The sequence below is a fragment of the Zootoca vivipara genome, chromosome 5, assembly GCF_965207765.1.
Source record: "Zootoca vivipara chromosome 5, rZooViv2.hap1.1, whole genome shotgun sequence".
NCBI lineage: Eukaryota > Metazoa > Chordata > Lepidosauria > Squamata > Lacertidae > Zootoca > Zootoca vivipara.
This window is the reverse complement of record NC_142588.1, coordinates 94259776-94381878: the sequence shown is the minus strand read 5'-3', so window position 1 is coordinate 94381878 and position 122103 is coordinate 94259776. Positions and strand designations below refer to the sequence as shown.

At 50.0% G+C, this 122103-nt stretch overlaps 2 protein-coding genes across 17 annotated transcripts; one reads left to right on the top strand and one right to left on the bottom strand.

Annotated features, from left to right (window-relative positions):
• Positions 1–5260: 5260 nt before the first annotated feature.
• Positions 5261–49113, bottom strand: LOC118093973 (putative cation-transporting ATPase 13A4). 3 transcript variants are annotated; one of them, XM_035133853.3, is made up of 30 exons: positions 48201–49113; positions 41520–41693; positions 39867–40004; positions 37658–37728; positions 37476–37556; positions 36731–36800; positions 34007–34141; positions 33166–33238; positions 29638–29769; positions 28556–28720; positions 26537–26694; positions 25999–26187; positions 24336–24397; positions 22770–22920; positions 21532–21609; positions 20892–21048; positions 19286–19397; positions 18074–18198; positions 17082–17251; positions 16167–16289; positions 15667–15746; positions 14811–14853; positions 13025–13134; positions 12621–12717; positions 12165–12237; positions 11875–12049; positions 11532–11725; positions 10519–10607; positions 9172–9252; positions 5261–7638 (listed from the first exon to the last, which is right to left on the bottom strand). In XM_035133853.3, the coding sequence occupies exons 1-30, from the start codon at positions 48261–48263 to the stop codon at positions 7402–7404; spliced, it is 3606 nt and encodes a 1201-aa protein (XP_034989744.1). In that variant the 5' UTR covers positions 48264–49113; the 3' UTR covers positions 5261–7401. The 3 variants fall into 3 exon arrangements, 2 of the variants coding, with proteins under 2 accessions (XP_034989744.1, XP_088525479.1); XM_088669353.1 differs by lacking the exon at positions 41520–41693; XR_015949944.1 differs by lacking the exon at positions 13025–13134 and having other exon boundaries at positions 6848–7638.
• Positions 49114–50740: 1627 nt separating this feature from the next.
• OPA1 (OPA1 mitochondrial dynamin like GTPase) lies at positions 50741–109615 on the top strand. 14 transcript variants are annotated; one of them, XM_035132928.3, is made up of 31 exons: positions 50741–50823; positions 53034–53352; positions 55513–55609; positions 57583–57690; positions 58391–58444; positions 59541–59608; positions 64471–64581; positions 68308–68361; positions 68992–69096; positions 69473–69559; positions 69926–70039; positions 70176–70256; positions 70456–70530; positions 70699–70770; positions 72157–72256; positions 73043–73173; positions 74379–74451; positions 74577–74649; positions 76089–76204; positions 76954–77018; positions 77505–77581; positions 80221–80386; positions 81552–81704; positions 82536–82644; positions 82921–83000; positions 83796–83936; positions 84929–85045; positions 87016–87109; positions 88070–88180; positions 98413–98493; positions 106976–107102. In XM_035132928.3, the coding sequence occupies exons 1-30, from the start codon at positions 50795–50797 to the stop codon at positions 98478–98480; spliced, it is 3048 nt and encodes a 1015-aa protein (XP_034988819.2). In that variant the 5' UTR covers positions 50741–50794; the 3' UTR covers positions 98481–98493; positions 106976–107102. The 14 variants fall into 14 exon arrangements, with proteins under 14 accessions (XP_034988819.2, XP_034988818.2, XP_034988817.2 ...); XM_035132927.3 differs by lacking the exon at positions 106976–107102 and adding an exon at positions 100637–101617; XM_035132926.3 differs by lacking the exon at positions 106976–107102 and adding an exon at positions 99633–101617.
• The last annotated feature ends 12488 nt before the right edge of the window (positions 109616–122103 follow it).

The window sequence follows — 122103 nt, the reverse complement described above, 5'->3', positions numbered from 1 at the left end:
GGGGTTGGACTAGAGGACCTTTGGGATTCCCTTCCAGCTCTCCAGTTCTATGAGTCTATGTGGGCCATAGCCTTTTAAATTGTGCATTTCTCCCCTCACCCCAGAAAAAAACATTTTATTTACACAAACATACACTACTAAACAATAATTACATCTCTCTTAAAGTCCAACTTCGGTCTGCCATGTTCCTCACATGAGCTGCTGTATATATTTTTGTTTCTAGGCAGGTTAGGTGAGTATTCCTGTCCAAAAGGAAGTTCAAACGAGTCAAGGTGCTTGGGAAATTGTGCGACTGGCTCTGTCATTGCGGCTGAGAGCCACTCCTGTCTGTCCCACGTAGGGATTTGCTAGCTGGGAATCTTGCAGGGCGGGGGGGGGGGCAAAGCATGGGAATCCCCGCTCACATGCATCCCAGTGACCAGGAACAGGGGATTTCCCTGTGCCTACTGAATGCAGTTTTGCTGAAGAAGACCTTCCATGAGGTGTGGCCTGGTTGTTCATGGAACAATTGTATAACTGACACCCAACTCTATCTCTCTTTCAAATCAGAACCAGTGAAGGCACTGAATGTCCTGTGTGAGTGTCTGGAGGCAGTTGGAGGATGGATGGCGGCTAACAGATTGAGGTGGAATCCTGACTAGACAGAAGTACTGTTTTTGGGGGACAGGGGGCGGGCGGGTGTGGGGGACGCCCTGGTCCTGAATGGGATAACTGTGCCCTTGAAGGACCAGGTGCACAGCCTGGGAGTCATTTTGGACTCACAGCTGTCCATGGAGGCACAGGTTAATTCTGTGTCCAGGGCGGCTGTCTACCAGCTCCATCTGGTACGCAGGCTGAGACCCTACCTGCCCGCAGACTGTCTCACCGGAGTGGTGCATGCTCTGGTTATCTCCCGCTTGGACTACTGCAATGCGCTCTACGTGGGGCTACTTTTGAAGGTGACCCGGAAACTGCAATTAATCCAGAATGCGGGAGCTAGACTGGTGACTGGGAGTGGCCGCCGAGACCACATAACACCGGTCCATAACATTGGCTCCCAGTACGTTTCCGAGCACAATTCAAAGTGTTGGTGCTGACCTTTAAAGCCCTAAACGGCCTCGGTCCTATATACCTGAAGAAGCGTCTCCACCCCCATCATTCAGCCCGGACACTGAGGTCCAGCACCGAGGGCCTCCTGGCAGTTCCCTCGCTATGAGAAGCAAAGCTACAGGGAACCAGGTAGAGGGCCTTCTCGGTAGTGGCACCCACCCTGTGGAACGCCCTTCCACCGGAGGTCAGGGAGATGAACAACTACCTGACATTTAGAAAACACCTAAAGGCAGCCCTGTTTAGGGAAGTTTTTAATCTGTGATATTTTAATGTATTTTTTTATTTGTTGGAAGCCGCCCAGAGTGGCGGGGGAAACCCAGCCAGATGGGTGGGGTATAAATAAATAAATAATAATAATAATAATCTGAGGAAACTGACTCTGGGGGTGGAGGGACTCCCCTGTGAGGAATCATAGAATTGTTGGAAGGGACCCCAAGGTCATCTAGTCCAACCCCCTGCTCTGCAAGGAACATACCGTATTTACACTAATAGAATGTGCCATCGAATGCGAATGCGCACCTCTATTTTCTAAACCTTGAAACCAAGAAAGTATCTGCTGACAAATGTAAATGCGCCACCAAATCTAATCTGCACCCTAATTTTTGCGACATAATTTGGCCAAAAAAGGTGTGTATTACATTCAAGAATATACGGTAGCTAAAGAATCCCTGGCAGGTGCCCCCCCCAACCTCTGCTTAAAATCTCAAAGGAAGGAGAGCCCACCACCTCCCGAGCAAGTCCATTCCATTGTCAAACAGCTCTTACTAACAAAAAGTCTTTCCTGATGTTCATTTGAAATCTCCTTTCTTGTAACTTTAAGTCATTGGTTCGAGTCCAGGAAAGGGGGTGGCTTTTGGGAAGAGTTTGCATGGCAGTCCTTCTTCCTCCTGCTGTGAACTTGCGACTTGTGCTGCAGCATCCTGTGATGGAAGGAAGCAGGTTCTTATAAATTCAGATCCTTTGGGCCCTACAAGCTCCTGTGTGGCAAGATGGGACCCAGAGTAGAAGCTGACCCAGCCCCTGTCCCTGCCTCCTCTTTCCTGATCCGGCCCTTTCATCATCCCATGAGGCCACCCCTGCCCTTCCACCGAAAGCCCAGGTGACTCCCATTTGTTGTTGTTGTTGTTTAGTCGTTTAGTCGTGTCCGACTCTTCGTGACCCCATGGACCAGAGTACGCCAGGCACTCCTGTCTTGTACTGCCTCCCGCAGTTTGGTCAAACTCATGTTCGTAGCCTCGAGAACACTGTCCAACCATCTTGTCCTCTGACGTCCCCTTCTCCTAGTGCCCTCAATCTTTCCCAACATCAGGGTCTTTTCCAAGGATTCTTCTCTTCTCATGAGGTGGCCAAAGTATTGGAGCCTCAGCTTCACAATCTGTCCTTCCAGGGAGCACTCAGGGCTGATTTCCTTAAGAATGGATAGGTTTGATCTTCTTGCAGTCCATGGGACTCTCAAGAGTCTCCTCCAGCACCACAATTCAAAAGCATCAATTCTTCGGCGATCAGCCTTCTTTATGGTCCAGCTCTCACTTGTCCACTTCTTCGCCTTGTCGTGGCGAAGGGGCTTGAATAACTCAGAGAAGCTATGAGCTATGCCATGCAGGGCCACCCAAGATGGACAGGTCATAGTGGAGAGTTTTGACTAAACGTGATCCACCTGGAGAAGGAACTGGCAAGCTACTCCAGTATCCCTGCCAAGAAAACTCCATGGACAAAGACAACAGGTGACTCCCATGCTCGCATGCAATGTAGGTGAGGCTTGGTGCCTGCTTTGCACAGGTGTGTGAATCAGGGATTGGCAACCCTGCTTGCCCTCTGGTTAGCCATGCGCCCCTTTCCTGCCAGTCAGCAGAGGGGGGGGTTGGAGTCCAGGAATATGGGAGGGACCAGGAGCTCTCCATCCCTGGGAGGAATGTTCCACTTGCTACCCTATAATAGGATTAGGGGTTTGAGAGGATGACCTCCTGCCCTGAGGCTCTTGAGCGTAGGAGGGACTATGCCAGACTGGTCCAACCAGTAGGGCTGGTGGAGATTACCAGCCTGGCAAGAGCCCTTTGCTGTGGAGTTTGCTTTCTCTCCCTGGGCGCTCCTGGAAGGAGAGGGACTTTGGGGGAGAGAAGGGGACTGAGATGCTTCTGCTCAGCCTCTGTCTGTGTGAAATGCAAAACACGCAGGTCCTGCTGAGATGGGTGCAGGGAGATGGGGGCTGCAGAGCGGGAGTTGCCTTTCTGCAAGCATCCGGTGGGGCTGGGGGCTCCTGATGGGGCTGGGGGCTCCTCCTGATGAGGAGCAGAGAATATGAGGCTTCTGTTGGAGTTCGGCCAAGCAAAGGTGAAGAGGCAGCTTAAGAAAGTAAGGAGACCCATGCTGGATCAGGTCCACAGCTACAGGGGGGCTAGCCAAAAATTTTGACCCAGATGAAGCCTCCAGAGGGGAGCCATTGAGGCTCCCCTGCATGTTTGTGTGTGTGTGTGCGTGCAAATGCATGCAGGGAGTGCCAAACTGGGTCTTTGGCCCAGGTGAAATAAAGCCTAGTTTTGCCCCTATCTAATAATAAGAATAAGAATAATTTATTGTTTATTATTTATTATTTATACTTTATACCCCACCCATCTGGCTGGGTTTCCTTAGCCACTTTGGGTGGCTCCCAACAGAATATTCAAAATAGAATCAAACATTAAAAGCTTGTCTTCTAAAAGTCAGATAGTTGCTTATTTCCTTGACATCTGATGGGAGGGCGTTCCACAGGGCAGGCGCCACTACCGAGAAGGCCCTCTGCCTGGTTCCCTGCAACCTTACTTCTTGCAGGGAGGGAACCGCCAGAAGGCCTTTGGAGCTGGACCTCAGTGTCCGGGCAGAACGATGGGAGTGGAGACGCTTCTTCAGGTCTACTGGGCCAAGGCCGTTTAGGGGTTTAAAGGTCAGCACCAACACTTTGAATTGTGATCAAAAATGTTCTGGGAGCCAATGTAGATCTTTCAAGACCGGTGTTATGTGGTCTCGGCGGCCGCTCCCAGTCACCAGTCTAGCTGCCGCATTCGGGATTAGTTGTAGTTTCCAGGTCACCTTCAAAGGTAGCCCCACGGAGAGCGCATTGCAGTAGTCCAAGCCAGAGATAAGTAGAGCATGCACTACTCTGGCGAGACAGTCCGCGGGCAGGTAGGGTCTCCGCCTACGTATCAGATGGAGCTGGACACAGAATGGACCTGCGCCTCCATGGACAGCGGTGAGTCCAAAATGGCTCCCAGGCTGTGCTCCTGGTCCTTCAGGGGCACAGTTGCCCCATTCAAGACTAGGGAGTCCCCCACACGTGCCCACCCCCTGTACCCCAATAGGACCATGCAAGCAAGATTTGAGCCAAAGAGCAACACTCTCCCCTCTTATGGTTTCCAGCAACTGGGTTTCAGAAGCATCACTGCCTGCAAATGCGGAGACAGAGCAGAGTCCTCTCCTCCTCCATGACCTTCTCCAATCCTCTTGGGAATGCTCCTGACTCTCTCTGTGAGAATAAACCACGTGTCCCAAGGCACCAGTAACCCTCCCATGACCTCATGCCAAAGGAAACGGAACCTGCCTTCCTGACGCTCCCCTGGATTCTCGTCACACGCAGAGAATTGGTAAATACGGCGCAAACAGCACCCCTGCAACCTTCCGAGTGTTTTTTGGGGACCAAATGCTGGTTTTTATGTTGCCACACCTTGTGTGCTCCTCAGGGAAATATATGTGTTATTATTTTGCACGTGGCTATCAAGGCGCCTGCGGATTAATAGAAAAAGAACCTTTCTCTCGCCACACATTTATTCTAAACAGTTCTCTGGCAGTGATCCATGTTTCCCATCTCTTCAAGGGAAGAACAGGGTGCCCCACGGCACGCCCAGTTGGTTTCCTCTATGCAAATTCTCTCTCTTCCTCCACGCTTGACTACTAATAAGGGTGTGAAATGCACAAGCCGATTAACTGGCCTAATTAATAGGGTTGTGTTTTCCAGCTGCACTTTCCCATAGCTTTGGATCTCAACCTCAAAGCTGGCAGAGAGGAGGTGCTCCTTCTTCCTCTCCTTCCTGGGCAACTGAGCAGAAGGGAGCCGCCTGCGCATTTCTCCTCTAGGTTCCCTCCCCCCCCTGCCCACCCCCTCTGCCCCGTACCTCTGCTGCAGCCCCCTTGTGCTACTAAAAGCATGGAGTCTTCTTCTTCTTCTTCTTCTTCTTCTTCTTCTTCTTCTTCTTCTTCTTCTTCTTCTTCTTCTTCTTCTTCTTCTTCTTCTTCTCCTTCTCCTTCTCCTTCTCCTTCTCCTTCTCCTTCTCCTTCTCCTTCTCCTTCTCCTTCTTCTTTGGCGATCCCTCGTAGCCAAGTAAGATTGTCTTCCATAAACATCATTTCAACAGTGAGTCCGTAAGTGAGTGTGGAGGCCAGAACTGAGCCGAGAGTGAGAAGGCTGGCTGTGAGGCTGCAGGTGGGGAGGGCAGCATCTCCTCCTTGGGGGGCTGGCAGAGGGGGTGGGGCACAGCAAGCATGCAACCTGCTTGTGACCCCAATTCTGTGCAAAAGACTGCTGGGTGTGCATCCGGGGTCCACATCATATGACGTCCAGAGTGGGACTGGCATGTATTTCTGAGCCAAACATCAGGGCCACCTGCGTGCCGCTCGGGAAGAATTGGGACCTCTCTTGCCCACAGACAGGAGCAGGCTGCATTCCTCATTTGAGCTCTCGTCTCTCAATGTTCTTCCCTAAAAGGAATGAAGCCTTAGACTTCTGCGGCTGCAGCAGGACAAAGAGAAAGCCTCGTAAGCGCAAGGTGGGTGCTGGGGAGGAAGTCCTACAGAAGACCATGAGGCTGGCAGAGGATCAATTGCATGGCCAAAGCCTTGGTTAGTGTTGGGAGGTCTCTGGGGTCCTCTGCATAGGGTTCGAATTGTGCCAGGCCCTCCCAGGCAGCCTCTGCCCAAGGACGTGGAGGAACAGCGCCCTCTTCAGGCCTAGGCTATATAGCAGCATGGAGCGAGGAAAATTCCACCTGTTTGGCCTCCAGCAGCCCTCCTGGTTGCTCTCGAGGAGACACAGCAGAGACAGAGCAGCTGGGTGTTCCTGGCTCAGGAAGGCGGTTCTTGGAAATGTTATGCAGCTGGAAAAAAATTAAGGAACCGGAGGAGGGAAGTCACAGGATTCAGAGAATCCCATTTCATGGATTTGATATTGTTTTTATTTACAGTTTTCTTTGTTTGTAGTTGTTAAGTTTGTTGTTGCCTTTTCTTTCTGTTATTTTTGTTGGAATATATGTATAACTAATAAAAGGAAGGTGGTTCTTGCTCAGGCCGAGCGGCTTCCCTGCATTGCTGCAAGCGACTTTCCTGCCTCTCATGGGCTCTGCACCCCCTTCGCCTCGTGAGACCAGAAGGAGAGCTTTGCAGCAGCTGGGCCAAGCCCAAGCGAGGATCCCATCCGGTCCAGGATGCTGCCAACAAGCAACTCTCCTTTCAAATCCCAGCAACAGGGATTCAGTGGTAGGCTGCACCTGGCCAGGGAGGTTCTGCTGTCTCAGTCTATCTCTGTACACAGAGCTCCACTGGATCAGGTCCGTGACTCATGTGGTCCAGCCGCCTCTTCTCCCAACCAGGTGCCCCAAAGGGACATCGCAAGCAGATCTCCCCACCTGCGAGTCCCAGGAAGTGGCTTCATTCAGAGACTCGTCCATGAGTCCCCCCTGGCTCTCCTCTCCCCTCTCCCCCCCCCTGCTGCCACAAACTAGGGGCTGGTTCCAAGGGTGCTTCCAGACAGACGTCATATTGAGAGCGAGCTGCAAAGGAAGAACTTCAGTCTGTGCCATTAAACCGCTTCTGGTGTGCTTATGCAACAAACTCGCTTTTTTATTTTTTAGAAAAATCAAGGTTTGTTAGGGGCGGCAGGAGATTGCTCTGGAACAGGGCAGGGTAACAGATCCCCACAGGCATAGCCCGATTCTCTGCCTGCTTTACCGCCTCCGCCACGGGCAGAGAAGCAGCGCTGGCATCAGCGCCCATTTTGGGCAAGATCGCGAGAGAACCTGCACGCTTCACAAGATCTTGTGCCATTTCAGGCCCGATTCCGGCATTGCTTCTGTGCTGGTGGCGGAGGTGGCAGGCCGGCTGGCCACGCACTTCTGCCACCCGACCGGCTCTAGCCTCCCAAGCTTTGTCCAAACAGCAGCAGCCAAGGCCTGCGCCTCTCCGTCGGCCGAGGAATCCTGCCCTCGGGGGCTGTCCCTTGCCGATGCTAATGGCACCCGCTTTTGACCAGGGAGGTGGCCCTTGAAGCACCGCCATGGCAACCTCGTTTCAGACACTCGGGCCGCAGACGGGCTCTTCATGGCTCACAAACGCCGGGTTGCCGTAGGCCGCCCCAAAGCCAGCCACACGAACCACGTCGGAGCTTGCGGAGTCCGTTCGGTTGAGGGGCGGCCAAGAGGGGTCCCTCTCCAGGGTCCTCCGCAGCTTCTTGTAATGGCTCCTGGACTGGTACCCAGACGCTCTCTTCAGAAGCGCCCACAGGGCTCTGTTCTCGATGACAGCCTCCTGCAAGAGAGAAGGGGGGGGGATCAGGCCCTTGTGTGGGGATAAGGCGGAGCAGGCAGAACTGAAGCCTCAGGAGGCTCCATATCCATATAATAATAATAATAATAATAATAATAATAATAATAATAATAATAATAATTTGTGTTTGGGAATGGAGTGATTGCTTTTGTTATTGAGTCATGTGTTTAGTGTTTTTATCTTGCATTTCTTTGTTGTAACCTGCCCTGTGTCCTTCGGACGAATGGCTGTTGGCATAAAGCTGATCTAAATAGAGATAGATAGATGATGGATGGATAGATAGATAGATAGATAGATAGATAGATAGATAGACGATAGATAAAATTTATCCATAGCCTGCTTTCTCCCCAGCCCAGGAATCAAGGCAGCTTCTACAGATAAAACAGAAAGTGCTCAAAAATTGAGATGATCATGAAAATGTAACTGAACATGACCAGAATTAAAATACAGTGGTACCTTGGAACTCGGATGACTTGGCTCCCAAACAAATTGACTCCCGAGCGCCGCAAACCCGGAAGTAAGTGTTCCCGTTTGCGAACGTTTTTCGGAAGCCGAATGTCCGCCGTGGTTTCCGCGGCTTCCGATTGAGCGCAGGAAGCTCCTGCAGCCAATTGGAAGCCATGCCTTGGTTTCTGAACAGTTTTGAGAGTTGAACGGACTCCCGGAACAGATTAAGTTCAAGAACTCAGGTACCACTGTATGGATTTCAAAGAGATCCGTTCAAAACACAGGCAGCCACGATAACTGCAGTTGGGAAGAAACCTCCTTGCCGTTCTTGGGGTGCAGCAGGGACAAGCCCCGTATTGTGGGATGTGAAACACATAGCAGTCAAGTACAGCACTCCTAGAGTGGACATGCAAGGGGATGCTTTGTTCAGCCAGTAGAAAAGCTTCCTGTTTCCTCCTGGACTGAGACAGACTTCCTCTACATGTGACCAGAGATGGGCGTGACCTTACCTGTTCAGGTAACACAAAAGGGCAAGGCACAAAGCCCGCCCCCCCTCTCTGACTCCATTTGTAGAAGCAGCAGCATCTCTTTAGCTAGAGATGCTCTGTTGGCTTCCAGCCAACAGAACACAAAGGAACTATCTCCTTATGGGATAGATTCCACGTGTATATACTTTTGTAACCTAAGTCTGCCTTCAGGGATCCATCTGTGAACTGACTGAATGTGAGTAAAGTTCTTTTATACTTTTTACACAAGTCTGTGTCGTATCTACTCTTTTTAAGGGGGAGTAAAGGGGTTTACCAGGAATCTTATATTGAGAGGCTAAAACTAGCCTGCAACAAGCTAACCGCTGCACATTTTAAAAGGGGAATGTTAGAATGTTATAGAACCTGCTAGCGCAAGTTAGGAAGGATATTATTCAACAATATATCCTCTCCTGCCTCCCTGTGCATTCCCACACGTATCCCGAGAGGAGGGGGAGGAAAGGCCTGGGCTCTCACACCCCCAGCAGCCCTTCGAGGCAGCCTTGAGCAGTTCAGGCGGGGGAAGCCGATGGATCCAACTCACCTCGACAACCAGGGAGACGGCAAAGGTGAGCAGCAGCAGGCCCAGCAGGGAGAACCTCCAAAGGAAGGGAGTGCAAACAAGCTTGGGGGGGAGAGATGGAGGCAGAAGCAGGTCAGAGACATGGGAGGATAGAGGAGGAGAAGGCACATCCAGGGTGGGGGGGAATACCCAGCCCAAAGACCCCCTTTCCATGCCCACTTTGCAGTCTCCCCCCCCCACCTGCCTCTGGGATGCTCCTGGGCGGAGTTGAGTCCGTTGCCGTTATCATTTATTTCAATTTAATTTCATGTTATACACTTATATCCTGCCTTTTACCCCAAGGGTTCAGGGGGGTGGGCATGGTTCCCCCTCTCTAACCCCCCCCCCACAACAGCCCTGCGAGGTAGGGTCAGGCTGAGAGGCAGGGACTGGCCCAAGGTCACCACCCAGTGAGAGCTTGATGTGCGAGCAGGGAGGGGGGATTCAAAGGGGGGAGAGTACCTAGCCCAGCACTCTAACTGCTAAGCCACACCAGCTCTCGTTAGCATTAGTATTATAAATATACGATTCTTTGTTTTCATGCTTGTTATTAACTAATATCTATGAATTGTCTTCTCCACATGTCTCAAGGCAGTTTACAAATGCATTGTAAAAACAGTTGAAAACGGGTGTTTTGGTGCAAAACACAACGGAACACAATTTCGCTTGCTTTTAAAACTAAGGCAGAGACCTCTGCAAGGAGCAGAGGGGAAACTTCTGTTATGAGGCCACCTAGTGGCTTGCTTTGCACACTGCAGGTTGTTGAGCTAGCTTGGGGGCCACTACCTGCCCTGAATCTGGCCCTCAATCCACTCAGAGGTGGAGCTAATGATTCATTGTGCTGTTTTTAAACCCCAATTAAACATACTGTATGTCTGGGATGACAGCAAGGGAAGGAGATGCACAGGGGATCAGATCCTGCGGGGGTGCTACTTATTTTTTTTAAAAAAATATTTATTTCTTTCATAAGTTTTATACACTACTGGACTGTAAAAGGGGGGGGGCTCACAGTGGTTTATTAAAAAAAGAAAACAATTTCCCGAAAAATCCACAATACTTTAAAACGTGTGAAAAGTTAAAATGCTAAACCAGGTTAAAATTCTAAATAACTCCCTAAGCATCTGGGCAGGAGGGTTATTTTATGGGGGGGGTGTTAGGCGGGCCCCCTCCCACATAGGAACCTTATAAGCTGCCTTAAAGAGGGGTCTGCCCACAGGGCTTTGGGCAGGGGTCTCACGCCAGGCCTCCCAAGAGACCCCCAGAGGGGCAGCGAGAGGGTGGGGGACGAGGGATGAGCACTTGGGGCGAGGGGGGGGCATTTCTACTCACATCCATTGTGGCATAGAGACCGTCGATGTGGGCAAAGAGGAAGAAGAGGCAGACACCCAGCTGCACCGCCAGGACCAGGACAAAGACATCTGGAAGGAAAAGGCGGTTTGTGGTGAAGTGGGGGAGGAATGCCCGTGGGGGAGAGAGGGGACACAGGGCCATGGAGGTGGAGAGTCAGGGGGGTCCCCAAACCCGTGCAATGCAGGAATCATGGTGAGTTGATAGAGTGCCTTCAGAGCTGGCAAGGGAGCAGGCTTGTTTTCTGCTGCTTGTTTTCTGGGTGGGATCTGAACTGAGGGATTTGAAGACAAGGAAGGAGAATCTAAATAAAGATGAGGAAGAACTTCCCAAAAGGAAGAGCCATTGCACAGTGGAAGGGTCTCCCTCAGGAGGTGGTGGACTCTCCTTCCTTGGAGGTTTTTAAGCAGGGGTTGGGTGGCCCTCGGCCATGGGTGCTTCAGCTTCCATGGGGGGTGGACTGGATGACCCCTGGGGTCCCTTTCAACACTGCGATTTTATGGTTCTGTTATTCACTGGGTGGCTCTCTGTCATGGATGCTTCCGTTGCAATTCCCAGGGGGCTGGAAGAGAGGGCACTGCAGAGTCTGCAATTCCATGATTCATGGTTTAGAGTTCTAACTGAACACGTCAAAATAAAAACGGGCTAAGAGTTGGACAGTGTTCTCGAAGCTACGAACATGAGTTTGACCAAACTGTGGGAGGCAGTGCAAGACAGGAGTGCCTGGCGTGCTATGGTCCATGGGGTCACGAAGAGTCGGACACGACTAAACAACTAAACAACAACAAAGAGTTGTCCAAAGGCCAACCCAAAGGGAGAGGACTTGCGATGCTTCTGGAAGGTGGGGAGGGTCTGGATGCAGGCCATCTCCAACTCTCGGGAGGGAGGGGAGGCAGGCAGGAAGCCTCTAATGGGGATTCTGGGATCCTTGGGGTCTCCGAGGGGCCACCTCTCTCTCCACCCGCAGCCCCACCAGCTGGTCTCGTTGCTCTTACAATTTCTGTACACTGGTTGCCTAAAGGGCTTCCCCTTGGAGAAGACCAGAGCCACCAGGAGGCAGTTGAAGGTGGAGAGAAGCCACACGGTGGTGTTTTCGTAGCTCTTGTACCCGTTGTCCACATCGGCCTCCGTCCGGTTGTTGGGCGAGGCAGGAAACTCGGCGTCACTTTTGTTCCTGGGGGAGCAAGCCCTGAAAAGGACCCCGAGGATGGAGTCAGGGAGGCCGCAGCCTCTGGCCGGGAAGCCAGCTTTCCCTTCCCCCCTTCCCCCCTGAACCAGGCCAGGGGTCCCCCAGGAGGGTCCCCAGCCCAACTCCAGGCAGGAGCAAGGCCTCCCTACCTGAGGAGGTCTCTGGTGGAGTACCAGGGCTGCTTCTGCACCAGGACGAAGCCGCAGACCTGCATGGCCAGGCTGAGGAGGAGGTTCAGTGCCAGAGAGAGCAGCAGAGGTGGGGAGGTGAGGCGGGCGGGGGGCCTCTGGGGAACCAGCTTGGGGTGGGCATGATTCAGGCTCACTGCAAAGAGAGAGGCGGGTGGTGGGAACATCCCTGGGGCAGCCAGAACCCCTCCCCACCCCCCGGAGCCCAGAGGGGCCGGCATCCTAACCTGCGACCGCTAGGAAGAGCTTACTTGTCATGCCCACGAGAGTGCTGATGGCCAGGTCTTGGAACAAAAACTGGTAATTCCCAAAGGAGTTCAGTTGCTGAAAGAGAAGAAGAGCAGGTTGGGAGCCAGGGTGAGGTTCCAGGGCCCAGGCACCCCCAACACCGGACCCGTCGCGGCTTCACACAACCGCACACCCAACGGAGCCACGTGGCCCCTTCTATGCTGGCTGGGAAGGGGGCCTGGAGAGGAGCCAGCTTGATTCCTGCTGCTCCAGAGGGCAGCGCCCAAAGCAATGGATTCGAGTTGCGAGGAAGGACATTTCGACTCAACATCAGGAGGGCAAGAGCTGGGGCATGGACTCCCTCGGAAGGTGGTAGAATCCCTTGGAGGGCAGCAGCTCCCTTGCCCTCAGGATGAGACATGGAAGACACACCCGGCCATCGGAGAGATTCCCCCTCATGCCCACCCCATGCCCCGTACCCAGTAGAGGAGCAGGACTCCGAGGTACTGGATGGTGCTGTAGAGAGCCATGTATTTGAACATGCAGAAGGAGGTGACGAGGGCAGAACGGCCTTGCCTGCGGGGAGAAGAGGGAGAGGGAGAAGGGTTGGCAAGGAGGGCCTTGAGATGCCTGCGTTGCAGCGGGGCTGGACTAGAGGACCCTTGGGATCCCCTCCAACTTTACAGTTCTATGCCTTAGAGAACTGGGAACCAGGGAAAGGAGGAAAGTGGGGCCTCTTGGGAGGTTTCAAGCCCCCTGCACAGCCTCCTGCCAGCCTGCGCCAGCTCAGCACCCCCACTCTGCGTCCCCACCCCACCCGACTTGACTCTGCTCACCAGGGCAAGAGATGGCCCCACCTTCCCCACGGGACTCTGGGGCTCACCTGATCAGCTCTGGGACGCACTCGATGTTGGGGGTCTTGGAGGTGAAGGGGGAAGCCACAGAGGCCTCCTGCTCAGAGAGGGAGACGCCGACATGGGCCACTTTCAGGGCCTGAAAGGCAACAGCAGCCCAGTCTCAGGACGTGGGGCAAAGAACCGCAGAACCGGCAGGCCAGGAACCCCTTGAAGCAGCTGGCCATACTCTGGGGCTGCCGTGGGGGAAGGAACTGTGCGGCAGGGCTGGGAGTTTATTTGAGTTAGCTCAGTTGGTAAAGCATGAGACTTAATATCAGGGGGGGCTGTTGGTTCAAGACCCGCATGGGCTAAAAAAGATTCCTGCATTGCAGGGGGTGGGGCTGGATGACCCTTGGGGTCCCTTCCGACTCAGCATTTCTATGATGTACACACCACTTGGTGGTAAAAGTAAAAATAAAAACAGCAACAAACCACAAAGCAAAAAAAGACAAAGCAAGTAAAATTATCAATAAGATAAATTGACAGCAACGCTCCTAAGACTTTTGAAAAACTGACAGGGAAGATCCGAAACCAGGAAGATCAAGTATTTTCTAAAGACTGGAGTAAACTTGTAATTTATTTAAAAGACCACTGTAAACGGTTGTGATTTTTTTAAAATGGTAATTATGGTTATATAATAGATAAGAGGTAAAGGTAAAGGGACCCCTGACCATTAGGTCCAGTCATGACTGACTCTGGGGTTGCAACGCTCATCTCACGTTATTGGCCGAGGGAGCCGGCGTATAGCTTCCAGGTCATGTGGCCAGCATGACAAAGCCGCTTCTGGCAAACCAGAGCAGCACATGGAAACGCCGTTTACCTTCCCGCTGTAGCGGTTCCTATTTATCTACTTGCATTTTGACGTGCTTTCAAACTGCTAGGTTGGCAGGAGCTGGGACCGAGCAACGGGAGCTCACCCCGTCACAGGGATTCGAACCGCCGACCTTCTGCTCGGCAAGCCCTAGGCTCTGTGGTTTAACCCACAGCGCCACCCACGTCCTCATATATAATAGATAGATAAGGGTAAAAGATGCAGTAAATTTAATCTTGAAGATGGAACCCATGGAGGGAGGGAAGGAGATCTAAGGGTTTGAAAGAACTCTGTGTTTTAATGTTTGAAATTGTTTTGTTTTATATGTAGAAAATTTTTCAATAACTATATATATATATATATATATATATATATATGAATGATTTTTGAAAAGTGAAAATAGCAGCAGACTAATAACAAATTAAAGCTTGCATTGATTTTCCCAGCACCTGAACAGGCTTGTCTAAGCAAGAGTGCTTTAAGTGGGCACCAAAAAGGGAATTGCAAAAGCGCCTGATGTGCTGATGTGTGTATCTGAAGAAGTGCGCATGCACACGAAAGCTCATACCTATGACAAACTTAGTTGGTCTCTAAGGTGCTACTGGAAGGATTTTTTAAATTTTGTTTTAAAAGCGCCTGATGGATATCCATCGGCAGGGAGTTCCAAAGTGCAGGCTGCCCTAAAAGAGGAGGGCAGAGCAGCAGGTCCATGGGCACCCCTGGGCAAAACAAGCCTTTGCAGCCCAGGCAGGAGACAGGAACTGGGAGCTCCGGCTTCAGGTTTTGCTGAAGAGCAGCCCGTGGACTCAGAGGCGGCACCGCTCTCAGCCTTGCTCAGGAGCAATTGCAGGTGACATTTGCCAGTGGATCTGGTCCGTCCTGAACCTGGCCTGGAAGAGGCTGCCCCTCCCCGGAGACAATGGACCCCTTTGGAAGGTTTTGAAATAGAGTTCAGTACTGACCCCGCAGTCGTTGGCACCATCTCCACACATGCCCACGAAGTAGCTGGGAAAGGAAAGGGGGGAAAGTCACGCAAAAACACACAAACACACGGCAATGGGGTTTTCGGCAGATTGACATTTGCTCTGATTCAGCGGTAAAACGTGGGTTTACAGGGAGGACAAAAAGCAAACCAAACACGGAGCTCTAAAGCCTGTGGCTGGAAAGCGCAGTGCAAAAGGAAGTCTGGGGAAGCCCCAAATCCCGCAAGGGTCAGGCAAGTCGTTGGCAAATTGCAGCCCGACATCTGCCTTCTGAGCAGAGAGCAGGAAACCCTAGCAGAATTTTGGCACAGAAGCCCTTTCACAGTCCTTTGCTGCTAATGTTTCCAGGCACAAAAATCAGGAAAGCCACCCAGGTGATGCAGATATGGATTTAATTCTACCAATGTTTAATTGTCTTTTAATTATTTTTTCCCCCCCAATGTTTTTAGCTGCTCTTATTTTTATCTGTAAGCTGCCTGGAGTAAATGTATAATATATAATGATCTAGAGCAGGCTCACGGCATTCCCTCTGCTGCAGCCAGGTGGCAATAATAGCTCAAGACATGTGTTAAGATTTCCAGAGATGTGGCTTAAATTCTGGAGGTTTTGAAGGAGACCTTAAGGTGGTTCTCCAACTCCCCGTTTTATTCTCACAACAACCCTGTGAGGTAGGCTGGACCGAGAGTGAGCGACCAGGCCACCCACCTCCCACCCGGTGGGCTTCATGGCTGAATGGGGATTTGGACCCTGCCGTTCTCAGTGCTCTAACCACTGCGCCACGCTGCCTCCCCACCCCCACCCCTACTGTGTGTCTCCTGAACTGGGGCTCACTCACTCCATCTTCTGGAGCTCCTGCACCAGGCTGGCCTTCTGAGGCGGAGACATCCGAGCGAACACCGTCCCGTCCAGGAGAAGCTGCGGGGAGAAAGAGGGCGTGGAGCACAGGTCCACTCTCAGGGGCAGGCTGGGGAAGGAGTCGGGTGCAGCGGCTTATGCCAGCGCCCAGGCGGAGGGGCAGAAGGGCAGAGGCAGCCTGGGGGGCTCAGGCAGGAAGCAAGCCGGGCCTGGCTGGATCCAAGCAGCCTCCTTGGAAGCACAGCATGGAGCGCAGGGTGCTGCCTTGTTCCATGTCAAACCATTGGGCCATATTGCCCGCTCAACTGGCAGCAGCAGCAGCTCTCCCAGCCCTACCTGGAGTTGCTGCCAGAGAGGGCAGAACCAGGGGCCTTCTGAATGCCAAACAGATGCTCTATCGCCCTCCCCCAGACGAAGGGCTCTGTCTGAATGTGCTGCACTCCCCCCTCCAAGAGAGGCACCCCAGGGGTCCCAACTCACCTTTGGGAGCAAGTTCCTGAAGTGCTGACTGAGGACTTCGTAGGTTCTCCCATCCAGGCAGAAGTGGTACCTGCCCCTTCCGGGATCAGGCCCTCGTCCTCCTCCCACTTCCAGGTATCTCTCCTGCAAAAGAGGAGGAAGGGAAATGGCACCTCCTTCTCCTGGCCTCAGACCAGGATCCCACCCGGCAGAGGCAGGTCACCCAGAATACATGGAATTAGCATATATGACCGGGGGGGGGGGATAGAGATTGGTTGACCCCAAAGTTTTAAAAGGAGTGGGAGATGTATAAACAATATCTAGAAGAACAGTCTCCCCATATAAAAACTTTAGAATGCTTCGAATAGCTCTCAAATTGAAATAAGGTGAAAAGAATACAAACAAGATTTAGCATAGATCAAATCTATTGGAAAATCAGAGGCAAGGAATCGAGGAAACAAAGGAAGTTGGAAGTTGATGGTGGAAATATTTTTGTGCATTTGTGAAGCAGTGTTACATATTTTTGTTTGTTTGCTTGTAAAATATGTATTGTATATTTCCCCCCTTTTGTATAATTTTGTCCTGGCTTTCTTTTCTTTTTTTCCTTCTTTGCTCTTCCCCCCCTAAATTTTCTTTGTGTGTATGTGTTGATTTTAAACCAATAAAGATTAATTAAAACAAAAACAACAAAACGGAGGTCCCCTGGGACGGATGCAAAGGCCAGCCCCGGGGGCTCTGTGCTGCATCAGAAGGTGCTGAGGGCAGGCAGGGAACCCCTGAAGGCTCCCCTTGGGACATGCCCTCTTTCGCCTGGCATGCTTTGCCAAAACATCTGCTCTGCCAGCCCCACCCAAGATCCAGAAGCAGGGAGAAGGAACCCCCTCCAGGGCCCCCCCCCAAGGCCAAAGGGAGCTCCCCCCCCCCGGGGACCCTCACCTCGGACTCGCTGTGGCCCTGGTCTTCTTTGCTCTCCTCCAGGAGCTTCCAGCTGATGGAGGGCGAGGGAAGCCCAGCCTGGCCGCTTGCCTCCACAAGGATCACTTGGCTTCCGGGAGGAATCATGCCAGCATTTCGGGCGACGGTGATGGCCGTCTGGATGTTGTCACCTGGAAAGTCAAGAGAGGGGCGCCGCGTCACCCCCTGCGCTGTGGGATCTTCAGGTCCAGAGGGTGTGCTCTGCACAAATTCTCCGGCTCTGCCAAGAGGAGCGGGCTGCGCTCCTTCAGACTAAACTTTCTGGCAGCAGGAAGAATTTTCAAATGTTTATTACGTTTTATATGTGTTGGAAGCCACCCAGAGTGGCTGGGGCGACCCAGTCAGATGGGCGAGGTACAAATGATAAAAATTATTATTATTATTATTATTATTATTGCCGTTTGACAATGGAATGAGCTCCCTCGGAAGGTGGCAGGCTCTCCTTCATGGAGGCTTTCAGGCAGAGTTTGGATGGCCATCTGTCAGGGATTTTTTAGCCACAATCCCTGCATTGCAGGGGGCTGGACTAGATGACCCTCGGGTCCCTTCCAACTGTACCATTCTATGGTGGTGGGCAGCCCGACAGAGAGAGGACAACAAGAAGAAAGAGGGATGCAGGGACGAAGGTAAGAGGGGTAGCATGGGAGCTGGCAGGATTGGAGAGAGGCAGGCTGCGTATTCTTCTGAGAGCCGTCCCAAGCTGAAGTGTCCCAGGTTTATCCAAGGCTCTGCAAAGCTATGTGAATAAATGAAACGAGGGATGCAAAGCACTTGGCACGCTGTTTGGTGCCAGGGGAAAGGACAGATATTCCCAGCCGCCTCTGGAGAGCTCTGACAGCCCCAGGGCCTTTGAAACTGGGGCAGCGAGCTCAGCACCGAAGGGACCCCTCTGTTTCTTTCTCTGGCTCCCAGCACCCAGGTAGGGACCTCTCGGCCCCAGCCAGCTCTCCCACCTGTGACCATGACGCTCCGGATGCGAGCAGCGCTGAGCTCCTCCAGAACGGGCCTCGTCTCGCTTTTCAGCCGGTTCTCCAGGATCAGGAGTCCCAGGAAGGTCAGGCCAGACTCCACCTGCTCCCTTGGAAGGAAGAAGCAGGCGGGTCAGGGCTACTGAGTTCCGGCTGGCCGCATCCTGAAGCGGCCAACCTGGCAGGGAGCAGAATGAGGCTCCGAATCAGGCCTTTGCCCATGAACTAGGAGAGGAGGAGAATGCGAGAGGCCTCTGGCCAGTGCTGGACCTGCGAGGCCATGGGTCTGATCCTGCGGCAGAGCTCTTCTTGGGAGACCTCCTGGATCAGGGTAACAGAGAGGGGAAGGGACCTCCTTGAGCTGGCGGAGGACTCTCCTTCCATAGAAAGCTTTTAGTCAGAGGTTGGAGGGCTGTCTGCCAGGGTTTCTAGAGCTGAGATTCTTGCATTGCAGGCGTTTGAGCTAGATGACCCTCAGGGTCCCTCCCAACCCTGCAGTTTTATGACTCCATGAGTTTTCAAGGCTCAGTAATCCAAATGTCTCCAAATGTGGAAATGGCGAAGGAGTGGGAACCAACCAACCACGTGGATTTTGCTGTCTTAAAAAACAGGCAGCATCTCCAGCCTCAGAGGCGAGTTCTAACTCCTCAGGCGCTGCTATGGAGTCTGGGCTTTGCTTTCCGGCTTGGCTGGACCCGTGACTTTCTCACGACTTCCTCTGGGTTTGGCTAGTTTTTAGAATGACCTCAGGAGGAGAAGCAAAATAAAAAATTCCTTCAGTAGCACCTTAAAGACCAACTAAGTTTTTATTTTGGTATGAGCTTTCGTGTGCATGCACACTTCTTGATACACTTGAAACAGAAGAGTCAGACCCTTGTATATATACAGAGGGTGGTGGGTGGGAATGGGTGATGGGCTGATGGGAGTGGTAAACCTGTAGATGGCTGTTAACAACTGCTGATGACTGCAATTGGTCCTGTGGGGGGAAAGCAAGGGCTGAGGCGCTAATTTTTTTATTTTGCTTCGACTCAGACCAACACGGCTACCTACCTGTAACTAGAACTCAGGAGGAGAGTTTTGGTCGGCACCTTCCACTTCAGGTGATCCTGGACATCCATCCATCTCCCTCTCTCTTTCTCTCTCTCTCTCTCTCTCTCACACACACACATTCACACACACACAGGCTTTTTCTTTTACCTTGTTAGGAAAGACGCTTCCATTCCCGCCGGCAGACTTTTTTGTGCCAGCCCAATGACTCTGAAGCCCCGAGAGGTATAATGCTGGAGTTTGCTGGTGAAGGTGTCGGGCACTGGGAACGCAAGGACAGAAAGAGAGTCTGCTAGAGGTGGCCCCTCCAGCCCCAGATGCCCTGCTCTCACAGGCAGGGCCAGATTTACGTATAACCTAAGCAAGCTCTAACTTAGGGCCCCACTCCCTTGGGGGCCCCCCTAAAAAATTAAAGGAAAAAAACTGGATGTACATTTCAAAAAATTAAGATAAACAACAAATAAAATAAAACCTACATCCAGCAACAGTGTTTTGCGTTGTGTAGGCTCCTCTGATGTAAGTCATGGACCCCGCCTGCTAGCCTGCTCCCTTAAATATCCCTGGTTTGCTCCTTTCTATATATAGGGTGCCTACATTCTGCATGTGCAAATGGCCTGAGATACCTATGAGGTCCATCAATGCATCTTTGTTGTTGTTTAGTCGTTTAGTTGTGTCCGACTCTTTGTGACCCCATGGACCAGAGCACGCCAGGCACTCCTGTTTTCCACTGCCTCCCGCAGTTTGGTCAAACTCATGTTCGTAGCTTCGAGAACACTGTCCAACCATCTCGTCCTCTGTCGTCCCCTTCTCCTTGTGCCCTCCATCTTTCCCAACATCAGGGTCTTTTCCAGGGAGTCTTCTCTTCTCCAAAGTATTGGAGCCTCAGCTTCACGATCTGTCCTTCCAGTGAGCACTCAGGGCTGATCTCTTTCAGAATGGATAGGTTTGATCTTCTTGCAGTCCATGGGACTCTCAAGAGTCTCCTCCAGCACCATAATTCAAAAGCATCAATTCTTCGGCGATCAGCCTTCTTTATGGTCCAGCTCTCACTTCCATACATCACTACTGGGAAAACCATAGCTTTAACTATACGGACCTTTGTCGGCAAGGTGATGTCTCTGCTTTTTAAGATGCTGTCTAGGTTTGTCATTGCTTTTCTCCCAAGAAGCAGGCGTCTTTTAATTTCGTGACTGCTGTCACCTATCTAGCATCTATTCAACACATCTAGCATCTATTCAACACAAAAAACAGTGACAATTTGTTGTTGACAAAGGACAGCTGGACATATCAAGGGCCCCATTACCTTCAGTAGCTGAGGGCCTCATCCAACCTCAATCCGGCCCTGCTCACAGGGGCCGACCAGGAACCTCAGAGCAGGATCTAAGCACAAGAACACACCTCCCCTCCTGCTCTTTCCAGCAACTAAGATTCCGAAGCATCGCTGCCTCCAACTGCGGGGGCAGAGCAGAGCCATAGGCGGTTGCACAGAATTGGGGGGGGGGGTCGCCCAGGGAAGGGACCCAAAGCCTTTCCTGAGAGACTATTCAGCCCATGTGCAGAGGGCTTGAGGCCAGAGCCTCTACATTCCGCCTGCCGAGAAGGAAGAGCACCCCTCCATGGCAGGGCAGGATTGTGGCTCAGGGCAGGGGGGCAAGTGCCAGTCCTGAGAGGCCTCGAGAAGCTTCTCTGCAAAGACCCCCCCCCCCAAAATGGCATGGGGCGGAGAAGGGGCAATGCCTGCAAAGCTATCGGTCACCTGTCTCTGGCCGGCAGAAGCTGACCACTCTCTCGGGCGCCCCCTTCATGAAGACGTGCCGCTCCCCACCAAACTCCTGTGTGATGACGGACATCCTCTGCAGGGCTGAAGAGAACGGGAACTGGCGTAAGATGGCCATGCCGCCCACGGCAGCACCCTAGGGAGACAGGCAAGAGGAACAGGGCACTGGGTGCAGGGAGGAGGGAGGGGGGAGGGGGGGCTCCTGGCCAGGGGTCCCAGGGGTCGGACGGCAGGTGCCCTGGAGCAACCACAGGGGGCACGACTTGGATCGGGGCTGTGGCACCGCGGGAGGAGGGAGGTATTCAACCCCCCACCCACATGGAGCCTTTTCCCAATCATAATCACACACTCCGAAGCCCCCCCTGACAGTGACTGAACCTGGAGAGCAAGGGCAGTGGTTAAAGTGCTGGACTTGGGTTCAAATCCCTGCTCTGCCATGAAACTCACTGGGGGACCTTGGGCCTTGGGTAGGAAGAGATTCATGAATCCCAGATGAATGCAGAAGGGGAGGGAGACGGACTTCTGGGTGAGCAAGTCGGACGAGTGACCCGGCCTGATCTGCCTGCCCCCCCCTCCTGACTCTTCCTGTCTAAGATGAGTGACAGACACCTGGGCTCACCTGTGGGGCCTTGACTCCTGGCCTGACTATCACGGCATCTGCCCCCTCTCCATCTTCATTGCTGGACTCCTCAATTTCCTGTTTATTCAAATGAAAAACAACAGCAGATCCCAGTTAGGATTAATGTCACTTATAATGATGGTGATAATAATAATAATAATTTATTATTTATACCCCGCCCATCTGGCTGGGTTTCCCCAGCCACTCTGGGCGGCTTCCAACCAAATATTAAAAACAGTACAGCATCAAACATTAAAAACTTCCCTAAACAGGGCGGCCTTCAGTTGGCTTCTAAAAGTAAAATAATTGCTTATTGCCTTGACATCTGTTAGGAGGGCGTTCCACTTGCACTCATTTAAAAGACAAGTTAACTAGCAGATTTAAAAGAATGAAATGATCAGTCTGGGAACTTCGGGGGGGCACCTTCATCCCTCACATTTATCTATTCATATTTATTTTGCAAAATTTGTATGCCGCACTGTTGTAAAAAGATATAATCACATCAAAGTGGTTTACAAAGAGAATGAAACAATGAAAAATGATAAGAAAAGACAACTCTTTGGAACATTCAAAAAATCAAATCAGCAATAAACAATAAAAAAAACAGGTCAAATCATACATTCGCCTTCCACATGTCTGAGTGGCCTGGCCTGAACAAAAACTAAAAAAAGGTACCGGGGGTGGGGCAAGAATCCTAGAAGTGTAGAGTTGGAAGGGACCCCGAGGGTCATCCAGTCTGACCCCCTGCAACGCAGGAATCTTTCATCCAGAATTGGAGCAGGACCAAGGAATAACATCAACTCCTGATAACCAGAACACGGGAAGTCATCCAAAAATATTTAATTTAGAACTGAATAATTGACTCTTTTGATTGTAGTAGGATTTCGTATTGTATTAATTTGGCCTGCATTGGATTGTTATTAATGAAAAATTAATAAAACATATTTATTTTTTAAAAAAGGAATCTTTTGTCCAACGTGGGACTCAAACCCATGACCCTGAGATTAAGAGTCTCATGCTCTTCCAACTGAGCTATCTGAAAAGCAGTCTCTACCAAAAGAGATTATTGTGCCATTTGAGGGGAGAGCGGGGCTGAGGGATGCTCTCCTGAAGGAGCCACCGGGTGCAAAGGTATTTTCCACTGGCCTGCCAAGGGGAGCTCCCCCCGCTCCCCCCCAAGCAATGGCAACCCCCCCCCGGGAGCCCCGAACATCTGCAATGCAAAGAGAGAGCTTCACCCAGCCAGTCGCCTCAAACATCTTCAGGTCCAGCGGATCTCCCTGGATCTTCCCGCCCAGGAGCACCAAGGAGTGGCAGCTGGCCATGGCTCCACACACCAGGCCCCAGGGCAGAGGGGGGCCGGAGGAGAAGCAGTGGGCGCCCTGGAAGCTGGGGGGAGAGAGGAGAGCAGGAGGCATGAGGCAAGCAGCAGAAGGGCCCAACAGCTGCCTTTGAGAAGAGCAGCCCAGGTGGGTTTCTGAGCCTGCAAAAGGTCTCTGAGTCAAGAATCACAGAACCGTAGAGCTGGGTGGGACCCCCAGGGATCATCCAGTCCAACCCCCCACAACGCAGGAATCACAGCACACCGCAGCGTCCTTATTAGGCATTCTAACCCACCCTGGAAACTTTGAGCTGAAGGGCTGCATGGAAACATGAGGCGGCGACAAGCAAGACGTTGGCTAATAATCCACTGACATTGTATTTGAATGTAATGGATTTCAATTTATATTTTTGCCAGCAGATGGAGAATTATCACTGAAACAGTTTATTATCCTGGAAGAACGGTCCTGTCTGCTGCTGTGCTCGGAGCACCTTATTGCGATGTTCAGAGCACCCGTCATCTCACATTTGTAGGACATTGACTGTGGAAAGGCCTTCTGCCTCCATTGCAGTGATCTTCGACAGTGACTTCCCACTCCTACCATTCCTGATCTTGTTACATTTAAGCTCAACATCAAAAAAACCAAGATCTTGGCCACTGGTCCCATTACCTCCTGGCAAAGAGAAGGGGAAGAAATGGAGGCAGTGAGAGATTTTACTTTCTTGGGCTCCTTGATCACTGCAGATGGTGACAGCAGTCACGAAATTAAAAGACGCCTGCTTCTTGGGAGAAAAGCAATGACAAACCTAGACAGCATCTTAAAAAGCAGAGACATCACCTTGCCGACAAAGGTCTGTATAGTTAAAGCTATGGTTTTCCCAGTAGTGATGTATAGAAGTGAGAGCTGGACCATAAAGAAGGCTGATCGCCGAAGAATTGATGCTTTTGATTTATGGTGCTGGAGGAGACTCTTGAGAGTCCCGTGGACTGCAAGAAGATCAAACCTATCCATTCTTCAGGAAATCAGCCCTGAGTGCTCACTGGAAGGACAGATCCTGAAGCTGAGGCTCCAATACTTTGGCCACCTCATGAGAAGAGAAGACTCCCTGGAAAAGACCCTGATGTTGGGAAAGATGGAGGGCACAAGGAGAAGGGGATGACAGAGGACGAGATGCTTGGACAGTGTTCTCGAAGCTACGAACATGAGTTTGACCAAACTGCGGGAGGCAGTGCAAGACAGGAGTGCCTGGCGTGCTCTGGTCCAGGAGGTCACGAAGAGTCGGACATGACTAAACGACTCAACAACAAAAAGTTTGTGACTCCATGTACGTATGTCTTCTGTTTATGAATTTTGAAACAGTATAGTGTTATAAAAAATATTGTCAGTATATTATTAGCCGACGTGTTGCTTGTTGCTGTTCGGAGTGTTTTGTTTTGCAACACGGGGAATTTTCTTTGGTGGAAATACGAGACAGGCAGGTACCTCTTTCCTTCGGCCAGGATCATCCCCCAGAGATCCAGTCCGTCTTCGGTTAACGTGCCAGTCTGGGGAGGGGCAGGAGAATTGGTCAGAGGGTGCCAGGGTGGCTGGCAAGAACAGAACAAGGCACTGCAAGACCTGATGCTGGAGGAGGAGGAGGAAGAGGAGCCACAGGGGAAAGCGCAACTGGCCGGAGGACCTTCCTTGGGGGGTCAGGGGCATCATCAACACAGCACATTTGATCCCAAGGTGGAAGCTCAGCATGGAGGTAACCTCACCCCTCGCCCGCCCCCCCCCCCGGCTCCTAGAGGGCTTCCCATTTGGCACTTAAGGGCACCTTCTCTCTTGGGTGTTGTGCTCTTTCAGACGCAGGGCGGAGGTTGAGAGCAAGTGTGGGGAGCTTCATAGTTAATTACACTTTTTAAAATGTGCATTTTATATTTGGCTTCACTTAGCAATGTGGTGTGTGTTTGTGTTTTTTGAAATGTTTAAGTTTATTTTGGTTAACTTTGTGTTAAATATGTTGACCTCCCTTGTAAGGTTTTAATTTTGCAATCTTTAAAATGATACTTTAGTTTTCTGTGAATTGTGTTGCTTTGACTGTATACTCTGTATTTCACTTTCTTCAGATTGTTTTGTTGATATTTTGTTGATGTTTTAATTATATGCAGCAAACCACTTTGAGATTTTTCTGAAAAATATAAAGCGGTATAGGATTGAAATAATAATAATAATAATAATAATAATAATAATAATAATAATAATAATAATAGTCTCAAAGTGGGTGGCACCATCCCCTGGAACAGAGCCGGATTGAGGTTTGATGAGGCCCTAAGCTACTGAAGCTAATGGGGTCCTTCATATGACCAGCTGTCCTTTGTCAACAACAAATGGTCACTGTTTTTGTCTTGAATATATGCCAGGGGTCAGCAAACTTTTTCAACAGGGGGCCGGTCCACCGTCCCTCAGACCTTGTGGTGGGCCGGACTATATTTTGGAGGGTGGGAAATGAACGAATTCCTCTGCCCCACAAATAACCTAGAGGTGCATTTTAAATATAAGGACACATTCTATTCATGTAAAAATACACTGATTCCCAGACCATCTGCGGGCTGGATTTAGAAGGCGATTGGGCCGCATCCAGCCCCCGGGCCCTAGTTTCCTTACCCATGTGCTATTTGGTAATTGATGGACCTAATAGACATCGCAAGCCATTGGCACATAACAAAATATGTGTTTTATCAAAGTAATGGTTGAACTGAAATACAATTTATATTTATAGGGAAATACAATTAAGAAGTATGGGGAGGGCTAACAGAGTGGGGGCCCAAGCTATAGCTTGTTTAGCTTATACGTGAATCCGGCACTGCCCTGGGAGGAGATATTCCCCTCTGGGAACAGAAGCACTGCAGCTCTGAAGACCAGTCAGAATTCAGATTTGCTTCCCCAAAGCATCTGACTGGACGCTGGACTGGACTGGAAGGAGGGTGTTGCACTCGGCTGGGGTGGCCATACTTGGACTGCTTGTGAACATTCTGTGGCTTCCCGTCATCCGAGCCAAGAGCCTTGAAGGTCCCTGAAATGCTCCAGGCCAAGGGGGCTTCCTCTCCCTGCTGACTCCGGCCGGCCCCCCAGCCAGGCTCCCGGGCTCCCCCTCCCCGTGCACCTTGTCGAAGCAGATGAGGTTCAGCTGGCCACACACGTTGATCCTCTGGGGGCTGATGCAGAAGATCCCTTTTTTCTTCAGCCGCCTCTGGGTGTAAATGATCCCTGTGGTCAGCGCGGCCGGCAGGGCGGGAGGGACCGCAATGGTGATCACGTCCAGCGCCTTCTTCACCACCTCGCCAGCCTCCTCCTGACTCGGGGAAGGGAGCAGAATTAGCACCCAGGGCAGCAGAGCAGGTTGTAAAGGCCACGTGAAATCCATGGCTCCTACCAGCCACAATTGCTATGCTCTGCCTCCACAGCAACAATAATAATACTGTAGTAACAACAGCAAACCAACAAATAATCATTCCTAGTGAGAACAACCAAGAAGGCAGCTGCCAAGTTGAGGGTTCAAAATTCAGCCGCCCCATGAAATGAAAATGTTGGCAGCAAAGAGTGGCTCCCCGGTTTCCGAAGGGAGGGGTTTCTGAGCTGGGTTCCCCCCTCCCCCTGGAGGATCCCATGGGAGATCCGCTCTCTGGGCGCCAACCACTCACCCCATTGAGGACATAGACGCAGACGGCATAGACCATCCCGATGGCCGCGATCCCAATGAGGCACCCGAGGAACCGGATGCCGTCCCTGTAGAGGCGGAAATTCAGGGGCTTCGGGTACAGAATGGACCTCACCAGGTCCCCCTTTGCTGTGTTGAAACCTGGGGAGGCAGAGCAGGAGAAGCTGAGAAGAAGCTGAGAAGGGCTGGATGAGGCCAGTAGCCCACCCCGTCCAGCACCCTGCTCTCACAGTGGTCAACCAGATGCCCCAGTGGGAAAAAACCTGAAAGCAGGATCTGAGCACAAGGACAACTCCCCCCGTCTTTGTTTTCCAGCAACTGGGATTTGTGGGTTGCGATCCATGAGAGGCAGCCAAGTAGAACATTCCTTGTCATGCTAGAGAAGACATGCGAGGGAATGTTTGGTCCAGCCAGTCGAAACTTCTTGTTCCTCCTGGCTGGAGCATCCTTCCCTTTGCATGTGATGGAAGGTGGGTGTGACCTTACCTGTTCAGGTAACAAGAGGATGAGTCACACAGCACCCTTCTCTCCTTTTGACCTCCTTCTTTGTTTGACCAGCTTCTAGCTAGGACTGCTCTGCTAGCTCTCAGCTAGCGGAAGCACTGGGAATATCCCCCCAAATGGGGTAAATCCACATGTACATATTTGTAACTAAGTCTGCCTTCAGGGTTCCAACTGTGAACTGATGTGAGTAAACTTCTTTTATTGACTTTGAATAACATTGTGGCATCTTTGTTCTTTTAAGAGGGATCCAAGGGAACTTATCAGGAACGTACAATTCAATCTGAGACAGACTGAATTGTATAATAGTGAGAGGCTCACACGAGCCTGCAACCAGCTATCTGCTGTGCATGTAAAAAGGGGAATGTAAACTCAGCTAAGTAAAGGAACTTGCTAGCGCAAGTTAAGAAGGATATTAATAAACAATATATCCTCTCCTGCCACCCTGGACATTCCCACAGGATTCAGAAGCATGGCTGCCTCATATAATATCTGGGGGCAGAACAACAGCCATCCTGGCTAGTCTTCTCTTCCTCCATGAATTTGCACGATCCTTTCCTAAAGCCATCGAGATGAGTGGCCGTTGCTGCCTCCTGTGGGAGGGAGTTCCACAGTTTAACTAGAGCACCCAAAATGCAAACAGCAAAAGGGGAGCCTCAACGCCCAACAGCTCTGAGTTACAAGTCCCTAAATGTGGGGCTGGGCTGAGGGTGGGGTTAGGGAGGGCTTGGGAGTTTGGGGATGCAGTTACAGAAGTGAGGATTCAGAGCAGAAGACAAGACGCGGAATAAGGAGATAGTGGAGGCTGGGTTTCTCTAAATAGTTAATTGATGTACGATTTTATTTATTTTTAATACGGTTTTTGCTATATGCCTTTATGCAATAAATACTGTGAACCGCTTTGCTTTTTCTCCGCTGTGAACTAGCGACGTATAAATATTTTTGTAGATGAATGAAAGAAATAAACCTGGGCGAGATTTCTTCCCTTTGGCTCCTCCTGTATGGATTGGGCTAGGAAGCCTGATGGAGGGCAGAATCCCTCTTTGCAGACCGAAACCCAGGACTCCACCATGTGCTCAGGGGAAGGGGAGGGGCACATGGGGTAAAAATGATGCCGAGGTGCCTTGCACAGGTGAAGAGAGCATGCCCATGGGGGGGGGGCGGTCACGTTATGTTAAGGGGTTCTGGAAAGCCCTGAAGCCACGCCAGAGCCCCCCTGGCTCATCTGGGAGATAGGCCCCCGGTGCCTGGACTGGGCCAACCCAGAGGTCTCTCTCCACTGACCTTAGGGAATGAGATGGCTGGTGGCCCCCTCGTCAGGGATTCCTGAGCTGTGATTCCTGCATTGCCGGGGGTTGGGCTGGATGGCTTTTGGGTGTCCCTCCCAACTCTACAGTTCTACAATCCAGGCGGAGATAGGGTGACACTCAGCAAATCAGGCAGAAACCCCCTCCCCCTGCCTCCACACGCTGCTGTGTTCCTGGTCAATGCTGTTACCCACCGGTCCGCAGAACGACGGCTCTCACTGGACCCTTGGCCTGGATGACCTCCGTCCCGCAGAATAGAAGGTGTCTCCGGGCATCCTCAGCACAGCTCTCTCGCCAAGGCTGGGTGCTGCCCTGGTCACCCCCGGGCAAGCAGGTCTTTGTGACTGGGATACTCTCTCCTGGAGGAGAGCAGACTTGCATTAAAGGGGCAATGGGTTGGACTAGAGGACCTCTGGGAATCCCTTCCCAGTTCTAGGATTCCGTGCAGTAGAAGCTAAACAAGCTCTAGCTTAGGGCTCCACTCTCTTGCCCCCCCCCAAAAAAAATTAAAGGAAAATAAACTGGATGTACATTTCTAAAATATAAGATAAAAAAACAAATAAAATAAAATCTACATCCAGCAACAGTGTTTTGTGTTGCGTAGGCTCCTATGATATAAGTCATGGGCCCCGCCTGCTCTCTAAAATATTACTGGTTTGCTCATTTCTATATATAGGGTTCCTACATGCTGCTATTTTTAATCATTAGTAGTTTGCATCATATATTTACACCTATTATTCCTTCATGTTATAGCAAGTTTCTAGAGACTAGATTATGAGTCTTTGTAAATTGTGTTTCCAAAGGAACTTTTGTTATTGCCAAATGCCAATGTGTTTGCATTGTTAAGTTTGTTGTGAATAAAAAATCATTTCAAGTTAGAGCTTAATAATTATTTCACCAATAATAGACTTCTTCTTAATTGTATTTCAGTTCAACCATTACTTTGATAAAATACATATTTTGTTATGTGCAAATGGCTTGAGATACCTATGAGGTCCATCAATGACCATGTAGCATATATTCAACACAAAAACAGTGACAAAGGACAGCTGGACATAGAAAGGGCCCCATTGCCTTCAGGAGCTGAGGGTTGCATCAAACCTAAATGCGGCCCTGATTCTGTGCCAGCTTCTGCCTCTTCCTGCGCTGCTGAGTCTGGCTCCTGGTGCTGGCCCCTGCCACCTTCCCTGGGCATCTTCACCCAGGCAGGGCACCCGTGCCCCCTGGGAGCATCCCTTAGCCGCCCGCACAAGGTGACCCCCCTCCTCCTACTCACCTGTCAACATGGCTTCGTTCACAATGCACTGGCCGTGGATCAGGAGGGCATCGCAGGGCAACAGGCTTCTGCCCCCTCCCAAAACCAGGATGTCTCCAGGCACCAGATGGCGAGACTCCACCTCTTGGACACCTGGTTGGAGTGGAGAGAGGGAAAGGTTTCTCTGGAACATCAAGAGGAGCAGAGTAGAAGCTGTGGGGCAGGAGCCCCTCTCCCCCCACCCCACCCTGCATTCACCCCAATTCAACTCAGCCAGATGAGAGAGGTATCAATAAAGTATTATTATTATTATTATTATTATTATTATTATTATTATTATTATTATTATTATTATTGCTATTCACTGGTGGATTTTTATCAGGACTTAAACAAAATTTTCAGACTGATGCAGAACTGTGGGAAACTGGGAGAGGCTGAAAATGCCCCTCCCTGTTTTCACATGAGGACTTTGTCTGCAAACTGTTATTTACCGCAGCCTTACTGTGCCAGTTTCACTCAACCCTCTTGGTGACTCAGGAAAGTCTGCCATGCCCCATACTTTCGGGATTCTGGCTGCACACACCCCACACGTTTAAAGCATGTCCCCCACCACCACCACCACCCTGGGAATCCTGGGAACTGTAGTTCCCACCCCCCACGAGCTACAATTCCCAGCACCCTTAGCCAACTAGCAGCTTCTGCTAACAGCCATGAGGCAGCTGCAAGGATTAGAACCCGCGTCCCCTGCCAACATGAGCTCCTCGCACAGGAAGGGCCAACAAATTTAAACAAAGAACCACTTTGGCACATCAATCCTCTGGCATTCAGAACCTCATGTTTTTCCGCTTGAAATCAGGCAGCAGCAACTGGGCTTCAGATCAGGTCTCTGGTTCCATGGTTAACCATCTGGAGGAAATTGATCTTTCAGTGTAGCAGCCCCTATCCAAACTGAAGAGCGGAGCCTCCATTGTCCTTCGTCCTTCTTCTTCTTTGGTGGTCCCTCGTAGCCGAGTACAATTGTCTTCCATAAACATGGTCTTAACCGCGAGTCCGTAAGTGACTGTGGAGGCCAATTCTGGATCCACACGTCCTTCCACATTGGGGACATTGGTTTCCGGGCAGGAGTTGATCACGGTGAGGGTTTGCCAAGCGTGCCTTCCTCCTAGCACAGGCACCCCCAAACTTCGGCCCTCCAGATGTTTTGGACTACAATTCCCATCTTCCCCGACCACTGGTCCTGTTAGCTAGGGATCATGCGAGTTGTAGGCCAAAACATCTGGAGGGCCGCAGTTTGGGGATGCCTGTCTTAGCACATTTCTCCCTTTCTCCCTGAGTTCAAGTGTCTTCAAAGCCCATGACACCTTTGGTAAAGGCTGTTCTCCAACTGGAGCGCTCGCAGGCAAGTGTTTCCCAATTGTTGGTGTTTATACTACATTTTTTTAGATTTGCCTTGAGACAGTATTTAAACCTCTTTTTTTAACCACCAGCATTACGCTTTCCATTTTTAAGTTCAGAATAGAGCAGTTGCTTTGGAAGACGATCATCAGGCATCCGCACAACATGACCAGTCCAACGAAGTTGATGTTGAAGAATCATTGCTTCAACACTGGTGATCTTTGCTTCTTCCAATACACTGGCATTAATTCACCTGTCTTCCCAAGTGATGTGTAAAAATTTTCAGAGACACCATTGATGGAATCTTTCGAGGAGTTGGAGATGGCCTTTATAAGTGGTCCATGTTTCACAAGCATATCGTAAGGTTGGTAGTACAATAGCTTTGAAAACAAGCATTTTGGTTTCCCTGAGAATGTCCCGGTCCTTTACTGACTTTACTCCATTGTCCTACCTGAACAAAGACAAAGGGTTCCTTTCCTGGTGGGCAAACAGAAACACCCATATCAATGGCCCCTGGCCATGATGCCTACATTTTGCCAGGGTGGGGAGGGAAGGTGCATTAAAATGTGGGATGTAATCCATTGGAGCAGTCAAACACAACATTCCTTGTTTGCCTAGAGTGGACACAGACAGAGGGGTGTTGGTTCAGCCAGTTGAACTTCCTGTTCCACCTGGTCTGGAGCATCCTCCCCCTGCGTGCAGCCAGGTAGGTGGGCGTGACCCTGGCAGACCCCACAAAAGGTCGAGTCACGCAGCCATCTCCCTTCTTCTTCCCTTTCCTTCTCTTGGACTGCACTGCTGGCTCTCAGCCAGCCGCATGTGGGATGAAGAGTTTCCCATATGGGATGAGCTCAACCCTCTTCTGTAACTCCAAGCTAAAGCCTGCCTTCAGGGATCCAACTGTGAACTGAATGTGAGTAAACTTCTTGTTACTTTTAAAAGAAGCGTCTTGTGTCTTTCTTCTTTTTAGGAGGGATGAAAGGGGTCTTACCAAGAATATACTCCAATCTGAACAAAGCCAGATTCAATTGCTTAAATAAAGAGATTCAAACGAATCTACCCACTAGCTTCCTGCTATATATTCAGGGGTGGAGGAAGAGGGTGCGGGGGGTGCGGTCTGTCCCAGGTGTCACCACTGAGGGGGGTGACAAAATGCCGGGTGGCACTCACCATGGGGCCGACAGCGTGCCCAAGCCACGTGTCACTCCTGCCCAAACGGTCCGCCCGCTGTCTCCCCCCCAGCTGTAGGGCGGCTGAGTGGGAGGAGGCAGGCAGACTCCGGAGGCCCCACGGTCATAGCTGCCAAGTACCCCGTTTTCCCCGGGAAACCCCCGTTTTTACTTACCTTTTCCCGGTGGTCCCCCGTATCACTTTGTCTCCCATTTTTCTCCATTATTTTCTCCTGCCGGTGGCCATTTTTTTGCTGATTTGCCCTTCTATGGGCACAAAAATGGCCGTCGCCAGCTTCAAAAGTCGCATCTACGCATGACCGGAAGTGCGTAGACGCGACTTCCGGTGTCGGCCATTTTTGGTGCCCTTAGATGGGCGGGGCGACACCGAAGTTGCGTTGACGCACTTCCGGTCATGCGTAGAAGCTACTTTTGAAGCCGGCGGCGGCCATTTTTTGTGCCCATAGAAGGGCAAAGCAACACCGGAAGTTACGTCCACGCAACTTCTGGTGTCACACGGCTGCCGGTCCTGGATTCTGCAGTCCGGGACTTGGAAGGTAAGCCCACGGTGCAGCCTGCCCCTATGGGTGGCTCGCCCCACCCCTGGGTGCAGCACCCTAGGCGCCTGAGCGGCTTCCTCCGCCGCTGTATATATTGGGGAATGCATTCTGCTGCTGACTCACAAGCGTGAGAGAGGAAGGATACTATTAAATATCCTCTCCCAGTAACCACGACATTCCCACATAAAACAGTGGCCTTCCGCACCTCAACCTCAGCCACAATTCCTGCCTTGCAGAGGGCTGGACTAGAGGACCCCAGGGGATCCCTTCCAACTATACAATTCTGTGATTCCACAAACCTCCCGGACTGCAATGGAGGTGGAGGGAAGGCAGAGAAGAGAGGGGGAGAGGAGATCCAGACCTTCCCTGCCCAGAGCGGTTCAGCAGGCAGCAGGGAGACGGATGCTGCCTGGTCCTGGGCTCACCTGCTTCCTTCCTGAGGACCTTGACCAGGACGCCATTATGGGAGTCCACCAGCCGGTGCAGCTTCACGGATTGCTGTGGACATGGAAAGAAAAGAAGAGCAGGACGGAGCATCTCTCTGGGAAGGAGCCGGGAGCTGCCCAATGGCACCCGGCCCTCATTTCCCTGCCGCGCTTCCAGCCTTTCAGACAGGCAGCGCCAGGAAAGGGAACAGGATTGGTATTCCAGCCAACCAGTTTGCAGCCCATGCAGCAGCTCTGGGGAGGCCAGCTCACTGCTTTGAAGGCAGCCCTTTTGACTTCACTGGATTCCAGCTGCAAAGCCTTCTTCATGCAATACAGAGTTAAACTGCGGAACTCCCTCCCACAGGAGGCAGAGACAGCCATCAGTTTGGATGGCTTTCAAAGAGGACTGGGCAAATTCATGGAGGGAGAGAGGGCTATGGATGGCTGCTGGCCATGCTCCCAGTCCCTTCCCAGTTGGAGGCAGCCGTGCTTCTGAATCCCAGTTGCTGGAAACCACAGGAGGAAAGAGTCCTGCTCTTGTGATCAGATCCTGCAGGGAGCAGGCCAGCAGGCGGGGCCCATGACTTACATCAGAGGAGCAAAACACAAAACACTGTTGCTGTATGTAGGTTTTATTTTATTTGTTTTTTATCTTATATTTTGGAAATGTACATCCAAGTTTTTTCCCTTTAATTTTCTTTTGGGGGGGGGCTCCCAAGAGAGTGGGGCCCTGAGCTATAGCTTGTTTATCTTATACGTAATTCCGGCACTGACTGAGGTCGATGAGGCCCCCCCCGCCCCCCCCCCCGCCTGGGCAAGGCCCTTCCCTCCTGCTCACCTTCCTGAGGTCATAGACTGTGAGAGAGATGGAGAGCAGAGACATGAGGATGATGGCCACAGAGTACTCAATGTATTCCTCCGCAAACCACAGGCAGACGCTGAACAGCTGGAAGACGTAGAACGGGTTCAGCACCTGCCCAGCAACAGAAAAGAGAGAGGAGGAGGCTGGGTAAGGGGCACTCATAGGCGGCTTTCTGGCATGACCCACCCATTGTGCCCCTTGCCCCTTGGCCACACAGCTAAGGGCAGGAGCCTCGCCCCACTCTGGACGCATTGGCAGCGCTCTCTTAGCGAGACCAAACTACCGTAGCATAAGCAAGCAAAACCTTTTCTCTGGATTTTCATTGCTTAAACTTTTTGTAAACTGCTTTGAAGGTTGTTGTTGTTGTTGTGAAATCAAGCAGTATATACATTTTATGAACTAAATCAGGCATCCCCAAACTTCGGCCCTCCAGATGTTTTGGACTACAATTCCCATCTTCCCCAACCACTGGTCCTGCTAGCTAGGGATCATGGGAGTTGTAGGCCAAAACATCTGGAGGGCCGCAGTTTGGGGATGCCTGAACTAAATAAAATAAATAAATACACATGGGGGGAACCAGAAACTAAGGTGCTTTTCAGAGGGCTGGGCTGGTGGTTTGGAGGTGAAGGAAATGGGGAGTCTCTTAATCCTTCTGCCCTGCAGAAAAGTCAGGATCATTGGGGTGGGGGGCTTCAACTCCCCTCCTTCACCCCCTCCCTGACTCCTGGCCACGCTGGCTTCTTCCTGGGGCTGATGGGAGATGGGCAACTTCTGGGGTGCCCCACTGAGGCTCAGCATCCCTGTCTCCTGAAAACTTGCTTTCCACCCCCTTTGGTCTCCCCCCCCCCACCGCCGCCGCTGCCTCCCATTTGGCCCAGCATGGCCTCTTTGCAAGCCAGGCTTTCATGAGACGGACTTGGCTCTCAGTTCCAAAAATCTCCAAATTCCGAATGGCGATGGTGGCGGGACCGGCCGGTGGAGCGAGAGCAGGATGTTCTGCCGGGAGCCAGCTAAATCTCTTGTTGATTAAATGGCTAATCTGCCTGCCATGGCCTTGGCTCCCAGGCAGCGTCACCCTGGAGATGGGGAGCCAGGGAGGACCTCAAGGAAAGGAGCAGGAGGAGAGGACTATTCTTCAGCTTCCTATTAAGTTAGGCATCCACAGGCTGTGATACTGTAAACTGCTCTGTGATGGGCAGGTGCAGTATATAAATTTAATAAAGAATAAATAAAGAACATGACCTTTTCTAAAGATTTATACACCACTTGGTTGTAAAAAAAACACCCTCTCAAAGCGATTTACAGTGGTGCCTTGGTTCTCAAAAGCCTTGGTTCCCAAACACCGAAAACCCAGAAGTAAGCATTCCGGTTTTCAAACATTTTTCAGAAGCCAAACGTCCAATGCGGCGGTCAGCTATTGTTTCCGGGGCGCCTGCACCAATCAGAAGCCGCGCCTTGGCTTTCGAACATTTCGGAAGTCAAATGGACTTCCAGAATGGATTAAGTTCGAGAACCAAGGTACCACTGTATTTGGCGCTTTGGGTTTTGCTATTTATTTTGCGTTTTTGTTTTTGAGGCTTTTTCAGTTAATTTGTTTTTGCGACTGTGTGGAACCCAGTTCAGTAGACTGATTGATTCTGTGGCTGCGGAAATGGATAAAATCCCCCCATCCAAACAATGACTATCATCAGTGCAGGTAAGGGGAAAAAATAATTTTAATTTTTATCATCTACAACGCTGTCTTATTTATTTTATAGTCTAGTACAGTGGTTCCCAACAGGTGGTCCGGGGACCCCCAGGGGTCCGCGAGCTATGCCAGAGGGGTCCGCAAGATGCTATTAGAATAAAAAATATATTAAATATATTTCGTATGATAACAGATTTTTTGTTTTGGCCGCTTCCTGCATGAGCAGAGTCTAGCGCAAAACTAGAATTAGATAGAGGCAGTAGTTCTGCTGTATGCCGTTAGGTGGCGCTTTACAAACACTACTGTTTTGCAAAGAGGCAGCGCACACATTCTACTAACACTCACCTCCCCAAGATGCTTTGCGCGCGTCGGCTTCATTTGTGCGCTACTGTGCAGGTAGCTTCTCCAATCCCCTCCCTCCTCCCTGGCGCGCGCTGCCTCTTTGCAAAACAGTAGTGTTTGTAAACAAAGCGTTGTTTTTCGCGGAAGCTACAGTTCGCGTAGTTAAAAATGGACCGTTCGTTAAAAAGTGGTTCATCTCATTAAGAACTGAAAATTAAAACTGTATACTAATGGAGTACTCTGTTGTAACTGTAAAAAACATATAAATATAAAATATAAAAAGACACTTAATTTGGCTCTCACTTTTTAATTTTAGGATTAGGAATTAATGGGGGTCCTTGTCACAATAGCAGCTTGATGAGGGGTCCTCGAGAAAATTTTGTTGGGAACCCCTGGTCTAGTACATTGATTATTGCTTTCATTTTATGCATCAATGGTCTTGTTAGAGAGTAAAATTCATGTTAAATTACTATTTTAGGTGTTGTTTTTAAGAGTCTGGAACGGATTAATCCATTTTGCCTTCCTTTCTATCGGAAAGCGCGCCTTGGTTTTGGAACGCTTTGGTTTTGGAACGGACTTCTGGAACGGATTAAGTTTGGGAACCAAGGTCCCACTGTACAAAAAGAAGATAAGAGTATTTGCAGCAAGATAGATAGAGATAAAAGAAGCACCTCTTTGACAAGCAGCTTCCAGATGGGCGCGATCTCGACGTCAATGGCGTTGGGCCCACAGATGACCCTCCTGCGGATGAGCAAGGGAGAGAAAAGGGAGACTGTGGTTTGGCCGGTCCACCGAGGGGCGCCTGAGACACCTGCCCCCCCTCCCACTCCAGAGAGGAGAGGGATGAGGAGGAGAGCATCTGGGGCCAAGGTGGAGGCAAACAGCAAGAGTTTTCAAGGGACAGAAAGGGAGCAGACATCAGGAGGACATTCCACACCCCGTAAGGGCCTGCTTCATCAAGACCTTGGAGGCCTGCTTGCAGTCTTGTTGGTGTCCCTTTGGAGAACGGACCTCCGTCTGGGTTCTGCTCCCTCCCTAGACTCTCTGGGACTTCCATCTCAGAGGGATGGCATAGGAGGGCCAAGGCCCTGGGACCATAAGAGTTGGAAGGGACCACGAGGGTTATCATCCAGTCCCACCCCCCCTGCAATGCAGGAATCTTTTTGTCCAGCACGGGACTTGAACTCACAGAGTCTCATGCTCTACCGACTGAGCTAGCCCTGTGTGGTGCTCCAGCCTGCCCTTTTGGAGACTTCCTCCACTCCTGCCAAGGTCTGCTTTGAGCACCCGATTTTAGAACAACCACAACTTCTTCCATATCAGATGTAAGCATGTCCCGATTCCTGCTTTGCAGGGGGCTGGACTAGATGAGCCCTGGGGATCCCGTCCAACTCTAGGACTCTGTGAAGCAAGTACCTGATGCCCTGCTCTGCGCTCGTCAGCCCAGACCCAAATTTTGCATGGATCTCTGCGCAGGTGTGTGTCTCCTCGAGGACCCTGCAAGAGAAGGAGAGCTGCCCTAGCACCACAAGAGAGCCTTTGTTCCTGCAGCGCTTTGCCGGCAACAGGCGGAAGCAGCAGGGCGCAAGGTGACTCACCCGACCTTCACGAACCGCTTGGCAGAAACGTCCCAGGCATATCGGATCTTCTGCACTTGGAGGCACCTTGCCTGGAAAACCAAACAATGGGTGTAAGTGTTGAGGGAGGAAAGCTGCCCTCGCTCTTGGCTGCTCTCCCGTCTGAGAGAAGCTCCAAAGCTGCAGGTGGCTGAGGTGGGATTCGAACGGGGAGCTTCTGGGGCTGCAGGTGAGGCCCTGAGCCACTGCCCACCCCTCGGCCCCAGCTAGCCTTCCTCGCAATACTGAACTCCTCTGCTGAGACATTGTTCCCGGCAGAGTCCAGCTTTCCGTTCAGAAGCCACGAACGGAATTATTTCAGAGTGTTGGGATTCCACCGACTCCCCGCAGCCCCAGCCTCCTTCTGAAACCCATCCCTTGAAGAATGCCACCCTCCAAATCTTGCCAGCCAGCATTGGAGGAGAGTGATGCATAAGAGCATGGGTAGGCAAACTAAGGGCTGGGGGCCGGATCCTGCCCAATCGCCTTCTAAATCCGGCCCACTGGGGAATCAGCGTGTTTTTACATGAGTAGACTGTGTCCTTTTATTTAAAATGCATCTCTGGGTTATTTGTGGGGCATAGGAATTCATTGTTGTTGCTTTTCAAAATATAGTCTGGCCCCCCACAGCGTCTGAGGGACAGTGGACCGGCCCCCTGCTGAAAAAGTTTGCCAACTCCTGCATAAGAGGGTCAGAGCTGGTGGAATATGAAGGCAGTAAAACAGAAGAATAGATGACACTGGCAGGGTGGCAGAAACACCAAGCACAGCCCTCAGCCGGGGGTGGCGTTCCCAGCGCATGGCGTCTCCTGGGATAATTCAGAGGTGCACTTGGCTACGCGGGATGATGGGAGGAGGCTTCTATGGGCAGGGCTAGAGCAGAGAGTGGGAGGAGCCTCTGGTGGGCAGGGCTGAGGGGAGGGGAGGGGCCAAGCAGGTTGCAGGGGAGGGACTCTATCTATAGGGTTGCCCTAGGACAGAGTCGGGATTCAGCTGTGGGAAACAGGGTCCGGGCGGAAATCAATGGAATGTCAAGGGAAAAGCTCAACAAACTTTGTGTCCGGATTTTCACTTTTTGAAATATGGCAAAGCTAGGGCCGTACCACTTGGTAGAGCACCCCCAAGAGGCAGCAAGATTCCCTAGGGGGCCCTTTATTATTATTATTATTATTATTATTATTATTATTATTATTATTATTAATCCTATATAATAAAGTCCCTGTGTCTCTGCGTCCAGTATTCCCTGTGTCCCTGTGTCCGCGCTAATGCGCATGTGCCCCACGGACACAGGGACTGGACGAAGAGGCGGGACGTACACATGTGCGCTCTCTCTCCCCCCCTCAACCCTCTGCCTCCCGTTTCCCGGCGCCGGCGGACCAAGATGGCGGCATTGGGCTCTGGGGCCGCGGCGGCGGGAGCCCGGTCCGGCTCCTGCCGCCGCCGCGGGCCGCAGCCCCGGACCGCAGCCCCGGATCCCGATGCCGCCATCTTGGTCCGCTGCCGCCTCCTCCTGACAACCCTACCTGACCCGTGGGAGGAGCGGCGGGGCCGCGGCCTTCCCTCCCTCTCTGACCTCGGCCGCGGGACACAATGGGAGAGCGATTTTGTTTAATTGCGTTCCCGGCACGCCCTGCGGCCGATCGCAGAAAGGGAGGGAAGGCCGCGGCCCCGTCGCACCTCTAGCGCCCGTTTTCTTAACGGGCTGAATGAGACTAGTAATAATAATAATATACTGACCTATACCCAGAGGTCTCAGGACAGTTCACAGAAAAGATCACAATATATAAAATCAAAATAAGAACAATAACCCAATAACGCCCCCCTCAAAAGAGCCACATTTTAAAAGGGTAAAGGTAAAGGTACCCCTGACCGTTAGGTCCAGTCGCGGACGAATCAGGTCAACCAAAGATCTGGTTAGAGGCAGGGGGCAGCAGGGGGCGCTAGGGGTGTAAATGAGCCTCAGATTTTGAAGAGCTGGTATTGCCAGATCAAGCTCATCAGCTTCGTTGAATTAATTAAAGTAAACCACTGGGGGGGGGTATTGTTTTATTGTATCTGCTCTTTTATTGTATTGTGAAATTGCTTTGTGATGCTTCCTAGGAGACGATTCATAAATGAAATAAAGGAGTAATAATTGGGGGCCCCCGTGTGATGCCGCCATCCAGCCCCTCGGCTCCAGGTTCCCCCTTACTTTCAACTCTGGCCTCGCGATGACCTTGTTCAGGAGAGAGCCTTCGTCAGCCATGAGGGGGTGAGTGGGGTCAAGGCGGCCGAGGGCGGCCACAGAGAGCCAAACTACCTTCTTCCGGGTGTAGACGTGAAATTCATCCTGGAGAAAAGAGAGCAAAAGCCCAAATGACGGGTACTGGAACCGCAGCGCGGGTAATGAGGAGGACCTGGGTGGATCAAAGAGCCAGGATCCTGCCCTGCCTTGCCACAGGCTCGCATCCCCAACCACTTACTGGGGTGAGGCTGGCGCTTCTTGTGGCAAATCCACTTGAGGTTATTCCACAGGTCAGGCAAGTCAGATTTCCGCCTGAATTTACTCTCTACCCCTTTTGAGCAAACTCCATGGGCCCAGGTGCTTATTGGGCCTCTTACACACAAGAGAGGTAAAGCACATAGCTGCCACGCCACCGCCACCACCACCCCCGAAAGAATCCTGCATTAAGAACCTTCTCCTCCCTTGGCCAGACCCCACCGGGAGTCCTGCGTCCAGTTCTGGGCACCACAATTTAAGAAAGATATGGACAAGCTGGAAGGTGTGTAGAGGAGGGGGACCAAGACGATCAAGGGTCTGGAAACTGAGCCTGATGAGGAACGGTTGAAGGAGCTGGAGAAGAGGAGACTGAGAGGACGTACGAGAACCATCTTCAGACAACTGAAGGGCTGTCACATGGAGGAGGGAACAAGTTTGTGTTCTCCTGCTCCGGAGGGTAGGACTCGAACCCATGGCTTCAAGTTACGAGATAGGAGGTGCCAACTCAACATTAGGACAAACCTTTCTGACAGTAAGAGCTGCTTGGCTGTGGAACAGTCTTCCTCGGAAGGTGGTGGGCTCTCCTTCCTTGGAGGTTGGATGGCCATCTGTCATTGCATTGCCAGGGGTTGGACTAGATGAACCTTGAGGGTCCTTTCCAACTCTACAATTCTATGATTCGAAGGGTGCTGGGAATTGTAGCTCCGCAAGAGAGAAACTGCAATTCCCAGGATTATTTGAGGGGACCCGTGTGCTTTAAATTTATGGTGCCTACGCAGCCTCTGAGGTCTGATTTAGCCATTAAAAATGGGGTTTTGATTCAAATAGTTCAAGAAGCTTTCATAACCAACCAGTGGGAGCTGAGTTTGCAAAACACAGGATTGAGAATAAGGCCCTGCCGTTGCCTAGAGCAGTGGTCCTCAACCTTGGGCCTCCAGATGTTTTGAGACTACAATTCCCATCATCCCTGACCACTGGTCCTGCTAGCTTGGGATCATGGGAGTTGTAGGCCAAAAACATCTGGAGGCCCAAGGTTGAGGACCACTGGTAGAGCACTGGTGGGTAGTAGAGCCCCCCCCCCGGGAGGGGTGTTATCTAGGGTGGTACTGGAGGTGCCAGTACCAACTCATTGCTCCCGTTCTGAATTTTATGGTTTCATTATCTTCCTTAGAGGGTCATGCCACCTGCTAATCTGAAGAATGCTTTTTATGGGGTGGAATAGGGCAGTGTGCACTGGGGATGAGTTTATGGAACCAGGGGGACGGCCTGCCCCACCCCCCAAAAAACCCTGAGAACCACTGCCCAAGACCCTTGGGTTTTCCAACTTCCCACTACCAACATTTCCAGAACAAAATCTCCTCCTACTGTGGTGCTAAGCAGGACAACGTCGGCCTCTTCCAAGTCGCAGGGCACGCAGTTGGCCCACACGTCCCACTCGGGCTTCCAGTAGAACAGGAGGAGGAGGCCCCCGCAGGACAGGACGTAGCCAGCGATGCACAGGGCCCTTCGGCACCCTTTAGTCTTGTAGCCAAACATCTCCTGCAGATGAAAGGGCATGAGAAGCATCGTAGGTCAAGTAACTCTCCCCACCTTTCCTGAATCAGCCCCTTTCCTGAATCTCTGCCCACCCAAAACTCACCTGGCTGCATTGCACTCTCTGCCTCCGAGATGCTAATCTAAAAACAGCCCACACCCTCCGAGGCTCTTTAAGAATATGGAGGTGTATGTGGCAAAGGGATTAAAGGCACAAGGTGTACATAGATGCCAGACGCTGGGGCATTTTGTGGAATGATGAGGAGCTTTGGGAATAGAATTTCCAGTCCTATTTAGGATTCTGATAGCTGCTGCTATCTTGGTTTTGGGCATTCAAAGCACCTCCGCCCAACACCTCCACCTACAAGCTCCTTGAATGAAAACCCTAAGGCATGGGTAGGCAAACCAAGCCCCGGGGGCCGGATCTGCCCCAATCGCCTTCTAAATCCGGCCCACGGACGGTCCAGGAATCAGCGTGTTTTGACATGAGTAGAATGTGCCCTTTTATTTAAAATGCATCTCTGGGTTATTTGTGGGGCATAGGAATCTGTTCATTTCCCCCCCCCTCCAAAACATAGTCCAGCCCCCCACAAGGTCTGAGGGATGGTGGACCGGCCCCCTGCTGAAAACGTTTGCTGACCCCTGGCCTAAGGAGAGGTGGCAGGGAGCCTCAGGGTTTGCGATTCCTGGGGGCTGAACTAGATGGCCCACTGGGTCCCTTTCCAACTCTGCCATCCCATGATTCCATTTCATATTTGATCGACCAACCTTGACATTTTTGCCTTGGGTAGGTGCTTCCCGTCCCCTCCCAGGTTCATATGCCATTTTTAATTCTAACCAAGCCCAAGCCATAAGGATTCTGTAGGCTACACCTCCGGAAAAATCACACGAGCTCCTCTCTGATTTGTTTCTGATGGCATCACCAGGTAGAGCTGCACCCCCATTTTCTTAACTGAGTTGTAAACATTGGCATATGTCAATAACAATCGGAGGAAGGCATCCTATTCTTGTATTTTTCCTTTCTGTGATGTATCAAAGTGGAACAAAAATAATAAATTTAAAAATTTAAAAGGAGGAAGGCCTATTTCCTGCATTCTCTGGGCCAAATAAAAAATGCACAGAATCTGCCTGAATCCGCTTCTTTGAGCAGGTGTGTTTCAGACCTCTTGATGGAGGACATGGAGGAGGTTCTAGTTACAGGTAGGTAGCCGTGTTGGTCTGACGTAGTCGAAACAAAATGAAAAAATTCCTTCCAGTAGCACCTTAGAGACCAACTAAGTTTGTCATTGGTATGAGCTTTCGTGTGCATGCACACTTCTTCAGATACCATTCTCTATGGCTCTCCTTTCAGCATGGTTTAGATTTTGTTGTGTTTGCTGTGAGAGATTGACAATAATGTTGATCTTGTTGTTTTGATTAGTAGCCTGTAGGTTGGAAAGGTTAGAGAGTTTTTTGTTTTTCTGTTTTTTTCAGTAACTCCAGTTGAGAGTGGTAAATGGTTTGTTTTTCCTTGCCAGGCTGGGTGAGTTCTGATAGAGTTGTCCAGTACAGAGAGTTCCTCCTTTATTAGCTTCTGCTTAGAGTACAGAACGCCAATCAGATGTTTGAGCAGCTTCTTGCAGAAAGTGTGGCATAGTTTCCTTGCATGTTCAGTAGGATAAGTGGATTGTAGAGGGTTCTTAATTACCATCCTGCCCCTGAAGCAGCTTGGGACGCGGAACAGAAGAACATAGGAAAATGTTCTCCTATGGGCAGCATCCTGTTCTCACAGTGACCGACCTGATGGCCCAATGGGAGAACCACAAGCAGGATCCGGGCACAAGAGCAACCCTCTCTTTCGGCAGTTTCCAGCAACTGGCATTGAGAAGCATCCCTAGCCAATTGGTCCAATCATCTTTTAAAGTTATCCCAGCTGGTGGCCTCTCTCTGTGGAGGCACAACAAAGCCCTAACCCTGGCTAGTAGCCTTCAACAGCCACAAATTTGCCTAATCCTCTTCTCTCTTTTCTTTGGCGACCCTCCTAGCCGAGTCAGATTGTCTCCCATAAACACGGTTTGAACAATGAGTCCGTAAGTGACTGTGGAGGCCAATTCTGGATCCACACGTCTTTCCACAGTGGGGACATTGGTTTCCGTGCGGGAGTTGATGACGGTGAGGGTTTGCCAAGTGTGCCTCTTCTTAGCACGTTTCTCCCTTACGTTCTGAGTTCGAGTGTCTTCAAAGCCCACGACACCTTTGGTAAAGGCTGTTCTCCAATTGGAGAGCTCGCAGGCCAGTGCTTCCCAATTGTTGGTGTTTAAACTACATTTTTTTAAGATTTGCATTGAGACAGTCTTTAAACCTCTTTTGTTCATAAGACACCCAGGCTGGTGGCCATCCCTGCTTCCAGTGGGAGGGAGTTCCAGAGTTTCACTATGTGTAGCACGAAGGAGCACTTTATCTGTCTTCCCCATCACCCCCACAAAACGTTGAGACGGGAACCACAGAAAAATTACAAACCCAGGCTCAGTATCTGCTTATGACTTGGCAAGTGGCGGAGTTTTTGAGAGGCGGAGGCAAATGCCAGCATGAAAGTGACGAATCCCTGATACTCTGCATGGCAGATACTCTTTCTGCTCCTCCTTCCCCAACTGCAACAATCCTGCCACCCTCCATCCTTAACTTGGCCTGCTCTCCGTCCGGCCGCAAAGATGATTAAAACGACCAGAAGGAAACAGTTACGTAATCTGCATCATTCCTTTGGCTCACAGCTTGTGGGCTAAGCACATGCCATGGATTGCTGAGTAATACCAAACCCAGAAAGAAACAACTGCCAAAAACCCACAAACATTTTTAATCCAGTTTTTGCATGAAAGTGTGTGGTCGATGGGTTGGCAGAATGGCCGCCTGCTGTGATTGCAGGACTTCCGTGTTCACCAGAGATCCTCACAGCATGTCTTCAAGGAAAACCAAGTGGGAGTTTAGCCCACGAAATGAGCCACGTCTAAAACTTCAGCAGACACCCGGGGGGGGGGGGCAAGCTTTTTAAGGCCAAGGGCCGTATTGACTCCTGGTCAATCTTCCAAGCAGGCATGGCAAGAGCTGCAGTTCTCACAACAGGCTTCCTTCCAAAAGACTTTCCCATCGGCATTTCTGCTGCACCACTTAAAAATCTCTCTTTTCATTGTTAAATTCAGTTTATGCCACCACCGTCATTAATTACAAAGCACCTAGAGTTTATCTAAGCTTTTGGCACATCCTAAAATATGTCAGTCCCTGCATGCAGGCTTACAAGCTAACAGACGTGACACAAAAGGAAAAAAGAATCAGGAGGGAAGAGGAAAACAGGCACCGGGAGTACTTCTCCACACAGCACATAGTTAAACACATGGGAGATTCTATATCTGACTCATCCAGAATTTGGGACTCTGCGTGGCACTGTGAGGAGCTGTGGTGGTTTAAGGGTTTTCGTGACGGTCCTGGCATTTTCGGGGCACTTGGAAATTATGGTGTAACCTCTGGCCCATCTTGGCCTGCCAGCCTCTTACCCATTACGCCTGCGAGACTGTTTGGGGGCAAGCCATGGCCACCTGCCCCACACGGTGCCATGCGGGTAAGGGCAGGGCTTGGCACCGCTTCTAGAGCACTGGCAGGGCTGTCTTAAGCATATGCAGCGCTGGGGTGCAAAGATTTGCCCAGCGCCCCCCAGTTGCCCAGTCCCAGGTGTGCAGGAGGGTGGAGCCGGCTGGCCACCTTAGCGTCTTGCTGGCTTGCTTGCCCCTGAACTCGCGGCACAGAACCAACCAACGGCCGGGCTCTTCCCCGGACTCAACTCTCGGGCCCTGGACCCTCGGCCTGACACCCCTGAGAGCCTGGTGCCCGGGTGCCCTGCACCCCTAGCGCCTATGGGTAAGGTGGCCCTGAGCACTGGGCAACTAGCTGGTCTTGGGGAGCTTCTGGGGTGCTGCACAAAGCAGGGACCCAGCGCTAAGCAGGAAATGGGGCCTCTGCCATTTTCTTCTGCGGGTGCCAAGTCAGCGCCTGAGCCCTGCTCACTCACCCTGCCCCAAAAGGACACTGCAAGGCTGGCGTTTAAAGGAGCAGCATTTATCTGCCAGCATTTTGCAAGCAAAGCCTAGCGGTTCCCAATCTCTCCCCTCTAGCCCCCGCATGGACAGGTGGAAAGCAGAGGCAGGTGGAAAGCAGGGAGGGTCTGGTACGCAGGCTGAGACCCTACCTGCCTGCAGACTGTCTCGCCAGAGTAGTGCATGCTCTAGTTATCTCCCGCTTGGACTACTGCAATGCGCTCTACGTGGGGCTACCTTTGAAGGTGACCTGGAAACTACTAATCCAGAATGCGGCAGCTAGACTGGTGACTGGGAGCGGCCGCCGAGACCACATAACACCGGTCTTGAAAGACCTACATTGGCTCCCAGTACGTTTCCGAGCACAATTCAAAGTGTTGGTGCTGACCTTTAAAGCCCTAAACGGCCTCGGTCCAGTATACCCAAAGGAGCGTCTCCACCCCCATCGTTCTGCCCGGACACTGAGGTCCAGCACCGAGGGCCTTCTGGCGGTTCCCTCGTTGCGAGAAGCCAAGTTGCAGGGAACCAGGCAGAGGGCCTTCTCGGTAGTGGCGCCCACCTGTGGAACGCCCTCCCATCAGATGTCAAAGAGGAAAACAATTACCAAACTTTTAGAAGACATCTGAAGGCAGCCCTGTTCAGGGAGGCTTTTAATGTTTAATAGATTACTGTGTTTTATTTTTCTGTTGGAAGCCGCCCAGAGTGGCTGGGGAAACCCAGCCAGATGGGCGGGGTATAAATAATAAATTATTATTATTATTATTATTATTATTATTAACTGAGCTCCCACCACCAATCACCTACTCTTCCATTTTAGTGGGGCCAGGTGCCCTTTTTGCTCTCCAAAGCCTTTTAAACTTTTGAAATCTAGCCTTTGATCCTTTGAACCCAATACTCTCCGTTGCTGTTCATCTTCTTTCCGCTTCCTTTTACTGTCTGTTTTTCACTGTTGTTGGAAACGCGGCTTTCCCCCCCAAAATCGGTGGAACCGGCTCAACAGGAGGAGGAGTGGGTGTCCCTGCGGTTGCCAGAGATGAGGATGTACGACTCACAAAATTACTTGATGTTACCGCTTTGGGGAAACAGCCATCTGGGTGAGTCCTGCTGGTTCAGTCGCTTGGAGTGACTCACCCCGGAGGCAGTTAGGGAAGAAAGGCGCCTTTTTGCAAGCATGGCAGCCCTGAGGAGAATCGAGACCTCCGCTCCTGCTCTTTTCATTTTTCAAAACAGAGTTTGTTTCTGAGGACGCTTCATAGTCCACAGAAACACAAGGCTCACGTGACCAGCCGCCTAGGAGAAGATGCAACCCAGCGCATGATCCAGAGGTTTGTACAGGAGAATTGTAGAGTTGGAAGGGACCCTCAAGGGCCATCTAGTCCAACCCCCAGCAATGCAGGAAACATCCAACTGGAGCATCCATGACAGACAGCCATCCGTCTGATTTCAGTGCAGATTCCTGCCTGCAGGTAAATTTGCCCAGGACTGCAGCCATAAGCCCCCTGGCCAACTATTATTATGTGTTGAAAGAGGTCTGGAGAAATTAACCCTTTGAAGGAACTGCTGCTGCTGCTGCTGCTGCTGTGCAAGACAGGATACAGCCAGGAATGGGCAGCAGACGCTGTCTTGCCTATGCAAAGCAGAGCAGAGCTAACACAGGGCGGCTGCTAAGTTAGAAACTTAGTATTCCCAGAAGGGTTTCCATTTGGTTTAGGAGCCTCCATGGGGAAAGGTTTAAGCCGAATGCGTTCCACATATTTAACATAATGTTCTGCGCCACCCCAAATTCTGAGCCGTGAGAGAATCTGGGGTTCAAGGCACTTTTCCTGGGTTCAGTTTCCTTGGAAAGAAAGACCCCGTGGTGTCTTTAGGAGATCTGCTTTTATCTGCACACAGATACAACCTGAGAATAGGATGTAGTGGCTCACAACAGGAACATCCCAACAGATCCGTTAGTCGGTCCCCGCTTTGGGTCCAGCGCAGAGCAAGCAAGTCTCTGTCTCCTGCTCCCAGCTCTGCTCACTCACAACTCTCTGGCTGGAGGCCCTCTTGCAACACGGCTCATTCTTTAGGGATGCTGATGAGGACATCCAGGAGGTCAACTAAGGCCACGGTCTTACAAAGAAAGTGGTCCACCGTCTTCCTCCACTGTCAAACGGCTCTTACTGTCAGAAGGTTCCTCCTGATATTTAATAGGAAACTCCTTTTGTAACTTTAAGCCCTGGGTTCAAGTCCTGCCCACCAGAGCGGGAGGAAACACTTATCAACGAAAAGAAAGCTGGCAAAAGACAGCTTTTCCCTTTCCGTTTCCAAGCTCCCATTGGCTACTTGCTCGCTTCTGTTAGAGGGGGACAAACAGAATGGTAGAGTTGGGAGGGATCCCCGAGGGTCATCTAGCCCAACCCCCTGCAACACACCCAACCCGCTTGCACTTTTAGGGTCCGGTACTCACCATTTCAGCCTCTTCTCCCTCGTTGAGTAGAGCCTGGTGGTTCCCTCCATGTTCCCTCCCCATGGGAAGCTGCCTGCATTGGTCTCCTGAGGCCTCCAAGTATCACCCGGACTCTCTCCAGGGTCACTGTCGCCGCTGCAAGTCTTGCCAGAACACCAGCGATGGGTCATCCCTTATATGCCAAGGAAGCTTGCTACGGACACACCTTTCTCCAGACAGACAGCTCCGCCCCATGGCTTCAGGTAGGATCCACCTGGCCCTCCTCGCCCGTCCTGCTCTGGCATTTGCGTCTGCCTGCTGGAAGATCCTTGGCCCATTCAGAGAGAGCGCTGGCTCGGAGCTCGGCTGCATTCTTCTGCTGGGGACAGGCCAAAAAAGGGGAGTGCTTCACCAGGAGAGATTATGGGATTTCTCTGAGCCGGGCAGCGTGTTTGTCAGAAGCAGAAAAGCAGGTCTTGATTGATCTCCGTCTCTATTTCTGTACGTAGGAACTTTGCCACATGTGGCCAAACGTTGGCAGGGCTCAGCGACCGAGGGAGAGACCCACCCTCCTCAGTGGGGCGAAAGAAGACGGAAAAGGTAGCAGGAGAGGAAGAGGCGGCCTGAGAGAAGTTCATGCAATATGCCTTGCACAGAGAAGGGGGACATAGGAATATTTTTCTCCATCTCTCCTAAGAAGTAGAGCTCATGGGCATCCCATGGGTCGAATGGTGGAAGATTTACTCCTTCACATATGCAGAGTTAAACTGTGGAACTCCTTGCCACAGGAGGCAGAGCTGGCCACCAACTTGGATGGCTTTAAAAGAGGATGAGATGAATTCATGGAGGAGAGAGGTGTCTGTGGCTACGGACCCTGATGGCTCTGCTCTGCCTCCACAGGTGGGGCAGCGATGCTTCTGAATCCCATTACCTGGAATCCACAGGAGAGGAGAGTTGCCTGTAGGATCAGGCCAAAGGAACTCCATTCCGTCTAGGATCCAGTTCTCAGAATGGCCAACCAGATGCTCCAAAAAAAGCAGGATTTCAGAACAATAATATCCTGGTCTCCTACAATCGCAGCTCTTTTGTCAAGGTTTCTTTACTTTATTGCAGGAATCAGATGGTGATTATACATATATATAAATATATATACATGTGTGTGTGTGTGTGTGTGAATGATGGATTTATACAAGCCAGACCATACTATATGCTGAAGGCACTTCCCTTCTGTGTGCCGTGCTTCATAATTCGTATAAATGAATAGGGACAAATGTCAGGTTCTGCACTTAGGCAGGAAGAACCAGATGCACAAATATAGGATGAGGGACACTTGGCTTACTAGCAGTACATGTGAAAAGGATCTTTGGGTCTTGGGACCACAAGCTTCACATGAGTCAACAGGGTGATGGAGCAGCAAGAAAAACTAATGCTATTCTAGGCTGCATCAACAAAAGTTGAGTGTCCAGATCAAGGGAAGTCAGAGTCCCACACTATTCTGCCTCAGTCAGACCACACTTGGAATACTGGGTCCAATTCTGGGCACCACAATTTAACAAGGATGTTGGCAAGCTGGAACATGTGCAGAAGAGGGTGAACAAGATGATCAAGGGTCAAACTGAACATGAGTCACCAGTGTGATGCTGCAGCAAGAAAAGCTAATGCTATTCTAGGCTGCATCAACAAAAGTCTAGTGTCCGGATCAAGAGAAGTCATTGTTGTCATTTAGTCGTGTCCGACTCTTCGTGACCCCATGGACCATAGCACACCAGGCACTCCTGTCTTCCACTGCCTCTCACAGTTTGGTCAAACTCATGTTCGTAGCTTCAAGAACACTGTCCAACCATCTCATCCTCTGTCGTCCCCTTCTCCTCTTTCCCAACATCAGGGTCTTTCCCAGGGAGTCTTCTCTTCTCATGAGGTGGCCAAAGTATTGGAGCCTCAGCTTCAGGATCTGTCCTTCCAGTGAGCACTCAGGGCTGATTTCCTTCAGAATGGAGAGGTTTGATCTTCTTGCAGTCCATGGGACTCTCAAGACTCTCCTCCAGCACCATAATTCAAAAGCATCTATTCTTTGGCGTCATAGAAGAAGGAGAAGTCATAGTGTCCCATAATAATAATAATGATAACAACAATTTTATTATTAACAACTATTATTTATGTTGTTGTTGTTGTTGTTGTTGTTGTTGTTGTTGTTGTTGTTGTTGTTGTTGTTTCCCACTCTCTTCTACCACATGGAAGACGCAGCATGCCCGTTTCCTCCTCGCTCCGGAGGGCAGGACTCGAACCCAGGGCTCCAGGTTGCATGAACGAGGATCCCGCCTTTCCAGCGGTGAGAGGCTCTGCCAGGGGCGGAGCATCAAGCATCACGTGATCCTTCGGGGCGTTGCTTATCCGCCCCTCCCCGCGCCCCGCCCTCTCCGCCTCCCCGTCCGCGGAGTCGCCTCTCTGCGGCTTCGTGAGTCTAGGTCCTGTGGCGCGCGCGGGCGAGGGGGCGGGGTCTCCCGGGCGGAGAGGTGTCACACTCCCAGCGCTCCGCCCGCCTCTTCCGCTTCCCGAGCGGCGGAGTGATTTGGGCGGCGCACCCCGCGGCGGGGCCGAGAGAGAGAGACGCCGGGATGTGGAGGAGCAGCGCCCGCGCCGCCTGGTGAGACGGGGGAGGGGGCGGCCTCCCTGGCAGGGCTGTTGTCGTGGCGCCTCGAGCCAAAGGCCTCAGGCCCAACCTCGGCCGCCATGAAGCGCCTCGCCCGGGCGGCGACCTTGGGGGCCCCACCCCTCCCTCGCCAGGCCTCCCTCGCAGGGGGGGGGGGTGAATGGTTCCCCTGCGCCCCTCCTTCCCTCCCCCTGAGGCGGCTGGAGATGCCTCCCTGGGCCTCCCGCTTGTAGGGGGGGTGTAGCTCTGACTTCCAGAAGACACTTCAAGGCAGCCCTGTTTAGGGAAGCTTCTAATATTTGACGAATTATTGTATTTTAATATTTTAATAAAGGACTAAGAGATTGTGGGGGGGGAGGGCGCTCGTTTAATTTCACTGTGAAGATACAGTGACAATAAAGTATTACTATTTCTATTCTATTTCTATTTTGCTGCAAGTTTCCCAGAGTGGCTGGGGAAACCTAGCCAGATGGGAAGGGTAAAGGTAAAGGGACCCCTGACCATTAGGTCCAGTCGTGACCGACTCTGGGGTTGCGCGCTCATCTCGCATTATTGGCCGAGGGAGCCGGTGTACAGCTTCCAGGTCATGTGGCCAGCATGACAAAGCCGCTTCTGGCAAACCAGAGCAGCACATGGAAACGCCGTTTACCTTCCCGCTGTAGCGGTTCCTATTTATCTACTTGCATTTTGACGTGCTTTCGAACTGCTAGGTTGGCAGGAGCTGGGACCAAGCAACAGGAGCTCACCCCGTCACAGGGATTCGAACCACCGACCTTCTGATCAGCAAGCCCTAGGCTCAGTGGTTTAACCACAGCGCCACCTGGGTCCCAGATGGGAAGGGTATAAATAATAAATTATTATTGAGGATGATGATGATGGAGAATCATGGATAAGAATAATGACTTTATCATTTATACCCCACCCATCGAGCCGCATGCACTTCCTATATGAAGGCGGGGTGTTTTTTTTGCTATTCTTGCGTTATGCATTTTGTGCTTTTACGGTAGAAACCTCCCTGTGATCTTCGGACGAAGGGCGGCATATAAATTTAACAAATGACCATGATAGAGCCATATAATTGAGGAGTTGGAAGGGGCCCCTGGGGGTTCCTCCCAGCCACACCAGTGGATGCCTTCCGTCTATATAGTAATAATAATAATAATAATAATAATAATAATAATTTATTCCCAGCGTCGGAGCATCTGCTTTTCTTGCACCTCTGCAGCAAGGAAGCAGCTGGTCCCAAGTTGCAGTGACATCTTTTTTAGCTTATGCATGATTGAAAGGAACTTTTTGCATTCAGGTGGCCATTGAATCAGGAGTTTTATAAAGACTTTAATCTTGCTGTGATGTTCCTGTAACAGCAAAAGCACATGGCTGTGTTTTTCTCATGTCCGGCCAGCTACACAAGGGCCACGTAGCAGCTTACCTCATTCCTTACTGCTTAGGACCGAACAGTTAGACTTTCGTGTTATAATGTAGGTTTCAGTATTGGTTAGATACTGTACCTTAACCACAATGTAAGTACATGATAACATAGGATGGTCACTTGCATGCTTCTCCATACACATAAGTTGCTGATCACAGGGTTTCACTGAGACTTGGGTGAGGACTCTGAAACATGTGATCTGTGCTCCTGTGGAGGATGCAAGGATGCAGAGGAGACCCTCAGCAGAGAGAGCAATTTCCACAATCCCACATAGTTATTTGTTGGTGCAGCAAGCCTTGCCCTTTGCTCCATTCTCAACATGCACCCTCCCCCCCCCCCCGCCTTGCAACCTGCTACTGAAAATCTTGTTACAGGTAGGTAACAAGATTTATCTGAAGAAGTGTGCATGCACACGAAACCTCATACCTATGACAAACTTAGTTGGTCTCTAAGGTGCTACTGGTAGGAACTTTTTTATTTTTTGTTGGTCTGACGTAGTCGAAACAAAAAATAAAAAAATTCCTTCCAGTAGCACCTTAGAGACCAACTTAAGTTTGTCATAGGTATGAGGTTTCGTGTGCATGCACACTTCTTCAGATAAATCTTGTGTTACCTTTTGGTAGTCAGCAGCTGGTGGTTCAGGGACAGCTGGGGGGGCTCAGAATGGGATGCTGATGTGCAGGGTCTGTTTTGAATAGTTCTGCGGGTGAGATAATCTTGATTAAGGCTGGAACAGCGTTGAACGTGCAAATAAGCTGTTTGTCTTCTCCTTCAGCGTTGTCTGTCAAACCCTAGCAAATGGGACCTATGGAGCCAGAGGGAAGTCGCCGCTGCAGAAACTGCATCTCGTTTCCCGGAGTATTCATCATTCCCGCCATCCTCTTTCCAGATTTCAAAGGCTGCCATTACGGATCTCAGCGCAGCCGTTCTCTGCTCTTAATCACCTTCCCTTGCGCAGCAGCAAACTCCTCCTTGTAAAGCATGGATCCCAGCCCCATAGGACCTTTTGGCTAGCCAGAGTGGCTTCCAGGCTTCTAAAGCTTCGCTATCTCGTCTTTGGATCTGCTGTGGGCGGTGGCTACACAGCCAAAAAGGTACTTAGCTCCGCAGTAGTGACTGGTCTGTGCCATCCGTATGGTGTGTTGGCACAGTGACTCTAGACTCATTGTCTGAAGAACTAAAGGGTTGGGGATGGACAATACACAGTTGTTGATCTATGGCAAGAGTGGGCAAGGAAGTTGCTTCATAGGAAGTAAGATCAGCTACTTTAGTGACAGACTCTGGCAGGAATTTTTAAAGTGCCTTCAGGCAGTGCCTTTTTCACAGGTGCAGTTGAGCAGTTCCGCTTAGTTGCTGACAGCTGTGCAAGAACCCTTGGTCTGTCACAGGAAGTTGCCTGTGGTTGAGTAACAATGGAACCCTTGGCCAGGTTGGAACCCCTGCAATGGTGCAAAAGGACAATGAAAGAGTTACCAAATTCCTAGCTGGTATTCCTTCAGATCCATGAGTGGAATAAGGTTCCTTTTCGGTGTGGGAAAGCCCCAGCCTTTGCTCCAACCCTCATCAAATTTATTCCAGCCCCTTCCTTTTCCTGGGGGCTCTCCTTGCTCCAGGCCTCTAGACCAGTGTTTCCCAAACTTGGGTCGCCAGCTGTTTTTTGGACTACAACTCCCATTATCTCTAGCTAGCAGGACCAGTGGTCAGGGATGTTGGGAATTGTAGTTCAAAAACAGCCGGAAACACTGCTCTCAACCATCTTCACTTTTCACCTGTGGTGAAGTGAAAAGATAGCTTTTCAAGAGGGAGCTAGGTTTCTCTAGGATGGCGCGCTCTCCGTTTCTTCTTCCCTAGTGATGGCGCCTAGAACTGATGGCAGGAAAGGGTACCCTTCCTTCCCTTTCCTGCATGTGAAGCATCGGTAGAAGTGGAGAAATCCTCTGGAGTGTTGCTGCTACTTTCTGGGTAGGGAAGCCCCCTTGCCTCCTGCTCCAAGCTGAAGTGGCATCTCCTAATGAGATGTGCTGCAAGGAGCAACTTGATTTTGATGGTGGTGGAATCATGAGAGATGTGCAGAGGTTGAAGTCGGGAAGGAAGAAGTTTTATTCCTCCCTGAAACTGGCAAAGCTCAGGATTAAAGCAGCTGCATAAACCGATTATGGTTCTTATCACCAGGTGGTTATTGTGGCTGGTGAGATGATTTGCAAATTACAGGAGGGCAAAGATCTTTTGAGGGCTGTGAACTGTCCTATTCTACTTGGGCTATTTCACCTATGAATTCTAGCTGCCTATGTTATGTTTCTTCTGCAACACAGCTCATAGTTACTCACAGCAGTAACAAAGCACTGGAAATCTAAATGGCATTTCTGTCAGTGAAACAATTTGGTTGTATTATGCACATTAACTTATCAGTAAAGCAAACACACCCCAATCTACGATTATTATGCAGTTCAATGCAAACACACAGTAATTTGCAAAGTAGTTGATTGGGGAGAGCCGCTGAGTGGACAGAACCCCTCTGGGAAGGAGATTCCTCACCAGGGGCAAAAAGGCACCGTTCGATTTGACTGGTTTTCTTCTCAGCAGCACAAGGAGCAGATGGATGTCTGCCCAAGGGCTGGCGACCTCTAGGCAGCTGCTGCTTCTATAGTTTCAACCATGAGAAAGGCAGGGCCAGCCAGGTGGTCTTACTCAGCCTTGGGTGAGGAGGAGGAGAAGCACTGATCATATGGAGTTCAGTGATAAGCCAGTCAATGAAACGGAGGTGGACCCTGCAAGGTCAGCACCCACCTGGGGCTCCCCGTTGGCCCTTGTCCTAATCAAAGGCATCTCCTGTCTGTTTTGCATGTGAAGTTCCCAGACTCAAAAGGCACCTTGAAAAATGACCTGGTGCTGATGAATTACTTACTAAAACATGAATGCAACCCATTAATTTGGATGCATATGACAAGGTATTTTGACTAAACATTAGGAATAACTTTCTGTTTGAGAGTGGAATGGACTCTCTTGGAAGGTGGTGGATTCGCCTTCCTTGGAGGTTTTCAGACAGGTTTGATGGCCATCTGTCAGGGTTTCTTGAGCTACGATTCCTGCATTGCAGGGGTTTGGACTAGATGCCCCCTGGAGTCCCATTCCATTATTTAATCAGAAGGCTGGAGGAAGGAGTAGTCTTGTACATTGGAGACTTGCAGTTTTGTTTTAGTCATCGTAGTAGCTAATGCAAACGTTTGTTGATGTCTTTCTTTCTTCTGATTTAGACATATGACCAATGGAAGGAGATGGTGCCTGATCTCACCGAGTACAAGTGGCTTATTCCTGACTTCATATGGGAACTTGATGAATACGTTGACTTCGGTTGGTGCTGGCTTTTCATTTTCCCTCTAATGCCAAGTTGTTGCAGAACTTTGATAATCATTTATACAGGGGGACAGGCATCATTCCTTTCTCCTGGGAATTTAAAAAAAAATACATTTCAGAAACCCAAACATTTTTATTGCATAATATTCCCTGATATTATTTGTATATTATCTATTTCTCTCTCTCCAAATCTCTGTGAGGCTCATATTAAATGACATACTCCAGCTGTAAAACAATGAAATCCCACCGAATTTTAAAATTTATTGTTTTTGTATACCACTTTGAGGGAGTTTTAACAATCAAGCAGTGTATTAAATTGTTAAATAATAAAATAAGCACAGATGGCTTTACAAGAGTGCAATTGGGGGTGGAGGGAGGCCATAACAAAACCAGATGGAGATGCCAGGTGACTGTTTGGTTAGGAGCCTTGGCCTGGCATGGGAGATGGGCTCCTTCTTGCTGGGCTGGGAGTAGCACCATTGTCTTAAGGCAAATTTTTTAAAATGTAGTATAAACACCAACAATTGGGAAACACCGGCCTGCAAGCGCTCCAATTGGAGAAGAGCCTTTACCAAAGGTGTCATGGGCTTTGAAGAAGCTCGAACTCAGGACACAAGGGAGAAACGTGCTAAGAGGTAGGCACGCTTGGCAAATCCACACTGTGATCAACTCCTGCCCAGACACCAATGTCCCCACTGTGGAAGGACGTGTGGATCCAGAATTGGCCTCCACAGTCACCTATGGACTCATGGTTAAGACCGTGTTCATGGAAGACAATCTTACTCGGCTACAAAGGATTGCCGAAGAAGAAGAAGAAGACATTGCTATAAATGCTTCATAGGCTCTGGAATCAGAGTTATGGAGTCAGTCTTTGCCACCAGAGCTGGACCTACCTTAACTGCAGCACAGAACAGGTTCCCTTAAAATGTTTGCAGTGCTTGCCCAGGAGAATTTATACTTCCCAGCCTGAGAGACTTCCTCCTCCTCCTCCTGATGGCTTGTTGCTTTCAGCCAGCTTCTTCCTGCTGGTCTCCCCAGGATCTTGCCACCCTCCTGCTCTGAAGCAGTTTGCTAGGAAACCAGAGTTTCCCCAGAAATTAACACCCAGCTCCCAGGGTTTTTGGGTTTCAGCCTACTGTGTCACTGATAGGCATGTTTTCTGTTTTGCACGAGAAGTATAAGGAACTGGAATTTCTGGCTCACTGCCATCTGCTTAGAACATAGCTGTCAATAATAATAATAATTTATTATTTATACCCCGCCCATCTGGCCGGGTTCCCCCAGCCACTCTTTTTTTGTCCCTTTTTTTAAAGGGAAATTCCCTTAAGCTGAATAGGCTTCCTCACGAGAAAAGGGGAAACTTAACAGCTATGGCTTAGAAACAAGGCCATCCTTGTTGGTTCAGGGGGCAGACTAAGTCTGTAACTCCTTCAGGAAAAGGATAATTCTTCCAGCTCTGTGGGCACAATTCTTATATTTGGGTCCCTGGAGGCCTGGGTTCAACGGTGTGGCCCCTCTGAAGCCAACACCATCTCTCAGCTGCATTCATAAAACGAGTTGCAGTATCCTAACTCACAGAATACGCTACAAATGGTGAGGTGCTTGCATCTGAATTGTTATGTCTCAAAGCTGACTGGGCCCCATTAAATGTTGATAGGATTCTGCCTTCTGTATGTGTTCAGAGGACTTACTGTGTATCAAGAAGGTATGGTGTATCTTTTATGAAACACATTTAGAAATCTTCTGCAGTAGAGCTTGCTAAAGTATATAAATAGCCATTAAGAAATTCTGAACATAACTGTCCAGGTTAAAGCTAGTAATAATAATAATAATAATAATAATAATAATTTATTTATACCACACTCATTTAGCCAGGTTTCCCCAGCCACTCCCCAACTAGGGAGATGACAGGCTGTTCTTTTTACCCAAAACAACCCCAAGGAGGCTAACTTTCCCTTTGCTTTCCCTAGAAAAACTTGCAAAAGCTCTTCCTGATTCAGAAGACCTCGCTAAACTGCTGCCAGATTTTGACAAGATTGGAGAGAGCCTCAGATCACTGTCCGGTTTCCTCACACCTGGTAAGGGAATTTTCCATCCGGTTGAGTTCTACAAACCTGCCCTTTCTGGTGACTTAAACCGTGTTGGACTGAATGTTTGCCTCCCAGTGCCCAGTTCCCCCCTGGACAGTTTGGGCATTTATGCAAACATGAGCACCTGAACATATTGCCATGCATGGGCCAAGGGCTCCTCTGGTTTAGTGGTGGCTGCTGGACATTTTCAGGGCCCTGCAGCCCCCCCCCTTCCTCCCAGATTATCACATCTGGAGCAGCAGTGTCCATCCTACTGAGCCTTTGCTGATGCTGAAGAGGGCCCTGCCTCTGTCACCAACACCTTCTTAGAGGCTTCTGCCATTGTGGGGCTACCACTTGCCAGGAAGCGGGCAGCGGCCTCTCCCTGTAACCTTTCAGCAGTATTTGCCATCCCTGAGCAGATTCCTCTTTGCCCAGGGGAGTGGGATGAATGTCAGGGACGTACTTGGAAACTAATGACAAGTAGATGAGATCCTCCTATGTGCTTTCAGATTTTTTTTAGAAAAAAAGTCTAATGTAATTTTCACTTCATTGTGAATCATTTTTCAACCCACCTGCCATGTTTGGTAAGTTTGCCATTCTGTCTGTCTGGCCCTCGCCGTGTCTGAGACAGAAACGTCTCACATTCGCTTTGCCATTTGTTTGTATTTATAATTTTTATTTCCCCTTTTTTGCTGGTTTTCCACAGGTTACAATTTGATTAGTGAAGTCATAGGAGCTTCTGATCTACTTCTGTTATTAGGTGTGTAAAAAGCACTTTTTTTTACCTGCCCCTTAACATTCCTCCCCATCTAAATATAATAATGCTAAATGCAATGCAAAGGGGGGGGAACCTGGCAAGTGTAGAAGGGCCTTCCATCGGTTACAATGGGAGACCTTTAAGTTTTATGATTTGGGAATGCCGTGGAGCTGGTCTGCTAGGGAAGATGGCTGTTTCCAATAAAAGTTCTGTTTTTCAACTTGTGCAAACAACGTTCCTGAGGGAGAGCAGAAGATCAGTGCTTCATGTACATCCTTCATTTTAAAACTTTCAGTTGTTTGCATAAAGGAAAGCCTTTTGCTGCACCCAGGGACAGACCGGCAGTGCCTGCCCCTGCCATAGTGAGGGGCATGACTGACACCCACCCGCCCGCCTGCCTGCCTGAATGGTGAGCAGAGCACATTACACTAGCCTGGCAGTGAATTCCTGCTCCATCAGCAGAGATACTTCCTGTGAATATAGCTGAGGGTGGCTGCAGTGGCCTCCACATTCTCTGTGTTCTGCAGCATATTTACTACCCCCAGCAAACAAGCAAGCCTTGCTTTAGATCAGGTATCCCCAAACTGCGGCCCTCCAGATGTTTTGGCCTACAACTCCCATGATCCCTTGCTAATAGGATCAGTGGTCAGGGATGATGGGAACTGTAGTCCAGAACATCTGGAGGGCTGAAGTTTGGGGGTGCCTGCTTTAGATCATGGGTAGGCAAACTAAGGCCCGGGGGCCGGATGCGGCCCAATCGCCTTCTCAATCCAGCCCACGGAACGTCTGGGAATCAGTGTGTTTTTACATGAGTAGAATGTGTCCTTTTATTTAAAATGCTTCTCTGGGTTATTTGTGGGCATAGGAATTCGTTCATCCCACCCCCAAAAAAGAAATAATAATCCAGCCCCCCACAAGGTCTGAGGGACAGTGGACCAGCCCCCTGCTGACCCCTGCTTTAGATCTCTCCATATGTGTGTATGTGGGGGCAAAGGAGATTCCTGTGTAGCAGGGAGAGGAAGAAGAGGCTTGCATTCAGAGCCTCTGTTCTCTTTGCGACATGTGCCACGTGACGCGAGTCCTTCCTCTTTCTTCCCAGGTTCTCCAGGGGATACGGCATTCCGAGCTACGGAACAGGGATGTGAAGCTGAGAAACAATACAAGAAGGTAAGCTTGGAAGGAGAACTGCTCACATATGTAGCAAACAAGCGTAAGGAGACTGCAGGCCAGGAGTAGGAAGTGTGTAGCTGAACTGCAGCTCCTATCTCCCCTCCGACCCCATTGGCCATGCTGGCCGTTGACCCTGACAGAAGTCAAAGTCCAGCAACTCAAGTCAGAAATCAGTGGGACGCATCTGCTTTGAAAACTCTGGCCTGGGCGTACTTGGTGTATGGAGAAATTTCTAACCTTCAGTGTTTTAACCCAGACTTCCCACCTTGTCAAAAGGAGCCTCCTGGAGTGAAGAGAAATACTGCTTTAAACGTCTATCTGGTCATGTGCAGCCCCAACCAGAAGTGCATTGACTTGTGTGTCGCTTTTCTAGTATACTCCATTCTCAGGTGGATAGCCATCTTTTAGAAACACACCAATAAAACTGGGAAGGTGAAATCCCCAACTAAAATACGAAGCATTGTGGAGGCACCAAAATGAATCCCCACCTGCTTCACCCGTGTTATTCAATGCTGGCCAGTGCAGTGCGGATCTTTCAGCACTCCTAGAAAATGCTCAAGCTCAGGCAAGCTTCCAAAGGGAGGGATCTCTGCTGCCCTTGCTGTTTGCCCTTGAGACATAGATAGAGTCCCAAGGATGGCCTTGCTGGTCAGTCTTCAATACCCCAGTGGCAGGGAGGGAAGGAGGCAGCTTCAATGATATGGAAGACTCAAGCAGTTTCAGCATTTACAGCTTACACCAGCAACTTGAGCCGTGATACAAGCATAAAATGAGGCCTGCTGGATCAGACCAAAGGCTCATCTAGTCCAGATTTATGTCCTTGCGGTGGCCAACCAGATGCTTATGGGAAGCCTGCAAGCAAAACATGAGTGCAGTAGCCCCCTTGTAATTGAAGCTCGCAGGCACAGAGGCTGTGACTGGCCCAAGGTCACCCAGTGAACTTCACAGCTGAGTGGGGATTTGAACCACCCTGGTCTCCCAGGTCCTGGTCCAGCACTCTAACCACTGCACCCCGTGGGCTAGATCCTGGGAAGATGAGCGTGGCTGTTTCCACTCTTCATCTATTAATGTGGAGTAGCCTGTTTGTTTCCACATCATCCTCTCTCGTCAAATTAGCAAATAGCCCAAATACCTTTTACTTAGTTCTTAGTTCTGGGCTGGGGGGTTGCCTTGGTTACCCCTTCCCCACAGTGTCTTAATAATAATAATAATAAATAATAATAATAATAATGTGACTTAAAAACAGCATAAAATACAACATAAATGCAGCACCAATATCAATAAAATTCAAAAATTCAGGGGTCATTTTTAATCAGTAGACATCAAATGATCACCAGGGCTAACACACCAAGTTGGTCCTACTAGGGCCCGCAAGGAGACTAGGGAAGAATTTAAATGTGGGTTCCCTTTTCATAGAAAAGGGAAGAGAAAAGGGATTAGAGGATCAGGCTAATTCAAATTAAAGGCCAGGCGGAATAGCTCTGTCTTACAGGCCCTGCAGAAGGAGATCAAGGGCCCTGGTCTCGTGGGACAGAGCATTCCACCAGGTCAGAGCCATCACTGAAAAAGCCCTGGCCCTGGTGGAGGATAGTCTGGCTTCCTTAGGGCCCGGGACCTTTAAGCCTTAGGGTCCTCTGCAGGACATACCAGGAGAGGCGGTCTTAGCACTGAACTGTTGGGGCAAGCGGAACTCCATAGGAAAAGCAGGAGCAACGTGACTCAAATGTGTGTGCCATTATGTCATACTTTCGGAAGGCAAAAGAAGCCAACCCATCGGCAGGCAGGCACACACAAAACCTGCACGGTCATTTGTACAGGCCGCTTCTGCTGATATTCTGTGTGCCTGTGAGGAAGAGCAGCCCTGCTTTTGCTGATGAGACTTAGTTGCTGTGATGTTGGATTTTTAGTTGCTCTCCATTCAGTCATTCATTCATTCATGGGCATATGTATGTTGGTCTTTTTTTCTGGATTTTGTTTAGTTTTTGTAAGCTACTTTGAAGACCTTTTTAATGCAAATTTATCTATAAATTTTCCTGCCATGGGTTCTTGAAATGGCCACACCTCTGTAATGGATGGGTTACGCAAGCACCATTAGTCAGTTGGAAAGGCTGCTTAGAAGAATTTGCTCTGGCACAGCAGTCCATCAGAGAGTCAAATTTTCCATAAATTCAAGGGATGTGTCTGAGTGGCAGTTCCAGACGGAGGAGAGAGCAAAATCCCTCTTCAGTTTCTACAGTCTCTTACGAAACAAGGTTACCTGCATGGATCCTTGCACAGGAAGAGCCTTGCAGCCTAGTCCACCCTCTAGTCCACCCTCCTGTTCTCAGAGTGGCCAGCCAGGTGCCCACAAGCAGGACCCGAGTGCAGCAGCAACGCTCTTCGCCCAAGTGCCATTTAGAGCTGGGCAGCCTCCAGTATTGGAGGTAGTAAACAGTCATCGCGACTGCTTGCCTTCTCCTCGTTAGTGAGGTCGGTGTGCAGTAGCCTAAATAACAAAGATGGTGGACAATGGATTGTCCCTGGAAAAGTAGAGACCCTTAAATTTACTGCAAGAGAGATTGTGGAGACGTTTGCTTCTTTCCAAGGGCAAAGGGAAATGCCGAGTGCTTCCTAGGGAAACGAAAGTGTGTTTCATCCAGGTGGGAATGGCTGGGTCATAGCATCACACCAAGATCATCCCATCCAACCCCCCGGAATGCAGGAATCGCAGTCCCAAGGGCACGCCTACCTCCTTCTGGATTGCACTCCTGATCTTTGTGGGAAACTGCATTTGGGCTTGTGTTCCAAAACGTTCACTCTTTGCCTTCTCTCTGGCCCTGCAGCTAAAATAAGGCCACCAGTACTTTGAAAGTCTGAGAGATGGTGTCGTGTGGCTGAGTAGTTGTGCCGGTTTTCATTCTACTTTTTTGTAGCCCCCTCCCTTTGCTTTTTTTTCTTAGAAATTGTTTATTTGTTCCTGTGGTATCACCAGTTTTTTACATGCGAATCTGCATCATTTCTGTCTATGCACTACAACTGTTTCACAGGTTAACTCTGTTGTAGTATCCCAGTTTTCAGGAGAGCCTGATACTTTCCACTACAGAAGAAGAGAAAGTCAGGGAGAAATTTAGAAGAGACATTGAGCAAGCATAGATTCCTTATGGTACCATAAAGGTCTCTCACTAGTGTGATGCTTGCAGCACCCTTAAGCATTATGGGAATTTTCAGGAGTGGCCAATAGGATGGCAAAGACCTCCTGCTACCATGAAGATTAAGCGTTCTTTCCAAAACAAATTTGAGCTGGACTCTGAGATGGTATATAGGGTTGTAGGCTGTCCATATATGGCTTAAAAAAAGAATAGCACATTCACCTCAATGGAATGCTTGCCTGGGTCTGTCCTGCTGCACAGTCCCCAGCACTTCCCCAAACGGGCTTCCCTTGGCATCTTACGAGAGGCTGCTTCACTGACATGCATCCTTTGAACAAACACGCAGCATTGCCTCTGCCCACCCACCCAAGTCACTCTTGCTTGCTCTGCTCTGCTCTGCTTCCTTTGAGTTTGTCCCTCCCCTTCTGCCCAGTGAAATGGAGGCTGTTCCAGGATCTCCTCCCGATGCAGGTTGCCAGTGATGGGATTTGACAAAAAGGGCTATGCACGAAATAGGGGGATGATGTGACATTTGGCTTCTTCTTTGTCAACAAGGGTGTCCTAATGGAAGGCAGGTTCTCGTTCAGAGCAGTCGCCAAGATACCGAACCACTTAGTTGTAGGAGACTGCTAACACCACTGACCTTTTTTTGGTAGTATAGCAAGGATCTGTGAACTTTGTTTCTTAAGGCTTCTCGTTCCAGCCCTGTTGTGTTTGTGTTTGCAAAATGCATCTCCCAGGAGAGTGCATTTGGATTTCATGTGTACCTTCTCGTGTCTGTGCATGTGTGTGCTGTGTCCCCACTCTAAAGTCGTTTTCTAGCCATGGGGCTGTTTAAGAGCATTCAAAGCAATGAAATTATTACTACTTTTTTGCAATACTGTTTCAGTTGTTCATTTGCATCTGTACACATTTGTGGCAGCGCTCAATTGGTATGCTGATGTGTGTACAGTATTTCAGTTTCATGCTGAAGGCATGATCTTCCCAAGTAAGAAAAGATTCGCTTTCCTTGTTATTCCACAGCTTCTTGGCTTCTGAGGTTTTAAAAAGCTATTCAGACAATCCCCATTTTCTTTTGGCTTGGATGTTGCCTGTTTCCTTAAGCGCTGGGGACAAGGGGACAGGCTGGAGCTCAGTGGCAGAGCATCTGCTTTGCCTGAGGAAGGTCCCAGGTGTTTAATCTCTGGCCTCTCCAATTATGCCTGGGTATATCCTCTGCCTGAAACCCTGGAGAGCTGCTGCCAGTCTGTGTAGACAATACTAAGCTAGATGGACCAATGCTCAGTCTCAGCACAAGGCAGCTTCTTCCTACATTCCAGTGATAGTAAAACATCTTTCTTTAACTTTAACCCTGAGGGCCTCCCCAGACTGCTCTTTCATTGTGGGTATTTGCAGTTGCGCGTCATGGATTCAGTAATAGTACATTTTTTGCAGCAAACTGCAGGGCAGGCGCCAATTGCAGCTGAATCAGTATAACCGCCCTGATAGCATCGTGCGCGTGAATCATCCTGGATGCGCAATAAAAAGGACATCTGAAGGGGGCCCTCAATGCCCCTAGGTAGCAGCAGCTGTGGCCCCTCGATTTCTGTTCCGCTCTTGTTGTGTCTGTTTGAGCCTCCCCCTTTCCTGTGCCCCTGCCTGCCTTTGTGTTGCACCCTTTGGTTTAACATTATCACTCCCCTCACCTCCATATTTTTCTCCCTTCTCCTCCTCATTGTAAACTTGCGGCAGGGTCTTCTGGGCGAGCTCATTCTCTTGCAGCAGGAAATCCAGCAGCACGAAGAGGAGGCGAGCAGAGCCACTGACCAAATGGGCCCCGGCTCCTCCCAGCAGAAGCGAAAGGTGATGACTGAAAGGCACGGGGTGCTGTGCAATTGTTCTCTCACTCACTCCCCCCTCCCCAAAAATCGGCTCTAATCTAATCCAGTCCATCCCAATCGGACGCTGTGATTTGATACCAACCAATGAATCCTTGATTCGACTCTGGTTGTGGGCCCTGGCAGTGACCTAGCAGCAGTTCATTGTCTGTGAAAGTTTTCTCAAAGCACTGTCTTTCAGCATGGCGATTTCTGGGGTTTAAATGTGATCGAAACTGATGTTCGTCGTGGGAAAGATCTGCACTTAATTTTGTTTCTGGAACCCACTAACCTGTTCTACTAACTTGTATCTGAGTATTCATAGCCTCATGGAGCTGAAAGGGGCACTGAGGGTCATCTAGCCCAACCTCATGCACAGGGTGGATAAAAATGAATTTTTTTTCATTTAAATTGGATTTTTTTAAATAAAATGTTTCTGGAGGAAAAATCTTTCTAAAGATAGTTTTCTATTTAAGTTACATTTTAGTCCAAAGGCTATTCATTAGGAAATACAGATTTGTTCTAAGTTTTTCATGTGTGCTAAAACTCAGTCTATGTTGTGTGTGTTTTTTATTGTTTAACCACATCAGTTAACAAACATGGATACATATGCTATAATGTTTTTGTTTTAGTTAAATAAATTGTTTAAATTGTTATTGAAATGATTAATTTTCTCCTTCCAATAACGTACAGCAGATAAGTTCATAGAATCATAGAGTTGGAAGAGACCACAAGGGCTATCCAGTCCAACCCCCTGCCAAGCAGGAAACACCATCAAAGCATTCTTGACATATGCCTGTCAAGCCTCTGCTTAAAGACCTCCAAAGAAATAGAATCATAGAGTTGGAAGAAACCACAAGGGCCACAAGTTGTCCAAATATAAACAATTAACTTATTAAACCTCACAATAATTTCATAATTATCTGTCTATGTATTTCTAATAGTATAACCAAATCAGTTCTTTTTGATATATAACTGTAAAAACTACTCTAAAAATTTATTACCGGTATTCCAAAAATGAAACCTTCATCTTGTAAATACCAGTATTAAGATTATACCACAAGAATGAGTCTTTCTGCAAAAAAATTTTTTATATAAATCAAGTCTTACTGACTAGTGATTTAAATTGTGATTTAAATCTAATCCACCCTGCACGTGCAGTGCAGGAAGGGAGACGGTCCCTGCTCTCTCTCTCTCTCTCTCTCTCTCTCTCTCTCTCTCTCTCTCTCTCTCTCTGAATCCCCAGCGCTGGAAACAAAGGGGAGAGTGGATGCCTTTATGAGCCACCTGGAAGCACCTGGTTGGCCCCTGCTGGAAGTAAGAGAGACCCTTTTTGGTCCGATCCAGCACAGCTCTCCTCCTCGCACTCTTCGTGATCATAATTTTGAATAGGGAAATTGCTTAGGGCAGCTTTTAAATAGGGGCTGCCCTGGCCTTGCTGGTTTATATGACCGACATGGGATGTAGCTCCTCTGGGTTGACAAATATCCATTCATGGCAGAGCGACTGCAAATTTGAGCAATGGTCCCATGAAACAGACCCCATTATAGACACAACACACAGGTACACATGACTTTTCACCGGAGCCCCCTTGCATGCTATTTGCAAGTGGGGACCAAATCCTGTGAAGATGAGGAGCAGCTGTAGAAATGGGGAACTGCTAGAAGCAGAAATGTCTTCCGAAACCAGGAGCGCCTGGGCTTGCTTGCGTTTGGATCAGTGCCTCAGAAGCCTGCTTGTTCCACGCTGCCATATAGTGGCGCCTGCTCAGGCTTTTCCTTGGCTTCAGTGCAGGGAGAGTGTGCTGGCCTTTTCGCTCAGCTGTTGGGAACAGCTTTGCATGTCCTGCTGTGTGTACAAAGCTGACTCTGGCTTCAGCACGGAGAGGGCGTTCTCCATTGCACAGAGGTCTGCAGGTGCCGGAGAGCCCTGCAGAGCCATGGATTGTGGCCAGCCTGCCCATGGTGTTGGTGGGAGTTACTGAAAATGTGACAGCAGCCACAAGGCACAAAGAACGTGTCCTGCACAAGCAGTGATGAAACGAGCAGGACCTTGGCAGTTGGCCCCTGTGCTGTGTGCCATTCCAGCTCTTTGCTCCTGGTGCCCACAGACACCTCTGCTTCCCTCCCCAGCCAGATGACTGGTCTGATGGGCATGTCAGTGGCTGTTTTTTTTTTTTTTTTTTTGCTTTTATAAAGGGCAGTCAACTGTCTCCATCCTGAGAATCTAAAAACGTGCATCACCAGCCTCCTTTGGGCGTGTGTGCCTGCTTCTTTTATCACCTGCAGCGTTTGGCAAATAAGTTAGAATGGGAGGACTCCATCTCCCTCTCCCAGAAATTGTCAAACAAAAGTTCAGTGTAACACACACACACACACCCCCAAGCGAAAGCTCCAGGGTCACCAGTAGGCAGCTCAGTAAAAGGCAGTGTGAGCTGACCTCTGCTTTCTGTTCAGATTCCAAAGGGGAAAGGAGCCCCCCCCCCAAAAAAAGATCATTCATGCTCAGAGGTGTGTCCATGCATGTGTGCAGGAGAGAGAGATTATAGGAGAGCAAATTAAACTTGCAAGTTTTCACTAGGCAGTTAGTTTTCTCATGTACCTAACAAACACAGTTTTTGAACCTGGAAATTCACCCATTCCGAGTTTGTTTCAGTGTGCTCAGCCTATTAATTGCCAGTGGAAGCTGTTATGGTTTTTTTGTTTCTTCTTGGTCATTAAAACCGGACCTTTTACATGCTCAAAACATGTTTATAAGTTGCTTCCTGTTTCAAAGTAGGGCTTCTGGCTGCCCCTTGGGACAACGGCTAGCCCTTAGAGGCCTGCTGGCAAGTGTGGGCCTTCTTTGAGATGAGTGTCTGGGCCTCCAGCCCATCTGGAGGGAAGTGTGTCGCTAGCCATGTCTAGCATCTCTTGGTGGGAGTCAGAGCACTCACACCAATGTCCTCTCTCTGTCCTCATGTGCTGGATGGCAGTTGGGATGTTTCCAATCAGGCATTTTTCCATCTTGAGTTTCCTCCGACTTCTCCTGTACAGCAAAGTTGTTTGTGGCCTTGACTGCCATTTCTGGAGCCAGAGCAAAAACAGGACTTCCTTTTTTATAAAAACCAGCTCTAGAAATCTCTTTGCATATGTGGAGTAGAACAGAAGGCTTTGCCACACTGGAACGGTTCACCGCAAGATCCAGTTGACCCTGAGGCATTAGTGGGCTGTGAAGTATATGAAGCAAAGCCTGGCAGCCAAAAGAGGGCTCCTTCCCAAACTCCTGGGTCTTTACTTATCCTGGCACATGCCTCCCACCACTGGGCATCAGCACACCTACCAGACCCACCGAGTTCAAAGGGGCTTAAGCAAATAACCCTGTGCTTGGTGGCATCTAGAATTACGATTTAACGAAGACTGCACATGAGGCTGCCCTGCCAAGTAACGTTCTGGGGTTGTAAAGTGATACTAAGATGTGTTGACTTCTCTTTTTAAAGGGGTGAATGAGTGTACCAGCCATTATCTCAAGTTACGTGAATTAAAGAGATGCTTCTCTCCCCCCCCCCCCACCTGAGTTTCTTTCTCTGTCGCTTTGAGAAAGAAAACTTGATTGGATGGTTCTTGTGAAATAGATGGCGCTCAGCTCCACCAACAGCGAGGAGTGGTCGGGTTTGTTCTTGTATTTTTGGTCTCCTGAACATAAAAAACATTTATGCTTGTGACTCTTGCAGGTTTCTGACAAAGAAAAGGTAGATCAGCTGCAAGAAGAACTCCTGCGCACTCAGGTAGGGTAGCCTTGCCGGTGTTATGGCCAGAATTCACACGGGGAAAAGGAATTGGGTCTGACTCACTGCAAATTCATTCACTTCCAGAGCTTTCATGTCGACCAGGCCCCATATTGAAGGACCGGGGGGGGGAGCCTCTATAATATTTAAAAGCGAAACAAACAAAAGGTGAATGGCACAACTCTCTGGGTGGCAGATCATTTGCGAGTGTGCAAATTCCACTGTTCAAGTTGAAAGGACCTTCCCAAATCTTTCCTTCCCCCCCCCCTTCATTTGGTTCTATCTTACATCACTGCCCAATTTTAATCCTGGTTTGTTTCTGCTGTATTCAATCAGGATCCTTCCTTAAGTGACTGTGCTTATGATTTCAGCCAAGGATGCCATGCTTTCTGTTGAATTTCATCAGTTGATTCCAATTTGTTCTATTACATTTCATCAGGTCAGAGTCCATTAAGCAATTCATTTGTTTGATGATGGTAATGTAGCTCTGCAGCTAGGGCAGATTTGGTTCAAGAGAGCAGGGCCCTGTTAGCACTGAGTCTCCTTTCCTTTGCCTTCATACTCCCCTCCTGACCCTGACCCTCCTCGCCCCCCCCCCCCGGTTTTCAAAGTTGTGTTATTGTTTTGCAGTTGAAATACCAACGGATGCTTGAGCGTTTAGAGAAGGAGAACAAAGAGCTCAGGAAGATTGTCTTGCAGAAAGACGACAAAGGCATCCACCAGAGGAAGCTGAAGGTATCCCCCCTGCATGCAAAATGTGCATAAAACTTCACCAGTTTTCCCAGCTCCGGGCCTTCTATTCCATCTTTGCTCATCTGTGCTTACACCTTTCAGCAGTACTTTTGGTTAATAAAAAAAATTAAGCCATTCCCTTGAGTGATTGGTGCTCCTTCTGAAGGGAAATGCCAGTTTGGATTCTGTGATCCTATCCTGTTGTCCTATCCTGGTTCCAGTGTAAGATGCAGCCTGTCCTGCCATAATTGGTCCCATAGATTAAGCTGCAGGGATAGGAGAGCAAACAGTCACTTGCTTTTCGGTGCTGCCAGAAGCCTTCCTGATGCTTTGGGCACCGTTCAAATTAGCTTTCCTTCTTTCCTTCTTTTGTTCTTAGAAATCTTTGATTGACATGTATTCTGAAGTCCTGGATACTCTGTCGGATTACGATGCCAGCTATAACACCCATGATCATTTACCTCGGGTAAGTGAGTGATCAGTGTTCAACCATTTCACATTTGCAATAAAGACTGGCATAGTTTAATGCCCTCCAGTTCAACCACATGTGTTGCTGTTTTTTAACAGTAGATAGGCAACGTTTTGCTCGATTTGGGGACATCTTAAGTAAAAAGTAACTAGCTTCTTCATTTCCTATAAATAAATACAATGGAATCTTCTGAATTTATCTTCTGAAAAGCTCCCCCCCCCCCCCACAACAACACAACTAGGGAAGCCAATTCCGGATATATAATCTAGAGTAGCTGGTAAAAAGTGCACTTTGTCACGGGTCGAGGGTGGGTGGCACATGAGTTTCTGTTAAAAGCTGGTGATTTGAATGTTTTCATTTAAGGTTGTAGTGGTTGGAGATCAGAGCGCTGGAAAAACCAGTGTGCTCGAGATGATCGCTCAAGCCCGGATCTTCCCTCGAGGCTCTGGAGAAATGATGACTCGTTCGCCCGTTAAGGTGAGTACGCTGAATCGGCAAGTATTGGAGGCACAATCGGCATCCGTCACCCTCCTTGTGTGGCTCTCGTAAAACTTGCTCAGAGGGTTTTTGCTTTAATTGCTATCTGCTGCTGTTTCTCCCCTTGGTCCATTAGGTCACCCTCAGCGAAGGTCCCCACCACGTGGCCATGTTCAAGGACAGCTCTCGAGAGTTTGACCTGACCAAGGAGGAGGATGTAAGTTTGAAGAAACAAGCTTTTTGCAGCCATGGAAATCGTTTGCATTGTACACCTGATCACTTTCATTGGGGGGGGGAGACAAACATGTGCCTTGAACGTGCCTTTCCCTGTTAAAATAAAGAAAATGGAACTGGACACCTGTTGGAATGGTGCTGTGCCTTGTTTCTGGTTATGACCTCTGATTGTGCTTCAACAGCTTGCAGCCTTGAGGAATGAGATTGAGATCAGAATGAGGAAGAGCGTGAGTGACGGCTGCACCGTCAGCACTGAGGTGAGGCCTGGCTGTTTCTGGATCCCTGGGAATGGTCCCAGAGCTCCCTTGGGTCCCCATCCAGAAATGGCTTGTGGGGCGCCCTGAGCATTGTTATCTACGTATTCTTTTTCTTTACAAAGGAAGCTCCCTGACATGGAAATCGCTCTTTCTTGTTTCCTTCTGCAGACCATCTCCCTCAGCGTTAAGGGTCCTGGCCTGCAAAGGATGGTGCTGGTGGATTTGCCGGGCGTCATTAGCGTGAGTAGGCGATGCTTCTCCCCCTCTAATCCTCCCTGTCCCTTGGAGGTGGGCTGCAGTGGGCTTTTCCCAGACTCACTTCAGGCAGAGGGATCTCATTGGTGGCGCCTTCACTTTGGAATCGCCCACCTGACAATGCAGTTAACTGAATTTTGGTGCCAAGTAAACAGGAAAGTTGGTGAGAGGTGGAATTTTTCGCTATCTTTTATTGTGTTTAGTTTTGATATGATTTGTTTTATCATCTGTGCACTGCTTTCCCAGCCTTATTACTAATTGTGATATAATCATCATCATCATCATCATAAATAAAGTAATAAAAATAAATTTATTATTTATAATCTGCCCATCTGGCTGGGTTTCCCCAGCCACTCTGGGCAGCTTCCAGCAGAATATTAAAATACAATGATTCATCAAATATTAAAAACTTCCCAAAACAGGGCTGCCTTCAGATGTCTTCTAAAAGTCATATAGTTGTTTCTTTCCTTGACATCTGATGGGACGGCGTTCCACAGGGCGGGCGCCACTACCGAGAAGGCCCTCTGCCTGGTTCCCTGTAACTTGGCTTCTCGCAACGAGGGAACCACCAGAAGGCCCTCGGTGCTGGACCTCAGTGTCCGGGCAGAACGATGGGGGTGCAGACGCTCCTTCAGGTATACTGGACTTTAAAGGTCAGCACCAACACTTTGAAAGTAGTGCTGTGATCAAAACCACTGAGCCTCTTGGGCTTTCAAGGTCAGCACCAACACTTTGAATTGTGCTCGAAAACATACTGGGAGCCAATGTAGGTCTTTCAGGACCTGTGTTAGGTGGTCCTGGCCGCTGCTCCCAGTCACCAGTCTAGCTGCCGCATTCTGGATTAGTTGTAGTTTCTGGGTCACCTTCAAAAGTAGCCCCATGTAGAGCGTGTTGCAGCAGTCCAAGCGGGAGATAACTAGCGCATGCACCACTCAGGCGAGACAGTCTGCGGGCAGGTAGGGTCTCCGCCTGCGTACCAGATGGAGCTGGGAGACAGCTGCCCTGGACACAGAAAAACTATAACCTATAGATTTGTTCTTCCATTATCATCAGCTGCCTGGTTGGCCCCAATTTCTCCTAATAACCACAGTGAGGTGGAAGAATGCTTGGCTCGTATTTATACATAACACTTTCTCTCTCACATACATATCATAATGTTAGGGCTGCTCTTATGGTCTTATTGCCTTCAAGAACTTGAGAGCAGTTCTTGAAATAAGCTGCCGAGAGACGCTGTGGAATCTCCTTCCAAGGAGAGCTTTTTTGAAAGAGCTGAGCATGCACCTGCCAGGGATATCTGAGCCCTCTGCTTCCTCCCAGTTCTTTGACACCACCTGTTGCTCTTTTCCTGCCCTTCTTGATCTCTTTTCACAGACGGTGACGTCAGGGATGGCCCCAGACACAAAGGAAACGATCTTCAGCATCAGCAAAGCCTACATGCAGAATCCTAACGCCATCATCCTTTGCATTCAAGGTAAAGGAGGAGGTCGGAGAACAACTGGAATGTCCTTGTGTCTTGGTTACCCGTCATTCGCTCTGATTTTTGGGAGCACAGACCATGCCTGCTCCTTTTTTGTGGTTGGGGTTGTGGAGGGCAGGGCAGGGCAGAGGGATGGAATTAGCTGGCCTCTTCTTTTTTCTGGCTTTGGGACTCTGTTAATCACTTGTGCCTTCTGGGTCCCCAAGTTGAACCACTAGGCATGTTCTGGGTTTAGCTCTTACCTTCAAATGAATTTAGATTCAGGTAGGTAGCTGTGTTGGTCTGACGCAGTCGAAATAAATAAATAAAATTTAAAATTGTCCAGTAGCACCTTAGAGACCAACTAAGTTTGTTCTGGGTATAAGCTTTTGTGTGCATGCACACTTCTTCAGATACGCTGGAACAGAAGTCACCAGACCCTTATATATAGTGACAATTGACAATTGTTAAATGACTGTTGACAGGTTTACCATAACCTGTCAACAGGTTTACCATACCCATTGAGTCAATCACCCATCTCCTACTACCCTCCTGAGAAAAACCCCACCCCACCCTCTCAGTACTATATATAAGGGTCAGGTGACTTCTGTTTCAGTGTATCTGAAGAAGTGTGCATGCACACGAAAGCTTATACCCAGAACAAACTTAGTTGGTCTCTAATGTGCTACTGGACAATTTTTTAATTTATTTCGACTTCAAATAAGTTGTTCAGCTCCTGCCTCATTGCTGAAAACAATTTGCATGTTTTGCGAGGTTATGGCAAATCTGCTTCATTTCCAGATGGGTCTGTGGACGCCGAGCGCAGCATCGTCACTGACTTGGTCAGCCAAATGGACCCTCAGGGCAGGAGGACAATCTTTGTTCTGACAAAAGTGGACCTCGCCGAGAAAAACGTGGCCAGTCCAAGCAGGGTGAGGAAGAGGAGGATGTGGAGGAATGATTTTGTCCAGCAGATGCTGGCAGGGCCTCTGGGGAGGGCAAGAAGAGAAACTTCTGCTGGAAAATCCCAGAGGGACTTTTTATTTTGACAATTTGATGCCCAGAGCTGTTGGGAGTCGTTAGATGGCTTCTGTTCTCAAAGGTTTCAGGTTTGCTCTGCAGACGCTACGTGACTCTGATTTTTGCTTCTGGGTTGATTTGATTGATCAAAAATATTGATAGAAAGGGACTCCAAGGGTCATCTAGTCAAAACTTCTGTAAAGCAGGAATCACAGCTAAACAGCCCGTGAGAGATGGCCACCCAGCCCCTGTTGAAAAACCTTAAGTGAAGGAGAGTCCACCACCTTCTGAGGGAGTCCGTTCCGCTGTTGAGCAGCTCTTAATGTCAGAAAGTTCTTCTTAATGTTTAGTCATGATCTCTGCTCTAGTCATATTATAATGCTTAATACACAGAATCCAAAGGGGTTTTGCATAAAATCATATAATATTAAAATTCAAAGTTACTTCTATATCACACATAAAATACAACACAGCAGTGATGCACGAGCCAGTAAGGGCCCCTGTAGACAGATGAGTCTCCGGGAGGTGTTTTAAATCCGCTTCTCTCTCTTCTGCATGGGCTGAGCAGAGGGAGGGGCCTGCGGCAGTCCCAGAGGGTTGGGGCCACAACTGAAAAGGCCAGGGGTTTTGTCCAGGCTTTTCTCTGACTGCGGCACCAGGAAAGCTTGCTTTCTGAAGTCAGCAAGTCAGCAAACTTTTGTGGGCTCCCCCAGGAGTGTGTATGTGGAAATGTTCCTTTTTTCTTTTCTTTTTTTATATAAGCGGTTATAGCTTATGAGAAAAGTTGCTCCCTGGGAGCTAGTCCAACATTTAAACGTTCTCAGGTTTTTTGTGTGTAAGCATGTTATAATTGCTCCTTTTGAAAAAGAGACTGCTCCTTATTTTTAAAGCACTCTGCAGATACCGGTAGTTAAAGCATGCATCAGCTCTAGGCTGTTGCAGAGGGTTTTTAAAGCCCCAGAACTTGATTCAGGGCTGGCTTCCATGGGCTTTTGCCAGGCTAAGAAGCCCCCCCCCCCAGCCACACTTTCCTATTTGTTATCTTGTTTCACTGTTTGAGTAAAGGAAAGCTGAGAATTCCTACGAGATCAGCTTTGCTGCTTTCCCGTTTTCACAGATCCAGCAGATCATTGAAGGCAAACTCTTTCCAATGAAGGCGCTTGGGTATTTTGCAGTCGTCACAGGAAGAGGTAATCCCAGCTTTGCATTGGGCCAGCGGGTGGAGGCACAGTGCATATGCTGGACAGTGCTGAGTGTGTTTTTTCTCCCTCTCTCTCTCCCTCCCTCTCCCCCCCCCCAACCCGGCTGCCTCTAGGAAATAGCTGCGAAAGTATTGAATCTATTAAAGAGTATGAAGAGGAATTTTTCCAAAGCTCCAAACTACTCAAGTATGCCAATATTTGTTCTTGTTTTTGAAGTGCCTCTTGCTGGTTTTCGTGCCAGTGGGCAGTACAGGCTTTAGGGGGTGGTTTGTGTGAAACATGGGCTGAAATGGTTTATCAAGAAGCAAAGTGTGATCGCCTGGGGGGTTGCTTGGAACGGGCCATCCTGAAAGACTTTCCGACTCCACATGACTTCCCTGCTGAGCGGCGGAAGCTTTCATCACCAAAATGTGGACCTTTCAGCCCTCAGAAATGTCAAGTGTGGGGTTAATCCTGTGCGAGAGCCCAGTGGAAATAGCCTCGGGAATAATCCAGAAACTCCCAGCCTCTGATCTGGAGAAATGCAGCGGTTGTGTGCAACATTCCTGGAGGGATTTGGACCTGAAGATAATTCATAGGAAAACCTAAAGGGGTTGTATCCAAGCAATGGCTTTGTGTTAATGGAAAACACTTCATGTCTTGGAAAGCTGCCCCCTGGGGTTCAGGGGCTCTTGGTAACAGTGTGGGATATAGTGCAGAGAACTTCAGTAGGTAGGAAAGATCAGTAGAAATGGGGGCACTTGGCCTTTGCATGAGCGCAAATGATTTCCGTTAATGCAAAGCTACCACTGGAGACAACCCCAGGTGAATGGACTCTCCCTTCCTTTAAAATCCAGCCCTGTGCCACTGCCAGGTCCTTCTGTGTCTGCTCCCTAGTCCTTAGTCCTTGTGCTTTAGGGCTGGAGCTTCATTCTGGCTGAGAAATTGCATCCTGCCACAGGACAGTAGCACAGAATGTGCTTCTACGCTCTGTCCATCTTTCTGTTTATTATTATTATTATTATTATTATTATTATTCTTATTATTATTATTTATACCCCCCCCCATCTGGCTGGGTTTCCCCAACCACTCTGGGCGGCTTCTCAAATTCACGCCCTGGGGTCAGCAGCCCTCCTTTCTCTGGACCGTACAATGAGCCTCAGTTTGGAGCTAATGAGGGGACATCATCCCCAGCTTTGCACAGTGAAACTGGGGGGCTATATGCCCCTTCTCCATGTGGGGGAACAGCAGGGGCCTGGGCGCCACCCATTTGTGGATCCTTGTTTCTGATGTCTCACAATGAAATTATACAGTCTCTTGGCTCCAGAGGAAAACCGTAGAATTGTAGGATCACCTAGTCGAACCCCCTGCAATGCAGGAATCACAACTACTACTACGGTACTACTACTAATAATAATAATAAGAAGAATAAAAATTTTACTTATACCCTGTCCATCTGGCTGGGTTTCACCAGCCACTCTGGGCGGCATGCTACAGAATAATAATAAGAAGCGATAAAACATCAAACATTAGTGATGTTTCCCTCTTTCCCCCTGCGTTTGCTTCTTTAATTTTTTTGTTGGGGAAGTTGTTCTATTGCTCACAAATCTGCCCCAGTGTTTGTGTCGCTGTTGTGTCCTTTGCAGGAACTGCATGCTGAAGGCCCACCAGGTGACCACGCGGAACCTCAGCCTTGCCGTGTCGGACTGTTTTTGGAAAATGGTGCGAGAGTCTGTGGAGCAGCAGGCGGACGCTTTCAAAGGTAACAGTTGTGCTGGCAGATCCGTAGGAAACCTTGGACTGAGGAGTCCATCTCTTCTCAGGTGCCGGGCCTGTCCTGGTGTCTGATTCCCCTGGATATGGGGAGTATTGCTGGGCCCTCCTCAGGATTCTTGCTTGAAACTGCTTTCTGGGCTTATCTTAAAAAGTGGGAATGTTAGTCTGTTGTTTTAATTCTTGAAAGTTTTGAATGATGGTCATTTTTCCTTACTGACAATTTTATTGTTTTACCTATTTTGTAAACTGCTTTGAAGTTTGTGTATAAATTGTATGCAATCAATAGAAATAGGCGCTCTGCAAACATTTTAAGCTGCGCCGCAGTTTGCAAGTGACACACCGTTGAAGACAGGATCCATGTGTTGGAATGTGCTTGCCTCCCTGTACGAAGGGAAAACATGTGCTTGGGTGTGTGTGTGTGTGGAATGGACGTGTTTCCCAACCTGGTTCTTTAACATGTCGTGTGCATTGTTTGACTTGGATGAAACATCAGGCATGGGCACCTTCCATATGTGTGGGCTCCAGGCACAGAAAGGGCCCCCCCACCTCATTTTCCACAATCAACGTAGCTCATTCAGTCAGGTCCCCATGGGAGCCTTTGTGGGGCAGGAGCTGCTGCAGAAAGGAGCAGGTGCAGGAGTTGGCTGCTGCCCACTCACTTTTGAGGGTGAATCTCTGGCTCCAGATAAACTCGCCACGGATTTGACCTCCCTTCCCCTTAATTTCTCCCCATAGCAACCCGTTTTAATCTGGAGACTGAGTGGAAGAATAACTACCCCCGCTTGCGAGAACTTGACCGGGTAAGTCCATTTCCTGGCTGAGAGCCAGAGTGGGCCTTGGTCTCCATCCTCGTTTCGGGGGAGCTTTGATGGGAGAGGGCTGGCCTGCATTTTACCCAGGATGGGAGCCCCGTCTTGCTGGCACTGCTGCTGCAGTTATGGAGCCGCTTCCTTAGGGAGACCTGTTGATCAGTGCTCCTGTGTAGCATTTTGTGCTTTTGTCCTGGGACGCACATGGGCTGGTGGGGGCAGGAGGGAGGGGGAGGGGGAAGGACTGGACCTGGGAGGGGAATCAGGGCATCTTGAGCAGCTCAATGAAACATCAGAACCGCTGCTTGAAGGGGGCCACTCAGTTAATTTCATTGAAGGAGTGGCCTGTCGTTTGCCCATCCTTGGGCTAGATAGCCCCAGGGCTCTGAATCCGCACAGCATTTCCGTGTACATTCATCCGTCTGACTTATCGCAAGCGTCTCAATGGCCACAAATGCTTCTTGTTTTTCTGTCTAGAATGAACTGTTTGAAAAAGCAAAGAACGAAATCCTCGATGAAGTCATAAGCTTGAGCCAGGTGACACCAAAGCACTGGTACAGTAATTAGTCGGAGATTATTATTTTTTCTTCTTCATTTGTGCTGGCTTTTTAGTTTATAGAGCAGGTTCTGTGAAGATTAAAATAGGCTGCCCTGCATTCTCCGTGATCCTGTGATGATGCCATACACCCCAGAAAAGCCCATCTGGGATCCATCCACTCCTTTCCCCCTATAAAACATTTATTGGTTCTGCGTGTCTGACTTTGGCAACCCCTGGCCATTCTGGGGGAGGACTGGCAAGTTTGCTGCTCTCTTCAGAGAAATCCTAGCGTCTGTTCTTGACTGTTCTTCATCCATGAGTTATAGAAGCCAGCAGAGAGGGGAGAGTCTTTTCTAAATATAGGCAAAAGCAACTCTTTGCAGAAGGCTGTAAACACTCTGCTCTTTACTTAAATGAAAACCAAAAAGGAAAGAGGGGAGAGTCTGCACCCTGAAAAGTTGGACTTTATGAAAGGCCTCTATTCAGTCTGGGAAGCTGTGTCTGTGTGCATCTCTTGCCCAGTTTGGCAAAGACCGAGCCAGGACCTGGGATGGTTGCATGGCTATGTGTGTGTGCACATACAGCCCCTCCTGCAGTGCTCCTTTGCAGCCTTCAGGGCTGGGGACCGCCAGGAAGTTGACCCTCTTGGATCCCGTTTTAGCAACGCAATGTTTTCTCGCTGGAGACTCTTTTCTCCCAGGTAGGCAGTTCCCTGTGGAGCCTTTTAGATCCTCACCTGCCAGATCAGGCCAGGAGGCTTTGATGGGTGAACTGAAATGTGTCACGTTCCAGGAACAGCGTTCGCTGAATGGATTGATTTGCTTTGGGCCAGAGCTTGATGTAAATCATCATTTGGCCAAACACAACAGCAGTCCGTGCTTTTAGAGGGGTTTTTTTTGGGGGGGGGTGTCATTTTGCTTTTGCTTTAAATTCTTCAGTTCCTTTTAAGTTCTCATAAATAACTCTTACAAGGTTTGAAAACCTGGCTGCCTGCTCTACTTTTAAAGAGCAGAGCAAGTCTGGACCCATCTGGGCTCACTTGGCAATTTTGAGTTTACCACAGAAGGGAGACACTCTCCGTAGCAATCAAGCAAAGGCTGGAGCTTGGCTGGCCTTACTAAGAAGCAACTGGAGGAGCGAAAAGGGTTTCCAGTGATCCAGCTGGATGATCCTCACGATCACAGGGATCTGCTCCTGACCAAGGCTTGGGTGGTGCTGCTGCTGCTGCTGCTGCTTGCCTTGGGAAGTAAGCTGCAGTCAAGCTGGTTTTCTTTTTTATATACAATAATTTTTATTAGTTTTTGCAAATATTTTAAACGTAACGTTCAACTTATATATAATATAGAAAGCATTTGGCTACAACAGCCTGAGACTTCCCTCCTCCTCTAATGCAGTGTTTCTCAACCAGTGTGCCTCCAGATGTTTTGGGACTACAACTCCCATCATTCCTGACCACTGGTCTTGCTAGCTAGGGATGATGGGAGTTGTAGTCCCAAAACATCTGGAGGCACACTGGTTGAGAAACACTGCTCTAATGGACTATGCCGAGTTTCCCCACTTATTATCTAATACTGCATAAGTGGGTTTCCCCACTTATTATCTAATACTGCATTCTGGAATTATAATTATTACTATTAAATCCTAATCACAAATCAACAATTCTTAAATTATACTTTGCAATAATTGATAAACCCCTACAAAACTTCTTGCAGCCCTACTAGCAAAGTTAGTTGTTTACAGTTGTCTTTCAAGTATTCTGTAAATTTATTCCAGCCTTTCAGGAAAGTCTGGTCTTGCTGGTTCCGAATTTTCCCTGTTAGTTTTGCCAACTCGGCATAGTCCATTAATTTCGTCTGCCCCTCTTTTTCGTTGGTTTCTCTTCTTGCTTCCATCATTGGGCTAATAATATTCTTGCTGCAGTTGTTGCATATAAAAAGTCTTTTATCTTGCTGATGTATTTCACTACCTACAATACTTAGTAAGAAGGCTTATGGTTTTTTTTTACAAATGCATATTTCAACATTTTAAAAAGTTCATTATAGATCATTTCCCAGAAAGCCTTCACCTCCTTACAGACCCACCACATGTGGTAAAAAGTACCTTCCTTTTCTTTACATTTCCAACAATGATTACTTGTTTTGTACATTTTGCAGTGAAGCTGGTTTTCAGCAGACTACACTCTCATCCATTTGCTTCATGCAGTGGCGTCTCGTGGGGGTTCAGCTCCAAGGGTTGAGCGCAGTGCTTTTTTTCTGGGGATACTCAAAGGTACGCAGTACCAACACCTCTTTTTCTAGATGTACTGGCGGATTTTTGTCTATTGGTTGTGTGTATACACAAAAATGCCCATGCTCAAACCCTTGGAACTGAATTCCTGCTTGCAGAGCAATTAAAAAAATGCTCAGTCACACATATACTAGAACCAGAATAACACAGAAAAGCAAAAGCACAGAGCTCGGCACTGAGCAAGTCCAGAACTGCTGAAAGCTCTGAAACGCCACAGCCTCTTGTGCTACTTGCTGGTCTCCCTTGTGGGGGCTTGGGGAGGAGGGAGTCTCTCCTGGGGAACAAGCCTCTTTTTGCCACTGGGTCTCTCTCTCTGGGCCCCCTGTGGGGATGCAAAGTGACCTCTGGCTGTCCCCCCGCCCTTTTTAGGGAGGAGATCCTTCAGAAGACCTTGTGGGACAGGGTCTCGACGCACGTGATAGAAAACATCTACCTCCCAGCAGCACAAACCACAAACTCGGGCACCTTCAACACCACGGTGGACATCAAGCTGAAGCAGTGGACAGACAAGCAGCTGCCCAACAAGGCCGTGGAGGTGAGACTTTTTGGGGTTGACGTGTGCAAGCGGAAGAGCGCCTCGCCTGGGCCTCCTTTTCTGTCCCCGCAAAAGGACAGATGCAACGGCACACGAAACAAGCCTGCTCTTTGGAGGGGGGCTGCCCGCCTCCCCTCCCCCCCCTGTTCTCATAGATCAGGCTTCCTCAAACTTGGCCCTCCAGATGTTTCAAGACTACAGTTCCCATCATCCCTGACCACTGGTCCTGCTAGCTCAGAATCATGGGAGTTGTAGGCCAAAAACATCCGGAGGGGCGAGGTTGAGGAAGCCTGTCATAGATTCATTTTAGGGTTACGCAAAGGATTGCCCACAATGGCAAGTGCATGAAGGCCAGGCATGTCCTTGGAGCAGATTCAGAGGTGCACGCCTCTTTGCAGAACTCTGCAGCTGGTTAGTTCAAGCCCCTTGGGAAATCCATTCACGCTGCTCCCTTTTGGGGAGAAGGTGTGTGGACACCCAGGCTGCTTTCCTGGAGCCGTGCAGTCTCAGTGAGCCCCGTGTGGCTGAAGGTTTCTTCTTGACACCCCCCCCCCCATGTCCTGCTTGCGGGATTCCCACTTCGGGCATCGGGTTGGCCATTGCGGGGGCAGGATGCTCATCTGATTTAGCAGGGCTCTTCTGGTGTTCTTGCCACTCCCACCTCAGTTCTGTGCCATCACCAGTTCTGGTCCTTTAAACTGCCTCTTCCACCCACCCTACTCCTCAGCCAGCCCCACAGCCCGCCTGCCCCCTCCCTCCCTTCTTTCCACATGCCTCTGGCATCTCTTCCCACCTCATCTCTCTTCCTGCATAGCAACCCTCTCTGCACAGCCCTGGAAACAGCCCTTTCTCATATGCCGTCTGATGTCTCCGCTGCGCCCCACCCACCCTCTCCAGTTCAACCTTGCACTTCCCTCACAGAAGTGGCTGTGTCGGTTATCATTCCGTGTTGGGCATCTTCAGTGTCAGGGCACAGGTGGTCCCCCCCCCCGCCCCCCTGTTATTACACGGGGCATGTGAGTTGATGTGTTTGATGCGAGTCAGTTTCCACATATCGTGTTAGATCTGCTTCCTATCTGCTGGCCTCAGCGCTTCTCTGAGCCCAGTCTGATGCCTCCAGTGTTGAGCCGCTTCTCAAGGCCGGACTCTGTTTCCCAATCTGCAGGTTGCCTGGGAGACCCTCCAGGAGGAGTTTGCTCGCTTCATGACGGAAGAGAAGGGCAACGAGCATGACGACATCTTTGACAAACTGAAACAGGCTGTGAAGGATGAGAGCATCAAACGCCACAAGTGGAACGAGAGAGCCGAAGACAGCCTGGTGGGGCCTTAATCCTTCCCCTTAATATATTTCCGTGGCAGAGAAGAAGCGAATCCCTCACTCTTTTGACAAGGCTTTGTTCGCGCCTTTCTGGTTTTAAAATGTCGTCTCTCTATGCACGGACGAAGGAGTCGCCAGAGCCTTTCTTTGGTTGGTGGGGCTTCCAGTGGTAGCGCTGGCGCCACTCCTTAGAAATCTGTTCATTGACTTGATTGATTAAATCCATATCATTACCTGAATAGAGGTGTGAAGGCCTGGGGGGAAACAAAAATAATGGATAAAAACCCAGAAAAAGTGGAAAGAGGGGGAAATGTTTCCCCCTCAATTTCTTGGTGGTGGTGTTCTTTTCTGGCCTTCACATCTCTATACCCGAAATGCTCCAGTGACGCTGAGCCAAGCATTTTCCAGGTATTCAGTCTGACTAAGGCAACAAATGTGTAACGGGGGCTGGGGGCACGCAGGCCACCCCTCAACTCCTGATCTTCACGCAGAAGCTGTGTGCATAGAGGTGTTCTCCCTCTTACATGTGTTTTGAATCCATTTCACAGTCCGTCATAGCTTGTCCTTCCCAGAAAGCTGGAGGCAAAGAGAGGGACCTGAAAGCAGATCACAGGGACTCCCTTTTCCCTGCTCTGCTGCCCCTTCCAGTGAGATCACTTGAGCTGGCCTGGAGCATGTCGGCTCTTACAGCAGCTTTGCTTTGAGAATTCTTGAGGGACAAGCTTCTGAATTATCTGGTGCTTTTGCTGCACATGTGGAAACTGGGATGCTTTGGGGGGGGGGGGAGCAGAGCCCATTTGGTGACCTAACGGCTGCCCTGTGCTTTGGCAGAGAGTGATCCAGCACAACGCCCTGGAGGACCGCTCCATCTCGGACAAGCAGCAGTGGGACGCAGCCATTCAGTTCATGGAGGAGACTCTGCACAGCCGCCTGAAAGACAGTGAGTGGCCCTCTCCCCTTGGCTGCCTTTCTCAGGAGCTGAGCTTTTGCTGCCGGCCGCTACCATGAAACCCTCCTGGTCGCCCCTTGGTCAGGTTGCTGTTGTCTCTTCTGCCCTGCCCTGTCATCCTCCTCCTGCAGCTGCTCCTCCCTTTGCAGGCAGTCCAGAATGCTTCCTATTAAATCAGGGGTTGCTCGCCATGAGTGGGAGGGAGAGAAAGAGCTAGAAAATCACAGTGTACTCAATGTTTTGCTCTTTGCTTGTGTTCTTGTCCAGCTGAATCAGTCATTGAAGACATGGTGGGCCCAGATTGGAAGAAAAGGTGGCTCTACTGGGTGGGGCGCACCAAAGAACAGGTAAAAAGCTGCCCAGGTGTTGCCCTGGGATTCTCTGGCTCAGCCCAGCTGCTATATATATTACATTTGGTGGTCTGTAATAAGGGTTAGCTGAAATGGAAAAGCCTGATCAAAACATGGGAGGAGAGAGCACTTGCTCTGCAATTCCTGGGTCTGCAGAGGCGTGCCCAGGTCAAGGTGCTTTCCCGCAGAACCTGAGTGACCCCAAGGCCACACCTCTCAGGGACAGCCTGCCGCCTTCTCTCTCATTGCAGTTGCACAAGGGTAGCCGGTGACTATTTGTGCTCTTTTCCTGATGCCATCGAAGCATCATAGTAACCAAACTGGGAGAGGGTGTTTAGATGAAGAGGCCCTGAGATCAGCCCCCCTCTAGATTATACGGTCTGAGCCTATTTAATTTTTTTATTTATTTACTTACAGTATTTCTGTAAACTCCCTAGGGAAGGGCTCCTGGTGGCTGCTCTGCTGTTGTGAACCACCCCCCACCCCCCGGGAGACTGACTAATGTTAAGGCTTCCATGTTTCCAGAAACCTTTGGAGGCCCTTTGTCTTGGACCGGCTTATTTGTTGGGGGGGTTGAGTCAGGAGCAAGGAGGAGAGAAACTGGAAACATTCTCAGCCTCTGCTTTTGTATTTATAACTTTGTGCAACTTTTGTGTCTTGGCTAGATGTTATCTTTTGGGAGACTTAAACATGCAAGGTGTGCCAGCATCTTGCTTTCATTTTTCCCACTCCACTTTAGGGTAAGAGTGAGACTTTTCTTTTAAAAAGCAATTGTATCCCTTTTGTTTTAAGACCATCCGCAACGAAACGAAAAATGAACTTGAGAAGATGATTAAATGCAATGAAGAGCATCCGGCTTACCTTGCAAACGACGAGGTCACAACCGTCCGGAAGAACCTGGAGGCCCGAGGGGTGGCCGTGGACCCCTGCTTGGTAAGGCGCCCCCCCCCCAGCAGCAGAAGCTCTGCCAGCTCCTTTCAGTTCCAATAACAGGGAAAAGCTGGGCTCTGAATATGGAAACCATAATCGGCTGTGAACAGTCCCAGCAAGGCTCGTTGGAAATGTTTGCTGTTCTGCCAAAATGGCTGGTTGCTTTTTGGGAAGTTAAACTCCCAGACATTCTTGGGAGGTCAGAGTATGTTGGGGGGGGGGGGTGTTTGATGGTCGTAATAAGGGGAAAGGCTTAGCAGAAGTGCCATGCCTTCCTTCCTTCCTTCTTTCCCATTCCGCCTCCCTCCCTTCCTCTGAGCGAGCTGTTGGCGTCAAAAGCTGGCAGTGCATTTTCTTGGGCTACGCTTAGGGAGTGCAGTTCATAGCATGTTGGTTTGGGACATGGAGGATTCAAATTCTCTACTTCCACATTTCAGTAAGTAGCTTGAGCAAGGAACATCCAGCTCAGTGTTGTCTGTGCTGACACTGACAGCGACCCTCCAGTATTTCGGACAGGAGTCTGCCCTAGCCCTGTCTGGACCTGGGTCCGTCTGCATGCTGAGCAGCTGCATCACTGAGCGGTAGCCCTTTCCTAAATCCCCACACTTGTTGTGATGCAGTTAGCTGAAGACTGTGTTTGAGTGGAGGAAGCTGAATCCTGCTAGATGCGTCTTCAGAGGTGATTCAGGAGAGCACATTTCTTTCGCACTCTTGCTTTGCAGGAGCACTTTCCCCATAGGGAATAGGTGGCTGCTGGACAGTAAAAACAACCACCTCAAAACAAAACCTGGTGCTTTTCCTCCTCCCCTTCTTGGGAGGTGGTGTCCATATGATCCAGCAGGGCCCCTCCTGCTGACAGCCCAGCTTCTCAGCTGCTTGCGAAGGCTGAGCTTTCTTCTAAGCGCCGCGCAACATCTGCCGGCCGGCACGTGCTCCGGGGCCAGACGGATTTGGGCCAATGATAACCAGATGTTTCTCTCTCCCTTTGGTCCCAGATTAAAGACACCTGGCACCAGGTTTACAGGCGGCATTTCTTGAAGAAGGCCCTGGGCCATTGCAACCTCTGCCGGAGAGGCTTTTATTACTACCAGAGGCATTTTGTGGACTCTGAGGTAAGTGGAAGAACTTGCAGGTTACGAGCACTTAGGGAACAGCCGCCGCCCTCCCCTGATGTCTGGCCAGGAAAGGCGAGGGTTCTCGCTCAGCCCCCTCCCCACCCCCAGTCTCTCTTTGAAGGATATTTTTGGGACACTCCACTAGGTGGCAGTCTTGGGATGAGCATCTGGTCCCTGCATCTCTCACTCTTCGTGGGGCTGCCCTTCTTGAGTTCACGGGAGCTGCCCTGCTCTTTAGCCGGGATTGAGCGCCCCCGCCCCCCCCCACATATCTCCCGTGCAAGTGTCTGCTGTCTTCTGCAGCGGTAGAGGGGCCAAGAAGCAGCCAGGGCAGAGCCTTGCTGTTTGGGAGAAGAAGAGGGAGGACTTCAAGGGTTGGACTTTTAAATAGCATTTTGCACGCCAGAGAAGAAGGAGCTTTTGTCAGTGCTGATAAGCTGGAGTTCTTGCAGACACTCGGCATTTGCTCCTCTGCTCTTGCCCTTCTTCACGGCATCTCCGTTTCTGATATAGTGTGTGCCCTGCCACTGTTTCCACGACTCCCTTGTGAACTTGTAGAGTTGGAAGGTGCCCCCAAAGGCCGTCTCGCCTGACCCCTGGCCCCCAACCCCCTGCAATGCAGGAACCGCAGGTGAAGGATCCCTGGCAGATGGCCACCCTTGATGGTCTAACAGGGCGGTGCTTCACAGCCTTAGTTTCCCCCTCGGTCATGTGGACATAGAAAATGCTGAGCAGGACATTTTGTGTTTGATGCCAGTTTGCGGTGTTAGATAGGATCCTGCATTCCACTGGCTGTAAGCAAGGCACTCGTTGAGGCTGCTTACAGACACCCGCAGCTCTTTCCTCTTTTCCTATTGAAAATCAAAGGGGCCTTGGTAAATATTACCAGGCTTGAGGTCTCCACTGGCAGAAGCTTAGCTGCTTGGGTAGGTGAGGAGCATGAGGGTAAGGGCCACCTTGCAGGGCAGCCCCCGGGCCATGAGACGCCCTCTGCCCTGGGAAATCCAGGGAGATGATGCCCCTCTGTGCCTTTTGGGTGCCCCTTTTAATGCTTCAAGGGATGCGGGTGGTGCTGTGGTCTAAACCACTGAGCCTAGGGCTTGCCGATCCAAAGGTTGGCGGTTCGAATCCCCGCGACGGGGTAAGCTCCCATTGCTCGGTCCCAGCTCCTGCCAACCTTGCAGTTTGAAAGAATGCCAAAAAAGTGCAAGTAGATAAATAGGTACCACTCCGGCAGGAAGGTAAATGGCATTTGCGTGCGCTGCTCTGGTTTCGGTGTTCCGTTGCGCCAGAAGCAGCTTAGTCATGCTGGCCACGTGACCTGGAAAAACTTATCTGTGGACAAACGCCGGCTCCCTCGGCCTGTAAAGCGAAATGAGCGCTGCAATGACTCCCCAGAGTCATCCACAACTGGACTTAACTGTCAGGGGTCCTTTACCTTTTTAAAATGCTTCACAGCTAAGCTGCGCTTCCTTGAATAACCGATTCCTGTTTCCCTGTTACCAAGGTTTCAGTGCCCTTTGTTTTCTGTAGGATTTGCTTGTTCATTTTTTATTTTAAAAAACATTTATATGCCACTTTTCTTCAGATTTTGAGAATGCATTTGAAAAGCACCGTAAAAGAGTGATACGTCTTACACTGACAGCTGGGGGTGGGTAGGCGGCATCCCTGATCAGTTGCTGTGTTTTGTTTCTGGGGTGACTGCCTAAGGATTGTTTTCAGATGCTTTAGGTGGTCTTGCAATAAGCACACAAAGGTTTGAGCATGTAATAAGCACAGAAAGGTACCCAGCCAGCATTGCTGGTAGCTTCAGGGCCAAATTGCAGGTGCCGGTTTTTGCCTATCAAACCATTTTTTGGCTTGGATTGAGAAGAAGTGATGAATGAAGCCACAGGAGATGCCATTTGGCCTAGTGGGTCCTTTGCTGCTTCCCTGATGCTCCCTTGTTCCTCACTGTGTGGTTCCAGCTCGAGTGCAACGATGTGGTCCTGTTCTGGCGGATTCAGCGGATGCTGGGCATCACGGCCAACACCTTGAGGCAGCAGCTGACCAACACAGAAGGTGAGAGGCCTGTGGAGGCTGCCCTGCTGGGCTACTTGCCCCAGCCTGGTTGGGCCAGCCACACGCTGCAAGCTCATCCTTAGTTTGGTGGGAGCCTGGCTTGATGCTGGCAGTGCCATGGGCCTCCTGGACTCTGGCTGGACAGGCAGTTTTGGCCCTGTCCAAAGCCTCCTTTTCCTCCCCATCAACGTATTTTGTTTCGGGAAGTTTAGAATGTTTGATGATGATGATCTTTTCCTGTGTATTTTTGTTGGAAGCCGCCCAGAGTGGCTGGTGTGACCTAGTCAGATGGATGGGGTTTAAGAAATTTCATTATTATTATTTATTATACAAAGCAAAACCAAGCATAAGGTTTGTCAATACAGTCAAACTGGATGGGATCACGATGGAAACCAGAAGTAACCAGTGGGAAAAATTATATCAGGACCACCGTATATTACTTAAATGAATCACAATTTTTTTTTGGAAGCTGTATTGAAAAACAAAAGCATAGTCAGTAAGGAGCTGAAAAGGCATGTGACTCAAAAAGTATATTTTTCCTAAGTCCATTGAGGCCCACGGAAGAGATTGGTGCAGTTGTTCATTACTGACGTGTAAAGTCTCAAATGCTCCTTTTTGAGTATCCACTGTCTGTGGCTCAGCTGGTTGGCTCAAGATGAAATCCAGGAAGCCTTGAGGGAGCGGGGAGATCCTTCGCCCCCAATCTCTCAGATTACTCCTGGACCCATTGCTGCACCTAAAACAACAGCTTGGTTATTCTTCTGGAGGGGTTGGCACTGGGATGGGGGGGGGCTGATGCTGTTTTTGCATCATTCAGGCATGGCCCGTCCCTCCCTGCAGGTATTTAGCATGAGTGTAAGATTTGTACAAGCACTCCCTCTACTATTATCCTCGCCCCAACCCTATGTGGAGAAATACCTATATGAATATCTTTTAAATTCCTGGTTTTTCCCCTAACAGTGAGGCGCCTGGAGAAGAACGTGAAAGAGGTGCTGGAGGATTTTGCTGAGGACTGCGAGAAGAAAATGAAGTTGCTCACGGGGAAAAGAGTCCAGCTGGCCGAAGACCTCAGTGAGTATCTCTCCGGCTCAGGAGCTGCAGCAGAGCATGGAAAAGGCCCTCTCTTGCAGAAGCTGGGTCCTCTGTTCTGGAAATTCTGCTCAGGGTTAGAGATCTGGTTGGCTCTTATTAGCCACATGCTTAAAAATCCAGAGAGTGCTTGGCTGTAATTTAAAGCCAGAGCCATCCCCCCCTGCTAACAGAACCACCTGATCAAAGCAAGGTTGCCCTGGGGAGCCTGCTCAGGGGAACACCCCACCCCCCACCCCTATAGTTATTCATTTCTCTGTTCCTTTATAAGTAAGCTGTCCTGTTACATGCTAAGTGCCTTCTAGTTTCCTCTGACAGTTTCAGCTAGCAAGCTTTAGAGTTGGTTGCCCAGCCAGAAAAACAACAACACGTAAAGGCATTTCGTGCACAGAAAATATGCCCTCTGGATTGGTCAGGGTTTCGCCTCCCTAGCTTTAGGAGCGAATGCTGTGCCTCTTTCCACAATGGCAGGAGCAGACCACATCTGGAAGGTGTTTTTTGACATTTCCTTTGTAGGGGGGGGCATAATAATTTTCCGCTGACCACGGCACCTCTGGCGGTAAAGGCACAGGTGATAATGTTGCCTGCGTGACACACATCAGCAATTGGGGAGGTTCTCCCTCGCCTGCCTCCTCCAGCACTTGTATTTAATCTCTGGTTGGGAGTAATTGGAAACATTTGCCGGCCAGCAAGCGCCTCTCCTGTTTGGGTTTGCCACCAGATGATGATGATCAGGGGTCCCCAAACTAAGGCCCGGGGGCCGGATGCGGCCCAATTGCCTTTAAATCTGGCCTGAGGAAGGTCCAGAAATCAGCATATTTTTACATGAGTAGAATGTGTCCATTTATTTAAAATGCATCTGTGGGTTACGGTATTTGTGGGGCATAGGAATTTGTTCATATTTTTTTCAAAATATAGTCCGGCCCCCCACAAGGTCTGAGGGACAGTGGACCGGCCGCCTGCTGAAAAGGTTTGCTGACCCCTGATGATGATGATGATGATGATGTTTATTTATTTATTTATACCCCACACATATGAATGGGTTTCCCCAGCCACTCTGGGTGGCTCCCAACAGAATAATAATAATAATAATAATAATAATAATAATAATAAAGCGATAAAACATCAGACATTAAAAACTTCCCTAAATAAGGCTGCCTTCAGATTTCTTGTAAATGTCAGGTAGTTGTTTCTTTCCTTAACATCTGATGGGAGGGTGTTCCACAGGGCGGTGCCACTACCGATAAGGCCCTCTGCCTGGTTCCCTGTAACTTGGCTTCTCGCAGGGAGGGAACTGCCAGAAGGCCCTCGGTGCTGGACCTCAGTGTCTGGGCTGAACGATGAGGGTGGAGACGCTCCTTCAGGTCTACTGGGCCGAGGCTGTTTAGGGCTTTAGAGGTCAGCACCACACTTTGAATTGTGCTTGGAAACATACTGGGAGCCAATGTAGGTCTTTTTATATGGTCTTGGCGGCCACTACTAGTCACCAGTCTAGCTGCTGCATTCTGGATTAGTTGCAGTTTCCGGGTCACCTTCCAAGGTAGCCCCATATGGAACGCATTGCAGCAGTCCAAGCGGGAGATAACCAGAGCATGCACCACTCTGGCGAGCAGGGAGGGTCTCATCCTGCGTACCAAATGGTAGACAGCTGCCCTGGACATAGAATTGACCCGCGCCTCCATGGACAGCTGTGAGTCCAAAATGACTCCCAGGCTGCGCATCTGGCCCTTCAGGGGCACAGTTACCCCATTCAGGACCAGGGAGTCCCCCACACCTGCCCACCGCCTGTCCCCAAAAAACAGAACTTCTTTCTTGTCAGGATTCAACCTCAATCTGTTAGCCGCCTCCGTCCTCCAACCGCCTCCAGGCACTCACACAGAAGTCTTGCTCTGTTGCGGGGGGACGTCTGCGCTGAATGCCGGTGGCTTGTCCAAGGGGCTTTGTCATTGTTTGCATGGCTATGAGATGCTCTTGGACGGCGTCTTCTGCTGTGTTGAGGCTGCCATGAAGCAGGCAGCTACTCAGTGCCCAGTTTCATGTGAGCCTTTTCTTCTGGTCTTTCCTTCGGCCTCTGGAGCCTTCCATGTTGAGCCGGGCACTCTTCTTAGGGCGCTAATTCCCTCCTCTTATGATGATGGCTGTTAAATCCCGTGAGCTCTGCTGGTGAAGAAATTCCTCGAAAAAGTAAAAGAGCACAGAGTATTAAAAATAATTTCCATACTACAGAACTAATCGAGGTGTTTTATGGAAGGATGAAAACTTCAAATATGATTTTTAGTAACTTAATAAATATACCATGGCCTTCTGGAATGTCAGTAGTTTCTGTGCTAATGTTGTTGGATCAGGATCAAGAATGATGTTTTATGGCCACAGAACATCTGGGGAAGCTGGGGGCAATATTCACCCAAACATCCTGGCTTGTCTGTACTACTTACAGCCAATGAGTTACATAAGCAACTGTCCAGGAATTAGCTTTTAATGGGTTGGGTCTTGCTCAGCGCTCGCCTAACCATACTTTTGTCCTGCATAACACATTTGCAGGGTGGAGACAGGGGCTTGCTGCCTGCAAGAGAAATTGATTCCCAAGGACCCAACTAATCATGTGCTTAAACGCCTGGTGGCATTTGAGTTTTAAAGAGTTAAGCCTACTCCATAGTGCTGGCTAAATTTGCCCCTCCAAAGCTGCCATTTCCCCTGGGAGGCTGAATGAAGCATCCCTCCAGGGGCAGGCCAGGGGGGAATTTCTTTCTTTCCTGTGTTTCTGTGCTGCCACATAACTCAGATTTCCTGAGTAGGTTAACCTGCTTGTAGCAGTCCCGATCTTGATATTTCTGTCTGTCTGTCTGTCTCTCTCTCAGTGCATATTCTTTTAAAAACCTTTTTAAAATTTCAGTCATGCATGCAATATGCCTCGTTGTGGGTTTTTGAGCAGCCTCCTCCTGTGACTGTATTCATTCACTTTCCCTCCAAAATTAGTCGCCTCTTGGAAATTATTCTGGGAAAGGATCAGATTTCCCAAGACATGGAAGGAGCGAGGCTGTTTGCTTGGGTTTCTACGTCACACTACCAGAAGGGTCTCTCTCTCCTATTTCTCTCCCAGTGGCAGTGGGGGGAGGGAGCAGCCTAATTTCTCCAAGGCCTTCCCAAGAGATGAGTCCGAGAGCCTGTTCGCTCCGGACTTGAGCAGGATGCGGCTCAGAGCCCTGGTGGCAACTGGTTGAAAAGCCTCAATGTGCAGAATCTTGCCCAGCTTCAGGGGGGATTTCACGATGCTAGGCAAACTTTTCAGCTCCTTTTTGTGTTGGCCTGAGCACAAAACGTTGGGTCAGGTGTTATTCTGCAGCAAACTGGAGAATGGAAAATGGAGGCGTTTTCACTCTGTCCTCATTCCTGCTCCCGGAGAGGCATGGGGAGGAGACCCTTCGTAAAATGCCTTTTCCCTGCTTCAGGGGGCAGCAGGTGGCTGCCTTTTGGAGGATCCCCATGAAAGAGGGGGGCGTGTTTGCTGGCATGCTGACCTCCTGCCTCTGTTTACCCTCCTTTGTCACTTGAGGTGGCTGCAGCATCTCCCAGGCAGGTTGTGCATTTCCAAGTTCCTTTCTCTGGGGCTTGCCTGGGCTTGCCACCGCCTTTCCCCCAGCTGGCTGCCCTGACCGTTTGTCTCTGGAGGAAGCCCTTCCTTGCAGCTGCATCGCATGCCCAGGCTTTCCTCCTGGAGGGGGGAGAACACAGCAAGCGGCTTGCCTTCACAGCCGTTGCCAAGCTGCCAAATCTTCTGGCCTTTTGGGGAGACTATTGAAAAAGTTTGGGCTCCTTTCAGATTTTTTGCTGTTGTAATCTGAGCAGCAGTTTTAAGGTTAAACAGTATTTCTTGGTCATTTTCTGGAATAACAACATTCAGATAATCAAGTGGGAATATTTTAGGTTTCAAAGCATATAGGATATCCGAACACAGTGTTGCCAAATTAGCTAAGTACTGCAGACCGCCTGTTTTCAGTAGCCAAGCCATGGGGCCCCTACTTTTGAAAACAAATTATGCCTCTATGTTAGTTTTTGTTATGTGAAGGATGCCGCAGACACAGGGGGTGCACAGACCACCAATTGGGAGCCTCTGTCCTAAGGTATCAGAGCAATTGGCCTCTTGCTGAGCTATTTCAAGAGGGCATTGATAGCAGAGTCTGTCACAAAACTTGTGTCAAGAATCCCTTTCATAAGTCTAGCTCCTTTGGTTTCCTCTCAACTCTGCTTTCTCCCAATAGCCACAAATTTTGTATTGATTCTGATATTAGTTTGGAGGTGGTGATGGTTTGGGAGGAGTGTTTATCTGCCGATGCTGTGAAGAGGAAATGGTCTTCCTAAACATGTGGAATCTATTTTTGATCAAGGGACTGTTCTAGCTTCCGATTTTCTTAACCCTGGCTACGTAGAATGGCCTGTGCTTGATGATAAGGGGGGTAGGAGAGGGAAAGCTTGTCAGGAAAGCTGAGACGTGCTGGGGAGGGGGTGTCCAGGCCCCCGCAAGGCATTGTCAGTCCATGAAATGCTGGCACCTGGGCAGGTGTCGCAGGCGAGTTGAGACTTTGTTCTGCACAAAGGCCCCTTCCGACGGAGAGAGGCCTGGCCACACGCAGGCAGGCAGGCAGGCAGGCAGGCGGGGGCTGCTAGGCGGGAGCTCTTCCCTTGCGCTCGGACACAGCCCTTGAGATGGTTCTGGGAGGCTGCTCTTAGCTGGCCACTCAGGGAGCCTCCTGCCATGCAGACATCACCCCAAAGAAAGCTGCCTCATACTGACTCAGATTAATAATAATGATAATAATAATTTATTGTTATTTATACCCCGCCCATGGCTAGGTTTTCCCAGCCACTCTGGGCGGCTCCCAACACGATAAAACATCAAACCTTAAAAACTTCCCTAAACAGGGCTGCCTTCAGATGTCTTCTAAATGTCAGATAGTTGATTATTTCTTTGACATCTGATGGGAGGGCGTTCCACAGGGCAGGCGCCACTACCGAGAAGGTCCTCTGCCTGGTTCCCTGTAACCTCACTTCTCGCAGGGAGGGAACCGCCAGAAGACCCTCGGTACTGGACCCCACGGGGGTGGAGAGGCTCCTTCAGGTCTACTGGGCCGAGGCCGTTTAGGGCTTAAAGGTCAGCACCAACACTTTGAATTGTGCTAGGAAGTGTACTGGGAGCCAATGTAGGTCTTTCAGGACCTGTGTTATGTGGTCTCGGCAGCTGCTCTCAGTCCCCATCCGCATTCTAGCAGTATGTCCAGCTCAGGGTGGCAGCAGTGGCTCCCCAGGGTGTCAAGAAGGGGTCTCTCCTAGGAAACCAGCGGGGGGCGGCGGCTTTGGAGTATTGAATGGGAGAGAGGTAAGCTCACTGATGTAGCTGAGCCCCTTCACTGGGTTATTGGGGAGAGAAAGGAGCAGGAAGGGAACCCCAGGTGCTCTGGACTGTGTCCTGGGAGTCCTGTCTTTGTCCCTCCCCTGAAAGGTGGCGGCAGCAGCAAAGAGGGGTTCAGGGATGCAGGTGTTTCTCAGGGCTTTTCCCACCCCACCAAGCGCTCCTGCTCTTTCTGCTTTGAGCCAGTACAAAGTAGAGTTCCTTTTGCGATACCTTCACTGCCAGGGGTTGGCACAGCCCTTGGGGTCCCTTCCAACTCTGCAATTCTGTCTTTCTTCTTCGTGCCCTGCCCAGGACTCCCTTCCTTCTGTCTTTCCTCCTGGCTTCTAGAAAGGCTTCCTTGGTGCCAAGGGGATATTGACATAGGTGCATGCAGGCTCCTAGGCTAAATCAGCCTTCTACTGGGTGCTCTCCAAATTGTGCTACAGCTCCCAGCAGCACCAGCCAGCGCAGCTTTGGGATAGGAGTTGTAGTCTGAAGCACCCAGCGGGCGCCAAGTGGGGGAGAGAGCTGCGTTGAAGCTCTGAGTGGGAGCTGGTTTTTCAGCGGCAAGTTGGAGAGCCCACCTGTGCCTGCTGCCCTTGTGCTGTCTTGGCTAGTGGCTGTCCTGCTCTGTTCTCCCACTTCTGCAATGCAAGGGTTCCCAGGAAGGCCTCCCTTCAGGTGGTCAGCAACCGGCCTCCTTGCGCGCTGCTGACAGTGGGCCTTTTGAGCGTGCTCCTCACCGGCCGCGCACGCTTCCTCAGACTTCCTTCGCCTCTCGTGCGAGCTTTCCCTTTTAATCCTGCGCAACAACCTCCGCTGCTGTGATTCATGGGGGCGACTCTCCCTGAACTGCTATAAATCCCGCTCCAGTGCCTTCCCCTCGGCAGCCCTTTGTCTGGCGGTTTCGTGGCGCTAATGAGCTAATTGTTTAACAATCTCCCTGGATTCATTTGCCTGCCTCTGCCTCTTTGGGAAGCCGGGGCTGCCGGGGACCTTTTGGCAAGCCCATCTTTCTCCCCGCTTGACAGTGGGGCGAGGGGAACAGCGCCAGCCTTTGTAGGCAGGCGAAGAAAGGAGGCCCTTTCCATCCGCCGGCCGTGCTGCTTCCGTCTTGACCCCTTTTCTCTGCGGGGAACACAAATGCGGCAGACAAGCGGAACCTCCCCTGTGTTTTCTTGACCCGCTGGCTGTCCATTCACTTCCCATCTGGTTTTGCAGCCTTAAAGAAACAGAGGGGGGGCCTCTCTTATTATAAATCTGTCTCCGCAAGTGATCGATGGAGATCTGTCTCTTTAAGGGCAGCCTGGGTGGCTTTCTCTTTAAAGTTTTGCTTTTTCCTGCCGGTCGGCGCGGTATGTGAGCAAGAGGAAACTGGTTCAAAAATGTGAGGCATTAATGTAAAGTGGTTTTTGAAAAAAAGGAAGGGGGTGGGAAATGAAGTCGGGCACGACCCAAGCTATGATCACCCGGTTCAGGCAGCCTTCAGTCTCTGTGCGGCTGCACAAAGGCAGGACCATTCTGGGCACCTCACCCCAAAAAGGATATTGTAAGGTTGGAAAGGTTCAGAAAAGGGTAAGCGAGATGATTCAGGGGGTGGAGAGACTCCCCTGCAAAGAAAGGTTGCAGCATTTGGGACTTGTCGGTTTAGAGAAAGGCAGGTACCGGTAGCAGGTGACATGAAGGAAGTTTGTAAATTTGCACATGGCATAGAGAAAGTGGGGAGAGAAATGTTTTCCTCCCTCTCTCCTCACACTAGAACTTGTGCACTTATAACTAAGCTGAACGCTGAAGGGTTCAAAACGGGTAAAAGGCAGTCCTCCTTCACTCAACACAGAGTTAAACTATGGGACTCTCTTCCGCAGGAGGCCGTGATGGGCACCTGCTTAATGCGGGTTTTGGATGATGCCTTGGTCTTTGTCTAGTTCAGTGAAGTTTATGATGATGGTGATCTACCCAAATGGCTTTCAAAGAGGATGAGGAGAGGGCTATGGATGGCTCCTCGCCAGGATGGCTCTGCCTCCACAGTCAGAGGTAGCCAGGCTTCTGAGTGCCAGTTTCTGGAAACCACAGCAGGGGAGATCCGCTCTTGGGCATGAATCCTGCTTGCTGGGCACCTGCTTGGGCACCTGCTTGGCCAATATGAGAACAGGATGCTGGGCTTGGTGGGCCTCATCCTGCAGCCTCTTTGTATGATATGTTCTTGCGTGATGCCACCATGGATGTCACTGTCTGGCAGCCCTCTGCTCAGCCCCTTGCCCACTTCCCCAGCTGGGGGGATCTGAAACAGACCCAGCAAAGGGCAGCACTGCAGAAGTCGGGGGGATGGTGCTGGGAGGTAGGTTTTTCTTCTTTGTTTTTTCAGCCCTTGTTCCATCCTGTGCCCACAGTTACCAGCAAAAGCAAGCCTTGTCATTCCCCCTCCCTCCCAACTCTGTTTTCTGTGTTCACGGTGTGTATTCAGATCGTAATTACAGATCAATTAGTCTGTTTTTGAGCCCCTTTGGAGCTGGTATCAGAGGATTAATGCAAAGAAAATGAGTGGAGCTGTGGGTGTCGTTTCATGTGCAGATAAAGAGCCCCACAAGCATGAATGGCTCTCTTGAGGCCTCTGAATAGAGGGTTTCTTCATTCTGTGTCAGCCGGGGGTTTATGGGAGATTGGGAGAGGGGATTATGGGAATATTCATGACCCAGATCAGGGACCCCCGGGATGAATTGGTGGAGGGAAACGGCTCATCTTTTGAGCAAACACGAAGTAAATGGGGAGGAGAATGGCCATTCACTGGGGCCTGCGTCATTGTTGCAAAGCTGCAGGCGGGGTGGCCAGCCCGGGGGCTGCTGTTTAACAGGTGCCGCGAGAATCGGGTTTTCCGTATCTCTGGCTCGGTGCCGAAAGCTGTTTGTGCAGGAGTCATCGGAGCAACTTTGGGGCGGAGAGGTCAGGAGGAAACAAGGCGGTGAGAGGGTGCTGAGCCCTGAGAGTTTGGGGAGGAAACACTAGAATTGTAGAGTTGGACGGGACCCCCAGGGTCATCCAGCCCAGCCCACTGCATTTGAATTCATTGGTTCAGGTCCTCCTCTCTGGAGCAGCAGAAACCAAACTTGCTCCATTACATGGAAGGACCCGAACCCATGGCTTCAAGTTACAAGAAAGGAGATTCTGCCTAACATCAGAACTTTTCTGGAAATCAGAGCTCTTCGACAGTGGAAGAGTCTCCCTCCGGAGGTGGTGGACTCTCCTTCCCTGGAGGTTTTCAAGCAGAGGTTGGACGGCCATCTGTCATGGATGCACAAGCTGAGATTCCTGCCTTGCACGGGGTTGGGCTAGGTGACTCTTGGGAGTCCCTTCCAACTCCAAGATTCTGTGGCTCTGTGATCTTCCATGAGACAGCCGTTCAGCAACAGAGGACAGCATAATGTTCTAGAAGGTAGACAAAGCTACAAAGGGAGAAGGTTTTCTGGAGACCAGGCGGCAAGCTGGACTCTGCGGGTGCCAGCCGGGCATGTCCTCTAGAGTCTGCTGTGGCTTCTTTCTGCCTTCCAGGCCTCATTTTTACTTTTGCCCCATAAAGTGGCCACACAGACTTCTTCCTCCTCTGGCACCTCTGAAAGAGCGAGCTCTTCTCTCCCCAGGACCCTCCATGCACCACGCTCCCAGGAGGAAGGCTGATCTCTCACCTGTCACATAGCTCAGGGACAGCTTTTCTTTTCTGGAGACACCCCCAAGTCCAAGCCAGTGGTGCAGGCTGGGCCCGTGGGGGCTGGTCTGCTTTGGCAGAGACTGGACTGCCCTTTTGCCCATTCTTCCCTTCCTCAAGCTTTGGGGCAGCTCCTTGCTTTTGAGTTTTCTGCCTCTGACGCCGTGGTCCAGTGGCAGGAAGGGTGTTTTCGGGTTACCTGCTGCTGACAGGTAAATAGATAAAACCTACAGACAGATCAGTTGTAGCTGCTGCTGCTGCTGCATCTGCTGGGCAGACTGCCAGATAAACTCTGACTTTTTAAAGAATAAAATGGTTGGGGGTGGGTGAGTGAAACAGGACGAAGTCTGGATTATAACCTTTGCAAAAGCATCTTTAAATTCAGGACACTTCTCTTAGCCTGTCTGGCTAGTTTGAACGCTGCCCCCTCTTTTGAACGACTGGACCTCTGAATTGTGATTTTTATTTTGTCTTCTGGAATATTTCTGGCTAAGGGGTAACTTTCTAAATGCTATTTAATCTTGCTTTGCTGAAGCAAAGTGAGCTGCGTGAGATCTAGGAAGGAGCCTTATTTGGAGGAAACACAATCTGGCTTCCTAAATCAGCCCCTGCAAAGAACAAACCATTCAGAAGCTTTTGCATCCACAGTTATTCAATCTTTTACATTTATATGTCCCTCCACCCTTTCCTCTGAGGAGCTCATGGTAATAATGTAAGTGGCTGCACTCAGAGATTTCACAACTTTTAAACCTGAAATTATTTCTCATCAAAAACGCAGGCCATGTTTTAATTTTTAGGAAGTTTTGCCAAGGCTTGCCATCCAATTAATTCTGAAGCACAGCTTTATACTAGATTAGTCTTCAATTAAAGGTGGAAATTTAATTAATGCAGTTTAACTAGGACATGTTAATACAGTATTATTAATACAGCAATGCAGGCCTTAGTCTGACTGCTGGCACCTCTCCTCTTCAGGGGAGGCCTCCGAGGCACGTGTGGGGCAGGGAAGGGATGGGGGCCCAGCCCCGCAGCCTTCCTCAGGGAGGCCAGGCCTGTTTCCACTTGCAGAGGAGTCACTTGTTGTGCCTGGAGCCACCTGTCCTGATAGCAGCATCTTAACTTTTCCAGAAAAGGTTCGGGAGATCCAGGAGAAGCTTGAAGTCTTCATTGAAGCCCTCCACCAAGAAGAGAAGTAGCTGGTCCACACAGGTAAGGAGCTCTGGGTGGTCACTAAGCAACTCCAGCGCTCTGACGCTACCCAAAATAGGCCCGTCTTGCTCTTGTTAACGCAGCCGGAAAGCAGGAAGCCCCCTTCATCTTTCCAAGGGACTGCGTACCTCCATCTTTGCCTGGAAGAGCCCTAAAAGGTTGTTCAGTTAATCCTCCTGCTGCTTCATCCAAGTCTCACAGAATTTTAAGATGCTCTCCAAGGGTCATCTCTGACAGAGGGCCACCCAACTCTGCTTCAAAGCCTCCAGGGAAGGAGAGTCGACCGCCTTGCGAGGGAGCCTGTCCCACTGCTGAACTGTCCTTACCGTCCAAATGTTCTTCCTAACGTTTAGTCAGAATCCCTCAGCCACCTTAACAAGCTTCCTAGCTGATTGGAGATTTGGATCTGGGCCTCCCGATTCCAGCATGGCACACGGGGGGGGGGGGCTTGTGCCCTGTGATGCCCCATGCTCTGGGCCGATCTGAATGAATGGATCTTTATTTGACTCAGCCATCAGCCATAGCAATAAAACAACAATACAATATCCAAAGAATAGAAATACAAAGTCAATTATATAAAATACATTTGGGGTTTTTTAATCAATAGTCAAATGGTGGATCTTATTCTGATTGCCCCAGCTAAAACCCTTGCAACCTTTGCTGTCCCCTGCTCCTCTTGATCTGCCAAGAGAAAGGACACTGGGGCATTGGCTGGGCGACCCGCAATGGACAATAAAAGAGGGGGGGTAATCTCATTCCTCAAGTCTCTATAAAGAGTGCAAGCCAGAAGGGCATGCGCCACCGATTCGGTACAGCCATCTCCACAGGGACATAAGCGTTTTTCATGTGGAATCGTCCCTCAAGTACAGCCAGTACAGCCGAGGGCTATACATTCAGCCTGGGCCGAACTCTCCCTCTTGTCTCGCTCTCTTACCCTTCTGGGCTTTGCTTGAGGAATGGTGCCAGGGACCTGTCTCTTGATTGAGATACCTGGCGAGTGAGTGGCGAGCCAGGATGGGAGGCGGCTTTTCTGTTCCCAGCAAACAAAAATGACTTGGGGGGGGGACGGGACAGGAGGAGGGGTCCTCTGTCCAGTCTCTCTCTGCAAATTCAGTCCATTTGTGTTTGTGTTTCAGCAGAGCTTCTACAGGAAGACAAAGCCCCTCTTCTGGAACACACAAAGCACGAGAAAGGGCCCCGCGGCGCCTCCTGGTCCTCCTCTCCTCCCTGTTGCACTTTTTAGGGGTGTCCCAGAACGTCTCCCAGGGAAAGGAGACAATTAGCAGGAGGCAACGAGAGGTCCTGGGTGCCACCTGCCCTTTGGGTGACGGTGGCAGTAATAATGACGAGGGAAGCAAACCTGGCAATGGAAATCTACACTTTCTTACCTCGAAGTGATGCCTTGAGGGTGGTGTCCAGGTTCTGCAAGTGCTCCCTCTCTCTCTCTCTTTTTCCAGGGAGGGGCCAGAAGTAGGGGGTTTTTCTTTCTGGGGTGGCAAGACCCCTTCCCTTCCGCCGCCTCAAGTGGTTTTAGCCGGTCTGGGGCTCCTTTGCGTGGCGAACCCAAGGGACTTGAAATAAAATTTTAGCCTTTGTACATACGTCGACACCACCACCTACGTCATGTTTGTTTGTTTGTGTGACGCAGCGCATTGAGGTGCCCTCCAAGCGAGAGCACCTGCTTTTCAATGCTCTTCTGGGGAACCAGACCTTGGCTGAGGCACTTGGAGAAGCTGGGCAGGGGGGAGTGACAAGCAGCCTGGCGGGGGCTCCCAGGTCGTTTCCAAACAGGCACCTGGGTGCCCATTCATGGGTATCTGGCTCAAAGAACAGCATCCTCCACTATCCATTTTACTGCAGTTTGGTCTTGGGGTGGGGGCGGGACTTTGGCCAGCTCCATTTCACTTTTGTTTTTTATGCTTGCCGAGAGGGACTCCTTCCTGAGTATTCCACCAGCAGTGGCAGGTTCCAGATAAATCGTTGGCACATCAGCAGCTTTTGACACGTGTGGAATAAGCGCCTTAGAGAGCGGGCAAGAAGCTCCAAAGAGATTCGCTTTTGGCCTGCGTGGCAGGGGGTAGACTCTGGAGGTCAAGCTCCTTTCAAGGAGGACTCACCCAGTTTGGGTTTTTTTATGCTGCAGGACTTCGGTAGCTTTTGGGCAGGAGAGGGGACCCTGCCGTGTGCTGCACGGCCCTCCACACAGAGCCCCTTTAAACCCAGCCATCTCCTCTCTGCATCGTGGAAGAAACGGCCTCCTCTGTGCAGACATTCGTCACCCACGCTGAGCAGCTCCAGGCATCCAGTGTGGGATAACCGTCATTTTGCGCCAGCCCTAAATGCCGAAATGTACATTACCAGTAACATTTCCTCTCCCGCATTTCGAGGTAACTTTCCAAATGTCCTCGTGCCCACTCTTCCCCTCCCCATCGCCCTTCTGCGTGTACTGGAGCCCCCTCCCTAGCCCCACATCTCCATTGTCTGCCTTTCCACCTCTCTGCGCAAGTGACTTGCTGGCAGGCTGCTTCCTTCGATGGGCTACGCAGCGCTGCATTTAAGTTCTCTCCCCTCACCCTCCGGGGATACTGCCTTGCTGCACTTCGCAGGTGGGAGGTGTGCCCCCCCTCCCCGCATGATGTTCTGTGGAATTCGGAAACAAGGTGGGGGGCAGGGAGAGGCAGCTGTTGCCAAGAACCAAAATGAGAGTGATGGGAGATGGGAGAGAGCAATCCTCGTTCCTCTGCTATTTAAAAAAAAGAGAGAGAGGTGGCATTTTGTGTGTTTGTGTGTGTAGCAAATGCTTTTGGCCGCACGCCAGAGATTCTGTGCCCTCAATGATGCAAAAGCCTCTTAGCTGCTCTGGCCTTCCTAGAGGCAACTTTAGGATCCCAGAAAGGGGTCCTTCCCCCAAAGGGGTGCTGCATCGAGACTCATCTCTCACAGCCTTCCCCATCCCTACCCCCTGCCAATCCTCTTCTCGTACTTTCTTCTGTCTGGTCCACTTTTCAGTTATAAGCCTCTGTTGCCGACCTGACATTTAGCATGATGTATCCCGTGGAAGTTATTTATTGAATGCAGATGTCGTTGAAGGAAAACAAAATAAAGAGAGGTTTTGAGCACTTAATTTCTTACTCTCTTATTTATTTGCATGCCGCCCACCTGCCACAAGGGCTCAGGCGTTGGGGCAGGACCCCCAGCTCAGCAGCAGCAGAGCACCTGCTTTGCCCCAGGCGGCCCCGGCTTCACTTTCCCCGTGGCACCTCCAGGTAGGGCTGGGAAAAGGCTTTCTGCCTGGAACCCCCAAGAGCCCTTTCTGCCAGTCAGCCCTGACCAGCACCCATTATCCCATGCTGCCTGGACCCGACAGGGAAGCTGCATGTTGGAAGAGTCGGGACAGAGAAAGTGCTTCATGCGGCGCATAGTTGAGCTCTGGTACTTGCTCCACAGGAGGCAGCTTCCCACTCCTGCCTTGACCTTGTGCCTTTCTCTCCTGCTTTGTCAGCAGCCACAGGTTGCTGACCTTGAGCCACTGCATTGCTCATCCGTTGCGAGGGAGCAGTGATGCCACTCTAATTCAAGAGGGAGATGCTCACTGTTTGTATGCTAGAAAAGTGAAGGCTCTGTGGTCACAGCGGTGGGGAGGGGGGCTTCTCTCTCTCTCTCTCTCTCTCTCTCTCTCTCTCTCTCTCTCTCTCTCTCTCTCTCTCTCTCTCGTGAATTCCAGAAGCGCAACAGCATTTGGCCTTTTCTTAAAACACTCATCTTTCAGCCCCTCAATTAGCCAAGATGGATTGCATTTGGTAAAACGGCAAAGTGCTGGATATTTCATACTGATCACCGAGTGCAAAGAAAATGGATTCCACCACCACCCCCCTTTTAATTATCCCAAGCCAGCATATCAAGAAAAGGGCAGCCGACTACATTTTACTTGAAACTGTATTAAAACAAAATTACCCTCATTATCTTAAGATTTGCTTGAACACAGAAATTATAGCACATTACTCGGGAGTTTGTCCATCAATCCATCCCATGAACTTGCAAAACCAGTTTGATGGGCACTTTTAACGGAAGAGTGGGGTGTGGGGTGGGGCTTGTTCATTCCGGGTGGATCTGAATCCCAGTTGCTCCTGTGCTCAAATCCTGCTTGCTGCTTGGCCACTTTGAGAACAGGATCCTGAACTAGGCAGGGCGCAGGCCTGATCCGGCAGGCTCTTCTTCTGGGCAAATTCATCCATTTCTGTTTAAGAGAAACTCAATCCACTTTACCATGTCTTATTTTTCAAATAGGTCCTCATGACAACTGGCCAGCATTTTAGTGCAAAGTTTATCCCAGCACATCTATTTTTCTATACGTTGCTTGCAAAACTCGGAGAAGGGCGGCTTCCAAAGGATGGCCTTGTTACCACTTTGGAAAGGGCAAATCACCGTAGGTCCAAAGGGAACCAACTTTCTTCCGCCTCCTTGCCTGCAGCCCCTCCACCCATAAAAATGCCCCCAAAATGTTCACACCTCCTTCCTGATTTCTCGGATGCAACATCATTTCTCATAAACCAATGGGGAATGGTAAAAGAAGACGAAAGCGCACACCAAGGGAGACATTTTTGGCACAGCGTTAGGAGAGAAGCATCATGTGCACGGAGAATGAGAGTCCGGGAAGATCCTTTGATACGCAGATATGACACTTTTATTGCCGGCCTCTCCCCACAATGCCTCTTTTCTGTTTTGGTGTGAAAACCAACATCCTCCGTCCTGCTCCAATCCCATTAGCATTTGCAAAGGCCCTGCTCCATCGCTGGGGGGGGGGGGGACGGGACATGGTGCCCACCCACCCCTCCTGCAATGCACTCGCCTTGTCTATTATGTGGGAGACACAAAGGAGCCCAGAGGCGGGCAGAGGCCTGTCCCATCTTGTCATGTCGCAGCCGCCGCCCCCCTCCCCTGAATGGGCTCTGAGGTAGGTAAATTAATTCCAGGGCGGGCGGTGGGCGTCGGATTCCTTTGTGACCCTGCTCCTGTACCATTTGTTTTGGAGCTTGTCGGAGGGTGAGGGACATCCCGGGCCCTTTTGTTTCCAATAATTTCCTGGCAGGTTGGGGAGTTAATGCAAGCCATGTCTGCACGCAGCCAAGCAGAAAGAAGCCCGGGTAGAAGGCGGGCGCACTTGGCGCTGGTGGGGAGAGTGGCTCCATGGAAGTGTCAGGTTAAAGGGGTGGGGGGACAGGCAGGAGCCCCCAGAGCGCCCTGCTCAGGTTTCGGCAAAGCACAAGGGCTTGCACACCTGTTCTGCAGCTGCCTGCGATTCTCCCTCTGCGATGAATGATGGCCTGTTTACAGGCCGGGGCTGCAGGCGTCTTCTGCTCCCCCCACTGAACTCCAGCCCTCTGGAAGGAGACACACATTGGGGGGCTGGCAGGCAGGCAGGGAGGGAGGGCACCGTGAGGATAAGAGCAAAGGGCGGAACAACCTGCTCCCATTGCAGTAGATCCTTTGGAATGATGTGTGTGAGAAGCGAGCACAAGATGGATTTGGGAGAAGGCGGAAAAGAAGCCTAGAGTTCGAAGGGAGGTCCAAGGGTTGTCTGGTCCAACGCAGTGCAATGTGGGAATCTCTTCAAAACGGCCACACACACCCTGCTTAAAAACAGAACTCAAATATATAAATGGCTGCCCGGCTGAAGGTGGAGCAAGCTTGCTTTCTGCCGCTCTGGAGGGGAGGACCTCAACCATGGGGGGAGGGGGATATTCCAACTAAACATCAGGAAGAACTTTCTGATGGTGAGAGCTGTTCAAAATTGGTACTCTCCTTCCTTGGAGATGGTTAAGCAGAGGTTGAACGGCCTCCTGTGAGGGATTCTTTAGCTGAGATTCCTGCATTGCAGGGGGCTGGACTGGATGACCCTTGGGGTTCCTCCCAACCCTATAATTCTATGAAACCTCCCAAGGAAGGAGAGTCCACTACCCTCTGAGGGAGTTCATTCAACTATTGAACTGTTCTTCCAAATGCTGAGTTGGAATCTCATTTATGGTCCTTTGAATCCAGCCTGCTCCATCGTCCATGGGACACAGCTCTTCAGACATCTGAAGGTGGCTCTCTTGTCACCCCTCGGTCTTCTCCTCTCCAGGCTAAACATACCCAACTCCCTCAACCCTTCTTCGTAAGGCTTGATTTCCAGATCACAGCCGCTGTTCTCTGCACATAACAAGGTACAGGGCCCCCCACACGCATCGGTTGAGGTTGGGGGGAAATGGCAGAGTTGATCATGGTTGATTCAACCGCCAGATCATAACCCAGTGCAGAAATCCAGTCTGCCTCATTCTGCTGTCCACACCGCTTCTTAGCAGCTGCAGTAATGGCAGTTTAGGTGAGTGGGGGCAACTACTTTCTGAGTGCTTGGCTTATATTGTTCAGCCAAGTGCCCCCCCCCACTTCTGCATCTGGGGGGCTGGACTTCTGTTCTTCTACCCTCCCTTGGCAGGTGGTCCCAATCCTCATCCCCGTTGCATTCCAGGGAAGTTGAGGCCCCACCCATGTCAGTAGGCATCCCCTCCCCCTCCTCTTGAATTCTACTGGGTGGGCCCTCTGCAACTTCCCTCCCACGCTGCCGCCGGCAGAGTCCCAGTTGCCGTGGTTTGTCATGCAGGAATCTCAGCAAAACCATCCCTGGCAGATGGCCACCCAGCCTCTGCTTAGGAACCTCTAGTGGACAAGTGAGATGCACCCTGCGAGTTGGGCTTATCTCCTGCAAGCTTTTCCTCCGAGGGAAGACAGGAGAGATTCCCTTGTTTACCCTTGTGGCTCTTGGAGGTTGCCTGCCTTCTGCCAGGGAGCAGGAGCTATGGGAGTGAGCAACAGGGGCTGGCCTGTCCCTGGCTGGGGGGCAGAGCCCACTTAAGAATGCATGAAGAGCCCATCTGGATCCGGCCCAAAGGAGCCCATCTCAGCCAGCAGCCTGGTCTCACAGCGGCCGGCCAGATGCCCCAGGGGGAACCTGCCAACAGAATCCCGAGCACCAGAGCAACAGCTCCCCCCTCCTGTGCAACTGGTATTCGGAAGCCTTGGTGACCCCCAACTGTGGAGACAGAGCAGAACAGTGCCCATAGCTATGGGGGGCAGGGGCCAGCCAGGTTTTTTTGCCCCGGCTGAAGCCTCCAGAAGGGCACCATTGAGGCTCCCAGCCTGTGTGTGTGTGTGTGTGTGTGTGTGTGTGTGTGTGTGTGTGTGTATGCAAATGTGCCAAACTGGGTCTTTGACCAGGGTGAAGAAAAGTCTTCTTTTGCCCCTGTAGCCATTGATGGCTCTCTCCTCCTCCCCACACTTGTGGGGACGGGGGATGCTGCTCGTGCCCCGAGAGGCTTTTTTGGTCCATGAAAAGGTCCTGAGGCCGTTGAGCCTCTGGAAGAGATTACAGGAATATTCATGGCTCTAAAGGATCAGTAGGGTCACACACAGAGAAGGGGGGGGGTCCTCATCCTTTGGACAAACAGCCCAGAAATGCGGGAAGCCGCTACCCCCCCCCCCAATCCCAGCTAGCTTCATGGACTCTCCCTGTGTCTCTTCATCCCCAAAGAGCTTTGCCTGCGCCAACTGGGGGTCTGATGATCTGACTTGGCTTTCTCAAGTGGGGGCTTAGCAGCCGGACGAGGCCTTTTGTGTGCCTGGAGGAGAGCTCTGCTTTCGGCTGGTGTCAGCTGGGGTGCGAAGAGGCTCTGAGCACATCTGTGCAGTCAGAGGGGCCTGCAGGATCAGCCCAGGGACCCATCAAGTCCAGCATCCTCTTCTCACAGTGGCCAGCCAGAGATGCCTGGGGGAAACCAGCAAGGAGGAGTCGAACGCAGGAGCAATGTCATCCCCTCTTGTGTTTTCCAGAAACGGGGGTTCAGAAGCATTACCCCTCTGGCCGCTGCAGCAGAACATAGCTGTGGTGGCTAGAAGCCCTCGATTGCCCCCTCCTCCTCCATGAATTTGCCCAATCCTCTTTTACTGAGATCCAAGTTGGTGGCCATCACTGCCTCAGGTGGGAAGGAGTTCCATAGTTCAACTCTGTGCTGCGCATAGAAGGACTTTCATCATCTGTCCTGAATCTTCCAACTTTCACAAGTTTTTTGGTGCTATGAGAGAGGGAGGAAAACTTTCCTCTGCCCACTTTCTCCCTGCCATGCCTAATTTTATAAACACCTCTCATGTCTCCTCTTATTCACCTTGTCTCTAAACTAAAAAGTCTGAAACGCTGCCACCTTTCGCTTCATCCCTCTGAGAAGAGATGCCAACAGGGGTTCCTGGGACTGGGGTCCTGGGTGTCGATTGGGTCCCCTCCTTCTGCATCTATTGACAATAATCACTGCTTATGAGCACATATTAACTTAGCCTATCCTACCTCACAGGGCTGTTGCAAAAATAAAAGTGGGAGGGGAGGAAGACAGACACAGCCTCAAGCATTAGCAACAGCTTTTATTAACCCATGCATTTTTTTCTTTGCCCACAGAGTGGCCGACGTGTGTCGCTCAGGCATCCCTCTTCTGCTCTCCTGAATATGTTCATCTTGAGCTAGCCAAGCATGATGTCAACACTCCTGGAAGCCCCAAACGCCTTCCATCCAGCGGCAAATATTGAACTAACATCTTGAGCTTGATAACCCCGTCCTGTCCGTCCCCCCCCCCCCAAGCCAGCTTACAGGGTTGTCTCCTTTTGTCCCCCTTAAGTGCAACTTGGCGATGGATCCTGGAATAATGCTCTCTGTGTCAACACCCCACGAGGGCCAGGCAGAGTCCCTGCTGTTTGCTCTCCCACTAGAACGTTCGAAGTCAAACGCCAGTCCTGCGCCCTGCCATGGTTACGTCCAAGCAACCCTGAAACAAACCGCTCCTGGCAGCAAATGGGCGGGAAGAAGATTCACTTTACGGGGAGGAGGCGAAGTCCCGCAGTCTGCCTTTTTGTGCATTTGAGAACCAACAAAAAGAGGAGGAGAAATCTTTCTTAGTAGAAACAGCAGTATGTAGCATTTTCAGAGGTGCAATTGAGCAGCCAGGCCCAGTTGCTGATGGTGCAATGATCATAGGACTGTCGATAGAAGTTCTCTGTGCTTTAGCAATGGGGGGGGTTCCTTGTAAGCAGAGCAATGTCCCTCCTGGAGTGTGTGGCTTGAGCTGGGCGCCTCTCTGCCTGCTCCCTTGGTCAAGGGACTTTGACTGCTCCCTTGGTCAAGGGACCCTGTCTGCGTTGCTGAAAAGGTATCAGGCAGGGAGGCAGCCCTCTTTGGGGGTTTTTTGCATGGGAAAGCATGGGGAAATGGCTGGGGCCATTCTGTGGCCTCTGCCCCACCCCTGCACCTCCTGGGGCATCTGCTTCCCTGGCCCACCCCTTTCTCTTTGGTCTCCAATCCTCTTCCATGGCCCGTCTCCATCTTCTCCCTGCTGGGCAACAAACCTTCTCTGCCTTGTGGCAAGGAGGCCTTGGGAAACGGGAGCTGGGGTGAGGTGGAGGCACCCACCATCTTCCTGCCCTGGCCACCCCCACCGTCACTCTTCCGGCCTGACTGCTCTCCCCCAGCCCTCATGGATCATGTGGGCACCCCCTTTTTGCAGCTAGTGACAAGCAACCACATTTCCAATGAGTTGCCTCCATTGTCTCCCAGTTTCCTCCGACCACCAAAGCAGCTGTGGAGCCTTTGGGGCACCCCCAGGACAAAGCGCGTCTCGGGCTTTCAGGGGAGAACAAGGCCGGCTGTGTGCCTGTGAGGAGGGCACCGCCAGGGGAGGAGAAGGGTCCTCTTCTCCCCACAACAAAGCCACCCTCTTTTTATATGAAAAGGGGGGGCATTTGGGGGCATGAGGAGGGGATGAGTGGGCGCTCGAGGCAGGCACAGAAGAGCCTTTCTCTGCCCCAAAGCACCATGCGGATGCTGTCATCCTGCCTTTGGGGTTCAGGATGATGCCCCAGAGAAAGCCAAAGGAGATGGCTGGGAGGGTGGAGGGGAAGAGGGCCCTGCAAGACCAGCAGGGCGTTGTCCTGAGGGGCACAGAATGGGCAGGTGGGAAAGTTTTTGGGCACCAGGACTGGGCTACCCAGAGAGAAACAAGCAGTGCCACCGTGGAGGATGGCTGTGGAGGCTGCTCCGCTGCAGCTCCTGCCACGGAAAATGCAGTTTTAAAAACAATTTCCTCCTCAACATCTCAAAGACACACACACAATTTCCTGCCCCCCCCCCCATTTTATGCATCCTTAAGGCCTTTCTGTCAATCTCCTATTCTCTGGCCAAGCACTCAGCCAATCCTAGCCCCAGAGTCTAGCGATGGCAGAGCAGCCTTGTGCCTGGTGGGGCTCCTGGCAGAAAAAATCCTCCTCCCCCTGCCCTGTTGTTATGCACCCCATTGTGGGAAGCAGCCCTGTGGGGTAGCACTGGCCCACCAGAATCCTGCCCTGGCTCTCAGCATCCTCAGAGCTTCTGTCCCCAAGGCCAGGAAAGCAACACAGAAAGGGTCCTGCTTTGAGGAGCTTTTCAAAGAATAGGTTCCGCATTAGCCCCCCTGCCCCCTCTGGCTTTGCCCATGGGTCTAAGGAAATCCAAAGGACCACGGCAGCTGTCTCTTGGAAACACACAAGAAGGATTTGATCTATGGGGCTACCTTTGAAAGTGACCTGGAAACTACAACTAACCTAGAATGCGGCAGCTAGACTGGTGACTGGGAGCGGCCGCCGAGACCACATAACACCAGTCCTGAAAGACCTACATTGGCTCCCAGTACGTTTCCGAGTACAATTCAAAGTGTTGCTGCTGACTTTTAAAGCCCTAAACGGCCTCAGTCCAGTAGACCTGAAGGAGCGTCTCCACCCCCATCGTTCAGTCCGAACACTGAGGTCCAGCTCCGAGTGCCTTCTGGCGGTTCCCTCCCTGCGAGAAGCAAAGCTACAAGGAACCAGGCAGAGGGCCTTCTCGGCAGTGACACCTGCCCTGTGGAACGCCCTCCCACTAGGTGTCAAGGAGATAAGCAACTATCTGACTTTTAGAAGACATCTGAAGGCAGCCCTGTTTAGGGAAGTTTTTAATGTCTGTTGTTTTACTGTATTTTTAATTACAGATAGGTAGCTGTGTTGGTCTGAGTCGAAGCAAAATAAAAAAATTACTTCAGTAGCACCTTAAAGACCAACTAAGTTTTTATTTTGGTATGAGCTTTCATGTGCATGCACACTTCTTCAGATACACTTGAAACAGAAGTCAAATTTTTAATTTTACAAACAGAAGTGTGTTTTTAATATTTAAATTTTTTTAATATTTTAATATTTTGTTGGCAGCCTCCCAGAGTGGCTGGGGAAACCCAGCCAGATGGGTGGGGTATAATTAATTAATTAATTAATCACAAGAACACCCTCCCCTCCTGTGGCTTCAGAAGCATGGCTGTCTCTCCGCTGTGGAGGCAGAGCCGAGTCATCCTGCCTAGCAGCTGTCCATAGTCTTCTCCTCTTCTATGAATTTGTCTAAGCTTCTTTTAAAGCCCTCCAGGCTGGCGGCCACTATTTCCTCCTGTAAGGGTGTGGTCCATAGTTTTAACTTTGCGCTGCATGAAGACGCCCTCTCTGCTCTCTGTTTTGAATCTTCCAGCATTCAGTTCTCCATCCCTGCCTAAGCAGTCCAAGGTAGCCCACAGCCGAAGGCTGGCACAGCAGGAAGGAGAGCAAAAGGGCCAGGGACCAGAAGCAGTTTCCCCTTTTCCAGGATCACACCATCGGAGATGAAAGGGACCCCGAGGGTCATCTAGTCCAACCCCCTGCAATGCAGGAATCGCAGCTAAAGCATCCAATAAGACAGATGTGTTAGGAAAACATTCTTTAAGAAACAGATAAAAGTTCCTGGAGCTTTAAAGAGGGTTCCAGAATTTTCTTTAGTGCGTAGGAGTAGCACTCTAGGCTTGATTGGTGTCAGCTGGAGGTGAAAATAAAAGGAAGAAGTTGCAGGCTGCACGCTGTCAACACAAACGCTGATGACAAGGTTGAAAATAAGACTGTGCGCTGCTGATACTGCGAGTTTTGCTGTGTCAAGATTGTTAATTACTGGACTGAGATTATTATTGTTGTTGTTTAGTCGTTTAGTCATGTCCGACTCTTCGTGACCCCATGGACCAAAGCACGCCAGGCACTCCTGTCTTGCACTGTCTCCCTCAGTTTGGGCAAACTCATGGTTCGTAGCTTCGAGAACACTGTCCAACCATCTCGTCCTCTGTCGTCCCCTTCTCCTAGTGCCCTCCATCTTTCCCAACATCAGGGTCTTTCCCAAGGATTCTTCTCTTCTCATGAGGTGGCCAAAGTATTGGAGCCTCAGCTTCACGATCTGTTCTTCCAGTGAGCACTCAGGGCTGATTTCCTTAAGAATGGATAGGTTTGATCTTCTTGCAGTCCATGGGACTCTCAAGAGTCTCCTCCAGCACCATAATTCAAAAGCATCAATTCTTTGGCGATCAGCCTTCTTTATGGTCCTGCTCTCACTTCCATACATCACTACTGGGAAAACCATAGCTTGAACTATACGGACCTTTGTAGGCAAGGTGATGTCTCTGCTTTTTAAGATGCTGTCTAGGTTTGTCATTGCTTTTCTCCCAAGAAGCAGGCGTTTTTTAATTTCGTGACTGCAGAGACCATCTGCAGTGATCAAGGAGCCCAAGAAAGTAAAATCTCTCACTGCCTCCATTTCTTCCCCTTCTATTTGCCAGGAGTGAGATTATACTGTCCAGAAATGGCTGTGCAAGCAGTCAAGCAAGGAAGAAGCTATTGACTGTGAATTTGATGATGACTCCTGTTCTTGTCCTCTGCCCCTGGGGAAAACTCTGCTACAAACAGTAAGTGGTTTTACCAAGGTGCCACCACACAAGCAGAAAAGCGCAGCGGATATGTGTGGGCGGTAATATCTAATAAGATGGCCATTCAACCTCTGCTTAAATATCTCCAAGGAAGGAGAGCCCACCACATTCCGAGGGAGTCCCTTCCATCCTCAAACAGCTCTCATGGCCAGAAAGTTCTTCCTGCCGTTTAGCTGGAATCTCCTCTCTTGTAACTTGTGTGCTGGTCCAAGGGTAATCCGAGAGATGAGGTCCAGGGCCTTTCCAAAGTCTAAGGAATCAATGAGGGGTCGGTCCGATGAAGCTGAGGCAGGGTAGGAAACTAGGCGAGGTCAGGAGCAGGAACAGGCAGGATCTGGAAAGCAGCAATGTTGCTCCCGCAACCCGGGGCGGGGTCTGACCGCCTTTTATCTCTGACCAGGTAATGGCCAGTCTTGATCCCCCGGCAACTCACCACCCTGCCTCACCTGAAGGCGAGCACTCCTCCTGCAAGTACTCAGGTCTCTTCTCTCGGCCCTGAGTCTCTGCAGCTCGGAAGACGCCAGAGGGTTACTGGACCCAGGAGCCGCCTCAGCCTCTCCTGACCCAGCCAGGAGTGGAGCAGCTGTTGGCAATGAGGTATTCTCAGCACCTGGAGCCGGGACAGGCTCAGGCCCCTGACTCGGCCCAGCTGGTGCTTGTTGCAGGGCAACCTGAGCAGACTGGGGCTCTTCAGGATCAGGCCCCAGACTAGGTTCAGCCGATGTCCTATCTGTCCTATCTCCTCTCAGTCTCTTCTTCTCCGGGCTAAACATCCCCAGCTCTCCTTAGAAGGCTTGGCTTCCAAACCTGATTTCTAGCATGCATCTCCATGGCTGCTTGGAGGAGCTCTTTGGAGGGTCTGATCCTGCCTCCTCCTGGAGCCTGCCTGAGGCAATTACCACCCTTCAACGAGTCGATCTGGCCCCGGGAGCCTCTCCCGACACCCCCGGGGGCCCATTTTTCAGCATTTGCCGGTGACGGTAATTGAAAAGGCACGGCTTACTCTCCCCGGCGGAAAAGGGGGACCCTGCAGCCGCCTGTCATTATCCGGGGGGGGGGGCGGGGAATGGCAGCCCCGCACAACTGCAAGGGCTCGTGGATCATTTTCTCCCTCCCCCTCCCCACCCCAAACAGTTAATTGCTAAATAAACCAAGCCAGCTTTCAAGCTGATTAGGCCAGATTAATGGGCGGCTGGGTCTTTCTCTGCCTGCAACCATTTATCATGCTGAAGCGCCTGGCCTTTAATGATGCAGGTACCTGGGCCCACCGAGGGTGCCCCCCAGCCCAGCCCAGTCCGTGGCCTCCGATTGCACTTAATTGCCCGCCCCTTCGGAGTCCGTGACCTGGAAAAGCCGAGCGACAGCCCCCCATTAGCGCTGGCCAGCTTGCCGCTGTGGGACCGCCTGTCACCGGCTCCTGGGGAAGCCGCCTCGGTGGACTTCATTACCGAGATATATCGGGGTCAAGAGTTTTCCCCCCTTGCCTTGCACCGCTGGCCCAGGTTGTTTCTCAGCCCCAAAAGGTTGCCGCAACCTGCCTGCCTTTCATTGGGGTCCCTTCCGGCCTCGGCCTCTTCCTCTCCCCCCCCCCCCCCATGCATGCACCCACCCACTGCCTGCAAGCTTTTAATCACGTTTTTTGAGAAAGGTGCCTGCACATATCTGAAAGCCAAGTCGCCCATTCCTGGAGGTGTTAATTATAGCCCATTTGCAGCAATCTCAGCGTGACAGCGGCTGCCATTCTCCGCTGCCATTACTTATGAAAAGCCTTTTCATGGCTCTCTCTTGAAAGTCGCTGGAATAAAACCCTTAAGTGGGGCGCCTAATTAATATTAAGCTCAAGGGGGGGGGCTCTCTTCAAGGTGCAGAGTCCCAGGAGCTGCTGCTACTACTACTGCTGTGAATGGGGGGGGGGGGCACTGAGGGGGCAGGCTGCCTTTTTAGCCCACTGCCCCATGTGACACAGGTTGGCCGTCGCCTCTTGTTCAGGCTTCCTCCACAGTGACCCTTAGGAACCTAAGGGTTGCATATGGAAGATGGAGCAAGCTTCCTTTCTCCTGCTCTGGAGTGTAGGACTCGAACCCATGGCTTCAAGTTGCAAGGAAGGGGATTCCGACTAAACATCAGGAAGAACTTTCTGACAGTTTGACAGTGGAACGGTCTCCCTCAGGAGGTGGTGGATTCTCCTTCCTTGGAGGTCTTTGAGCAGAGATTGGATGCAGGCGTGCGTGTGACGTCACACATCCGTGTTGCGGTGGTGGGCACCCACAATCCCGAGGGCGAGGTGGCACCCCTGCTCCTAATTAATCCAACGTTTCCTCCCTGTAGAGTTCAGCCCATTTTTCAAACTTCTGGATGACCAATAGCTTACCAATTGTCCTTAAACAGCCTCTGTGAATTGCTCCAATCTGTTTCTGTTCCTGCCCTTTGGGGAGAGGGGAGAGGGTTTGAGAGTGGCACGACTGTCTGATTTCCTCCAATTTCTTTCTGTTCATTTTGCATAGCAAGATAGCGCTATCTGAAAAAGGGGAAGAGGGGGGGAAATGCAAGGAAATTAGAAACCAAAGCATCACCCCTTTCCTCCTGTGGGAACAGAAACTGACACGGGGCAATTCAGAGAAGCCCTTCAGGGTGTGGCAGGGAGCCGACAGTGGGCCTAACAAAGGGGATTTCAGATTTCTGGGGATACCCTACTCAGGGCAGTCTCGAGCAGGTCGGCCGCCCTGGCGCTGAGGGGCGGAGATCGCTCCGGCGACCCCGCCCTCGCAGGGTGTAGCATGGTTTCCACGCGGCACCCGGCCTACCGCCCTGGCGCACTGCGCCACCGGGGGTCTACCTAGAGCCGGCCCTGACCCTACTGGACATCTTTCTCCAGGGGGTCTTCTGGGGGTGTCTATCAGGGCTGTGGGACCAGCTTTTGCAAACAGCCTCCTTCCCTGGGAGGCTTTTGGCATTTTGTTCTAATTGAGGAGAGTGGCTGCAATGAGGCCTCTCCCTGCCCTGAGCTCTGCCTTGCAAGGAACATAGATCTTCATTAGCTTCCTAGCCAGTGGCTCTCTTCCCTGCTCCCAAGGGGGACTCCGTGACCTAAATTGCTGGATGTGAGAAAAGTGTTGGTGTGTCTTCCCCCTCCCTCCCTCTCTCTGCAAGAACAATCTCGGCTTTAATGGCAAGTTGTAAGACTCTCCCTGGCTCACATTCGCACTTGGGGCTCTCAGGTAGGCCCTGGGGGTGGCTGTGAATGCCCAGGTGGCGGAGGAGGCATGGGCAACAACAAGTGCTAGGCGCAAAGATGCAGCCAGGGTGAGAGCCTTTCTTCAGCAAAAGTGCTTGCAGGCCCAGGTGGCAAGTCGCTCTCAAATTCAACACTGAGCAAAGTGTTCAAGATTAAATCCACAACTGCAAATCCACATTCTTCAAATTATATTTTCAGAGCAAATTATATTTTTCAGAGATGATGACTGCAGCTTCTAAAGCCAAGCCCAGGAAAACACTCACCAGGTGTTCTTAAGAAATCCACAACTTTCATAGAATTGTGGAGACGGAGGCGACCCCCAGGGGCCATCTAGTCCAACCCCTTGCAATGCAGGATTCTCAGCTAAAGGGCACGTGGCTCTCCAAGGGGAGCTTTGTCGAACTACTCCCCACCACCCACAACCTGGTGGATAAATCTGTGAAGGATTTCTCCCTAAGAAAACACGCTGTTTATGGCTGGATCAGAACAAATGCCGCCACTCGGTGTTTCTGCGGATGAATTTGTGCTCTGATTCAGCAGTAAACGGAAGCAGGAGAAAAAAGGCAGGAAGAAAGAGAAACCTCCCTGATCCGTGCCTAGAAAGCACAGAAGTGGAACGATGGAGGAGCCCCTGGAAGAAGATTTGTCCCCAGTGCTATTCAGCATCTCTAGGAAGCTTTGGGGAGGGAAGAGTTTCAGAGTGGTGCATCATCGCCACGTCAGAGGATTCCAGACTCTGTTTCTCCACGGCATCTGAGCAGGGCCGGATTTAGGTTTGATGAGGCCCTCAGCTCCTGAACATACCCTCCAACTCCCGGATTGAAAAATCCGGGATCAGGGGCGGTGCGGCACTGGAAATCACTTCTATGCGGCGGCGCGGCACCGAAAGTCGCTTTCTGGTGTCCAGACATGCGTAGAAGTGACTTCCAGTGCCGGGCTGCCCGTGTCTGCATGTCTGGGCACCAGAAATCGCTTCTGACATGACCGTCGGCAGGAGCTTTACGGGATATAATCAATTTGGGATAACAGCGGCAAACGGTAACAAAATACGAGGGTTTCTTGCGAAAAATGGGATACTTGGCAGCTATGCTCCTGAAGGTAATGGGGACCTTTATATGTCCAGCTGTCCTTTGTCAACAACAAATAGTCACTGTTTTTCGTTTTGTATATATGCTAGGTGGTCATTGATGGACCTCATAGGTATCGCAAGCCATTTGCACACGCAGAATGTAGGCAACCTATATATAGAAAGGCGCAAACCAGGGATATTTGAGGGAGCAGGCTAGCAGGCGGGACCCATGACTTACATCAGAGGAGCCTACACAACACAAAACACTGTTGCTGGATGTAAGTTTTATTTTATTTGTTTTCTATCTTGTATTTTGGAAATGTACATCCAGGGATTTTTTTCCTTTAATTTTTTTGGGGGGCCCCAAGAGAGTGGGGCCCTAAGCTATAGCTTATTTAGCTTCCACATAAATCTGGCTCTGCATCTGAGTCAGGAGAGGCCGTGCGGATCTTGGGACAAGGCTTGCGGGCAGCGGCGGGCTGGAAGGCGGCCCACAGGCTGAGCGTCAGTCCTAAAAAGACAGCAACCTCTAACCCAATCAATCAATCAATCAATACTGCATTTGTAAGAAATGTTTAGCAGGGCAGAGGCTAAACTCTGGTACTCCCTGCCTCTTGACATCAGGCAGCAGGGCCTTTGCTGGACATTTTTCAGCGCCTGCTAAAAAACATTCTTATTTAGACAAGCCTGTTCAGATGCTAAGAAAGTTGGTGTGAGTTTCAGCCTGTTTTAGCATTTTAACTTTTTGGCATGTTTTTACAAACGGTTGTGAATTTCTCTATCTTTTTGCAACCTGCTCTGAGAGTTCTCCTTCCAGCAGGCTTGGAGAAACCGACTGCTTTCAATGAAAGGGCTGGTGCAGTGGTGTTTGATTGCAGTTATCTGCATGTTTTGGAACGGTTTTTTTTTATAGGGGGGCATTTTTATATAGTTTTAATTCTATAAATGTGTAACTGTTTTTTAAACAATTGTGTGTGTGTGTGTGTGTTTGTTGTTGTTTGTATCCGTCTGTCTCGGGAGGCAATGAAGGAGTGTGCCTTTGCGGGTGAAGTCAAACTGTTGGAACTTGCAGCCCCTGCTGTGGCTGCAGAGACCGATATGGGAGAGACATGTTTTATTGCAGCTGGGGCAGAGGAAAATGCCTGGTTGTGTTGCTGCAAATCATACACCAGGGCGCTGCTTCTCTCTGCCCTCCTCCCAGCCGTCATTCTTCCTCCGGTCCCTGCGGTGGATGCACAACCTGACTGCCTGTTAGCTTTGTTTGTAAGCTGCCTTGAGTCCCTGCCAGGGCAAATGATATTAATTAGAGGGATGTTTTATTGTACAATCATGTATGAATATTGTGAAATAGATAAACAAATAAAACTAACCAGCAACTTGCATTGCATCCAGAAAGGAGACCTCTGCCCCAAAAGGAGACCTCTGCTACCCATCTCTGGTGGGCCCGTAGGTGGGGTGGGGGGCTGTCTGGGGATTCTCCCACTGTGCTCCCCTCCTCCCCCTTCCTCCTCCTGCCACCCCCTCCTATGCTGCTGCCATGGCGACGTGGGCAGCCTGCTCTGCCCTCCATGTTGACACCCCGTTGCCCAAAGGGCCCTGAATAGGCTCCCGGGGAGGTAAATGTAGGCAGTGATGTAAACAAAATCTGCTCCTTTCCCCTTATGGGGTACACAAGATTCCATATAGAGTCCTTTGCAGGTTCTCTATCGGTAGGAGAAAATAACAGAGGCCAACCAGAGAATATTGAGAAGCAAAGCGGCTAGTTAGCCTGATCTTTATTAAACTATTTCAACAGGGTCTCCCACACACACACAGGAGGGAGGAGGAACCCAGAACATTGATGTGCAAGCCCTTACATAGACTTTTGAAATTGCCCACCCTCTAGCTCAAGGCCACCCCAAAAAACATTGCGCATATATCACAGAAGGAAGCGGTCTACCACAGAAATCCTGCCTGCCGGGATACCTGACAATGGTCACTGACTGCATTACCTGGGCAGCCTGGCCATTCTTTTGTGATGGTAAATACTTTAATTCCTGAATCCAGGTCACCGGCTCACCCTGTTCATACACAAACACACCCTTAAGACAGGTAAGCAGAAGACAAGCGAGAGGCTTTCCCATTTCCTTCCTCCTTGCAGAGAAACATTTGAGGTCCATTTGGGAGAGTCAAAATGCTTTCAGGATTTTTCTCCTTTACTATTTCAGACACGTGGTTTACATACTTATGTATGAATCATAGAATCATAGAGTTGGAAGAGACCACAAGGGCCATCCAGTCCAACCCCCTGCCAAGCAGGAAACACCATCAAAGCATTCTTGACATATGCCTGTCAAGCCTCTGCTTAAAGACCTCCAAAAAAGGAGACTCCACCACACTCCTTGGCAGCAAATTCCACTGTTGAACAGCTCTTACTGTCAGGAAGTTCTTCCTAATGTTTAGGTGGAATCTTCTTTCTTGTAGTTTGAATCCATTGCTCCATGTCCGCTTCTCTGGAGCAGCAGAAAACAACCTTTCTCCCTCCTCTATATGACATCCTTTTATATATTTGGACATGGCTATCATATCACCCCTTAACCTTCTCTTCTCCAGGCTAAACATACCCAGCTCCCTAAGCCGTTCCTCATAAGGCATCGTTTCCAGGCCTTTGACCATTTTGGTTGCCCTCTTCTGGACACGTTCCAGCTTGTCAGTATCCTTCTTGAACTGTGGTGCCCAGAACTGGACACAGTACTCCAGGTGAGGTCTAACCAGAGCAGAATACAGTGGTACTATTACTTCCCTTGATCTAGATGCTATACCCCTATTGATGTATGTGTTTGCCTTGTAAATTTTGTTGTTGTTTAGTCGTTTAGTCGTGTCCGACTCTTCGTGACCCCATGGACCATAGCACGCCAGGCACTCCTGTCTTGCACTGCCTCCCACAGTTTGGTCAAACTCATGTTCGTAGCTTCGAGAACACTGTCCAACCATCTTGTCCTCTGACGTCCCCTTCTCCTAGTGCCCTCAATCTTTCCCAACATCAGGGTCTTTTCCAGGGAGTCTTCTCTTCTCATGAGGTGGCCAAAGTATTGGAGCCTCAGCTTCACGATCTGTCCTTCCAGGGAGCACTCAGGGCTGATTTCCTTAAGAATGGAGAGGTTTGATCTTCTTGCAGTCCATGGGACTCTCAAGAGTCTCCTCCAGCACCATAATTCAAAAGCATCAATTCTTCGGCGATCAGCCTTCTTTATGGTCCAGCTCTCACTTCCATACATCACTACTGGGAAAACCATAGCTTTAACTATACGGACCTTTGTAGGCAAGGTAATGTCTCTGCTTTTTAAGATGCTGTCTAGGTTTGTCATTGCTTTTCTCCCAAGAAGCAGGCCTCTTTTAATTTTGTGACTGCTGTCACCATCTGCAGTGATCAAGGAGCCCAAGAAGGTAAAATCTCTCACTGCCTCCATTTCTTCCCCTTCCATTTGCCAGGAGGTGATGGGACCAGTGGCCATGATCTTGGGTTTTTTGATGTTGAGCTTCAGACCATAAATTTATAAATTTATAAATTATTTATAAATTTATAAATTGTAAATTTATGAACATGTAATTTCTAGATTTGAGAGCTTTAATTCTTACAACAGCAGTGACACGCAGCCGATGAGTCTGGCCTGCGACCCGCCCCTCGGCCGCTTGTCTCCATCCTGCAGGAGGGTCCAGGAGCCGCGCAAGGCCTCTCTCTTGCACGTGCGGCTGCAGCCAGGGCCAGAGTTAATGGAGACCTTGTTTGGAGCTGCCGGAGCAGAAAGCGGCTTTGTTTGGGGAGACAAAAGGCCAGTTGCGGCCACCTCCGAGGCCACGTTGGGGAGGCTGGTGGCCCTCGTGGGCTCTTGCAGGGGAAGGCAGAGGACGTGAAACCTCCTGGGACATCTTGAGCCTCCCCCCCTTCTTGCTCTTCTGTCCTAGCAGACTCCAGACCAGCTCCCCCTGGAGGCAGGTGGGGTGAAGAACAAGATGGGTGGTGTTCAGAAAAGGCGGTGGGGAGGGGGCCTGCAATACTCCTCTGAAGGACAGACCTTCCAAGTGTCCCTATTTTCCAAGGACTGTCGCTCCCCAGACAGACCCTGCGCTTGTCATCTGATGCTCTTTGTCGTGAGCCACGTGCATGAAAGGTCCGGAGGTTGGCAACAGGAGAAAGGGCCTTTTCTGTGGTGGCTCCCTATGTGTGGAACGCTCTCCCCTTGGGCTCCTCCCTTACAAATCTTTAGGCACCAGGCGAAAACTTTCCTCTTCTCCCAGGCCTTGGGCTGATTCAACAATCTATGGCCTTATAAACTAGGAGGAGGGTATGGTTTTTAATGGTTATTTTTTGTGTTGTTTTTTTAAAAAAATTTATTTGATTTTAAAAAAATATAAACTTATAACAAATTCAATTAAAAATCCATATAACGAGATTACTCTGAATCTCATTAGTCCCTCCCATCCCCTCCATGTATGTCAATATTTACATCTGCATATCCGTCTGTTATCCACATTTTTTATCCATCTAAATTGTCCATAGTCTTTGTTACCTTACAAGTGAGATTAAAATCCTGCTAATGTTTTCTTCTGCTTACAATGGTCTCCTAAATAAATTATAAAAAATTTCCCATTCTTTTTTAAAGTTCTTGTTTTCTTGGTTCCTGAGCTTTCCAGTTCATTTTGCCATTTCAGCATAGTCCATCCACTTGGTTTTCCATTCTACCCCGGTCGAGATCGTTTTTTATTTCCATCTCTGGGCTAATAACATCTGTGTGGCTGTTGTCGCGTACATGAAAAGTTTTTTCCTGGTCTTTAGGAATCTTGGTACCTATAATGCCTTTTAAAAAAAGCTTCTCGTTTTTTAAATAAACATTAAAATAATGTGTTTTCATATTGTTAAACTACGAAGAGTCGGACACGACTAAACGACTAAACAACAACAACAAACTACCCTATGATCCCCAGATGAAAGGTGGCATATACATTTAATAAATCAATTAATAAAATTATATTTGTGGGGGCAGCTAAAGGCTTGTCTCTTGTGACAGTCAGCTTGTTTTGGTAAAGAAACATCACTCCTGGATGCTTCAGCTGAGATTCCTGCATTGCAGGGGGTTGGACTAGATGACCCTTGGGTTACCCTCCAACTCTACAATTCTATGTTTCTTAGAAATAATGAGCAAATATGCTAATGAGCCTGTGTTGGCCCAGGGTGTGTGTGGAACAAGTCGCCACAATGTTCCTTCCCTTTACAGCATTTTGCTTGAAAATATTTTCTCTTCCGTTTAGCTATTATGTTATTTATATGCGGAGTGAAAGTTTTTGAGTGTCTCCACCCTGAGCCATTGGCTCTGTTGTCCTGGGCAGGTAAATCTTGGAATCACAGGGCTGTAAAGTTGGAAGGGACCCCAGGGGTACTCTCGTCCAACCCCCTGAATTGCAGAATCACAGGCAAATGAAATATGTCAAAATGAAATACTGAGCTGAGATTTTGAGTTCGGTCTGTTCCTGTTCTCAGCAGTGGAATTTGTTTGCTGGCTTGAATGCAAGGGAAAGTCTTCAGCCGCCTGCTTTTGCTATGGTAGCAGCATGGCAGCGTAACTCTGCCAGACATTTTTAGATGCCAAAGTGATTGATTCTTTGCATGACTAAAACTGAGACAGGTTGCATTATTAATTGATGCTGGTGCTGTTCAGCAATTTTTCCGAATTGATCATATTTGTTGTTCCTCTCTTGTGTTTTGCCCTGACCTATGGGTTTGACAACAACATTTTATTTCATTTAAACCAACCATTATTTCCTGTGCCTATTATAAACGTAGAAAGCAGTGGGTTTAAGCATAATCCATTGGGGATTCTGGCGGTTGCATCCCATTTATTCAGTTCATAAATGTATTGTGTGGTAGTTCATCCTTTTTAAATGTTTAGGAAACAACCACAGTCAGGGCTTGGGGAAATTCCTTCTAGATGTACTGCTTCATTTACAAATCCTTCATATACATACATGCAAATGCATATAAGCATTCTGCAGATTAAGATGCTTATATTTACATGCATAGTCTAATCTGTGTTAGTTTTATGCCGGTTGATTACAATTCATTTGGCACTCATAAATTTTTGAGAGGGCAGCGACCTAGTGCACTTCCAAAATGAACTTTGGACTTCCGAAAAGCTTTTGACAAGGTGCATGCAGAGCTTCACCCCATCCCCACCCCCCTGGTCCCAAGGAAGATCTTCACTCTGTGGGATGTGATACATAAGTAGCAGTCAAGTACAACATTCCTTGTTTTCCTAGAGTGGAGATGCAGGGGAATGTTTGGTCCAGCCAATCAAAAACTTCCTGTTTCCTCCTGGCTGGGACATACTTCCTTTTCATGTGACCAGAGGTGGGCGTGACCTTACCTGTCCAGGTAACAAAAGGGACAAGGCATGCTGCACACACTCTCTCTTTGACTTCCT

What these genes read in the sequence shown, in the direction of transcription:
- LOC118093973 (XM_035133853.3), bottom strand. Translation starts at nt 48,263, where the DNA reads ATGGGGAGGGAACATGGAGGGAACCACCAGGCTCTACTCAACGAGGGA. An exon ending in AGGGAGAAGAGGCTGAAATG is followed by an intron (nt 41,694 to 48,200) that starts GTGAGTACCGGA and finishes TTTCATCTGCAG; the next exon opens with GAGATGTTTGGCTACAAGAC. An exon ending in CAGTCTATGACCTCAGGAAG is followed by an intron (nt 33,239 to 34,006) that starts GTGAGCAGGAGG and finishes CCATGTCCACAG; the next exon opens with CAATCCGTGAAGCTGCACCG.
- OPA1 (XM_035132928.3), top strand. Translation starts at nt 50,795, where the DNA reads ATGTGGAGGAGCAGCGCCCGCGCCGCCTG. An exon ending in CCTCCCAGCAGAAGCGAAAG is followed by an intron (nt 64,582 to 68,307) that starts GTGATGACTGAA and finishes TGACTCTTGCAG; the next exon opens with GTTTCTGACAAAGAAAAGGT. An exon ending in TGGCCGTGGACCCCTGCTTG is followed by an intron (nt 83,937 to 84,928) that starts GTAAGGCGCCCC and finishes CTTTGGTCCCAG; the next exon opens with ATTAAAGACACCTGGCACCA.